At 32.3% G+C, this 116,815-nt stretch overlaps 5 protein-coding genes across 6 annotated transcripts; 1 reads left to right on the forward strand and 4 right to left on the reverse strand.

Annotated features, from left to right (window-relative positions):
- Window positions 1-3,967: 3,967 nt before the first annotated feature.
- On the reverse strand, window positions 3,968-8,635 carry LOC134687372 (small nuclear ribonucleoprotein E). The gene is made up of 5 exons (XM_063547623.1): window positions 8,403-8,635; window positions 6,587-6,613; window positions 6,153-6,215; window positions 5,464-5,542; window positions 3,968-4,560 (listed from the first exon to the last, which is right to left on the reverse strand). Exons 1-5 carry the CDS (start codon window positions 8,451-8,453, stop codon window positions 4,493-4,495), a joined length of 288 nt encoding a protein of 95 aa, XP_063403693.1. The 5' UTR covers window positions 8,454-8,635; the 3' UTR covers window positions 3,968-4,492.
- Window positions 8,636-18,004: 9,369 nt separating this feature from the next.
- On the forward strand, window positions 18,005-25,337 carry LOC134687373 (phosducin-like protein 3). Its single transcript, XM_063547624.1, has 6 exons — window positions 18,005-18,276; window positions 19,815-19,947; window positions 20,708-20,798; window positions 21,510-21,653; window positions 23,520-23,728; window positions 25,128-25,337. The coding sequence occupies exons 1-6, from the start codon at window positions 18,271-18,273 to the stop codon at window positions 25,265-25,267; spliced, it is 723 nt and encodes a 240-aa protein (XP_063403694.1). The 5' UTR covers window positions 18,005-18,270; the 3' UTR covers window positions 25,268-25,337.
- A 2,808-nt stretch (window positions 25,338-28,145) lies between these two features.
- On the reverse strand, window positions 28,146-79,499 carry LOC134687374 (golgin subfamily A member 6-like protein 22). 2 transcript variants are annotated; one of them, XM_063547626.1, is made up of 22 exons: window positions 79,196-79,499; window positions 76,188-76,655; window positions 73,898-74,049; window positions 70,721-70,918; window positions 60,853-60,935; window positions 60,162-60,326; window positions 58,091-58,120; window positions 55,204-55,234; window positions 54,743-54,777; window positions 51,279-51,371; window positions 50,272-50,432; window positions 48,707-48,829; window positions 47,642-47,777; window positions 47,022-47,116; window positions 45,109-45,288; window positions 35,555-35,650; window positions 33,507-33,827; window positions 33,181-33,249; window positions 32,645-32,757; window positions 32,149-32,251; window positions 30,381-30,574; window positions 28,146-29,689 (listed from the first exon to the last, which is right to left on the reverse strand). In XM_063547626.1, the coding sequence occupies exons 1-22, from the start codon at window positions 79,265-79,267 to the stop codon at window positions 29,620-29,622; spliced, it is 2,988 nt and encodes a 995-aa protein (XP_063403696.1). In that variant the 5' UTR covers window positions 79,268-79,499; the 3' UTR covers window positions 28,146-29,619. The 2 variants fall into 2 exon arrangements, with proteins under 2 accessions (XP_063403696.1, XP_063403695.1); XM_063547625.1 differs by having other exon boundaries at window positions 59,010-60,326.
- A 13,906-nt stretch (window positions 79,500-93,405) lies between these two features.
- LOC134687376 (uncharacterized) lies at window positions 93,406-112,419 on the reverse strand. Its single transcript, XM_063547627.1, has 8 exons — window positions 112,192-112,419; window positions 111,678-111,822; window positions 110,124-110,239; window positions 97,139-97,796; window positions 95,572-95,797; window positions 94,594-94,664; window positions 94,159-94,275; window positions 93,406-93,655 (listed from the first exon to the last, which is right to left on the reverse strand). The coding sequence occupies exons 1-8, from the start codon at window positions 112,297-112,299 to the stop codon at window positions 93,459-93,461; spliced, it is 1,638 nt and encodes a 545-aa protein (XP_063403697.1). The 5' UTR covers window positions 112,300-112,419; the 3' UTR covers window positions 93,406-93,458.
- Window positions 102,804-104,699, reverse strand: LOC134687377 (uncharacterized). Its single transcript, XM_063547628.1, has one exon. The coding sequence runs from the start codon at window positions 104,664-104,666 to the stop codon at window positions 103,041-103,043; it is 1,626 nt and encodes a 541-aa protein (XP_063403698.1). The 5' UTR covers window positions 104,667-104,699; the 3' UTR covers window positions 102,804-103,040.
- Window positions 112,420-116,815: the final 4,396 nt, after the last annotated feature.

Below are 116,815 nucleotides of genomic sequence, written 5' to 3' on the forward strand. Positions count from 1 at the left end.
GATTCTTAATTTTTGGTCCAGTTTTAAAATTGGTCTAAATTAAAGTACAAAGGGTCCAAAATTAAACTAAGTTTGATTTTAACAAAAATCAAATTCTTGGGCCTCTTTGATATGCTGAATCTAAACATGTACTTAGATTTTTGATTATGGGCCCAGTTTTCAAGTTGGTCCAAATCAGGATCTAAAATTATTATATTAAGTATTGTGCAATAGCAAGTCTTTTCAATTGCACAGTATTGTGCAATGGCAAGAAATATCTAATGTCACAATATTGTGAAATAGCAAATTTTTTTTTAATTAAGAGTTATCTTTCTTTGTCCAGTAAAGTAAGCAAGAAATATCTGCAAGAGTTTTTTTTAATTGGAGTTATCTTTCTTTGTCCAGAATCAACTTAAATCTTTGTTATATACAATATACAATGTATATTCACTTTTTACTACCAACTGATAAATTTAAATAATCTTTACCATTCAGTGATAACAAGCAGTTTTTTTACATCTTAATATTTTATGATGTATTTAAATGAGTAGAAATTGTTGCAAACTCCATTAGAATATTTTAATTGAAATTAGTTTTGGAATAAGGGAAAGGGGGATGTGATTAAAAAATTGAGTTCAATTTTTCTCATTTGAAATTTCATAAATAAAAAGAAAATTTCTTCAAACATTTTTTTGAGAGGATTAATATTCAACAGCATAGTGAATTGCTCTAAGAGAAAACAAAAATTTTAAGTTCATTTGAATACATTCATTCTGTGTCAGAAACCTATGCTGTGTCAACTATTTAATCACAATCCAAATTTAGAGCGGAATCCAGCTTGAATGTTGTGTCCATACTTGCCCCAACTGTTCAGGGTTCAACCTCTGCGGTCGTATAAAGCTACGCCCTGCGGAGCATCTGGTTTGCTAATGCGGCGTAAAGCAACCAACAATCAAGCAATCAATTGTATCTTGCATTTTGTATATCGATTTTTTTGTTGCTGGGTCCCAAACAGTTGCAGCATATTCTAATTGTGGTCTTACTAGTCCAATTTAAGCTGGGCTTTTTACTTTTGTTGATGATAGATCATGATATTCTGATGTTTCTCCTCAAGAATCCGAGTGTTTGATTTGCTTTGTCAGTTATCTGTTGTATATGTTGATCCCATTTCAGGTTGTTTTGAATGGTGAGACCTAAATATTTGTCTGCTTGCACTTCTTCCAAATTGTGACCATATTTTTCCACTGTCTTTTGATGTAATTGTCAGGTAGGCAATGGTATCGTCTGCAAACCAGGTAACTGTAGCATTTTTTAAAATATCTTCTTTGATCGTTGATGTAATATACAAAGAGGCTGGGCCCAAGGAATGAGCCCTGTGGTACTCCTGAGTCAACAGGAACTGATGTTGAATTGCATCCTTCTAATACAACAGTTTGTGTTCTTCCACTCAACCAGTTCTTTATCCACCTGGCTGTGTTGCCTTTTATTCCGCAAGTATTTAGTTTGTTTACTAGTAAGCTGTGGTTGACCTTATCAAGGCCTTAGCAAAGTCCATTATCAGCACATCTGTTTGTTGTCCCATGTTCATGTTATTAGCTAGGTCATCAATAAATTCGATGAGCTGAGTTTCACAGGACCTGCCTTTCCTGAAACCATGTTGTAATTTGTAAAGAATTTAGTTGATTTCACCATGGGTCATAATTGATGATACAATTATATGTTCCATTACTTAACAGCAAATTGACGTCAGTGAGATTTGTCTGTAGTTTGAAGCAATATACTTTTGGCCCTTCTTGTAGACAGGAAACATGTTAGCTGAACGCCAGTCATTTGGAACCACTCCAGTATCTAGGAATTTTGAAAACAGTAACTGTAGGAGAGGTGCTGTCTCACTGTGTAGTTCTTTGAGGATTCTAGGTGATATTCCATCCGAACCTGGTGATTTGTTTGGATTCAGGTTTTTCAGTAGTTTGTCTATACCCTCTGTTGTTATGGTTATGTTTTTCATAGTTGGTGATGTATTCCTTAGTTTTCATTCACTAAGATGATATAAGTTGATCTTTTGTCAATGTGCTTTTTTCAGAGAATGCAGATTGCAATTGTGCATTAAGGATGTTCACTTTATCCTCTGTTCAGTGAACAGTTTTCCTTCTTTCATAAGTGATGTTATGACAATCTTTTCTTTTCTTTTTAACAAAAGACCAGAATTTCTTCAATCCCTCAAATGGTTTCTTATCATTTTGAGGAGTGCTTATACGCATTTCGTTGTTTTCTTTGTACATCTTTCTTTAGGGCTTTATATTCTTCTTTTACTTTAAAATCTTGTGATTTCTTCATTCTTTTATAGAGTTGTTGTCTTTTTGTCAGCATTTTAGTTTAAAAATGAGTCATATGACCCGGCCAACCAACCAAGATGGCTGCCATGGCTAAAAATAAAACATAGGGGTAAAATGTAGATTTTGGCTTATATCTCTGAAACCAAAGCATTTAGAGCAAATCTGACACAGGTTGTATTGTTTATCAGGATAAGATCTATCTGCCCTGAAATTTTCAGATGAATCATAGAACCTGTTATTGGGTTGCTGCTCCTTAATTGTTAATTTAAAGGAAATTGTGGTTTTGGGTTATTATCTTGAATGTTATTATAGAAAGATTTCTGAAGGAGTTATTGCTCTCAATGGTCAATTTTTAACAATTTTTTGTAAATTTTTGTAATCTTTTACAAAAATCATCTCCTCTGAAGCTACCATGACAAATGTAACCAAACTTGTCCACAATCATCATTAGGGTATCAAGTATTGGAAATGAGATGGGCCAATGCTTATGCATCTGCATACTAATTATAAATCCCTACCTCTTCTGATTTACCATAAACTAGATCCAATCACAAACTAACACGTTGTTGAGGTTGTCACCAGAAACACCATACCTATGCCTCGCTAAATATCTGTCAAGGCGAGAGTAAAAGCATAACATTGACCTCTTAGCTTTTTCAGGTCACGATTTGAACCTGAAGCATCTACTTGAGAGACATCACAAGATTTTTTTCTATCCAAGTTGAACACATGAAATCTACATTTTGAAGAGTTAGGTTTCTGATCCAAAATCTTGTTTGTGAACTACTTGAATAACACCCCAAAGTTTCCAAACTGCTTTTCAATCAATTCTGTCATACCTAGTGGATTTTTTTTTTAAATATGCCACAAACAGATTCATTTTTCTATACAAACATTTCCCAACAGCCTGCTAGCATATTACGGGTATTCTTGTCAGACATTTTTTTCTAATCCCGTGACCAAGTTCAATAAACAGTTCATGAAAAACCCTAGATAACTTCTATTTACAGAATTTTAGTACTAAAGCACTATTCCAAGAAAAAATATATGTGAAGGTTAGACAAAACGTTTTTTATACCCTTCTATCCTCAACTTTTCTTTTCATTTTTCTATGTTGTAATGTTATGCTATTGTTTCAGATGGCTTGGATACTTTAATTTGTTTAATCCTGCTGCAAATGTTTGCACCTGTCCTAAGTCAGGAATCTGATGTACAGTAGTTGTCGTTTGTTTATGTAAATAATAATTATTCGTGTTTCTAGTTTCTCGTTTTTTTATATAAATTAGACCATTGGTTTTCCCCGTTTTAATGGTTTTACACTAGTTATTTTGGGGAGCTTTATAGCTTGTTGTTCGGTGTGAGCCAAGGCTCCGTTTAGAAGGCCGTACATTGACCTATAATGGTTTACTTTTTTTAAATTGTTATTTGGATGGAGAGTTGTCTCATTGGCACTCATACCACATCTTCCTATATCTATATACAACAGAACTATTTGCTTCAACCCTTATTCACAAACAATCATGTGAGTGTTCAACACTCGCATATCTTTCGTGGAATAGCTGTATCTGTGCATCACTATTCATACTGATGTAGCATGAAGCCAACATCAATCGTCTGGTTTTTTTTAATTTCTTTAATTTAATACAAGTTAAAAGAGTTAATAAAATTTATTTTACAATGACATGATTGAAAAGACGACATGAGTAATAAAGAAAATGATAGGAGTTCAAAAGACACTTCAAATTAATTTGCAATATAGTATAATGATAAGATAATGTTTCTTAATTCCCAACCATTCCCTCAACAAAAGATTTCCTGATTTTATAATAAACTGGTTCCAGATTTGCCATTAAATCTATAATGACACCTTTATACAGACATTAGAAATCATATGCAAATTATTAAAGTTGAAGTGTAGTAAATGATGTTTTGATGTTATTGCAAAATTAATGTGTAGAAATATCTGAACTTTCTTTTAAGAATAAAATCTAAAAAACAGATTTTGTAACAAAAAATATAAAATTGGTATTTGTTGTCCCATTTGAAACTTAAAAGTTGTCGTGACACTGTTCTTCATGTAGTCACAAAGTCACCAAAAATTTACAACATTCTTCCAAACAATATGGAATCTCTCTGACTTGTTCCCTGTTAGATGTATATACACATAATGCTGTTGATTACGTTGTTTCAGCAGTCTGCACTTGTTGGATTAATGTGATGTTATCTCCCTTGAGCATTATTCGTCCTGAAAAATGAAAAACACAATCATTAGTAATTATCATAATTCCCACAGCACAATCAAGTTGTATCTAGTGATACACTGTTATAATACTTGATTTACAAACCGAATGTGTATAACATAGATTGATTTACATTCTAAACAGTGTTTTTATGCTGTGCTCAAACAAAGCAAACATGTTTAATCCAACAAAAAAAGGTTGGTTTGATTCCATCATATTTGTTTTTCTTAAATTGCATTGTATAAATTAGGCTGTTAGGTATTTTCCTTTTGTTTCTCGTACAATACTAAAGAAATTGAAGAGTTATAATTTGTCTTTCCTGCTCATACTTTTAAACATTTAAAAATTTATAACATACACCCACGACATAAAAGGTTAGTATCTGAGTCTTATTTCTAGACTGGATTTTTAGTTTTCCTATTATCATTTGATAAAGCTGAATTTTTATCTGCTTTCACAATGTTTTTGTTTGAAACTGCACTGGCTTTCTTAGTACTCTACAACCAGAAACTATTTGTAGATAAAATTATGTTTGATGTGTTTAATGATGAAGTTCAGGTGTGATTATGACCTGTGTTTTATATTAAATCCCACCGTTAAGATGTGTACTGCAGAGAGAATAAACTTATAGATTACATGTAGGTTACAGGTATCATGTGACTATAGGTGTCAGTATCAGTTTCCACCTGAACTTGTTAATTATTGGTTATATTGATGGTGTACAGAACAAAACGTCCTTAGCTGATGTAATTTCTAATCAATTATACTATATAAGTTATATATAAAGTTCAATTCTTTGATTTGTCTTTTTGACTTCATTAAAGCTAACTAATTGACCCACTTATTTAAGTAGTATAGATTTATCTTTTACAATTATACCCAAGTCTCAACAACAAAGCAGGTCTTACCAAGTGTTTTTCTGTTCTTTGTCTTCATGTGAACTTCTTCTGCTTCATCTAATACCAGATTCATATATTCATCAAATCCCTGGAATGACAAAAATATGCTTGTATATTTCACAGATCAGATAATTGAATTTTTAAAGTTTTAATATGAAACAACTGTGTATATATAAAAAAGAAGATGGGGTATGATTGCCAATGAGACAACTCTCCACAGCGACCACAAGGAATCAAATGACACAGAAATTAACAACTATAGGTCACTGTGCAGCTTATCATATACTGGTAGTAACTTGTCTAATGATTAAATCTGTTAAATCTGTTAAATAAAATAATCAAACTCAGGGTTCGATTTTACTTTAACACATATTCATAATGAAATCAGATTTTTTTTTTACCCTTTCCTCCATAATGTCGCTTTTTGACATGTGTAGTTGAAATGCTTTGACTATGAAATGTCTGCATGAGACTTTGTATCCAATATGAAAATGTTCATAAGAATTCTGACTTAAATTTATTTGATGAAATATTTGTTGTTTGCAACTCATTAATACTTTAAAGCATATTTACAGGATTTTATCGAAAAATTCCATGTGAATTAAGTATGCAAAAATATTATTTCCATTAAGGAAAGGGTTAAACAGCTGATTTAATTAGTGAATGATTGGCTTTTCATAATTAAGATATAATCTTACCACAATACATCCTTCTATTCTGAGGTTGGTCTGTTCATACAGCCATACTGAGATCCTGGATCTCTGTTAATACAAAAAGTAATCAGTAAAATAACAAGTCAAATATTTCAAAAAGCAAAATTAAATTTCAATTTCAAAGTATTGATATTTGTATCTTTAATAGTTGAATGAAACTTTAATATTATTTGCGACAAGATTTAAACATTATATTTGGATTCCAGTTATGAACAATCTACTTTTGTAGAAATCTTTTATAATAGAACATTTAAAAAATCTAGTTTCAAACGAAATGCTAATCTATGAAGTTTCCCTTTTCAATGTCCATCTGAATACAGCATACAAAGATGTTTGACTTTTGAACTGGTTTGAATAAGATTATAAATAAAGGAAAAATAAATTTGAACAATATAAATCAAGAGAATTTATATACTTACATTTTGTAGATATCTAAAAATCAAGTTCTGTGTAACAGTTAAGAAAACTAATCTTTTTTGTTAATACATTCATCACACTATAAGTAGAAGTGAGTATAGTGCATGTATAATAACAACCTTAAACATGAATAACATTTAAACATGACAGAATTTTGCACATCTTAAGACGTTTTTTTGTGTGTTTTTTTTAGATTTGTAGGAATAATTGTGTGAATATATGGCCTAACAAGTTCATTGTGTAATTACAAATGTATATAAATAAATACATAATGTTGGTCTGCAATTAGCAAAAACTATAGCTGGTTATTCATATTTTGGATACTCAATTTGAAAGACATAATAGTGGAAAACATTTGAATATAAATTTACAAAGAATCATAATTGAGCCATAAAAGTATTATGCCACTGTATATATGGTATGTTTGGTTAATAGATTGGTATCCCTTTTTTAAAAAGCTGCATTATTCTCACAAAATGTCTATGGTCTATGCCATTCTACAAGTTCTATGTGGTCAATCAAGAAATGTTTTAGTCTTGTTCACAAGATAACTCTCACCGTCATTGATATTAATTCAATAAAGAAAAGTGAAAATGGGAAATGACAAAACTACTGAAACATTAACAGCATGAAACAGCTTAGCTAAGGACAAAACAGTTAGACAATCAAACAGATTTCAGCCTGTTTTTATAGGTCAGTTTTCCACAGGCACATGTTTCTTCCAATGGATAGAATCGGTATCGGTATCGGGATCGTTCGCCCTGATTACATGTTCACCCTAGGTTCATTCGCACTGAGTTTGTTCGCCCTGGGTTCGTACGCCCTATATTCATTTATGATAGGTATATGTTACATCAATGAACAGAAATATATATAATTATAATATTAAAATGCTTGTATATCTATCAAAACTTAAAGTTCAATACAGAATATTTGCCAAATTTATATTAAGTAATTAAATAAAATTCTGGCTACATAGTTACACTTTATTTTATAATTACTTTTAAATACTGTTGATTGACTGTCGTAGCAGCAAGACAACGTCATAATAACTTAGTCTTTAGTTGTTTTACATTTAAAAATACAATGTAGCGCTCAATCTCATTAAAATCCGATGTGGAGGGAAGCGTACGGTATCAGAACATCAGATTTTAATGAGATTGTGTAGTGCTGAAATTCACAGAAACTTATAACCTAGTAGCAGCTAGCTTTAGACAAGGTAACATTATACATCATAAATATTCGGCGAAATTGTAAACTGACTTCAACACTCAACGCAACACTATATTAAAAAATAAAATCAGGCGAATGGACTTTGGGCGAACAGGTATTAGGCGAACCAGAATCAGGGCGGTCTGACCCGGATTCGATAGAAACAAGTTTTCCACTGCTCAGGATACTGAGTCTGCCTTTGTGAGTGTAAAAACATCCATCATGTCATAGTCCAACAATTATGACGTCTTGAAAGGCTATTATTAAGAATTTATTTCTTTGACGCCTTACTTGGACGTCTTGAAAGGCTATTAGTATTACAATATATTATTTAGACTAATGTCCATGTTTTTTTATTTGTTTTCTTTTGACATTTATGTGACCCTTTCTTTATTTAAAAGTGTAATTCGTCTGCATCATGTAGGCATTGTAGCAGGAGATGTGGTTTAATATGTTGCATGTACTGTACAGTCCGATTTTTTATATTTCGTAAAACCGACGTTTTGTACACAACCACAGTTGTTGACTTGAGGTAAATACATGTTATGTTTACATGAAACTATGAAATCGCATGGCGATTTCTTCTATTTATTTAAAAAAGGATACAATGGGTTGCACCATAACCTTCTGAACTTTCTGTCCTCCTTTGTATGCCATCGTTAGAGGCTTCCAAAAAATTTGCTATAATAGCACGTTGTGAAAATGGCGGCGAATAATATTCGACTGATCCTGCAGACCGACGAAAATGTCAGATTTAATGTGACCGAAGCAAGAACCGAACCACGCTAAAGGTGAACCAGTTGGCGTGAGGTTCCGACGGGAGATTTTTAAGATTCAGACAAAATATGTATTACATTTCTGTATACGGCACTATAAAATTAAAAGTTATCATTTAATTACCAATTAAATAATAACCATAAATCATAAGATTATCATACGTTCTAGTAGTCACTTGAATCACTTCATACTTGGCCAATAAAAAAAAATATACAAATAATTATAAATGATAAAAATCAATAACAGAAAAGTCAGAAATAAACTAGCTGGAGGTACTGCGAGCCAGTTTTATAAATTATACACAAAACCTAATGCAAATCGAATGACTTTCTAAGGGGCCCCAAATAACATGTATATCCACTGGTGGATCACAGGCACTTGTCTCCGAAAAAAATCCTATATACCTGTTATCATTAAGGTATGATAGGAAGTTTTTTTCTGAGACAATCAGGTTAAGAGCCTGTGTTGCGGATCAAGAAATTTCATAGTTAACCGACCCTGCAAGGCTGTATATTGCATACCAAGGATGTTAAAGACTTCCATTTGTTGAAAACTTGAGCCATGCTTTAGTGATTCCCTATATAATCAAATATTTTTTTCCACAAAACGGGGGGGAGGGGGGGGGGGGGGGGTGTGAGGGCAAAGTCTGATAACGTTAACGTTACGTCCTTTGAAAATACTATAAACTTGAGTATATTTATATAAGGCCGGTTTAGGAGACTTCGCATTAAAACTATTTCACGTTTTCATGCTGATATTTTCATTTTTTATTTTGGCACATTGATAATAAACAAAATATATCAGAACAGTAAATAGAAATAGTAAATAATGCCCCAAAGGTCATATGATATATGACTAAGAAAATTGGAAATGCTAATGATAGGCACTCAAATATAAACGAAACATGTTTGTTGGCGAACCCTTACAATAAATCAGGCTAAAGTATATTAAGAAATAATAGACCGAGGTGCACATTTTCCATCGGAGTTCGGTATTTTTTGTTACTTTATTTTTTTTATGCAATTATAAGACTTTATTGATATCTAATCGAGGTTGAGAGAATTTTAAAAAGTTGAATTAAGAATTAAGTTTAAGAAAACTGCTTTTGGATACAAAATACTAAACTCAAAATAAAGATTCGACAAAGACAGTAATTTAATAAACCCCTTAAATAATATATATATAAGATCCGAAAACGTACTACAGGAGGTGGACAATGTAATGTAAAGATTCTGAGAAAGATTCTTTATTATGTGAATGATTAAGGGTTTAACAGGAGAAACGGGAAAACATTATGTACTGTATATAGTATTAATATGCAGATATGGCTATATATAAGTCAAAATTTCATTGAAAGACAAAAACAATCAAAACCAAGGAGTAAACAAAGACTCACAAAACCAAAGGACATTTACATCAACAATTAAATAATAATTAAAAAAACAACACGGACTCCACTAAAAACCGGGAGTGAAATCAGGTGCTCCGGAAAGGTTAAACATTTCCTGCACCGTATATGGCACCCGTCGTGTTTTTTCTTTGTTCAGTTCGGTAATTGATGGAAGGTTATTATGACTGAGGAAGAATATCAGATATGATTTCGGACACACTTTTGTCATAATGGCCAATCAGTTCACGAGGAGCGCAATTGGTACCCATTGAAACTGAGATCATTCAGAAATGTTAAAAGATGAAAGGAAAAAGGAAATGAAAAATACTACAGACATTATATACATGTACGTTCAGGTATTTCACATTCAATCTTTCATAATAATATTCTTTACAAAGCACTCAAATGTCAACATTCACCTCATTTAAGCTAACTGACAAAACCTTTAAACAGACTTAGTTAAGAAGGGATATAGTTTAATTTAGTTTAAACATATTTATTTATAGTGGATTGGGAAACAAGTTTTGCAACTTATATTAACCCCTTTCCACTTTGCGGGTGCGAGGCCGGGCTGCCTTGTAGCGGCATTAGCCTACTCTTTTTCGAAATCTACAAGGGTGTCTTTAACGTGCAAGAGCCTATATGGCTCTCTCTTAACACGGGTCAGCCATTTATCGTCCCTTTCCGACGGACTATCATCGTTTCCTCAAGACCATACTCGCAAATGGTGTCAAGGGAGAGCTGAAAATTGAGTTCCTGAAATTTTCATCCCAGATGGGAATCGAACCAGGAACCTTTGTGCTAGTAGTCCGATGCACTAACCACTACACCACGGCTCTCCAAGAAGGGATATAGTTACGATACTGTTGTCATGTCATTAAAGATGGTATATTTTGTCTGTAATATTGATTCACTAAGAGGGTCTAGCTCTGCAACGGAAATAATATACAATTACTGTCTTTTGATTAGTTAATTTGTGGTCAAATTTATTGACTTTTGAAAAACTCATATTCACTGAGGCCAACGGTGAATGTCACAAGGGTTTACGAAAGCCAATTAAACCATACATATTTACCGAAACAAAAGACAATCATTGTTTTATTCCATGTTTCGAGAGTGAAGAATACGTGTAAAATAACAATTATTTACCAAAACAAACTAAACGTAAAACGTTGTATGTACCGCAGGTTATCTGCAGGTTGATATCGTAAAATATCAGCTGCGAGACATAATGATGAAGCTTTTTGTCGAGTGAGCGTAGCGAACGAGATCAAAAAGCCTTCATATTATGTCAAGCAGCTGATATTTTACAATATCAATATTCAGATAATCTGATAATCGATTTATCGGGCTATATTTGTGTGTTTCGGAAGTGTTTTCTTTGTTTCACCAGCACTCAAAAGATGACTTGATAAGTTCGGGTCAAAGTTATTAACGTCGGTTCAAACATTATGACGTCGCTGATAAGTCCGGGTCAAAGTTATTAAGGCCGGGTCAACGTATTTGACGTCACAAAGACATGATACGGAATATTATCGGTCGTCCCACTGTCTATATCACTCTGTTCAGCTCTTAATATTATTCCGTATCATGTCTTTGTGACGTCAAATACGTTGACCCGGCCTTAATAACTTTGACCCGGACATATCAGCGACGTCACAATGTTTGAACCGACGTTAATAACTTTGACCCGAACTTATCAAGTCATCTTTTGTGTGCTGGTGAAACAAAGAAAACACTTCTGAAACACGCAAATATAGCCCGATAAATCGATTATCAGATTATCTGCATATTGATATTGTAAAATATCAGCTGCTCGACATAATATGAAGGCTTTTTGATCTCGTTCGCTACGCTCACTCGACAAAAAACTTCATATTATGTCTCTCAGCTGATATTTTACGATATCAACATGCAGATAACCTGATAATAGGTACATATTAAGAGCTGAACAGAGTGATATAGACAGTGGGACGACCGATAACGTTAACTTATCATAACGTAAAAGCACACGTACGACGTTTTCCGCGATGAATATACTTTTTCCGCAGGTGAATATGCTTATTTGAAAATCCCATTCATGTAGAAAACCTTCTAAAGTTCTATCAATATGGAATAAACACATTTGTTCTTAAACCATAAGCAGAGTACATGTCTCTGCCATAAGTTAGCATATGATACGGGTTATATTCTTCTCATATATTTTAGAATGGTATGCTACTAAACCTTTAACTGGAGGGATTGTACTTGATGTTTAAATGATGAAGCACAGTCACCAGTCTCAGAAAAAAATCCTATACTATTATACCTTAATATAACATTAATAAGGCATATATTACAATACGTGCCGTTATTTCTACATGTATAAATAATTAAATTATCAATAAAATGTATGATTTCCAAAGAATTATTACACAAACTCAACACATGTAGCGATGATGTTTTAGATTGGTTTTTTTTAAGAAAACTCCGCTAAGCCTTCTAGTAACAGATAGAAAACTTAGGGTTAGAATTCATAGAACAAAAAATGGGCAGTGGTAAATATTTGATGTATATTTTGAACACAGAGACTCAGAGAATTACTCCTGCACCCTTTGCCAAAAAAACTTTCTTTTTATTATTTGTGCCTTCGAACTTTATTTTTTGAATTGTAGTTTCACTTTCCATATTCGGTATTTATTCTAATGTAAGCTCGAGCTCCACGTGGTAAAAATCACGTGATGCAGGAATATAGTATCTTGGAGTTCTTTCTTTCTTTCGGGCGTTTACTCCAAGCAAATAACATGCATGTGTATAACGGCACTGTAGATTTTCGTATTAAATAAAGAAAGCAAGGTTTACAAGGCGCGTATACTATTGTCGGGTTTTGTATTATTGTTTGATTTATATCGCAAAATATTTGATGTATAACTATGATGCAAAAGTAATGTAATCTGTATTGTAACTGTTGTAAATATGATTAGACTGTGAACCAAAATAAATTGAGTTAGCAGACTGGATTGTCTTTTTAAGGTCCCGTTGTCATGCCGAGTCCAAGCTACTTCCCAAATAATGCAACATCAACGTGAGCAGTTCCCCGCAAAAAGAATCGATAAAACCACAGGCACTTGTCTCAGAAAAAAAAATCCTATATACCTTATTATAACAAGGTATATAGGATTTTTTTTTCTGAGACAAGTGCCTGTGGATAAAACCATGAAAGAAAGACAACAACACGAATCACAAAGTCGGGACCAAGTTCCCGCATAATAGATGTATAGCATTGACATGGTACTTCAAGTGGTTACCATGCATTATAAACAGGTCAAATTTACATGGGGTCGAAGATTGCCTATAATTGCTCGAATCCACTTCATTTGAACTTTGGTGGATAGTAAAAAATTGTCTCATTTGCACTCAAAAAATCTTCTTATTTTCAGATAAAATGTTAAAGAAATCAAGACTTTAGTGTTTTAATCACCAATTTGAGGAATGTGAACTGACTCATATTGTAAACCACAGGCACTTGTCTCAAAAAAAATTCCTATATAAATTTTTTTTTGGAGACAAGTGCCTGTGTTGTAAACTGAAAAAACAGAGTTTATCTAAATGTTGATTTCAAATTTTAAGTTGATTTTAATAGTTTTATATTATGTCTTCGATCTAGTTCAGAACTTTGTGCTTTTTTCCTGTTTGGTGCTGTGTTTAGTGTCGATATGATAAGTCAAACCTTTTCCAAATGTCCTACAGGATTGATCGTTCATAAACATTTTATCTCACCGTGAAATGATCAATGCGACTCTCAATATTTTGGAGCTCATTATTTCAGAGGTTTTCGTGGTTTGCTGTCTGTCATATTCGGTTTTAAAAAAAAATCAAATGAACATAAATCATAATGCTTTTTCCAATTTGAAGTATTTGACAGTTAGCCATGTTGGAATTATAGTTGCTCCTGGCTGAAGACTATATACTTGATTCTCTAATTACACAAACAAAAAAGTTGAAAGGCGCCAAATACGCTGAAAAAAAGTTGAGGTAAACAGCTGCAGTACGAGTCGATAATATAGAATAGCTGCCTTCTTTACAGAACAGTGAAATCTCAGAAAGACCACGACATACTCCAAGAAGACCTCAAAAACCTAGAAGTATGGGCTAGCTTATAACTGGGGAATGCGGTTCAATGCCAAAAAAAAATGCTACATCCTAGGCATAAAAAACAAGAGCCATAAATTCTACAGCTTTAATGGACATGTATTACAGCAAGTCCCGCATAACCCGTACCTAGGCCTACAAATTTCATAAGACCTTAACCCTCTTGCTGCCGGAGACCACCCACATATCATTTTTTTGAAATACTGCCCACAAGATTGTAAAAACAGCTTACATCTCGCTCGTTAGATCAACGCTGGAATATGGAGCCATATTATGGGACCCCTACACGGTTACTAACATAAATAAGCTTGAACGAATACAACGCCAAGCGACAAGATTCACCACTAAAGACTACAAGTCAAGAGAGGACGGATGTGTCTCTAAAATCCTCCAGACAAGACGAACAAGCTAGCAGTTAATATTTATGTACAAAGTGGTTGAGGGACTGATTCCAGCTCTCCAACCAGACGAATTTCTCAAAAAAAAACACGTCCTAAGAGAATCATAACTGCGAAAAAAATTGAAGGATACCAAACAACCAATATTGTGGAAAAACAAGTAAAGAACAATTAACTCTAAGTGTTTCGACATTCCACCAAGCAAAACACCACAATACTCAAATTCTTTCTTTGTAAAGACAATGATCGCGTTGAACCAGCTTGGCGACACTGTCAGTGGCGGATCCAGAAATTCTCCTACTAGTAAGTGGAGGCCCACTGACTGCCTAAGAGGGAGCCCGCTCCCGTCACGCTTCAGTGACATTCCCTATATACTAGTAAGCAACCATTTTTTTCACCCAAAAAGGGGGCCGGGCCTACTGCCCCCTCCCCCCTAAATCCGCCTCTGACTGTAGTGCGCGCATCAGTCACGCGTAAAGAGCTTTAAATCTGCTCTCACGCCCCGTCAATAAATCGGCGGCGCTCTGTCATACCATTGTGTCAAAGCCAGTATTGGTATCGACAACGTTCTCATACAGTATAAAAAAGAAGATGTGGTATCCACAAAAGACCAAAATGACACAAAACAGATATAAACTGCAGCTAATGTTGTACGCCCTTTACAAGATTACAAGTCGAGAGAGAAAAAAATGTATTTATTCAGATCAAGATTTGAAGACATTTGACCCCTAATTGAGTTTCGACCACCAATTTAAGATTAAAACCTGCTCTGGGTAAGTTAAACCAGGGACTTTCTGTTAGTACATGTACTGAGTAAAGAAGCTTCCCTGGTTAAACTAATGATATTTAAGCACAGGTATATAACTATTTTATGTCCCGGAGTAAGGATTTGCATACACAGTGGCGGATCTAGAGGGGTTCCGGGGGTTGAAATTATACCTTTCTTGGACGATCAGTGCATTTGAATGTGGTAGTTGGAACCCCCTTTATGAGGGTCTGAATGGGGGGGGGGGCCTGTTATTCTGTAAACATTTAATTTTCACCCCTTTTTTCTCTAATCTTCAAAAAATAAGTCTATTCTTTAAAAGTAATTTTTTACGCATTATTCTCTTTTTTTTTCGCAGTTTTCTTTAATCTTTAAAAAACTGAAAAACATTCTTTAAAATAAATGAGAACGGTGATTTCCAAACAACAGCAAGGCTTTTATTTGTTTCTCAACAATGACGTGTTGATGTGTATTGTTCTGCTTGATTAAAGTGCTAGTTCCTTGAAGTAACAAGTCCAAGTTCTCATCAGTTCTTTCCAGTCATGTTGACTACATATAAGAAGATGTGGTATAATTGCCAATGAGACAACTCTTCAAAGAGACCAAATGACACAGAAATTAACAACTATAGGTCACTGTACGGCATACAACAATGAGCAAAAGCCAACCGCATAGTCAGCTATAAACAGGGGCGGATTCATGGTTCTTGAAAGAGGGGCCGTAGTTTGTAAAGATAGCCGAGCGGAAATTTTTTGATTCCCTTTTTAGGACTCAAAACATAACATAAGTGAAAAATGCACTTTTTAAACGGTTCCTGGCGTGGGGCATGCATATTTTGTAGTTGCTGGTAAGGTGTAAGGGTTGGACATTTTAGATGCTGTATCTCCCTATTCATTTCTATCATTTAATGATAGTTTGGATCCAAGAGTTATGTACTGATACATTTAATGTGTGATTTGTCAGTAAAAAATAGGCATGGAAAATTCTCGCACGTTTGTTGCAAGTTAAGTTAGAATAACCTCACAGAGTTCTTGTTGTTAACAAGAAATACGCTGGGCTATTCGATTGAATTTGAAATACGAACGACACGAGTTTAAAAAGACAAACAAGCAATTTTTATCCAAATGTTTGGTTGATATGTTTCACCCAACAACATTAAGGGAAGTAAAGGGTTCCAAATCAATCAAAGGCTAAGAATGAGTCTGAAATGACAACGAATTTATGAATGCCGGTCGACAAATGGAGACATAAAGGCCACACCCAGCAGGCAGGTTGCAGTCTGGTCTTGAAAAAAGTATTCCATATATATATCATTTCGGCGAAACAGACATTCCGGTCAGACATGAAAACCCCTGCCACAAAAAAAAGGCTCTCTTTTATTCATCATGTTCATTTAATGCTAAATAATTCTGTTTGGAATTTTCATTTCTAATAGTAAAAAAGTGGACAAGATTTTTGTTTTGCGTCTAGAATTTTTGTTTAAAAGGCAAAAATCAGAGTTATTTTTTTTTCTCTCAAATATCTAATAAAATAAAATAAGACTGTCTCCTCAAATCAAATGGTTCTTTTTTACGACTTTAAATCTATATAGAGCTTATACTGACTGGGGATCATTATTCAGCTATGATTATTTTAAAATAGGCTGGGGCGTTTGGGGTTAAACATGTTTCCGTAGTTAGATACTATTGCTGTGGAACTTTTTTTTCATGAGAGTGTAACAGTCTATAGAGCTTTACTTTCTGTTTGGTGGAATAGTGAAATAGAAGTCAATATGTTCTTGCTAAATCCTGTGTCGCTTTGAAGGTGTCATGATTGTCATCCTCAGCCTACGCAATGTGTTACTGTAATTTGAATTTCAAAATGACTGAGAGACGTTTTATTCGACGCACTGCAGGTCAACTCCACCATATCGAATCACATGACTTTGATAATCAGTAAATTCCAGCGAAAAATATCTTTATACGTCAAGAATTGTCGTATAAAAATTAAATAGTAGTACACGGGAAATGGCAAAGTTCACCATGTTCACGAAGTCTAGTCTGATTAATCATTAAAAAAACAAAAGTCCGAGGAAAGGGGAGGGGGGGGGGCGTACGCCCTCTATGCCCCCCTCTGGATCCGCCACTAAATTAAAAGTCCGAGTAGAAGTATCGGAAACCAGTTCATATTGACTGAATCCTATAGTCTGTTATCACGAAACCCAAAAAGGTTTACCAAGTTTGTTTTCACTTTTATCATATTTTTACAATGATAATTTTGATAATTTTCTTTAAATTTTAAGAAGGGAAAATTCTGTTAACAGTTAATTTTTAGCGTTTTCTTTTATTAATCATTCAATATTCATTATATTTTTAGACAATGCATTTCTCTAATCTTTATTTTTTTTGCCCATTATTCTCTAATCTTCATTTTTTAAGGGCATTATTCTCTAATCATTTAACCCCATCCAAACCCTCTTTATCCTGGGTTGAGAACCCATTTTAGAATTGCTGGATCCGCCCCTAATACAAATGGCTTGCTCTGAGCTACTTGCGGTTACTCGTGATTAACAATACCATAAACCAGTTGAAATCGGCTACGAATAATCGCTCAGAAATAAAATTATCTGGGATTATCTGTACATCCTTGATGTATAGTCCTAGGTATAGCTTATAAGTGTTTATTGAAATATGGATGGACCCGAATTATAGTTTAAATCACCGAAAGAAGTTATTTACCGTGGATACTGCTTTTTCGATTTTATCAGTTTTAAGCTGATTTCCATGAAAAAAAATATAGCGTCCTAATTTACATTTAGAGTTCACAAAAAGTTCGAAATTTAAAGATACAATATTTCAAGCACTGCCTAATTGTAATCAATCCGGAAATAATAACCTGATCCGAGCCGACGTTTATATTTCCTTATATGGTAATATTGAGGACTTCCTGTTTATCAACCGATCCATGTGTGAAATATCATATGAGTAACAGTTTCCAGAAGCTCTGATATCATTCCAAGCTTCAAAGATAAACATGGACGTAAGTTAATTAGTATGGTGTTACTTATGATGTTTTAGAATAACTTTTTACATGATAAATAGTGAGAAACTCATTGAAAATTGTCAAAATTAATGATGAGATCGAAGTTTATCAACTAACAGCTAGGCAATATTCCCCGATCAGGAGACAGTGTCCATATCTGGAGACAATCTCCCGATCTGGAGACAAATTGATTCAAAACACACCAAAGATCATGAATATAGTCAGATGTATCTCGATTTGGAGACAATGTTAACATGGTTAAAGCCGCCGATCTCTACTTTTTTGCGCCAGCACAGTTTTATATAGTATATCTTATATTGTGTCTCTTGATTGGGAGAAAATCTCCTAATCGGGAGACAAATTACATTATTCCATGTCTCCCAATTTGGAGACATCTCTAGATTGGGAGACTGTCTCCCGATTGGGGAATATTGCCTAGTTGAACTAATCAAATAGTATATTAAAAGCTAACAAATCCTGTTGTTTATACAAAATAATTATGATTCTTTGAAATGGTTTAAGTTGTTGGCTGCCTGTAGTCATGTCTCAATAAATAGATATTAGAATAATGAGTTATCAATCTTCACTGATATAGTAAACAGATTTGGTTTGTTCACTTCCTTTTAAAAATGATAATAGAAAAATAATATATAAGTCTTCCATTTGTGTCTGACAAAATGTTCATATTTATTTGATATCAGGTAACAGGCATCTCTTTGGTAACAGGGGGCAGCTCCAGCCATTTTAAAAAATGGGGGTTCCTGACCCTGGATAAAAAAGGGGGTGTTCCAATTAAATGTATAGTATACATGCTCATTCAAATGCATTGTTTGTCAAAAAAAGGGCAGGTTTCAACCCTCAGAACCCTCTCACTGGAACCACCATAGACTTAAGTAAAAGATGAATAGGCCTGGAAATTGTACCTGTGACCTGCTCTTTGGTTAGGTTGTTCTCTTTGACACATTCCCTGTTTTCATTCTCCATTTTAAATTTATCTTTTCTTATTCTTTATGCAAATACAAGTAATTATTAAATAAATGAGTCTGGTTAGTGATGAGTGTACATCTGATATTTTAGATTTTTGAGTGGTAAATAACACTTTCCATACAATGTATTTTGGTTACATGTAGATAGTGTTGTGCGCAGCACAGTAAATTCTATTGAAAATATACTATTTCCTTTGTAATAATGGTAATAGAGCTAGAAAGTGTTGTGAACAGCACAGAACATTTCAGTACAGAATAAACATGGAATTTATTAAAAATTTCAATAACAAGAAATTAAGCAAATTCCATAATTAAAAAAAAAAAAAAAAAATTCCAAGTTCAAATAATAGCCTGTTAGTTGTTTATCAAATGTTCACGATGTGGTCTGGACATTTCCATGGGGAATACATGTATGATAATCAAAGGGGAATATGAAGATTTGTTCAATGACAAGTGGGATTATAAGTCTCAACCAATCAAATATTGATATACATGTAACTATCAACATGATCAATATGTATATATAAACAGTGGAATATTATATTTTAGGACCCAAATGCAGATACACAATGGAATGATATTCTCCGACAGAAAGGAATTCTTCCACCAAAAGAAGAGAAAGAAATTACAGAGGATGACATCATTAGTATGGTAGAAAACACAATAGATGAAAAATCACATGGTAAAAATTTCATAGTAATCTGATCTGTTTAGATTGTATATCACAAGCATTTATACACATGCAATGTATCTCAAGACTCATGGTAATTTTGAACCAAACTTGGCCAGTATGTTAAAAAGAACATTTAACTACTGAACTGTTCTCCCCAGGGCCTTTTAGCATCATGTTAATGTGATGCTATAATCCTAAATGTGATGCTATAATCCTAAATGTGATGCTATCTGAATTGGTTTTCTTATAAATTATGTTATGGATGTGATACTTTAATTTTTAGAAACAAGATGGTATTTCAATTTCCCCTTAATATATTTACCAGGATGCTAAATAAAATATCTAGGGAGAACATTCATGTATATGTAAAATCTATTTCAAAATGCATTTATACATCTCTATACTCTATATTCACCTCTGCAAATATCATTTCTTCTAAAACAACTGGATCACAATCTATATCATGTATATTAAGGTGTCTGAATTAAAAATGTGTACAATGATACTGCCTTCTAACCATCATATTCAATTCTTATGGAACATATTATTCTTATAAACGACTATGTTTAAGTATGTTAAATTATAATTCAAATCTGAGAGTTTAAGGTTTTTGTGGACATGAGATTTGTAGCCACTGACATTTTAAGGCAGTTAAAAGAAAACAACATTAACTTACCACGCTTACTGTCAATTAATTAAGCATTTCATTTAAGAAAAATAAGAAGGGCTCAGGTTATCACGATATCATTAACTAAACTTTTTATTATAGGTAAAGCATTTGATGACATGACGTTAGATGAATTGAATGAAAAAGAGGATGATATTGATGAAGAAGAAGAAAGAATCTTTGAAGCATACAGGTAAGATTTTACAAGCCAATTCTTGTGGAGTTGATGTCAATTTTAAACACAAGCTTGTGTTTACTGTTAAGTATTATTTCATTCAATTTAATTATTTCAAAATAGGTTGATAATTCATAAGATTGACATGTAGCATGCAAAGGTTAACAAAAATTGTTAAAAGGGTCAGGATTCACACTCAGAGATGAGTCCTGATTTCATGAAAATTTGTTTGTCACTCACAATTAAAATAGTCCTAAGATGAAATTTGTTTGGACTCGCAATTAAAAAAGTTCTAAGATGTATTAAGACTGAAATATTATGTATAAACTGAACAGACATATCATTTTATAGCAAAAGTTTGAAAATAATCTGTGTGATTTTATGTCTTTTCATTGCTTTATTAGGTCATGGAGACTGAAATATATAAATTATATAAGATATCTTCTTCTTACCTTAAGGACCCACTGTGGCCAAAAATCTTAAGTAAGAACCCTGAAATTTAGTATCTAGAGACTAACAAAACGACACAGCATACTGATACTTCATTGTTCTTAAAGCTTGTTCAAAGCAAATTTCAACTTAGTAATAAACCTTATTCCTAGGCTTAAGTATCAGTCCGGACACATACAATTGATTTACTATAAAGACATCATACCTGAGTGTTAGACAATAATTCTTATTATATTCTATAATCAATACAATTATTAAATTTATTGTTTAATTTAACAGGAGACAAAGAATGGCAGAAATGAGGGAAGCTAGTATGAAAGCCAAATATGGATGTGTCAAAGAAATATCAAAAGTAGATTATGTAACAGAAGTTAACCAAGCAGGAGAGGGTGTATGGGTAGTGTTACATGTGTATAAAAATGAGTAAGTTATTTTTAAACACAGCTTGGTAGAACTTGATTTTGAAATTCAATGAAACGAGTTCCTAAAAAACACAGAAAATTCTAAGATTAGGAAATATAACATATATCCCATCCAATATCGACATATACTGATTTAAAGATAGATGTTTCTATTGATTCTTTTGTTGGCCAGAGAAATATAACCTCCAGTAAAAGTAATAATAATATCCAGGATGAAAACATCATATAAACTTCTTTCGTCTAGACTGACACACTTCACCTCTATTAAGTGAAATCCTTTCTGATAATATTTCTCTTCCTATCCAGCTGTATAAAACCTACACATTTATAATCTCAAGTCAAAATAAGAGGTCACCTCTTTATAAAGTCAAGTTTTCTATGGTCCCAAGAGGGATCTTTATAAACAAACTTGATTTTTGTCGAGCCTTCGACTTTAGTCGAAAAAGCGAGACTAAGCGATCCTTCATTCCGGCGTCAACAAATATTCACTCTGTGGTTAAAGTTTTTGAAATTTTAAAAACTTTCTTAAACCATACTGGATTTGTACCAAACTTGGACAGAAGCTTGTTTATGATCATAAGATAGTATCCAGAAGTAAATTTTGTGAAAATAAAATTCCATTTTTTCCGTATTTTACTTATAAATGGACTTAGTTTTTCTGCGGGAAAACATTACATTCACTCTGTGGTTAAAGTTTTTGAAATTTTAATATCTTTCTTAAACTATCCTGGATTTATACCAAACTTGGACAGAAGCTTGTTTATGATCATTAGTTAGTATCCAGAAGTAAATTTTGTAAAAATAAAATTCTGTTTTTTTCGTATTTTACTTATAAATGGACTTAGTTTTTCTGTGGGAAAAGTTTTTCTGTGGGAAAACATTACATTCACTCTGTGGTTAAAGTTTTTAAAATTTTAATAACTTTCATAAACTATTCTTGGTTTGTACCAAACTTGGACAGAAGCTTGTTTATGATCATAAGATAGTATTCAGAAGTAAATTTTGTAAAACGATAAATCCATTTTTTCCGTATTCTACTTTAAATGGACTTAGATTTTCTGCCTGCAACATCAACTCTGTGGGTATATTATTTTTAATTTGTACCAAAGTTGGACAGAAGCTTGTTTATGATCAAAAGCTAGTATCTAGAAGGAAATTTTGTTAATATTTTGTACCTGTGTATCTGTATTTTACTTATAAATGGACTTAGTTTTTCTTCCAGTTAGCATTACATCAAGTCTGCAGTTAAAGTTTTTAAAATATTTATTAGATTCATAAACTATCCTGGATTTTTACCAAACTTGGACAGATTCTTCTTACAATCAAAAGATAGTATCAAGCAGAATATTTTTATTGATTTTTTCCCTAGATTTTGTTGAGCCTGGAATTTACAGCAAAAGTAGGCGAGACACTGGGTTCCGCGGAACCCTTACAAATTTTTGTTATTAAGCCTGCCATTTACAGCAAAAGTAGGCGAGACACTGGGTTCCACGGAACCCTTACAAATTTTATATTTTTAAAGAAAAAAATATTGTAGATTCATTTATTTTCGTTGGTTACCAATTTTCTTGGATATCTAATTTTTGGGTTTTGCAAAAGTCTGCATACAAGCCAGTGGAAAATTTACAATTTGTTGAATATTTAAATTTGTGGTTAACCTGTACCCACCAAATCCACAAAAATTGATATCCAACTAACAGTACTGAATGCACAGTTTTTGTTTTCTTTAAAAAATATAACATATACTGAAACTGTGCTTATTATTAGATTGTCAAGTTATTATGTATTGCAATTATATTCTATGTGATTACTGAAACTGTGCAATTATAGATTGCCATGTTAAAATTTATTTAAATTTCTTTTTCAGTATTCCTTTATGTAAATTAATCAATCAACATATCATGAACTTAGCGGCAAAATTTCCTGAAGTTAAATTTTTACGAAGTGTATCATCTGTGTGCATTCCTAATTATCCAGACAAAAACCTGCCAACAATATTTGTGTATTATGAGGGAGATATGAAGAAACAGTTTATAGGACCACATGAATTTGGTGGAATGAATTTTACGCAAGATGGTAGGTCATGATATAACTTATACAGAACGTTAGATTATAAAGGTCTTAAATGCCTGTATATACAAATGTAGCTGAGATGTTTAAGAAGTTTCCAACCCTATTTATCTGAGAAAAAAATCATAAAACTTGTATAATTAAGGTGGTATGGGTGTCTTTCACCATCTTGGATTGTAAAAAACAGAGAATCTAAGGTCCATATTTTCTATTAAGTTAGTAAAATTTGATGCAGGAATGCAGATATATAATGTGAATTTTCATTTAAAAGAACCAATTTATAAGAATATAACTTAGAAATATTAATATGTTTACAAGTGTAGATTATTTTTTATATTTTTTTTTAATATTTTCAAATTGGCAATTTAAGAGGAGGTAACTCTAAAACAGTGCATTTTCTGAAGGACTCTACATGAAATTTTCCTATTTTGTCTTTTAGCCGAAAAAAACGTACGGTGACCCTATCCTTTCTTTTGATATTCTCAAAGCATTGTCAGAAAGCAATCTTTTCCTTATTTATTTTACAATTCTATCATTTTGTTTAGTTTCTATTCACAAAATGGTGTTTTTTCCTGTTTAATCCATACAAAATTTGTCATTTTGTCACAACCTGTAGCTTGAGAAAATGCGCGGTGACCTATCATTTTTATGATATTTTTGAACATGTATCAATAGATACTACATTTTGACAAAGTATGAACAAATTCTATCATTTTTATTTTAGACTCCCATACCACCTTAATCTTTAAAGTACCTGTATTGCAGTAGTTTCAGTTACAAGAAACCAATTAAATATTGATTTCTTGCTCCGGTATTATGATTTATCTAATTGGAAATAATTGTTGTCATTTTCAAAGTGAAACACCTATGATTCATAAAGCAACATGTTCCCAATATATTTTTTTCACTAACTAGAAGTCATTTAATTGACTTTCATCAAAATAAAATAGAATTTGCACAATGACATTTTGTAGTTATAATTTGGAGAATGTTTTGGTAAATTCTAATAAAGGGTTTGAGAATGATTTGGGGAATCCAAATCGGTACTTCTCAGATAAAGAAATAACTAAATCCATAATTTTCTCATTGAAATTCCAAAAAGTTTTTGGATAGACATGATAGAAAACAAAATTAAAAGTGCGGAACAGTATATTTTGGTGAATTGTCTAATTAAGTTTCTTGAAATTCTAATTATGGATTTAGAAGAACAGATACAAATATGTTCTGTAGTGTGTACAATCTTCAAAATGATTTGCATGAAAAAATTATAAAGAAAATGATAAAAATTTTCATTGGAGTAATAAACTGTGAATGGTACATGTATCACAAAATAATGATATTGGTATAATAATGAAAAAATTCAAATAAAAACAGATGAATAAATTTGTGTATATTTTTTTTACAGAATTAGAATGGAATCTATCAAAAATTGGAACAGTAAAAACAGAATTAGAAGAACCACCTAAAAAATCAATATCAGATGTAATGGATCGTGCAATGAAAGAGAATACGATAGACGATTGTGATGATGACAATGATTGGTGATAATTACTTATCATTTATGTATATAATATATGTATTTATTGTAAATAAACATACTTTTATCATCATTTAACTGTGTAGTTTTAAGTCTGGCATACAAATTTGGACTATGATCTACTTACTGGAGTTATTTCCCTTTATAAAAAAAAAAGATGATGTGTTGTGATTGTCAATGAGAAAACTCTTCACCAGTTATCAAATGAAACAGAAATATTAAAGCAATAATAGGTCAATTAGAATGGAACCTTCAATAATAAGCAAAACCCACAACACATATTTGTTATCCATCCGATTGATATGTGCTTGCTGAACATCTTGTGGCACATAGGTCATTGATATTAAGAAAGAGGTTTACATAGGAACTTAGAACCTTGCTTTCTAATAATGTTGATGGATATGTATCATAACCAGTAGAGGAACCACTTAAAATATCAAAACCCAATGTCATGACACAAGGACTATTCCATAAATACATGAGACAGGTGCCGTGCACCCAGAGTAGTCACTTTGAAATTTGAACTTTTGTGCAATGCCAATGTAAATTTCTGAAAATTTCCTCCAGGTGGTTGCCCCAAATTCAAAATGCCTTTGTATTTGTCTTGTTCTGTTGTCCATCTCTAGATTAATTTTCAAAAAAAGATGTATTTGAAGGAAGATTATGAATCATATTGTTTACTTTGCAGTGTAATTATTTTATACAATATACAAACTATTGAAAGGATTTGAAAAATTTGCTCTCCTATGCCCTATACATAAAATTAAGACTGTTTGGTATAAGTGTCAATGAGACAAATATTCACCGGAGACCAAATAATATAGATGTATGTCTAATAAATGGGAGACATTTTATTGAGTCTATTAAAACAGATAAATATGTTGTGGTGTATTTTTGTTTGGACATTTTTAAGGTTCTTAATGAAGTGTATTCTGATTCCAGAAGTAATTAATGGAGAACAGGAGTGCACACCCTGAAATGCTAGCTTACTGTTGGATGATTGATTTTATGATGATGAAAGTCTAAGTTAAAGATATTTCCACAATAGTTACATAAAATTAACTTTTTTAGATTTGTAACAATGAGGTCAAGGATGGATTAATCTTGTCAGACACCTTACAGTTAACCTATACACAAAAATATAGTTGACCTAATCCTACAAATATTTGATAAATAGACCAAAACACAAAATCTAGTCAAGGTCAGATGCCAGGCAGACATGTACACCTTACCACATTCCTATATAACAAATATAGTTGTCCATTTGCTAAAAGTACGTGAAAAAGAGATCAAACACAAAACCATTAATTAATACACCTTGAAAATACAGACCTAATCACATAACTTGAACCATGATCACTGATCCTCAAAATGAGGCAAATGTCAGGTGAATCCTGTCTGATGGACATGCAGTTGAGCAAGGAAGCTTTATACCAACTATAGTTAGTATATTACCGTACTCATAAACAGTGAGAGATTAATATTACAAAATAAAACAAAAACAAAAACAGTCGCTGAACCATAAAAATGAGGTCAAGGATAATGGACTTATGACAGAAGGAAATTCCTAACAGGTTTCTGTATACAAGGTTTGAAGCATCTTCAACCTTCTAAAATATAAAGCTGTAAACATTTTACTCCAGCTCCTCCACCTATTAGTTATCCCTATGTTTCTGACATATTGGTTTATATAGTATCTAAAAAAACAGACTTCACCAGGAAAACATAAAGATTGATGAATGAACAATGAAAATGAGTTCCATGTCAGATGACCCTTGCCAGACAGACATGTACATATTATAACCATTCCATCTTGGGACTTACTATATAAGGGCCAACAAATGCCCTTTTTCAACCCACAAATTACTGACAAAAATAAAATAGAGGATCAAACATGCCTTACCCAGTCAGTAGATAATTGTAACAAATGTTTATCTTCTTTTTGATGAGTATAAATTCTACCTGGATAACAATATACTAGTAAGTAGATTTTAAGTCAGTATATCTTTTAACAGCTTGTTTTCCAGAGATTACACTTCAAGTAACATTTATGAGAGAATTTGTTTTTAAGAAGACAGTCCCAATCAAAAGAATGTTCAGATTATAAATGTTTATGAAAACCTTGATTTTGAACAACTTATTAGACAACTGAACTATCAAGACCCTTTAAGGAGGCTCGCAGGTACAAAAATTTCAGCAAAAAATTAAACATTTGTTTTTTCATTACAAATTTTATTTATTACAATATTAGTTATTTCTTTATGATATAAAACAAATTGATTTGGTTTGACCCCAGATGACTTTTAAAATGTTTATATCATTGAAAAAGCTCAAAATTATCTCCCTTTGGTGCAAAAACACGAAGAATAAAAAGTTATGTAACTCTGAAGTCAACATTTTTTTCTACTTTCTGTTTGCTGTTTTTACTAGGCCGCACCACTTCCAGTAAACATGATATCCTTTCACTTTTCTGGATTTATGTCCCCCAAAAGATGCAAGAATTTTTTTTCAATCTATATACATGTTTCAATTCTGCATAAACCTATAATCAAACAGAAAAAATTGAGTCCAGAAAAAAGTGGACTATTTTGTTTCCCTCCATGTTTTGACATGCAACGGAAACTGGAGTTGTAATACAAGACTGGTACCTATAACCTTTTTTTAATAATTCTGTGTAACATATACATGTATTTTGTATAAAGAAAAGACTTCAGTAGCAGATATTCTCTGTGAATTTTGAAACATACAGCATGCATTTTTCTCTTTGTTGAAGGCCACACAGTATGTCTATAATTGCTTGCATCCCCTTCATTTGACCTTTGGTAGATTTTTGTCTCATTGGCAGTTATACCAAATCTTTTATTCTTAATAGAAAAGAAAAGAACATCATAATTAATAGTTTTTATTGCTCATTTTGTAAAAATATATAAACTGATAACAAATTTTTGATAAACATATAATTTTATAAATAAATATTTTGATCACAGATGTTAAAGGACGGAATAAAACATCTATTGTATAAAAGGCAGAAATAAAAAATCTATTTACCTAACCCAATAAACATAATATGTAAATGTATCTATAAAAAAAATATTGCAAGAAAGAAATAAACAATATAATGAGCATAAAAAAAAGAGTTACATATGCCAAGGATTTGTATAGTAAGAAAAATCCTTGCATATGCAAAATGGATTAAGACATTGCTTAGGAAAACCACTCTATTTGAAATATAAAATATAAGGCACTCAACATTTTAACATTCTTTTCCTTTTCCTAGGTTAATTCTGGATAGAGAGATGTTATCAAAATTCATTTTTCTAAAAGCAATGAGTGATTTAAGAAAAGTATAGTAATTTTATTTTAAACCATTAAAGAATAAGATTTTTTTAAAATTGTCTACAAGATATTTTTTTTGCATAAATCCCTTTTAGTAACATATTACCATTGAATTCATACAAACTACATACTGTTACATTTATTTAAATCACAATGCATGAGATAAAACAATTGAACATCTTACTTTTTCAAGTATTTTCAGAGATTCTGTTTACGGCCTTCTCAATATATGTTGCATCAGTGGCGGATCTAAATTTTTATAAGAGGGGGCCGCTCCAGTCATGCTTCAGTGATTCCCTATATAATCAACCATTTTTTTTTCTCAAAAGGAGGGGGGGGGGCTATGGCATCAACTGTTAATGGTAACATTTACTATTCACTGTATATGAAATGGAGAGGCAGTTAAAAAAATAATAATGTAATATCTAAATTTACAGAGCATTGATGAAATTGCACTACTTTGTCTTAATGGTAACCCATTACAACAGAATTTGTCACATGGTTTATTCTATATAAACGGTTTCAGAATAACATCCTAAAAACTAATTACCTCTTCAAACAAAAATCAGGTAAAATAAAGTTAAGCTGCAAAGCATCTAGATATAAATTTAAGCTTTTTCATGTTAGGAATAACTGTGCAGCATTTTAGAATTGCTGGTGTCATTGTATGTTAATATTTCTGTTGCTAACTAAGTTAGGTGAAAAACTGATATCAGCAACTGTCACATTTGAGATTGATGTCGACTATTATAAAGATACAGTACAGTTATTCCTAAAATTACATTGGGGTAATTTGTATTCAAATGCACTTCTTTTATTGTCCCCATATAATTAATTTTTAATTACAAGACAAATTTTTAAAAAGTTCTAATACTTAAAACTGAAAACTTATTATGATAAATAAATTAATTGTTGATCCATGTAAGCATAAGATAAAAAAAAAAAAATCTGGTCAAAATGTGTCGTTTTTTCTTTAACTCTTAAATGTTTTTTTTAGTTTGAAAGACTTTGTCATTAACGACATTTATCGAGCTTTCTTTCTCTTTTCCCGAAGTTTAGCTTCTTTCTTCTTCTTTTCCTGTTCTCCAATAGGTCTGAAATTAAAAAAAAACCATGTCATCAGGCTGTTGGTTTCATCCTTGTCATGGCAGGACATTTTAGCTTCTATATGATATGTTATTAGTTTAAGGTCATATATTGACCAATAGTTCTTCACATTTACATCATATTATCGCTTATCAATTGTATCAATTATACCACATCTTCTTAATTATATAATATCAGATAGAAGTGGCCATAGAGGAATAAATTACATAAAAAAAATTATTAAGAAAGAATTCCATTTTCCCCCCCATTTTTTATCTAATGATACAAAAAGTAACTTGTTTTGTCAGCTGTACAATTCCTTGTAAAGCTTATCATGCATATTCTTGTTCGTTTCTAATTCAATCAAATGAATTCATTGAATGTAAAAAAATAGTCTTTTTCATCAAACATAAAATAATATTTTTGTGGGCATTACATGAAAAGGTGTTTATAATCATTTAATTGTTATTACTCAATCTAGGTTCAATCTTCAAATAATTAATAAAATTAGTGCTAGTTAAATGAAACAGCTGCAAGGAAGCTTATCAGAACCATAAGAAATTCCTTGAGATCAGAAATTCTTTGAAGATAACCCATATCTTTTAATGCAGTATACTAACTTACAAAATAGTATGTCATAGTCTGGCAAACATACCAATAGAATTCAACAGCTCTTGACAATAAAACAACTGAAATTACCTCATATAAGTTTCCATTGGCCAGTTTATAAAATATGAGTATACAAAAGCTCTGTTAATTCCCTGACTATGTCGTATCTTGTTTAGATTAGATTTAGCATCAATATTCGTATCTCTTCTTTGTATGGCTTCTTCTCTTCGTTTTTCTGTATCTTGTTTCATTCTGTCTCTTACTTCCTCTTCTAATTGAAGAAGCTTTAAGGAATAACAGTCATATATTAGATTTGTATTATTAAAAATTATCACTTTCTAGATAGAGGGGGGATAGGAGGGGTCCTAATCCCGAAATCCTTGACTTAAAAACACGAAATCCTGCACTTAAAAACACAAAATCCTGAGGTCCAGAAATTCAAAAAACAGAAAGGGTCAATCACGAAATCACGAGCTTAAAAACACTTGATCCCAGAGTCCTGAAAAAGGTCTTATTCCCCCCTAAATAGATACATGTACCAATTTACAGGATTTGGTAAAAGGTTTCAGCCTAATGGTTACTTAATTCTGTCAATCATTCAATCTGAACTTCAAATACTACACAACTGCATGTACTCAATCTGAACTTCAAGTACTACACAACTGCATGTACTCAATCTGAACTTCAAGTACTACACAACTGCATGTACTCAATCTGAACTTCAAGTACTACACAACTGCATGTACTCAATCTGAACTTCAAGTACTACACAACTGCATGTACTCAATCTGAACTTCAAGTACTACACAACTGCATGTACTCTGAACTTCAAGTACTACACAACTGCATGTACATACATTTTGTTCTAAGAAGCAAGTCAATACTGCAGAAATTACAGAAGTCTGGAGAGGAACAATTTTTACAAAACTACTCAAGTTGAAGAAAAGTTAGCAAAAGCAACTGGACCCAAAGACATCTCATCACTTATAGACATTTTCTTGCAAGAGCCATAATTAAATATTGATGAACTTGAGTAAAATGCATACAATCTGAATTATCGCTAAACATCTATAAATATAAACAAGTGGAAAGCTGGCACTACCAACTGTTGCTCCCTGAACTGCACATCTATTAAGAGAAAACCCTTTAATTCAAATTATTCAATATACAAGTATGTTTGGAGGAAAAAATAAAACAAGTACTACTATTGCAATATCTGTATTTAAATGTATTACAGTAGTAAATCAAAGGGAGACTTGAGTATAATAAACCAAAACAACAACTAAGCAAGACTGAACTTCAAGGAGTTAAAAAAAAACCAGGTTTTTAAAAACCAAATTGATCTGTCATCTAAGTCAATATATGAGATGTTAACATCAGTAAAATTCTGCTGCCTATTTTTATTACAGTAACCTAGACCTTTGACCTGTTGACCGAAAAATCTAAACTTCTTTCAAGTTCCTATATCTTCCTTCTGTATAAGTTTCAATCATATTTTAAATACTGAGGGAAACTCAAGCTACTTATAGTAAACCCTTTTACCAAATTATTTTTTTATTCTTAGTAACTGTAACCTTGAGCTTTGACCCATAAAACAAAAACATTACTCCTACCAAGCAAGTAAACCCAAAATCCTTTCCAATTTTTTTTATTTTCCACAACAGTGACTTTGACCTTTGAAAATTTGTAATGTATGCAAGATACAACAGTGTTTTTAAAGAACGCTTTCAAAATTAAACATTAGATCATGAATACCCTCACCTAAAATTATATCAGATGCTATCTAATACTATAACAAATTACTAAATCTACAGGATTTTATTTCATAGGTTTAAATGTGTATGATGTAATAAGCTACCTCATTTATTCTTGCCCTTTCTTCTGCCTGTCTCCTCAATTCTTCCTGTTGTTTTCTATCCAATTCTTCCACTTGTCTTTGTTCCTCTAAAGCAGCTAGTTCCCTGTTACAATAAATAACCATGTATATATTTGACTCAATAAGGACTGTGAAAGTTTCATGTAGAAAGATTAAAATCACAAGATTCTAAATTAAATCCAACAGATGGCGATACTTGGAGTAGCTACTGAAAAGTTTCACCCATTATAAAGATGTTTTTGCATGTGAAAGTTTGTACAGAAAGATTGAAATCATAAGATTCTAGCTAAAATCCAACAAATGTCGCCACTTCTAGTACACAAGGTTTACCCATCACTTTAAAGATGCAATTGTAAAGCCCCTTACTTGCTGCCTCATTTTTCAAGGTTCAATTGCTGTTTGATACCTCAAAACTATTTTTTTTTAAATGTGAAACTATCAAAATGAGAAAACCTTTGCCCATATCTACTTTTCTTACCTCTTTCTCCTTTGTTCCTCTAACAGAGCCTCTTTCTGAGCTTGAACAACTTCTTGTTGTTTCCTTATTTCATCTTGCTCCACCTGAATTCTTCTCAGCTCCTCTTGTTCAATCTGCATATAAATTAAAAAGTTATGGAGAAAACTAGCTCACTTATAAAATGATAGTTTCAAAAATAATTCACTCTTTAAAAAGAATTTTTATAGACTAAGACACAAAGCACTCTCAATATTCAAATATCAAAGGTAATGCTTTTAATATCCAGAGAATGGTTTACTTTTTTAAAATTGTTATTTGGATGGAGAGTTGTCTCATTGGAACTCACACCACATCTTCCTATATCTATCAAAACAATGGACATGTAGGTGTACATCTAAAATTTGCATTAAAAATAAAGGTCCATATTCTTGAAATCACAAAAAGGTCCTCCCCCCTCCCAAATCTACAAAGCAATCAATAAACAGACAAGAATATCTTCATCTTTTCAAATGACTGTTTTACTGTTAAAATAGTTATCAATTGTACACATTACAAACCTCTTCCTCTAAAGCTCTTCTTCTATCTTCTTCTTCTCTTTCTTGCCTGGCAAATTCGTCTTCCATTTCCTGGGAAAATGTAGATTTCAAAAATAAGCGCATTCGTTAGTAAATAAAACATGATCTGTAAAATTCAATTTAAATTGAGACTGTTTTCTTTTGAATTGACGACAGGAAAATTTAGCAATATAAATATTTTCCTTTTTGTCTTGCATATTTATCACGACAGCTGACAGAACAAAACTTTTAATCAGAAAGTATAAACCTCTGTAGGCATTTCTGATAAAAACAAATTATCTTAATCTATATCTAAGTATCTATCTTACCTTTCTCTTCTTTTCTTCTTCCTTTTCATCTTCCTCTTTTTTAAGCCTTTCTTCTTCTTGTCTTTTCTTTCTTTCTTCGTCATCCATCAACATCATGATTTTTTGAAGCTCCCTCTGGCGAGCCTCCTCTTTCAATTGTTTCTCCTGTTGTTTCCTATCAATCAACTGCTGTCTTTTCCTAGCTAATTCTTCTTTCTTCAGTTTTGCTTTTTCTTCCATTCTTTTTATCCTTTCTTCTTTCAATGCCTGTCTGACATCTGCTTCAGTCTGTTCAGCCATGTAAGCCTCTCTTTCAATTCTTTCCAATTCCATTTGTACTTCCTGTTGAATATGAATATATAGATGATGAAATTAATGAAACAATTCAATATTAATACACTACTTCAAATTCAATAGGGTTTATGGTAAATTTGGTTTAAGTAATAGGATTATCCACCAACAAAAAATAAACTAAAAAAGTAACAAAACAGAAAGAGAATCCTATTTTCTCTGACACCTACAACATTTTTTCCATCACCAAATCCAAATAACTCCCAAATTGATTCTAATAATAAAAAAAACCAACAGAAATACCTATACCAACTTTATTAATGAATTCTTCAATTTGTAGACCATTTTTCGCTTTTTTAGGCAATTAATCTCTATATCTTTATATCTAAGAACCCATTTTTCTGTATTCTTGATATTTTGTTTGACCTTTTCTTTTAAATTCTTTGAAATGCACACTGACCGTCTGCTATTCTGATAATAATCAGTTATTTTGGCAATCAATTATATATAGTTCAGAATTGAGAATAAAACTAAACAATAGAAAATGTTGAAAAAATATTACCTTCATTTTATAACTTAAGCAAAACTATTACCAGTGGAACAAATAATTTTGCCCTTAATTGTATTATGCAGTCACACACAAATTCCAGACCAAATTTCTGATTTTCTATACTAGCAATAAAATCACTCATAAGTTTCAACATATCTAAATAACCCTATAGTGAAACTTTCTTCCGTAAAAAAACAAATTTTACATGAAATATTCCAACACCACACTGCATAGTTTACTTACATTGTCTGTCTAAAAACAAAATCATATTTATTTATTAGTAGTTAATCCCTTTTTATATTTCAACAGCACAAGATTGGAGCTATAATAAAGGGAGCATACATGGTCATATGGGAGTATGGGATACATGTATTCCATAGGGGTCAACCAGGTCATGATGGTATCTATAAAACTTTGAAAAGATGACTTCAGTTAAGTTTTCATATAAACCTTGACTTTTATTTAAGAAATAATTCCTTCATGTCATGCTCTATGCTCATTTTAACATGGGTAGGCATTATATTTGTCGATATTTTACACTGAGCGTTCGATTCTAATAGGACAAATGAAGTATTTTTATTGGTCGAAGCGTAAGAAAATACCAATAAAACGTTTGGCTTTTCCCGTTTCCTCCCCCAGGAGTCTGTGCATTACAATTCATATTTGGTAAGTTTAAAAACCACGAGCAGGGTAAATATATGTTGTTTTATAAACATATGTAATTAAAGTTTATGCTAGCTGCTTGAATGTATACATTTTAAAGGATAACGATGGAAATAACGTATATATACACAGTAAGTTCGTGCGCATGTGTCAAACATATTTTTTATGCTCATTAGAACACGGCTTTGTTTACAAAGCGTAATAAGGACGTCATATTAGAATTCTAAATGAAAGTCAAGATATAAAGCAGACCTAACTTGATCTGTTGTATCTTTTACTCTAAAATCAATATGATAGATGCAATAAAAAAAGTCACGAAATCATCTTAGCCCATGCATTAATTCTTAACCTTTAGTGGTATTCAAATAGGACCAAAAACAACTGTAGCACACATGGTTGTAAACCAAGATCACAAGACCAACTTGTGAATCATGATCTGTAGGTTAGAAATCCAGTGTCAATGCTGAAAATTAAAGGCTAAGAAAACATCTTATTAACATATACGGCATAAGATAAAAAAGATATTTTGATTTCAACTCTTATATATTGAGTCTACTTAATTTACCTGTAATTTGTCTTTAAATTTCTTATCGTCTGCATCCATACTGTTAGACTGTGCTGCAATCTTCGCCTCTAATGCTTTAATCTCTTCCATACGTTGCTGCAATATCAAGTTATATTAATTTAACCAGATTCATAACGACACAAAAGTCATAGGTTTATTTAGGTTAGGATTTTTATTAAGTTTGAGTATCACTCAGTGACATACATCTCAGTTCAAAAAAAATATCAGTTTTTATAACTTAATGTTCAAAAGTAAAGTTTCTCATTGTAAAACTCCTAATAGCAATTGTATTTAAGTGACAGTCTTTGTAAGAATCAGGCAATTTAGGTAATAATTACCATCATCCTGAGTTAAAAAGTATTAGTCTTTTGTTCGTGTGTGTCTGGTAATATCAAATAACTTGGTTAGAAAATATTCAAATTTTAAAGTAAATTTGGATTTTATTAGATAAATACTTACCATCATAAATTCTGAGTGTAACCCCAATTGCGTCATAGGTCAGATGGAAAATCCCAACTAAAAATAAACGTATTCTCACTGGTCCGGACATATACCCCTGTTTGCCCATATTCTTCCATTCAATTTCCTCAAGACAGAAAACATAAGGAAAGGGGATGAAGGGGAGGTGGGTGGGACCTATAATTTATGATGGTAAGTATTTATCTAATAAAATCCAAATTTACTTTAAAATTTGAATATTTTATAGCTATAAATACGTTACCATCATAAATTCTGAGTAACAGAATCTAACGTAAAGCTGAATCCCCTGTAACAGAAGAAACAGGAGGAAAGTTCAATCTTTGTGCTGAAACTATAGGTCCAAGAGAGTATAAACTCTCGGCAAAAGTAGCCATAGATTGGAGGTAGTGAGATATAAAAGAGTTCTCATTTCTCCAGAAACCTGCAGACAGTACCTCTTCCAAAGATGCACTGTTAAACAGAGCCCAGGATGTAGAGATACCCCTAACATCATGAGCTTTAACATTAAAACTATTTAAAAGTTCTGCCTTAGAAGAACCATAAGCTAAAGATATGCATTTGCATATCCAAGTAGAAATAGTTTTAACAGAAAGATCTGAGATTCCTTTTTTAATAGGAATAAAGAGTCTTGAGTTAGAAACAGAACGTAAACTACACGTTCTTTCCAGATAAATAGAAAGGATTCTTACTGGACATAAAAGTACAGAAATAGAATCGCTAGGGAGTGCAGGAATCACAACTGGTTCTGCACCCTTATCTGGAATCTGATTCTTTGCCAAAAAAGCAGGATCCGTTAAAAGAGTAACAGAAGATTTATCCCTGTTAAATCGAAGGCAAGCATCCGAAATAGAGAAGGCATGGATTTCACTCCTTCTCCGTCCAGAAGCCAAAGCTAAAAGAAAACAGCATTTATAGGAAAGAAACCTTAAATCTATTGTTTCTGCTGGTTCAAAAGGAGGAAGTTTTAAAAAGGATAAAACTAGTCCAAGGTCCCACTTAGGAACTAAAGTTTTTTGTCTTGGTCTTTCAAGACTAAAACTACGAACCAAAAGAGAAATATGTTCATTGATTCCAAAATCTGGGCCACCAGAAATATGAATAGTTCTTGAGATAGCTGATCTATATCCCTTAATAGTAGAGGGACATAATCCTTTGGATTCAAAAAGAAAAACTAGAAAGTCTGCTAATTGTTGTACAGTGACTTGGAAAGGATCAATTTCCCGCTCACTACACCAATCTGAGAAGATTGACCATTTTGCATCGTAGACAATGCTAGTGGAGTCTCTGACAGACTTTGTGAGATGCTTGGTTGCTCCTTCAGAAAAACCTCTCTTTCTGAGGCTAACCCTGAGAGAAGCCAGGCGTGTAGATGAAGTTTTTCTGGATTTTGATAAAGAACCTTGCCCTTGATTTGAGACAGAAGGTCTGGTCTCAGAGGTAGAACTAGAGGACAAGCACATGATAGGCGCAGAAGGTCTGGAAACCAAGACTGTTTTGGCCATGCTGGAGCAATAACTATGATCTTGCAATTTTCCCCTGCTATTTTCTGAAGTACTGGGGAGAGAAACCTGAAAGGAGGGAAGGCGTACCCGAACATTCCTTTCCAAGATAGGCTCATTGCGTCTACTGCAAAAGATTTTGGATCTGGAACCGGAGACACAAATGTTAGAAGTTTGTGATTGAGACTGGTCGCAAACAGATCTATCTGAGGTGACCCTCAATGAAGAGTCACAGCTTTGAAAACTACTTGAAGTAGTTCCCACTCCGTGTTTACTGGAGCAAGAGATCTGGATAGAGTGTCGGCTAGAATATTGAGGTGCCCCGCAATATGTCTCACCACTAGATGAACCTGGAGTTGAAAACACAGAAGGAGAATGTCTCTGGCTATCTGATAAAGAGAAGGTGAATGAGTTCCTCCCTGATTCTTGAGATAAGCTACAACTGTTGTGTTGTCCGTGGCCAGAATGACAGACTGATTCTTTAGAGACATTTGGAAATGATTCAGTGCAAACAGAACTGCTTTCATTTCCAATACATTGATATGCTCTTCCAAAAGATCTGGACTCCAGACTCCCGAGATTGTAAGCCCCTCCAGATATGCTCCCCAACCGAGGGTGGAGGCATCTGTGAATAAAGTTAGACTGGGAACTTGAGGGGACAGACATAGGCCCCTCATTACATTTTCCCGTACTAACCACCATTGAAGGTGTGGAAATAAAGGCTGAGTGATTGGAATCAATGCTTCCCATTCTTGTGAAGCTGCAATCCATAACTTGTGTAGATAAAACTGAAGCGGACGAATGTGAAGTCGTCCCAATGGAATTACATCTGCCAGAGAGTTCAATAGACCCAGAAGTTGCAAGAATTGACGTGCTGTGACTGATTGAACCGTCAGGAATAAATGTATTTTCTGACATAGTTTTGTAAATTTCTCCTCTGGTGGGAGGACTAGGCCTACACTGGTTAGGAAATGTTCTCCCAGGAAAACAAAGTCTTGAGACGGAATTATCTCTGACTTTTTCCAAGAGATAAGGAAGCCTAGGGACAGAAAACAATTGATGACCAAATCTGTCTGAACCCTCAATTTGATTGGGCAAAATTCCTTGAGAAGGGAATCGTCCAGATAGGAATGAATCTGAATAGACAGGGAATGTAGGTGAGCTATAGCAGCCTGCATGATTTTTGTAAAAGCCAAAGGGGCTGTAGACAGGCCAAAAGGGAGAGCCTTGAACTGGAAAACTTTGTTGTTCCAAACGAAGCGAAGGTATTTCCTGTAAGTTTTGGAAATGGGAATGTGGAAATACGCGTCTGAAAGATCCAGAGAAGTAGTCCACATTCCCGGAAGGATTGAAGCTCTGATGGATCTGTTTGTTTCCATTTTGAAGTGGGGAACAATAAGAAATTTGTTCAGAATAGATAGGTCTATGACTGGCCTCATTCCTCCTGTCTTCTTTGGAACCAGAAAAAGACGGGAATAAAATCCCGGAGACAGAGTTAAGATCGACACCTCCTCTATTGCAGCTTTTTGTAACATAGTGTCCACTTCTACTGACAGAAGTTGACACTTGACTGGGTCTTGTGTATGAGACAAACTTATTGGAACTGCAGATAGAGGAGGTGGGTTCTTGAACTGAAGTGTTAATCCCCCTCGAATTATTGACAGCACATAACAGTCTGAGGTAATTTTCTTCCACTGATTTAGGAAAAAACTTAACCTCCCCCCTACTGGTATTGATTTTTGAGGAACTTGTTGTAAATTTTCCCCTGGGGAAGCTGTCAATAACGTACGAGGGGGCAAGAACCTAGGTACTAGACCCAGGTTTCTTGGAACCCTTAAAACCACCAGAAGGCTTACCTGAGCTTTTTCCTGAGTTATTGGGTTTGTTCTGCGGTTTGCCGTAGTTATTCTTCCTTTTCTTAGCAGAAGAAGGAGGACCACCTGAAGCAGAAGTACTATTAGAACTAGATGTAGCATTAACCGACCTCTTGCCATTAGTAACTTGTACACTAACTTTGACTGGAGGAGGATTTTTGCTGAGTTCCTCTTGAACCCGCTGTAAGGGTAAACCAAACATCTTGTCAGAGAGTGGAGATTTCAGTAAAGAATCTTTCAAAGGCTCAGCTATAGAAATGTTTTCAAGAAACTCTGCTCTTTTTGATAGGGTGCAATTAGCAATAGAACCCATTAAAAGCAACTGAGATGAACCTAAAGCTTTATCCAGTTGAAGTAAGAAGGATCGTACTTCTGCTGGAACAACCGAATCTTCGCTGTTAAGCAAATGTCCGGTTGCAGCTAGAAAATGTTCGGCTGTGCCAAGAACTTGAGAAGCACTACGAAGGAGATTCTCAGTCTTTGACCAAACAGGTTGAGTGAGACGAAGACCATCTACTGGCTTTTTTCCCAATAAAGATGACATAGATTTGTCACAACTGGGAACAAGTCTACCCAGTGAAGAATCAAAGATATCAAAATCCTTGTACTTAACCTGATCAGTAAAGGATGACATTCCAAATCCTGAGATATTGTTATTAGAAACCTTTTCACTAGCAGAATTAGCGATACCTTCATTAATAAATTGTAAAGCAAAAGCCATATGGCCAGATTCAGGAAAAGAATTGTGAGAAGTCACAGTATCCTGAGAAATACCACAGGAAGCCTCAAAAGTTGAAGAAGGTTTCTTCGGCTTGGAAGGAGAGAGAAAAGGGATATGTGCTTCATCCCTCATCAAGGTATACACCTTATCCCTAAGATCCTTCAAGGAAGGAGGATCCTCAGTCTCCTTGGTGGGAGGTTGTTGAGCTGACTTAGAAGAAGGCTCAGGGGCCGTCTTCAATACCTTGGGAGAAGAAGAACTTTCAACATCCTCATCAGTGAGGAAAGCCCTTTCATGACTCCCAGGGGAAACAGAAAGCTCGTCATCCTCCCTCTCATCACATTCTACAGACTTAGCTGGAGAAGGTTGATGAGAAGAAACTCTATTTTCCAGTAGAGTCATACGACTGGATAGAGTATGGAATTCTGCCTTGAACGACTCACCAAAGTCTAAAAGTAACTTCTGTAAACCATCAAAAGGTGATGCATGATCAGAAACCTGAGTACCATGTGAAGAACTAGAAGCTTGAGAGTCAGGTACCGTGGTAGAAGGAGCTACTGCAGAAGTCAAAGATACTGCTATGGGTAGAGCAGGAGCTAAAGGTGGTGCAGTAGCTACCCCAGAAGGGGGACCATAGAAATTGTCCCTTTAAGGCCAAAAACCAGGTTGGTTTGGCATAAACCCACCATAAGGGTAAGACTGTGGCCAAGGTGGCTGAGACCATGAGGGTAAAGGTTGTGTGCCCGTGTTGGGAAGCATATACCCACAATAGGATAATGGGGGTCTAGAACCTGGCAAGTTCAAGCCCATAGCTGTACCTGGGACAGAACTAATAGTACCCGCTGAATTAACAGACCTAGATAAAGTATGAGTCACCGAAGTTGACGTAGGTACCCCCCCAAAATGCATGGCCGAACCTTGTGAAAGGGTCGGATAGGTAGCATTACTACCAGACACCGTTGTCGAAACTCCGGTCAATGTACTGGTAGTTTGGGGGGGACTTAAAGGTAGTGACCCATCTAAGAGATAGTCCGAACCAGGAATACTTACATACGGACTATTTAAATTAAAGTCCATAATAAATTTTACTTTAGTCAAAAAAAAAAACACAAATAATTTGTTTAGAAATTTAAACAAAACAAGGGAATATATTTCCAATAAAAATACACAATATATATGAAAAGCAATTAAGCTATTCAAAAAACTAAACACTTCTCTGTTGAATCTGTTTGATGTGCACGTGTGACCTATGTCGCAGATGGAAATTGAATGGAAGAATATGGGCAAACAGGGGTATATGTCCGGACCAGTGAGAATACGTTTATTTTTAGTTGGGATTTTCCATCTGACCTATGACGCAATTGGGGTTACACTCAGAATTTATGATGGTAACGTATTTATAGCTATAAAATTGGTTAGAATGATAGCAAATTACAGAGTAATCTCCCCTTTTTCGTTAATTTCTAGTGCATTTCAACCAAATTGTATCTTCTATTACCAGAACAGAAAATGGAAATGAAAGTTATTTTTGTGCATGACTGCATATTATGAACTGAAATCAATGTCAAATTGGGTGGTTTTTTTTGGTCATGTTTACACCACTGCCAAGACAGATCACCTTGCAAAAAATTACATACCCTGAACAACATCACTTCAAACATTGCAATAGAAGTTAAAACCTGTGCAGATTCTTTTATAAAATGTGTTTTGAACAAGTAGCTTTTATGTGGTTTTCTGTGAATAACCTGATACCACATGCACCAAAAACTGATAAATAGTAATACATAAAATAACTGTGTATAGTGAGATACAAATGACATAAAGCCTACTTTGGATTCATTATTATTCTTTGGATACCAATTTTTCGTGGATTTCATGGTTACAGGTGAATCACGAAATTAAAGTTAACCAGTAACAAATTTAGTACAGACTTGTGTGCAGATTTTTGCAAAACCGCAAAACCATGAAATTAAATATCCGCAAACATGTATGTTTTCCTTAATCCATGAAAATTGGTAGCTACGAAAATAAATGAACCCACAGTATTTCATTCCTTAAAGTATTGATTGTAAATATATCGCATGTGTAAATAACAAATTTAACATGGAATATGTTTAACATTTTGCTTTTAGATGATTTGTTTCTGCTCAACAATTAACAAAGAAACTCAAATTCAAGCATGAAACATATTCCACTGTCAAAATGCATTATGTATTTTTTATATGTATAATTTCTTGCATCTCTAGACATAATAGAAGTTAAAACCTGTGCAGATTCTTTTATAAAATGTGTTTTGAACAAGTAGCATGGAATATGTTTAACATTTTGCTTTTAGATGATTTGTTTCTGCTCAACAATTAACAAAGAAACTCAAATTCAAGCATGAAACATATTCCACTGTCAAAATGCATTATGTATTTTTTATATGTATAATTTCTTGCATCTCTAGACAGCGATCCTATTAATGCTCATGCTCAACATATCAAGGTAAGCATTATTAGTAGGATTCATATTCTTTTAAGTACATAAGCTAACATTAGCATACACAATACATTTACGATGCCTGAAAATACGATAGTAAGCAAACAATAAGTATTAATTTAGTTTTTGAAATTTGATGAAAATAGACAAATAGTAGATTTACATAGTTGGAAATTAGTATGGCGTTCATTATCACTGAACTAGTATATATTTGTTAAGGGGCCAGCTGAAGGACACCTTCAGGTACGGAAATTTCTCGTTACATTGAAGACCTTGTGGTGACCTTCCGCTGTTGTTTTTTCTATGGTTGGATTGTTGTCTCTTTGATACATTCCCCATTTCCATTCTCAATTTTATTTTATTATACATATTTATTTAGGCATGTTAAAAGGATTAAAATATCTGTTCCTTGTGAAATATATTTTGGTCTGAACGTACTCTAAAATATTAATTGTGTATAAATGCATTATCTGATATCCTTCAACACCATGCACTCATAAAACTATGTAAAAATGTGTACCATAAATACACCATGCCCTTTACACAAAAACAATGCACCATGCCGTTTACTCAAAATCATGCCCTTTACGCAAAAACCATGCACCAACTATTATACTTACTGGTGAATTAGACTTCAATTTCATAAAAAAAAATATATTTAATATTCATTCTGTAACCATTTTTTTTTTAATGAATGGATATATTTCCCTCCAAAGTTATTTCAGTAAAAGGTATTTATAAACTCTATGGGTTCATATATACATGTAAAAATAGATTAAAAAATTTATAAGTTTTTTTTTTAAATACAATTAATAATCCATTGCTAGGCTGACTTGTTACTATCATGTGTAACTGTTTCCAAATTCTTAAACCATGTTATTGTTTTGTATCAAGATTATTATATTGTCTCAAGGCTATTGTTTTGTATGAAGTTTACTGTTAAGTATCAAGGTTATTGTTTTGCATCAAGTTTATTGTTTTGTATCAATGTTATTGTTTGGAGGTAAGATTATTTTTTAGTCTCAAGTTTATTGGTTTTTACAAAGGTTATTGTTTTGTATCAAGGGTTATTGTGTTGTATCAAGGTTACTATTGTGTATCAAAGTTATTATTTTGTATCAATGTTATTGTTTTGTATCAATGTTATTGTTTTGTATCAAGGTTACTGTTTTGTATCAATGTTATTGTTTTGTATCAATATGTTATTGTTTTGTATCAAGGTTACTGTTTTGTATCAAGGTTATTGTTTTGTATCAAGGTTATTGTTTTGTATCAATGTTATTGTTTTGTATCAAGGTTACTGTTTTGTATCAAAGTTATTAAGGTTATTGTTTTGTAATAAGGTTATTGTTTTGTATCAATGTTATTGTTTTGTAACAAGGTTATTATTTTGTAACAAGGTTATTATTTTGTAACATGGTTATTGTTTTGTATCAAGGTTATTATTTTGTAACAAGGTTATTGTTTTGTATCAAGATTATTGTTTTGTATCAAGGTTATTGTTTTGTATCAAGGTTACTGTTTTGTATCAAAGTAATTAAGGTTATTGTTTTGTAACAAGGTTATTGTTTAGTATCAAAGTTTTATTTTGTATCAAGGTTATTGTTTTGTATAAAGGTTATTTTTTTGTATCAAGGTTATTTTTTGTATCAAGGTTACTGTTTTCTATCAAGGTTATTATTTTGTAACAATGTTATTGTTTTGTATCAAGGTTATTGTTTTGAATCAAGGTTTTTATTTTGTATCAAAGTTATTGTTATGTATCAAAGTTATTGTTTTGTATCAAGGCTATTGTTATGAATCAAGGTTATTGTTTTGTTTCAATGTTATTGTTATGTAACAAGGTTTTTGTTTTGTATCAAAGTTATTGTTATGTACATGTATCAAGGTTATTGTTTTGTATCAAGGTTACTGTTTTATATCAAGGTTTTTGTTTTGTATCAAGGTTATTGTTTTGTATCAAGGGTACTGTTTTGTATCAAGGTTATTGGTTTGTATCAAGGTTACTGTTTTGTATCAAGGTTATTATTTTGTATCAAGGGTACTGTTTTGTATCCTGGAATTGTAGTGTATCAAGGTTACTGTTTTGTATCAAGGTTATTGTTTTATATCAAGGTTACTGTTTTGTATCAAGGTTATTGTTTTATATCAAGGTTACTGTTTTGTATCAAGGTTATTGTTTTGTATCAAGGGTACTGTTTTGTATCAAGGTTATTGGTTTGTATCAAGGTTACTGTTTTGTATCAAGGTTATTGGTTTGTAACAAGGTTACTGTTTTGTATCAAGGTTATTGTTTTGTATCAAGGTTACTGTTTTGTATCAATGCTATTGTTTTATATCAAGGTTACTGTTTTGTATCAAGGTTATTGTTTTGTATCAAGGTTATTGTTTTGCATCAAGGTTTTTGTTTTATATCAAAGTTACTGTTTTGTATCAAGGTTAATGGTTTGTATCTAGGTTTTTGTTTCTTATCAATATCATTAGACATATCCTTCTTACCAGTTTCTCTTGTTCTTTCAAAGCTCTTATTCTCTCTTTTTCCAGTTGAAGAGGATCTTTTGCACCTTTAGATTTTTTAGACCTAACACTACTACTGCCGCCAGATTTTTTACTTTTTTCATCAAACTTTTTCTGTGGCTTTCCTTTCAGTAATTTTTCTTTTGCAAGTTCTTCTCTTTTCTTTTATGAAAAAAAGAAATATCAGTCTTATTTTGCAATTCTTATTTCATATAATGAGCAATTCCATAGAAAATACATTATTTCTGCATATAAGTAGTTCTGTGATTGATATAGACTGTTTGCATATGGTATTACATTAAGATACAATAAAAGCAGATAAAAAGTTAGTACTATACAAACAAAGAAATAGGTAATCTTTGTTTTACTACAAAAACATAAAATATATCTGTTTGATCTTTAATGTATCATTTTCTTGAAATCTTAGTATTAATTGATACTTTAAATGGTATTCATAATTTTTTTGTATTTTCAAAACAATCCTTTATTTAGTACGAGGGGAACCCATACGTCTCATGGCCATTTGGGTCCTCCATCATAATCATTTTGAAGCAGTAATCAACTGTGTATAACTTAAAAAATTTGGGAACTATACAAGGTCAGATGAACCATGCCAGGCAGGCATGTACAGCTAACAATTCTTCCATACAACAAATCTAGTTGACCTATTGCTTATAGTTTAAGAAACACAGACCAAAACGCAAAAACTTAACACTGAGCAATGAACCATGAAAATGAGGTCAAGGTCAAATAAAATCTACGCGACTGACATGCAGATCATAAAATATTTCCATACACTAAATATAGCTGACCTATTGCATATAGTATTAGAAGAAAAGACCGAAACTCACAAACTTAACTTTAATCACTGAACCATGAAAATGGGGTCAAGGTCAGATGACAACTGCCAGTTGGACATGTACACCTTACAGTCCTTCAATACACTGAATATTCTAGACCTATTGCTTATAGTATCTGATATATGGACTTAATGATCAACAAAACTTAACCTTGTTCACTGATCCATGAAATGAGGTCGAGGTCAAGTAAAAACTGTCTTACGGCATGAGTACTTTGAAAGGTACGCACATTCCAAATATAGTTATTCTATTACTTATAAGACAGATTTTTTTCTTTCAAGTAGTCACTGAACCATGAAAATGAGGTCAAGGACATTGAACATGTGACTGACAGACACTTCATAACATGAGGCATCCATATACAAAATATGAAGCATCCAGGTCTTCCACCTTCTAAAATATAAAGCTTTTTAGAAATTAGCTAACACAGCCACTGCCGCCGCCGTAGCTGGATCACTATTCCTATGTCAACCTTTCTACGACAAAAGTTGAAGGCTTGACAAAAAACCAAAACTTCAAAATAAGTTTGCGTTTTACAAAACTATCTAAGATTAGGGTGAAAGTTGGCTCTTTTAACCTGCTGCATTTTTATGCACCTGTCTAAATACAGGACTCTGTTGTTCAGTAAAGTTATTTTTTGTTGGTGTGGTTCATAGGTGTTCACATGTCCTTTTAACCTTGCCATTTTGTGTGAACCATAGTTTCATGTTAAATAGTTATCAAAAGTACCAGGATTATAATTTAGTATGCCAGACAAACGTTGTGTCTACATAAGACTATCAGTGAATACCATACTTTGACCTATAATTGTTAATTTTTTATACATTGTGACTTGGATGGAGATGTGTATCGTTGGCACTTTTTATATATTTAAATGCAATTTAATTTTTGCGATATTGAGAAAAATCTAATCTAATTCAAATAAAAGATTTCAAAATGCAAGTTTATATTATTGCAATTATAACCCTGTCACATTTTTTCGCAATAATTAAAACAATGCAATTATTTCTGAATTAACAGTATATTTAGATTTACCTTCAGTTCTTTCTTTTCCAATTCTAATTCCTCTGCTGTCATTCCTTCCCCTTCATACAATGTAGAACCTATCTCTTTTTCTATCATCCTTTGTTCTTAAAGGAGAAAACATTACATACAAATACTACTGTCAATTCCTTATTATTCACCACATACATTTTGTACTAATTTTCATTATTTTTGTGGGTATAGCTTACTCAAGAATATTTTCAATTGTTTTCATTCAACATGCTGACCATTCAAAGTATCTACTATCTTGAAGATGGTATCCCTAATAACAGATCTGAAAAGCTCTGTCAGTTACAACTCATCATTATCAAGCTGATGATCTGATATGAAGTCATTCTGTTCTGTCTACTACAGGAGATAACTGTGAAGAAAATTGTGCTCATTTAATATATCAAATTATTAGGTTATAGGCAAACAATGCAAGAAGCCTTGGCTCTTTGTTGAAGGCCGTACTTTGACCTTTTACTGTTAACTTTTTTATACATTATGACTTGGATGGAGATTTGTCTCATTAGCACTCACACCACATTGTCTTATTTATAATGGCAAACTAACAATGTCAACAATAGTATAGCAAAATACATCCTTTTTGAAAGGAAAAAAAATCTTACTCTCTGCAAATTCTTCTTCTAGCTGTAATCTTGACCTTTCTTTACTTCGATTGAGTGCCTCCGTAACAAAATCAGGCATAACACTATGTTCATTCTCAGGTGGTAATGTCACTTTCTTCCTTATTATTTGTGTAATCTAAAAAGTAACAAAGTCAGGTATTAGGCTATGTTCATTCTCCATTGGCAATGTCACTTTCTTTCTTATAATCTGTGTGATCTAAAAGACAAAATCACAGTAGAAATATATAATTAATCTTACTGTAGTAATTTTCTTACACAAATATAGCAGACATTGTATTCACAGGGGTATAGATTAGAACAAACATGTATAGCAATAGAATATGACTACAATAAAAATGCACATAATGAAGCACATGAAAACAATCAAAGGACTATTGAAAGACGATTAATTTATATTTTTCTAAGTTCCTTCAAATGGTTGAAATTCATTAGATCAAAAAATAAAGCTTAGAAATTGGTACAAGTAGAGGTCTTTTGCTTTTTTCCCTCGTCATTTGGTTGTTGTCTTTTTGACATATAAATCACATCTCTTTTCAATCATGTGTTAATAATGGTATTCCTACAGCAGAATACATACAAAAACTTTCTCCTCTTTACAAACCAGACTTTAAGGTACATACAAAAACTGTCTCCTCTTTACAAACCAGACTTTAAGGTACATACAAAAACTGTCTCCTCTTTACAAACCAGACTTTAAGGTACATACAAAAACTGTCTCCTCTTTACAAACCAGACTTTACCCATTTTCAAATATTCCATAAATTATGCCTGTACCAAGTCAAACATATAATGGTTTGTTTTCAGTTGATCTAGGATGCTAGTTTTTATTCACAAAGGGTTTATTTTTTTCCTAGCATATTTTTTATCAAGTTAAAATTGTGAACATATTCCCACTTGTAAGTTTGAATTAAAATATCTGAACAGAATTATAGGGGCAAAGATAAAAATATAAACTAATAAATAGATTTGGCTCAAAACTTCACAAAACATAAGCTCTACAAAATAAACTCCTTCACATTAATGCTTATTAAACCCTATACCGACCTCGTCCTGTTCCTCAGGTTGTACAGATGTTATATCTATAGCTTTAGTGACATCAGCTGGAGTCTTAATTGTTGTCTTTTCTTCCTTTTTACTTTTCGTTATTTGTCCTTTCTTTTTCTGGTCCTGTGAAGTATTAATACAAATCTACTTTCTACATTCTACGACAAACACCATTCTACTTTTGATACTTTTAAGAAAAAATATTATTTTATTATCACGATTATTTTAAAAAGCTTAAACCCATTCAAAACCCAAAGCAAAAACATTGTCATTTCTAGAAATAAAAGATCATTTTGCAATTACTGTGGATTTATTATTATTCGTTGGATACCAATTTTCATGGATTTCGTGGGTACAGGTAAATCACTAAATGAAATGTTCAATGAATGACAAATTTTCCAAAGGCTTGTATGCAACCCTCTGCAAAAACACAAATTAAATATCCACGAACATACAAGTTTTTGTTTTTCCATGAAAATTGGTACCCACGAAAATAAATGAATCCACAGTAATAAATACTATGTTATCAGACAGAAATCAAGCAAAGAAACATTGCCATAATGTTCTACCATAAAAAAAAAAATCTACTAAACCATCAAAATGTCAAATACAACCATTAATTTTAGTTTCTATGTTAGATTATATTTCCTCATACATAGAAATGTAACATCACTAGAGAGAAATATAGATTTCACCACTACAATAAGTGTGTTATATGTACTATATTTCTTCACTAATGACAGTTCAATTTTATAACTTAAAGCGAAGCCAGTCAAGCTTTTTAAATAATTCAAATTTAACTGTTGAGAGTGGAGAAATATTGTAATTCACAAGTTACAGTGGTGGAATCTGTTTCTCTAATGAGTTAATCCTTCCTTTTCAAAGATTTGCAGAAAGTTGTTTATCTTTATATGTGACATCATCACACATGGTTGCCCTTTTTTATGATGTCGCAATAGGAAAATTCAGAAGAAACCAAGAAAGACTGATGTCATAATTAAATTTTGACAAATCATTTGCAGAGAACAGATATTTCACTAGAGAGGAGAAATATTTTTCTCACATCAATCATGAAATGTGAAAAAAGCACAAAAAATAGAGAATGGTAAAGCATAAATTATTACGGTCTCAGAAAAAAAATACTTAATGTTTCAATAAATCCTAAAACTATTGATGAAAGCCACAATATAGAAATTGCATATCAACATATTTAAAAAGTTTCCAAATTGCATTATCTTGCATCTAAGACAGAAAGATAAGATCTAACAAAAGTTAGTTCAATTATTTATTAGCATTTAGACTTCTTATAAACTTCTGAAAATTCAGGAATTTTGCAATATTTTTTTATTATTATACAGGATAGGATACTAAAATAAACACCTCCCATTTAAAATTCGATATCATTATTTTTAGGGTACAAGTCTTTTAATTGCAATACTTCCCTTCAACTGTTGAAAAAATTAAGCAGAAATAAATGCACCACACACAAATTTCTAAATCTACGTTATCTTAAAGCAAGAATTTTTAAACCTATCATAATCCAAACAATATTGTAAATGTTTTACCTTTTTAGCTTGTGGTTTAGACTGTGGTTTCGATTGAGTTTTTGGTTTAAGGTAATCTGGTATAGTAGGCATGGTAGGTAACTCTGCCTTTTTCTGGGCAAACTTATCTTCCACAATGGATACTAATGTTTCTGGGTCAACATCTTCCTCAATCTTCTCACCTAAATTTGTTTAAATATAAACATGATAATATCAAACAATTAAAATGAAGTAGCAAATTAATGTATATTCAAAATGAGAACATGTTTATCATGTTAATGCAATACATATATAAACTTAGCTTTGAACAACACTTTTGGCATGAATTTTAATTTCTGCAGTAACGTCATATTACCCTACCCATACAAATTATTCTGCCTCTAAGTATTTCCTCCTACTCATCAATGCTGTGTGCTAAGTGACCACTTATCCACTGAGTCGTTTGACAAATTCAGAAGAATCCACATTATCTTTTTACTGATGTCCAGGCTTTGAAGTTATCAAAATTATGAATATGAGGATTGTACTCTGACTCAGAATTCCACTAATCAAACAGTCAAAATACTGGAGTAGAGGATTTTGAAGCAAAAAATCTAGAACTCCAGAGTATCTAGTAAGGTTGTATAACAGAGTTCAGGGGTTGACAAATTTTTGGGCAATATTCAAGCCCTAGACTTACACACTAAGTCAGATCTAATCTATTTTTTTACAATTCTAGTTTATATAAAATAAATTTCTCAAAAAGGGTATTTCATAGTTCAACTTGTTTCAAATTTGCTTCTCCTTGTCATTATTTGTGACATTGAATCATTAGATTTCTGATTGATTGATCACTGGTCATTTTGTCCAGCACTAGCTTAGCTTGATGCTTTTTTTACACAAACTGGTCAATTTGTCCAGCACATGTTTGCGTAGTAGTAGACTGTTAACTTTATACTGGGTGATTATTTTGTTTACAGCATGTTTTAAGTTTTTTAGATGGTTTTTTATTCTTATACATCACACTATCTCTACAGTTTGGTACTCACCTAGTTTAGATGAAGATTCTGACCTAGGTCTTGGTGATACTTTATCTTCAGTTGCTATATCTGTAGACCTGGGTGTTGTTGGATGTGGAATTTCTATTAACAAATAAACAATTATCTGAATTAGATGCATTAAAACACTGTATACTAAGAGAAGTTCAAACAGTCACTTTCATTGAGCCTTTATCCTTATAAAGTTGAAATTTAAGAGTACAACTGAATAATATATACATGTAGTAACAACCAATGCATTAAATAATAAAATTGAAAATAATAAAATTAGGAAATAGTATTGGAGCTAAGGAGTTGAAGGCGTCAATTGGGGATTTGACAATCCCAAATACGTTTCACTATGATACTGAGCAGAGCCAGTGAATATGCATTTGCAGCCATCAAATCCCCAATAGACAGCAGCAACTCTTCAACTACAGTGCTGTTATACCTATTCAATTGATTTATGAAATGAAACAATACATAAGAGTTTAAAAAAATGTATAAATTTAAAATAAAATCTATAAAACTTCATGGATGTTTTAGTTCATAATTAGGGTTATACAAGAGAACATTTTCTTTTCCGTTTGATAAAATGTCATTAATATGGTACTACTTTGTTCCCAAGAGTTCAATATGGCTGCTCACTCCTTTGCCATGACAAGTTTATGGCAATTGCAGATTTGACTGTTATTTTAGGCCAATAAATCTAAACTATCTCCCTTTCCTGAAAGGGCAGTCTCTGATTTTTTAGCATTAATTTGTATTTTTATTCCGGATTCACAAAACTAGCATTAGAACTGTATATAACAATTTTAATATATCCTATGCATATCATTTGGCATCATTTTTTAAACTTTACTTCTGGTAAAATGAATGGTATCCCATCAGGCATAGTTTTGTTTATATGCCGCAGTATAAAAATGCAGGAAATCAACTGAATGAAAACGTTCTAATATAATATTGTTACGTATTCAAAATGCATTCAAAAGTTATGACATATATATGGCTTGTTAATTTCCAGAAACACAAATTGTTACTTGTTAACAAGAATATCTGCATCAAAAATTATATACACTGATATTTAATGTACCACTGCTGATTCAGTAACGAATCCTCTGGGTACCAGCAACTGAGAAACCATTGCATCCTGGTATGAATTAGATAATTTTTCTATATACTTTCAGTTGATATGGTTAAATGTTGAAGACCATACTTTTACCTTAATGGTTTACTTTTACAAATTGTTACTTGGATGGAGAGTTGTCTCATTGGCTCTCATACCACATCTTCTTATATCTAACTATTGATTTATGTTAAAAATAATTGTACTAAAACTTAAGTTTTAATTCCCTTATGCAGAGTTGACCTTTCCAAATTACTTTTTCTGTTTGGGTCCTTCTGGTTTTGTTGTTATATTTAATGAAAGTTTTGTACAGGATTAAACGATTGTGAAAATAAAACTTTAAAAAATGTAAAAATATTAAAGGTGATCTACACATTATAAATTCAAATTAAAAATTAAACATAAATCAGAATAAACAGGAGTAAAACAAAATAAATTAATTTGTGAATTATAAGTCTAACACACTGCTGTGCAGAAAACAAAATCAGTTATCTACAAAAAAACATGGAAAAATGTCTCTGAAACAAATAAAATTCAGTGATAAAAATCAAAATTAGATTTCAGTGAGTAGCATTAAATAAGCAGTACTGGTTATATATTAACTGAAATGACAGCAATTTTTAAAAGAAAAAATGTACGCAAATATAACCTGCACTGTTGTTCGAATTATTATCCTTTGGTGTCTCATCTAAATTATCTCCCTTTACTAAAATGGCAGCCTCTGATTCTTTATCATTAATTTGAATTTTGATTCCAGATTCATCTCCTTTATTAGATTCAGGTTTGATATTTGATAAGTTAAGACTAGATTCATCTTTTGTCATAGAATTTTGACTAGGGGATTGTTCTTTCAAACTTGATGGTGATGCAGATTTGATTCTTTCCTCTATTTCAGCATGAATTGATTCAATTTCACTCATTTTTGATTCAGGTTTTAATGTTTTGTCTTTGAGATCTTCTTGTTCCTGATTATTGACATGTGACTGAACTGTAGTGTCTTGTTCCTGTTCGTATGTATGTGATTCATGAACAGAATCTTGTTTTTGTTCCTCATTATATTTAAGTGAAGGTGAAGAAATTACTGGGGACTCATTTTTTACAGTTTCTTTTGAAGAAACTTTCTTTTCAAGAAGTGTTGAGCAAACTGAATTAGTGTCTGACAAATTTATTCGCTTTTCTTTTGTTACAGGAGAAACTGTTTCTTGAGTTGAATCTGGAACCATTTGATCTACTGCAATTTGCAGCTTTATTGATTCATCTTTAACAGGGGACCAGTTATTACTAGCAGACGACTCAGACACATCATTGGTTGGAGTAGGGGGAGGAAAAGGAGTACTAGTTTTAGTAAAGTGGAGTAAATCGTCATTATCTGAAAGGCAAATAACATAAATATTTCTAAATTATGAAAAATATAGTACATTCTTAATAAACAGGATTTGTGGAATAAGTGTTCTGTTCTACTTAAAGTTCAAAGACAAAATTTTACACATTAGTGGACAAAAGGATATAATTTACAACAAAACAATCAATATAATGTAAATTCAATGTGATCTGTTTAAAAATTATATATATAGGATCTTGAAAAATAAAAATCAGTGCATCATGCTACCTGTGTTTATAATTATACATCCTTTGTGACGACTATAATTTAGAACAAAGAACATGTAAATCTTCAGCAAGACACACTTTGTGGATCAAAAAGTAAACAATTGTTTCAAATAGTTGTTTACATTTTACTTGTATAAGATTTACTTCACAAAACTTTATGAAATAAGTTGACAATTACATGCGCTTGCACTTGAAATTCTGCAATCTGCACAGAGGGCTTAAATGTCAACTTGAGACGTGCAAAATTTCTGCATTATCATTGCACAAGTCTAAATGAGCCAAATTAATTTTAGTCGAGGTGATTGGTACCACTTCAATATCAAAGTTATACAGTATTTTGCATTAAAAGTAATTTGACGAAAATCTTAATATTTGTTTTCAAAAAAATATCATAGAAGTTTCTTTATTTCAATATTATAAATTTATCTTATACATTTTGTAAATGTTTGCGTAGAAAAAACATTACTATCTATCATAGATAACTAGAATTAGGCGATCTACATATTACAGATACCTTCACATACAGAAAAAACTTTTCAACAATAAATACAATAAAATGCTTCGCTGAGTGCAGCCTGATACGACAGCAGAGGTCAAACCCTGAACAGTTGGGGCAAATTTGCTATAAATACAGTGGCTTTTATGCCATGGAAAATGAAAACCTTTGATCCCCAAACCGAACATTTTTTAATTGAGTCCTTCACCTTAAGTACAGTTGTTTCATTGTGACAAATATACTCACCAATCATTTCAATTCTTCCTCTGTCATCTCGAGGCCTGTTAAACAAATTATTTGCAAATGTAAAACGTCATAAAAATTCTATTTCTATAGCAAAATTTCTTTAAACAACCATGTTGCAGCAAAAACATTATTTTTAGCTAAGGAAGACCAGAAACAGCTTAGACAAGGTTATATTTTCAATTGAATGTTTTGAGAACAAACAAATTTCCATTTGAACAAAAATAATTACCAAATCTTCCTTTGCCAGTAACTGCATTTACAAATACAAACTAATGTACTTTGGCATCTTTCTGTCAATTATTACTAGGCTATCTTTTACATTTACCATGAATAAAATTAAGGGATTAATATTCAAACAATGTGTAAACCATTACTACTACTACAATATGATTTTCTTTTTTTTTATAAACATAAACTTTATATCTACATCTACAAATTCACTGTCATACACATAAACTTACAGTCTTGGGTCAATTATCTCCCCTAGTTTATCTGAAACAGAAATATAAGTATGTAGGATATTCTCCCAAAGTCCCAATGATGATTATACTTTACCAATTAGATTATTTTTTTTAAACTAACAATTCTTCCAAATATTCTGCAAAAATCTTTATTTAAGATTTTGTGTGAGTAAATAATAATTGATTGAGAGATAGACAATCTATACTACTAAAGGAAGAGATTGATTTCATTGAGCTGTAATTCTTCTAAAACCATACAAAGTTTTTTTTGGTGATATGCTGTATAAATGTAGTGTTTTGTACTCCCTAATTTTGTCATTGGAGCAATCTTTTTTTCAGAAAACACCAGTTTTTGAGAAAATATCTGTTATGGATCCATGCCTCATACCCTTTCCAGCATGCTTAGTTGATGTACAGCTTGCAAAAATCTAAAAACTTTGTTTCAACACTTGCACAATTGTAACACAATTTGGTGGGCATCTTCTAGTATAATATAAAAATTAGTCAAAACAAAATAGGATGTGTGATTCCAGTTACATCTGAAACAAGAGGCTCTCAAGAGCCTGAATCGCTCACCTTAATTCTTTTGGTTAAATCTCTCATCAATGATTATTTTGGCTTTTCAATTTATTTAAATGTTTTTTGGATCGTCCTACTTTCTTCAAAAGCCAAAAAAAATAATCATTTTCTCCTATGTTCTATTTTAGCCATAGTAGGCTATGTTTCTTGACATACAAGGAAATAAAATATAAAATTTATACTAAATACTCTGAAACTCATTTAGCCTAAGTTTGGCTGAAATTGATACAGCAGTTTCAAAGGAGAAGATTTTTTAAAGTAAGTCAACATGATGAACAAATTGCGAAAAAATTCCTTAAAGGGCAATAACTCCTTAAGGGGTCAATTGACAATTTTGGTCAAATTGACTTAATTGAAGATCTTACTTTGCTGAACATCATTGCTGTTTACAGTTTATTTCTATCTATAATTATATTCAAGATAATAAACAAAAACAGCAAAATTTCCTTAAAATTATCAATTCAGGGGCAGCAACCCAACAACAGGTTGTCTGTTTCATCTGAAAATTTCAGGGCAGATACATTGTAGATCTTGACCTAATAAACAATGTATCCCCAGGTCAGATTTGTTCTAAATGCTTTGGTTTTTGAGTTATAAGCCAAAAACTGCATTTGACCCCTATGTTCTATTTTTAGCAATGGCGACCATGTTTGTTTATAGATCATAACTTCGGATACAATTTACAAACTAGATACCCTAAGGAACATTCAGTTAAAGTTTGGAAGTATTTGGCCCAGTAGTTTCAGAGGAGAAGAATTTTGTAAAAGATTTTTAAGATTTACGAAAAATGATTAAAAATTGACTATAAAGGGCAATAACTCCTAAAGGGGTCAACTGACCATTTCCGTCATGTTGACTTATTTGTAAATCTTACTTTGCTGAACATTATTCCCGTTTATAGTTTATCTCCATCTATAATAATATTCAAGATAATAACCAAAAACAGCAAAATTTCCTTAAAATTACCAATTCAGGGGCAGCAACCCAACAACCGGTTGTCTGATACATCTGAAAATTTCAGGGCAGATAGATCTTGACCTGATAAACAATATTACCCCAAGTCAGATTTGCTCTAAATGCTTTGGTTTTTGAGTTATAAGCCAAAAACTGCATTTGACCCCTATGTTCTATTTTTAGCAATGGCGACCATGTTTGTTGATAGATCAAAACTTCGGATACAATTTATAAATTAGATACCCTAAGGAACATTCAGTTAAAGTTTGAAAGTATTTGGCCCAGTAGTTTCAGGAGAAGATTCTTGAAATAGTTTACGACGACAGACGACGGATGACGGACGACAGACGCCAAGTGATGGCATTAGCTCACTTGTCCCTTCGGGACAGGTGAGCTAAAAAATAGGGTAGGAAAGTAATAAGGGATTTTTTTTTTTTTAATTTTTTTTTTTACATCGAGTCTATGGGAGCAACATTCTGACTTTAACAGTGCTTAATGAAAAGTGACAATAAATAGGCTAATTTCAAGACGAAAAAGTAGGGAAGGTAGGGTCACTGGAGGGCGTATGACATTTGCGCCGATTTTGAAAATATTCATTCTTTCATTTGCGCCGATTTCATTTTTGCTCCTAATTAGATTTACAGGTACGTTAATACTTGTACATGTACTATACTATATAATACCATTGGTAACATCTGGTTATAAATGTTGTTCATTTATGTTAATTTTGATTCATATTGTTCTGGAACTTCGTTGTAACACGATGGACATAACATATTGCACACTGAAATGAGCCAAAGAGGGCCATACGTATTGGAAGGTTAGGTGTCCTGAAACATAACAACATATCCTACAAATGTACCATAAAGTCGTGTAAAGCCAGAGTCACCACGGATTCTATCGTCAAAACACAGAACGAGCATAATCATGTGGCAGATGTCCGAAAGACAGAGGCTAAAGAACTATGGGTACGGTCAAGGAAAAAGTCTGGAGACGTATCTTGTAGGACTTCTTCCACCTCCCCATGGTGAGCAGGGAGCAACAGTTATATACATGTTATGATTGACAATTCAATAAATTTGTACAAGTGGCTAATGGAAGAGGTCTATAATGATAAATGAAAAATAACATGACTTGGATGGAGAGTTCTCTCATTGGCACTCATACTACATCTTCTTATATCTATTCACCTGTAATTTACCTGTAAAAAATCGGCGCAAATGAAAAAAAAAATCGGCGCAAATGAAAGAAAAAATCGGCGCAAATGAAATGCAGATCGGCGCAAATGCAAAACGCCGTCACTGGAACCACAAATATATTTTTATTTGGCCTTATTAGAAAATTGAATACATACCTCTACTTTCTTCATCATCACCATGGATATCTATTAAAATGAAAGAGAAACAAAACATATCATTAATAAAACATTTCAAATTTCAGGAAAAAAATTGAAACAGTTGGACTGGCAAGCTTTAATTTGTGAAACCCTTTATATGATACAACTTTGGCATAATGTTTCATCTTGAACTAGTGTCACAATGAAAGTCTGTTTATGACTTCTACAAAGAGAACCATAGTCAAAAATACAAGAATGCAACCAGCAAATTTCTTCATCAGTAATTTAAGTACTTTGAGCATACCTTAGTCACTTGAAGTATTATTGGATACAGTGTAATTTATGATTAAAATTAAGAATGGAAATAGGGAATGTTTCACAGATAAAAAAACAACCCAACCATGGAAAAGACAACAGCAAAAGGTCACCAACAGGTCTTCAATGTAGCGAGAAATTCCTGCACCCTTTTTTGTTTACTTGAACCTGTGATTTTGTTAGTTTTTTAGTACTAATTTTTAAATACATGTTATTAGACTATGTAACTTTTTTATTCCACTGGTGTTGACTGAGGCTGATCAGAGAATTGAACAACAAAACTAGGGTTCATGTTGAAGAGGATCTGCTTTAATCCTTCTGAAGCACCTAATTTCATCCCATTATGTTTAACTATGTTAACCATTAGATTTATTTTGGCTTTAGCGTAGTTTTTTTTGTGGGGGTGTCACTTACACTGACATATATACTGTATCCCTCTTTATTCTTTAAACACTTATTTTTAAATATCATTGGATTTTTTCTACATACCATTCCCTTCCCTCACCATTATGCCTTTCTCTCTTACAGACTCTCCTTTCTACCCCCTTTAGAATTTGCCTTATTCTGTCAATACTATAGAATTGCTCCAGTGTCATAAAAACAAATATTTTTAATATTGTACCTGTGAGCTGTTGAGTAACAGAAGTGGTATCCTCTCCCATGGACATAACAGTTGAAGTGACATCATCTCCTGTGGCCAGTGAGTCTGTATCCTTCACCGGTGTTTGTGATTCAGCTTCAGCTGTAGGTGCAATAAGGTCAGTGATTTGTGATTCACCAACAAGTTCTTGTGCAATGCTTTGATCAGAGACTGACAGAGTTGGTGATTTAGCAGACTTGACATCAACTGATATCAGGTCTTGGTCATGTGGTAAAATAGTGACAGATGATTGGTCATCATCATGTGCAAAAGTGCTGTGCAAGCTGGATGCCCTTGAAATTGATTGTTTGTGTGATGAAGCACTACCAGGTTTGACACCTCCAAGACTTTCATCTTGAGATGAAACACTTTTTTGATTTTGAATTAATTTGACCTCATTTTCAATAAGACCATCAACACTCTCTCCATCGCTTGCTATGAATTCTGGGTCAGATCCATAGGCTATATCATCACAATCTGTTGCTACAACATTGTTTACATTTAAATTTGACTCATTCTGAACATATTCAGACAAATTATTTTTTATATCTATTAAATTATGACCAGAAATGTCACCAATGTCTTGTTTTGAATCAATTTCCTGCTGAACTATTGCACTTTTCACTTCCTGTTGTAATTCATTAGTTACTTTATTTGATAAATTGTCATGATTTGCTAATATTAAATCGGGTGATATAGATTTAACAGAATGAGTTTGAACACTAATATCATTACTATGGAAACCCTCCACCGTATCTAGCGTATTATCAGGCACTTCTATATGGCTACCAGTACTATATATAATTTCTACATCTGAATCATCACTATCCTGAGCAAAACCTACAACTATCCCCTCACCATCTAAACCTTCATCCTCACTATCCTCAAAATCAATGCTACCTTTGTCTACCATCTTTTTCATATCAACCGATGGTGTTTTTGGTTGAGGCACTTCTTCGGCAGGTGTTTGGGAGTTGACAGGTGTCCAGTTACGTGGGCCTAAAATAAAACTGCAACTATCACCTTGTGAAACACTGTGATACCCATCATCCCTAGAACTTGACTTTGCATCCAAACAGTGCTCATCAACCTCTGCCTCTTCTTCTTCGTCTGGTAAATTAACCTTCACAATACCTTGATCTCTTGTTGGTGTATTTGTATGAGGTCGATGTGACCGATGCCGCCTAAAATCTTCATCAGTTGTCTCCCTTGCATATTTACTTCGTTTCACACTATCAACATCTCCTTCCTTATGTTTGGCACGTCTTCTAGTAAGAAGTGGGACTCCATTTTCATTATCTGCAAAAAAAATCCCATAAAATTATTTATCAGCAATAAACAGCTTAACCATGAAGTCATGATTAGTTCACAATATGTTCATCACCATTTGACCTATACAAAATACAAACAATAACATAAACTTGTAGGAATAATGAAGACCCATAACTATGAATTAAGGATTTGGAAAATCAGTAAATATTAAGGAGACACTTTGTATTCATGAATCTTAAAATTTACCTATTTTTGTCAAGGCACTTACATGTATAAACTTGCTACTATAGACTTTGAATAGTATATCACATCTTATTGTAAATGAGAAAGCAAGTTACCAGGTATATTTTCCAATTTTCAGGGATAATGCATCTTGTTGTGACTAAATGATTAATGATTTTAACTAGCTATTAATAGATTTGAAGAAATGTCAAGGAATTTTATTGACACTGGAAAGTCTGTAGGGTATGAAAACCCTGTCCCCAAAAACATTTATATACAAATTATCACCAATCTATAAGATCAATAACATTAAGAAATAACATTTTATTACCTAGTGATCTACCTAAATATGACCTGAGTGACTGTACTGAATCTTCAAGCTTGTCAGAGGATAAGATACGCTGATTCTGGTGTCTGTAAAAGAAATAATAATAAATTCATCAATATTTTTTTCAAGAATTTTCTCACAATTCATTGTTAGGCTTAAAAACCTTTATATGCCACAGCAGGAACATACTGTTCCAAGGTCATAGCAATGACAGTTGTTTCCAAGCAAAGTCACTTAAATTGTCAAGTTTGCACCTTGTTGCTAAGAATGAAATAATTTAAAATCTCTTAATACCTTGTGCTCACCAATCTGCCTACTATCAATATTAAATCTGGAATTATGATATATATATTGATCTATTTTATCAGTTTTTCAAATGTTCATCCTTTCCAATAGCATTTATAGCCTCTTTACATGACTTATTATGTAACTTTGACTGATGCACATTATTTTAAAATCATTTAATAACCAGATGCTCCGCAGGGCGTAGCTTTATACGACCGCAGAGGTTGAACCCTGAACGGTTGGGGCAAGTATGGACACAACATTCAAGCTGGATTCCGCTCTAAATTTGGATTGTGATTAAATAGTTGACACAGCATAGGTTTCTGACACAGAATGAATGTATTCAAATGAACTTAAAATTTTTGTTTTCTCTTAGAGCAATTCACTATGCTGTTGAATATTAATCCTCTCAAAATAATGTTTGAAGAAATTTTCTTTTTATTTATGAAATTTCAAATGAGAACCAGATGCTCCGCAGGGCGTAGCTTTATACGACCGCAGAGGTTGAACCCTGAACGGTTGGGGCAAGTATGGACACAACATTCAAGCTGGATTCAGCTCTAAATTTGGATTGTGATTAAATAGTTGACACAGCATAGGTTTCTGACACAGAATGAATGTGTACTAATGAAATTAAAATTTTTGTTTTCTCTTAGAGCAATTCACTATGCTGTTGAATATTATTCCTCTCAAAAAAAATGTTTGAAGAAATTTTCTTTTTATTTATGAAATTTCAAATGAGAAAATTGAACCCAATTTTTTAATCACATCCCCCTTTCCCTTATTCCAAAACTAATCTCAATTAAAATTTCTAATGGAGTTTGCAACAATTACTACTCATTTAAATACATCATAAAATATTAAGATGTAAAAAAAACTGCTTGTTATCACTGAATGGTAAAGATTATTTTAATTTATCAGTTGGTAGTAAAAAGTGAATATACATTGTATATTGTATATATAACAAAGATTTAAGTTGATTCTGGACAAAGAAAGATAACTCCAAATAAAAAAAATTCTTACAATTAGATATTTCTTGCTTACTATTCTGGACAAAGAAAGATAACTCTAATTAAAAACAAAATTGCTATTTCACAATATTTTGCAATAAGATATTTCTTGCCATTGCGCAATACTGTGCAATTGAAAAGACTTGCTATTGCACAAAACTTAATATAATAATTTTAGATCCTGATTTGGACCAACTTGAAAACTGGGCCCAGAATCAAAAATCTAAGTACATGTTTGGATTCAGCATATCAAAGAACCCTAAGATTTCAATTTTTGTTAAAATCAAACTAAGTTTAATTTTGGACCCTTTGGACTTTAATGTAGACCAATTTGAAAACAAGACCAAAAATGAGGAATCTACATACACAGTTAGATTTGGCATATCAAAGAACCCCATTTATTCAATTTTTGATGAAATCAAACAAAGTTTAATTTTGGACCCCGATTTGGACCAACTTGAAAACTGGGCCGATAATCAAGAATCTAAGTACATTTTTAGATTCAGCATATCAAAGAACCCAACCGATTAATTTTTTGTCAAAATCAAACGAAGTTTAATTTTGGACCCTTTGGACCTTAATGTAGACCAATTTGAAAACAGGACCAAAAGTTAAAAATCTACATACACAGTTAGATTCGGCATATCAAAGAACCCCAATTATTCAATTTTGATGAAATCAAACAAAGTTTAATTTTGGACCCTTTGGGCCCCTTATTCCTAAACTGTTGGGACCAAAACTCCCAAAATCATTACCAACCTTCCTTTTATGGTCATAAACCTTGTGTTTAAATTTCATAGATTTCTATTTACTTATACTAAAGTTATGGTGCGAAAACCAAGAAAAATGCTTATTTGGGTCCCTTTTTGGCCCCTTATTCCTAAACTGTTGGGACCTAAACTCCCAAAATCAATACCAACCTTCCTTTTGTGGTCATAAACATTGTGTTTAAATTTCATTATTTTCTATTCACTTAAACTAAAGTTATTGTGCGAAAACCAAGAATAATGCTTATTTGGGCCCTTTTTTGGCCCCTAATTCCTACACTATTGAAACCAAAACTCCCAAAATCAATTCCAACCTTTCTTTTGTGGTCATAAACCTTGTGTCAAAATTTCATAGATTTCTATTAACTTAAGCTAAAGTTATAGTGCGAAAACCAAGAAAATGCTTATTTGGGCCCTTTTTGGCCCCTAATTCCTAAAATGTTGGGACCAAAACTCCCAAAATCAATACCAACCTTCCTTTTGTGGTCATAAACCTTGTGATAAAATTTTATAGATTTATATTCACTTTTACTAAAGTTAGAGTGCGAAAACTAAAAGTATTCGGATGACGACGACGACGACGACGACGACGCCAACGTGATAGCAATATACGACGAAAATTTTTTCAAAATTTGCGGTCGTATAAAAATTGAACCCAATTTTTTAATCACATCCCCCTTTCCCTTATTCCAAAACTAATTTCAATTAAAATATTCTAATGGAGTTTGCAACAATTACTACTCATTTAAATACATCATAAAATATTAAGATGTAAAAAAACTGCTTGTTATCACTGAATGGTAAAGATTATTTAAATTTATCAGTTGGTAGTAAAAAGTGAATATACATTGTATATTGTATATAACAAAGATTTAAGTTGATTCTGGACAAAGAAAGATAACTCCAATTAAAAAAAATTCTTGCAGATATTTCTTGCTTACTATACTGGACAAAGAAAGATAAGTCTTAATTAAAAAAAAATTTGCAATTTCACAATATTGTGAAATTTGATATTTCTTGCCATTGCACAATACTGTGCAATTGAAAAGACTTGCTATTGCACAATACTTAATATAATAATTTTAGATCCTGATTTGGACCAACTTGAAAACTGGGCCAATAATCAAAAATCTAAGTACATGTTTAGATTCAGCATATCAAAGAGGCCCAAGAATTTAATTTTTGTTAAAATCAAACTTAGTTTAATTTTGGACCCTTTGCACTTTAATTTAGACCAATTTTAAAACTGGACCAAAAATTAAGAATCTACATACACAGTTAGATTTGGCATATCAAAGAACCCCAATTATTCAATTTTTGATGAAATCAAACAATGTTTAATTTTGGACCTCGATTTGGGCCAACTTGAAAACTGGGTCAATAATCAAAAATCTAAGTACATTTTTAGATTCAGCATATCAAAGAACCCCAAGGTTTCAATTTTTGTTAAAATCAAACTAAGTTTAATTTTGGACCCTTTGGACCTTAATGTAGACCAATTTGAAAACGGGACCAAAAATTAAGAACCTACATACACAGTTAGATTCGGCATATTAAAGAACCCCAATTATTCAATTTTGATGAAATCAAACAAAGTTTAATTTTGGACCCTTTGGGCCCCTTTTTCCTTAACTGTTGGAACCAAAACTCCCAAAATCAATACCAACCTTCCTTTTGTGGTCATAAACATTGTGTTTAAATTTCATTGATTTCTATTTACTTTAACTAAAGTTATTGTGCAAAAACCAAGAATAATGCTTATTTGAGCCCTTTTTTGGCCCCTAATTCCTAAACTGTTAAAACCAAAACTCCCAAAATCAATCCCAACCTTTCTTTTGTGGTCATAAACCTTGTGTCAAAATTTCATAGATTTCTATTAAGTTAAACTAAAGTTATAGTGCGAAAACCAAAAAAATGCTTATTTGGGCCCTTTTTGGCCCCTAATTCCTAAAATGTTGGGACCAAAACTCCCAAAATCAATACCAACCTTCCTTTTGTGGTCATAAACATTGTGTTTAAATTTCATTGATTTCTATTTACTTTAACTAAAGTTATTGTGCAAAAACCAAGAATAATGCTTATTTGGGCCCTTTTTTGGCCCCTAATTCCTAAACTGTTAAAACCAAAACTCCCAAAATCAATCCCAACCTTTCTTTTGTGGTCATAAACCTTGTGTCAAAATTTCATAGATTTCTATTAACTTAAGCTAAAGTTATAGTGCGAAAACCAAGAAAATGCTTATTTGGGCCCTTTTTGGCCCCTAATTCCTAAAATGTTGGGACCAAAACTCCCAAAATCAATACCAACCTTCCTTTTGTGGTCATAAACCTTGTGATAAAATTTTATAGATTTATATTCACTTTTACTAAAGTTAGAGTGCGAAAACTAAAAGTATTCGGACGACGATAACGACGACGACGATGACGCCAACGTGATAGCAATATACGACGAAATTTTTTTCAAAATTTGCGGTCGTATAAAAATTGAACCCAATTTTTTAATCACATCCCCCTTTCCCTTATTCCAAAACTAATTTCAATTAAAATATTCTAATGGAGTTTGCAACAATTACTACTCATTTAAATACATCATAAAATATTAAGATGTAAAAAAACTGCTTGTTATCACTGAATGGTAAAGATTATTTAAATTTATCAGTTGGTAGTAAAAAGTGAATATACATTGTATATTGTATATAACAAAGATTTAAGTTGATTCTGGACAAAGAAAGATAACTCCAATTAAAAAAAATTCTTGCAGATATTTCTTGCTTACTATACTGGACAAAGAAAGATAACTCTTAATTAAAAAAAAATTTGCAATTTCACAATATTGTGAAATTTGATATTTCTTGCCATTGCACAATACTGTGCAATTGAAAAGACTTGCTATTGCACAATACTTAATATAATAATTTTAGATCCTGATTTGGACCAACTTGAAAACTGGGCCAATAATCAAAAATCTAAGTACATGTTTAGATTCAGCATATCAAAGAGGCCCAAGAATTTAATTTTTGTTAAAATCAAACTTAGTTTAATTTTGGACCCTTTGCACTTTAATTTAGACCAATTTTAAAACTGGACCAAAAATTAAGAATCTACATACACAGTTAGATTTGGCATATCAAAGAACCCCAATTATTCAATTTTTGATGAAATCAAACAATGTTTAATTTTGGACCTCGATTTGGGCCAACTTGAAAACTGGGCCAATAATCAAAAATCTAAGTACATTTTTAGATTCAGCATATCAAAGAACCTCAAGGTTTCAATTTTTGTTAAAATCAAACTAAGTTTAATTTTGGACCCTTTGGACCTTAATGTAGACCAATTTGAAAACGGGACCAAAAATTAAGAACCTACATACATACACAGTTAGATTCGGCATATTAAAGAACCCCAATTATTCAATTTTGATGAAATCAAACAAAGTTTAATTTGGGACCCTTTGGGCCCCTTTTTCCTTAACTGTTGGGACCAAAACTCCCAAAATCAATACCAACCTTCCTTTTGTGGTCATAAACATTGTGTTTAAATTTCATTGATTTCTATTTACTTGTAACTAAAGTTATTGTGCAAAAACCAAGAATAATGCTTATTTGGGCCCTTTTTTGGCCCCTAATTCCTAAACTGTTAAAACCAAAACTCCCAAAATCAATCCCAACCTTTCTTTTGTGGTCATAAACCTTGTGTCAAAATTTCATAGATTTCTATTAAGTTAAACTAAAGTTATAGTGCGAAAACCAAGAAAATGCTTATTTGGGCCCTTTTTGGCCCCTAATTCCTAACATGTTGGGACCAAAACTCCCAAAATCAATACCAGCCTTCCTTTTATGGTCATAAACCTTGTCTTAAAATTTCATAGATATCTATTCACTTTTACTTAAGTTAGAGTGCGAAAACTAAAAGTATTCGGACGACGACGATGACGACGACGACGACGACGACGACGCCAACGTGATAGCAATATACGACGAAAATTTTTTCAAAATTTGCGGTCGTATAAAAATTGAAGGAAAATATGAAATGTTGAGTCAGGATATGATTTTCTACTTCACTATTGCATGATTTCCAATAAAATCAATTTACGGTACCTTCTCCTAATATATATCTAATATAGGGTACTTAGCTATCAAAAACTCACTGTTGTATAATTCAATATTTTGACATCAATGATTTTAAAATCAAATTAATTGGTTTTTAGGTTAAACGGTTAATCTGATGATTTAGTTTCTGATAGATTATTTGCAAAACAAACATTAAATTGTGACAATAACTTTGGGAACTGTACATAGAACATTGTATAATATCGAGTGAAAAAATATAAATTATATATATCAATGCTGTCCTCTAGGCAATGGCAAAATTTGGAATAATGTTCATGATCTTATTGACCGCAAAACTAATATTAAAGTTCATGTATAAATGATTGGGAATGTGTCCATGGTACAAGGATGATTTCCCCTCTTGCAAATAACTTTATAAAGGGACATAACTCAAGAACTGTAAAAGTGATGCCATCAAAATTCAAACCTGATCTGTATTTTGTGGTTATAAGCATTGTGTATTTGTTTCATAACACTTGGTTGAGGCAAACTAAAGATAGAGAAAGGAAACAGAAAATTTAGGAATTTTTCAATTTGTAAAGGAGCATAACTCTAGAACAGTACAATTAGTGATGCCACCAAAATTCAATCTTGATATATTTTTTTTATAGAAATAAGCATTGCATATAAGTTTAATAATATTTGGTTGAGGCAAACTAAAGTTAGAGTTCAAAGGAAACGAAAAAAATCAGCAATGTAAATGGGCATAACTCTAAAATGGTAAAAGAGACACCACCAAAATTTTAACTTGATCTGAATTTTATGGTAATAAGCTCTGCGTATATGTTTCATATTATTTGGTTGAGGCAAACTAATATTAGAAAACTTAAAACAAAATGACATGTAAATTTCGCAATAATAAAAACCTCGCATTAATTTCTAAATTTACAGTATTATATATGGTGTGGCTTTTACTTATTGTTGAAGGTTGTATGGTTACCTATAGTTGCTTAAATCAGCTTTATTTGGAATCTGTTGGAAAGTCAAATAAGTTTTTTCATGGACAATCACATCACATCTACTTATTTTATTCTTATGTACTATAGAGTGGTCAGTGTCACTAAAAACACTCTATAGTACACTAAAAACATCGGTCATTTACAAAAAATAAAAAGGTGAATCATACTTTCAGCTGGTTTTAAACTACAATTTTCTTTATCATTGATCTGCAACAAAATTATTAACAATAAAGATTTAATTGGTTTAGTCAAGAAAGTAATTTATTAAGGAAACCATTCACACTTTCTGACAAATTATATAATTGGGAAGTCAATCGATACCAATCAACTAAACAATGACTTACATGTCAACAGAAAACAAAAGTTTTGTACAACTCAATATCTTTAAAAGAAACTCTAAACCCATTTAGGCTGGTAAAAAAATAATTTGAAAGATTTCAATCAATTTAAATACTTTTCAAGGATTTAAACATAATACCTCCTAAAGCGTATACAGGTGTACTTGTAATATTAAAATCATTGGCATATTGAATATCGATAGACTTTTATTTCGCTACCTATTTATCTTTTTATTACCTTTTCGACTCAACAAGATAACTTGACCTTTTTTTAAAGTATTTTGAAATTTATTTCAATAAAGATATTAAATTATTTGCAACAGTGAGTATGTAAAGAAAAATAGACAAAAAAATCAAACAATCGATGTTTAAAAAAAATCATTCTAGGTCTTGTTTAAGAGACTAATTAGTTTCTTTTTTCTACAAGGTTTTCAATCAACTTTAAAATCTCACTACTGATATTATATTTTTTGTTGTTGAAAAAGTCATTATATTGCGTCTAGTGAAAATGATTTCAATTCAATGGAGAGATTCTTTTATGTCTAAACACAATGTTCATTAAAAACGTCAAACATTTTTCAATAAACAAATAAATTGAGAATGTATCCATGGGACACTGTCGATGTCCTATCTTTCATCTAAAATTATTAAGGAAGGTAAAAGTGATGCTACAAGTTCTAATTTGAACTGAGTTTTATGATAATAAGCATTGTGTACAAGTTTCATGACACTTAGTTGAGGCAATCTTTATTAGAGAAAGTTAAGGAAACAAAAAATCAGCAGTTTTTCAATTTGTTAAGGAACATATCTCTAGAATGGTAAAAGTGATGCTACCCAAATTCAAACTTGTTCTTTTTTGGTGGTAATAAGCATTTTGTAGAAATTTCATAACATTTGTCTGTTAGGCCTACTAGAGTTAGAGAACTGAAACCAATTTAGTGACATATATACAGACAGACGGACAAGGGTAACACTTAAGGCCCCATCTGTGTGATAGGGGCATCAACATTAAAATTGTATGAATAAAACTTTCTGTACAGGTTAAAAATTGCTCACTTTCTCACCATGGATACCTATTATTACACCCTTCTATTAAAACCAATCAACTCAACAAATCAATAATCAGACAGGCGTTTTAATATCAAAACTATTTGATGAAAATGAAATTTATGTATGTAAATCTGACTTAGTAAAATTCAATAAACTTTTTACTTCTGGGAAACTAAATGTCACTGCAGGAATCAATAATCTAAAATATTTAATAAATTGATATGTATTTTAATTATGCAGCTGCGATATTTCATAACTTGAATCTTTAATGTACATTTAAAACTTAAAATCTTCAAATGATATACTTTGTAAACATGACATTGTACACAATGAATGAAGTTTAATCCTATGCAATCTTATTTCACAGTTTAACTTATCTTTTCTGGTTTTCAATTTTGTGTATATTAAAATCTTCTTTACATTTTTAGATTTATGTCTTAAGTTTTGTGCCTTTTACATTTTCCCTGTTCCAACCAAACACAGTACAAAACCGACATGTGTATAATTCTAATATGACATCCTTATTACGCTTTGTAAACAAAGCCGTGTTCTAATGAGCATAACAAATGTTTGACACATGCGCACGAACTTACTGTGTATATAAACGTTATTTCCATCATTATCCTTTAAAATGTATACATTTAAGCAGCAGAAATAACTTTTATTATATATTTTGTATAAAACAACATATATTTACCCTGCTTGTAGTTTTTAAACTTATCAAATATGAAATGTAATGCAAAGACTCCTTGGGAAAAAAACGGGAAAAGCTTGAACATTTTTATGGTATTTTCGTACGCTTCGACCTATAAAATTACTGTATTTGTCCTATTAGAATCGAATTAATTCCTTAGTGTCATGCTCTATGCTCATTTTAACATGGGTAGGCATATACATTGTATTTGACCACATTTACACCTCACTAACGCTCAGTGTAAAATATCAACAAATATAATGCCTACCCATGTTAAAATGAGCATAGAGCAGGACACGAAGGAATTATTTCTTAAACATCAAGATGTTGCAATGTATTTTTTCCAAAGTCTGCAGTTTAAGCTCAAGAAGTCCTGATGTGTTTACCCCGGTGGATAATTTTAAGTTCATGCTCCTAAAGTAATAATTATAAGTTTCATAGCGAGTGAGAATTGGATATCCCTGGAAGCTAGAAATCAAATCTTTAAATTTAACTTGAATAGTACAGGGATCAAAGCAGGAACATTTGTGCTTGTAGCCAACTACTAGTCGGATGCACTAATAAGTACACCATGGCTCTTCTATAGAGTATATCAATGTATATATTTCCTTTTGACAATGAAGAAACATTAATGATTACTGAAGTCAGTATATAATATACCTTTGAGGATGATGCAAATGAGTAGCAGGTCTAGAAAATTGTTCTGCTAGGTTACTTGGTCTTTTGAAGTCTGCACCTGTTTGTCTGTAGGTCATTGGCCACGATCCATCCCCTTGTAGACCAAGTAGAATAGCTCTCAATTCTAAAGCTTCACGACTTCTTGGTAATGCTGAGTCACCTGAAAGTCCCATCTGCAAACTGAAAATGACAAAAAAATAAATAAAATTAAGTGTCCACAGTACACCATCATCATGCTGCTCACACAATCATAACTCCATGTTCAGTGAACCATAAAATCTAGGTCAAACCCTAGTATGACATATTTATCTAAAAACTCAAATCATTATGAACATATAAAAGATACATGGAATGTAGTGTTAGACATACACCTGCTTATTATTCAAAGTATCGGAAAACAGGTAGTAACAGCTGCACAAATATTGCTCACACAATACAAATCATCAATGTCAAGCTGCTTACCATGTAATCAATTGGTTTAGTATGTAAAGTTTCAGGGCAGAGGCTGATTTAAGGAGGGACAGGGGGTACAGGCCTTCCCTTTTGTGGGAAAATTTTATTTGGTTTTATAGGAAATCACTGAAGTGTGGAGGGAGCAGGCCCCAACTTAGGCTGTCAGTGGGCCCCAACTTATGAAAAAAAATCATTCCCCCACTGCAAGGTGCATATACATTTCTAATTACCTTTTTTTTTTACAATATGCATTGTAGTCTCCTGTATATTATTTTACTATACTGTATAGATTAACATAAAAAGCTTCAATTTTTAAGATGTAACATAAGGGTAACCTCCTCTAAACAAAAACCCAAATAACATTAACCTCCCTTGCTTGTTATAGTTTGATTTCTAATAAAGATCACAATATAAAATAATATACAATTTTTATTACAAAAGAATGGTTGTCTGTTTCTATGATAATATAAATGCCTTTAAACTTTAAACAAATAAGTAAGGATATAAGAGATATGACTTATCTATAGAATCCCTGATAAGACTATTTAAATTGAACTATTCTGTTTAATTTGTCAATAAAGTCAGGACAGGTGATTGATTGAATGCAGATAAACGAGAATAAAATGTGCAAATATCCTATATGTTCAAGTTGGTATGCATGTTTATGCATTGATATTTACATGTTTAATAACACCATACTTCAGTGCACCTGTCCTAAGTCAGGAATCTAATGTTCAGTAGTTGTGGTTTGTTGATGTGGTTCATGAGTGTTTCTCATTTCTATTCTTTATACAGATTAGACCGTTGGGTTTCCTATTTGAATGGTTTTACACATGTCAATTTTGGGGCCCTTCATAGCCTGGTGTTCCATGTGAGTCAAGACTCTGTGTTGAAGACTGTACTTAGACCTATAATGGTTTTTCTTATACAAATTGTGACTTGGATGGAGAATTGTCTCATTAGCACTCATATGATTATCACATCTTTATTTATCTAGAAATACCAGACTTATGCTTTGTATAAGTAAGACGATTGCCGATTCTTTTGAATGAAATATTGGTTGGTGCAATTTTGCATGCAGGTGTTGAAATGGATTTTCAATTTCTCTAATTACTGCTTAGTTGTTCATATAATGAATATTTTTTGGTTCATAAATTTAACAGTACATCCATATTTGTTTAAACTGTTGCACAAGTACTCTGTTTATGTTATTCTTTTAATTTGATGTTAAATAACTTCACTTAATTTTAATATCTGAGCATGCATTTGCTTATATATAGATTTTTGCACTTCAAACTTATGGATCAGAATAGCTGCCAATACTTCCATTGATATGCAATACTTATAAAAGTTTTAAAGTTAGGTCTACTTTTGATATTAGTTTACATTACACTCAAAAAGTTAAGAGTATTTTATAATTCAGACATATTTTTTCACAAGTGCAAGATCTTTTATCAAAGGGAATCATTGTTTAAAGTGATTTTCAATGTCACCAGGTTCTGCCAAGATAAGAATTAAATCCAACACCTAGATATGACATTAGCAAAAATTTGAGTGGTTTTATATTGACATAAACTCTGGTAAAAAAGGATCATGTAAATCCTATGGTAAATATTAGTATGACTGTTGTGTCGAATGTAAACATGAGCAACATACACCCGCAAAATAAATCTAACATTTAAATGGTCATAAGAAATCAAATATATCAAGTTGTTGTTATTTAAGTAGTTATTTTACTGCAAATTTTCACACTCCATTAATGTAAAATTTCCAATTAAAAGGGTCCTATAAATACTATTATAAAACAGCAACAATAATAGAAGCCATAAGCCATAGATTACCATTTAACCATACATCAAATGTTCATGTTTTTCTTACAGTTTAAGCTTTTTAATGTAAGCTTAAACTTAAAAGTCAACCAACAGATGACCTTATAAAATGCCTAGCAGAAGTCTACTTAAATTTTAGCACATACACAGAAAGGGTACATATAGTTAATAATTCTGAATTACTTCTAGGATTTATATTTAATAATGTAACCTCGTTCTAAAAGGAAAATGAAGGAATTAATTTAATGGACTACTACTTTTGACCTGAAAATAATGACTTTCATAAATTATCCTTCTATTGGGATTGATGCTTATAGCAACATTCTCATTTCTTACAGCCTCCCTTTTTTATTTCATGTCTATTCTAATAAGTGCCATCATACATGCACAACAACTCTTGGTGATTAGCACAAACAACTTCTAAATTTGACATTAGATGATTTATGATTATAGAATATTTTGATGATGAAAATATATGCATTCTGTTAAAGTTATCCTCCTAAATTTTGAAAAGCATTGATATTCATTTGGAACTTTGAATACAACCTTATTCCATACATTTTTTTAAGAAAATCATTTAAGAAAGAATGATGTTATATAAAAGGGTCCTGAGCACTGGAAAGACTACATTTCGGGAGTCTACTCAAAAGTGGAAATAAATTTCAAAAGGTCAGCAACCGTTTAAACAGTCAGTTGCTGAACAAGATAACCATCCTTCCAATGAAACATAAATAATGATGTTTGAATGGTTTATACTTCTAAAGGATATTAGGCAAAGATTTAATGTTAGATTAAATGTCCATTTATATTGTAAACACACAAAGGGTCGTTCAATTTAATGATGATCTTTTAGATCTATGTTCAAACACAAACATACCTGGTTTTATGCTTAAGATCACTGAGGTAATATTTAACATCACCACCAGGCTGAGCCCGCTTGTCTACATCACGATCGTCAACTTTGTTTAAAAACTTCATAAACATCTTGTTTTTCTCATCAGATACAGTACTGTTCTCTTGTTGAGTCTCCTGCAAAAACATGTTTCGTATTTGAGAAAAAAATTAGAGACATATTAACTAGTGTCTAATCATAGACAAATACAGCTATATGTGAAAGCAATTCTTTTAGTGTATAAAAAATATGTGAGATTAAAATGCATCCTCAAAGAGACAACAACCCGACCATAGAGCAGACAACAGCCAAAGGCTACCAATGGGTCTTCAATGCTACACGTATGTAGTTGTAAATTACTGTTACAAAGAATTAAATTCCCTAGGACTAATGCATTTATAATATTAATATCACAAATTTCGGGAGCAGATTAATGCTTTTCTAATTGACTATTCGGTAACATTACTTTTTTGGGCCAAACTATGAATGTGATAAATTCAGAAAATGGTCTGAAATGATAAAAATGAAGCCATTATGACTAAGTCTTATTCAATAATATATCTTCATAACTTATGAAATTGAGAAAACATGTAACTATTGGATGTTTTTCAAATTCACATATCTGAACTTTTGGCATACACTGTGTGAAAGACAACAATTGTTAAAAGATAAGTTGCATTAAGTATCTATAAATTTTAACCTTGAAACTGAAGTTATTCACACAGTCTGGTCCCTAACTTTAGAGATATTGTTAAAAATACATGTAGGTGTACTTTCTTTTGTACATGTACAAGAATATACATCTTTTAAAAAAATGCAACTTTAATAAAAATATTAATCATAATAATCAACAAATCGACATATTGACATGATAAAGCAAACATAAACATGATAAAGAATTAATGACTTTTTTTTATATGCAAAATGTACAATGTATAAATTTATGATTATCTTAAAACTTTGATTCAAATGTTTGTTTGCTCTTTTGTTTTACATGTTGTCACCCTAGGGCCTTTTGTCATTGGTGGATGCCATACAGCCAGATATAGATCTGCTTACTTTTATACAATTGTGCCTCGTCAATTTTTTAAGCAACAATTTTCATGCACATGTACATTCATGATTCTACAAGTTTAATTCTTTGATATATATTTGTAAATTTTCCAAATCAATTAATTTATTATACTAATTTTCAACAAAAAGTAATTATGTTGTATGGACAAGATCTTTTTATTACAGTTAAAAGAGTTGACATAGTAAAACATGTTTCTTTTTTTGCAACATTTTATACTAATTATCAGGCTTACAATAAAAGAGATCAGTTCTAATGAATGTAGAATTAAAGAATTATATTAAGGACCCAGATGCTAAAATGAATGATACAACTATCCACCAGAGACCAAGTGAATAACGTGTTAGCAACTTTAGGCCACTGTACTGCTTAGGCCTTCAACAATGAGCAAAACATAATTTAAGCATTACTCTGAAACCAAAAAAAGCTAAATGTATTTAATCAAGGCTATATTTAAAAATTAAATACAATGTTATGCAATTGCATGTATATGTATCAATGATTTGACATTTAATGGTACATGTATATGTTAAATGATCTCTTGATTACAATTTCCACTTTTGGTATCTTTTTTTATTGACATTTACATGTGGTTAGATCACCCAATAGTAAAAAATCTAAATTTATTATCAAACTGAAAAATATAAACAGTTTATACCCAATTTTATATTTGTTAATCTTAAAGCAACCGGTCACAGCAAATGTTTCAAATCTTAATCATAAAATTGAGAAAGGAAATGGTGAATGTGTCAAAGCGCCAACCACCCGACCATAGAGCTGACAACAGCCAAAGGAGTTGGGAGATATAAGCCATGCCAATGTGGCTCAAGGTTGAAAAAGTTGTGACATTGTTTAGGTCTTTCAATCAAAGATTTCCACTTAAAATTACCAACCACCTTTCTATTTTCAACCCTGTAACCTACTAAATACCAATGTCTGGTAATACTACTCTTACAAAGATGATATATCAAGCAGATGGTGTTTTGTTGATTCCAAATAAAGTAAATTTTCTATTTCAATTATGTGACTTGAGTGTTATAAAAAATAGTTCAGACCAGAATGAGATATATATGTAAGCAGACAATTTCAGAAATCCTATATACTTTTCCTTTAATCAATACATAAAACACTTATTACCCTTAAAAATAACATTATACATGAGGTACCACAATTATTGAACATTGTATACATTACAGTGTTTACCTCTTCACCAAACTGTAGAACTGACATAGCTAATTTGTCCATTGTACCAAGCTTTAAACTTGTATCAATTACATCCACAGGTTTCCGTATTCTCATTACCCTGGGCTGGACATCAGTTCTTGACGTTAATGAGTCAAGTTCACCTTCATCTGCTGCAAATAACATTAAGGCACCTTTTCTTGTTAGAAATGTTTTTGGCAAGTTCATTTGTGAATCAGAGTTTTCCCTAGACATGTGATCAGCAAATAATACTTCTCTTCCAGAACCATTTCTCTTTCCTGATAGAGTTGCTTCCCTTGCATAATGTGTACTGGCTGAAAAAGTAGCCTCCCTTGCATGACTACTAGTTCTCCCATATGGAGGGGATATAAGAGTTGCTGAGGGAGTTCTGGATACAAACCCAACAGTGATACCATGTCTATGAGGCTCCTCTATACCTGGCAAGGAACAAAATGAGGCATCCGATTCCTAAAAAAAACAAATGTTAAAACAAACATAATTTTATTTAACAACAAGAATGTGTCCCCAATACTTAGATGCCCCATCCGCACTATCATTTTCTGTGTTCAGTGGACCATGAAAATACGGGGGGGGATGGGGGGGGGGAGATCATTTCATAGGGAATGTGTATACTAAGTTTCAAGTTGATTGGACTTCAACTTCACCAAAAACTACCTCAACCAAAAACTTTAACCTGAAGCGGGACAGACAGACGAAAGGACAGACGAATTAATGAACAAATGAACCAATGCACAGTCCAGAAAACATAATGCCCTTAAATGAGGCATAAAAATCGGAGAATTATAATATGAAAATCTTGAAGATGTATATTAAAATTATAGACCAAAACTCATTTGTGACAGACTTAATTAACTCATGGTCAATATTTAACTTACAATGTACATGCATATCAAACTTAAGTGCTACCTTTTTTAATAGTTCAAAACAGGAGCAATAAAGTACATTATACATGCAACTGTGCAATCATGGTAATGATTTTTCATGTTAGTTATCTTGACTGTAAAACTTAAACCTTTTTTTTTTTTGTAAAAATATCAATTATTGTACCGTAGTCTTTGGTTTGTAAAATTAGATATATATCCTTATACACCTTTGTACACGTAGCAAAATTATGATTTACACCTTTTTTTTTTAATTGAACACATTGGTACCATTACATGTGTAATACATACATGCACATGTATCTTTGATCCCTTGCTGTTACCCCAAATAAAGTTGATTGTCATCTCGTGCAAAAGGGACTAAATTAAAGCTCCTAAATACTAGCTGAAACTGTACATGTATTTACATGTCATACATGTATTGCATATTTATAAAATTCACCTCCTTCATATGTTTATGGTGATGTAAATAATTTTAATATTCATTTCCGTTTTGAAATCCACTGCCACTTTGTAGCACTTCCCAATCAATGTGTACATTGTATTAGTTGCAAACAGTTTAAACTTAGCAAAAATGTCCAGAGAAAAACTTTTTACAATATTTTTTGAAAATTTTTGTCATTTGAATGTTTGTCAGGTACGTATATACATGTATATGATACTTCATATCAACATCCACCGGCAAATGTAACGTAATTTTACAGAAAATTTATTTCTTAATGGAAATTTTTTGTATAAATTAGCCATCAAAATCTTGCATGCACTGCATCTATTGCATTAGTACAAATAAAAGCCATGTACACCCTTGATATCTATCATTAAAAAATATATTTGGGCCCTTTTAATAGTTTATTATTATGCTTTGTATACTGGTACTCTATCAACCCTGACAAGTATCAAAGATAATAATATCTCTGTAAATACATGTACCATCTTCCTAGAAGGGGGGGAACATGCATCCATATTTCAATAGCATTTTATAATATTGACATGATTGATTTCAACAGATTTAAGTGCATATTAATTAAATGTACAATTTATTATACAAGTTATAAGCATGCATACAATTCACCTCCTTCAAATATATTTACTGTGATGTAAATAATTTTAATGTTTAGATTTCATTTCCTTTTTGAGCACCACTGCCACTTTGTAGCACTTTCTGATCAATGTGTATTACTTTTTTTTTTTTAAATATTGTCATGTGAATTTTTGTAAGGTACGTAATTGTATACATACATCATATCAACACGTAAACTTGAAATGCAGCATTTTTCTAGGTTTAGCAAAATATTAATCATTTTTAAACTAAAACACATGAAACATGATCAACATGATCAAAATTTAATTTTCTTTAAATGTCCAATACATTTTTTATGCAAAAAAAGGTTTACAAATGTAATAACTTTTTGCAATCCAAAGGACTAGACAAAAAAAAATATTATAAAATGTATATCATTATATTCATATAAGATATAAACATGTACATCAGGTACATGATGTAGATGATCATATGTGTACACTGTACAAATAATGTAACTCTTTAACATGTACATGATTTATAATGTCAATACAAAATATATATATATATACATTTTGTACTGGTTTCTTAGTGGCTCATGTCAGAATAAAAAAGGGTACTTAATAATAATTTGTTTTAGGTATTTTACATAGACTTTTATCATGCTTATAATACAGGGGAGAAGTTATGTCCTTAGCATGCGAGAGGATAGACATGTAAATGTTTTGGTTTTTTTAGAGTTTTTTTGGGGGTTAAGAAAATTAAATAATAAAATGTATACTCACTGGGATTTGTAATATTGACAAAGTTTGAAGCATTTTTTGTGTATTTAATTTTTTATGTGGGTATATATATACCTTTTTATAAATTATAAAACTATGTACAAATTCTCTGGTAAAATAAAGAAGTACAATTCATTACCAATATACAAGTTTGAAATGTTTACCAATAATATTTTTACATGAAAGGGAGTGGTGTACATGTACATGCTAATTTAAAGTTTTAAATCCAATTAAAAAAATTGCATTGTCCAATGTGTAAGGAAATATAAGCACTTTTATTATATTATAAAATGAAAAACTTACCGCTCCATCTTCATTATATGGATCGTAATTCCCTGTCCATGTCCCGAAACCTCGAGAAAGTGGACTTAACATTTTTTTATAAGTTTTTTTCAGAACAGTTTTACAATCTTTTCTCTTTTTTACTTTTATCTATCCCATATTTAAAATAATTAGAGTGATATCGATATTATTTCAAGTAAAAATCGATGCAGTGACAGTTTCCCTATCGTTTATCCGTTAATTAACACTTAATTGATATAAATTGATTTCGTATCAGTGACAATCTACTGTCCCCTTGTTGATGTTAGGGAAAACAAATATAGAACATTTCATTCTCGAAGGGGGGAAAGCATTTTTTTACTTTATTTTACCCATTTTTTTTTATCTTTATATCTTTTAATATTAATTGTGTTAGTATAAAATGAGGTAAACACTATGTTTGTTCCATTCAAATCATGATCAGAACAAATATAAGTAATGTTTTGAAGGTGATAAAAAAAATCAACACACTGTTTACTTTCTAAATGGATTCGCCGTACTTTCACTTTTGGTCATGCGCTTTAACGAGCACCTTGCACTTCCTTTACTTCCGGTCCGGCGAAAAACATTGAAATGGTATTTACTTGTTATATTTTATACCATGTATGCCTACTCCTGTAGAATGCATACATATCTAACGTTTGACAACATATACAGAATAGACAAACAATCACAATTAACATGTTCATTGTCCAAATATGTTAGATTTACGAGTCTGATGTTCAAGTTTTTGTTAAAATTTGACACGTGTCAAACTCACTATAGCATGTATACTATATCTAATATTAATTTATGATAGCTACATCCTACATGTATAGAAAGTAAATGCAAGTGTCTGTAGAAAAAAAACTGTTCAAAACAAAGTTAAATAGCAATAAAGCATATAACTAATAATAACAAGTTGGGAAAGACCAGACGAACAACTAGAAAAATATTTGAGAGCAGTGTCAGTGAGGAATTCCAAGACCAAACTCACCAAGATTCTCAATAGAGGCCAACCAATTAAAACAGAAGATTCTAGATTATAATTTTAACCATAACCTGTGCATAAGATTTGAGCACAATTTGGAACTTTTGTTTATTAAAATGTTACAATGTATAAATGTATATACAAATACTTTTGTCATATTGGATTGATCTGTTGATTGATAGTTGGTTTGCTTAGGACCAGTGGCCAATATCTCATGCATATTCAAGAAGTCAAGTTGAAAGTTGTCAAATTAAAGAATATAATTGGGTCAAAGTACCTTTTTCGATGGATGTAGATGGTAACAACCTATTTTTTGTGTTGTAAACTTAAACACTTATTGGTAGTAAAGGGCAAATATTTATTTGAAGAAACTTTTCTCAAAAAACTATACATCTATCTACATAGTCAAAACATGTCCCAGAATTTTATCTACTTATAATATTATAAAAAATAAGTGGATCCCTCTTTTAGAAAAGTAGTTACTGAAATTACTAGCCAGTCAACACTGATGTTGTGAGTACAAGAAACCTGATTTTATTGTCAATATTGATTTTCACATTAAACTGAATTAGAATTGAAATGAAATTTGATAAGTAGGCATGCATGTGTTGTGTTCAGCTATAGGGGACCTAGATCTTTAATATAAGAACTCAAGAGAAAATTTGAAGCTATTTGTTAATTTCATTATTTCTTTTTCAGGAGTTGACATTAGATTCCATGAGTCGTTATGTTAGTCCAATTAATCCTGCAGTATTTCCACACCTGACAGTAGTTCTTCTAGGCATTGGAATTTTCTTCATGGCATGGTTTTTTGTGTATCCTTACATATTTTAGTGTTGCATTAAGATTACAGAAAAACATCAATCTGTACTACTTTACAGGGCATTTTAAGACATAATTTGAACTGTCAAACCCCAAACAAAAACAAGTAAAATTTTATTTGTTTCATGAGTTATCTCCCTGTAGGAATCACACTAGAATTTTATGTCATGAAATTCAACCGATGTGTAACATGCATACATCTGTTTATCGATGATTTTGTCATGTAGAGAAAACTTAAAACAGTTAATTTTCCCCTTAATTGTAAAGATTGTAAGCTCGATTTTACTTCTTTAAGTTGCTGCGTCTTGACAGCGTATCAGGATGTACAACCAGAAGATAACCTGTTAAAGAAAAAAAACGTCTGGAGTCAAAAGTCTGTAATACGAAAATAGTCTTTTAGTACACAGAAAAATAAATGAATTCACAGTTATCCAGTGTCTAAAATGAGCAGATTAAGAATGTTTTAAAAAAATAAGGGTAGATAATTTCACATGGGTCATGACTATTGATGTAATCTAAAAATTCCTATTCAAATCTTTCAAACATAAAGCAATTCACTTCAAATGTGTAATTCAGAAGAGGGGAAAAAATCATAACAACTTTTTAAAGTTGGCTGAAATTTTAAAGGAATTGATTTGATATTTTTATAGATAAACTTTATGCACTGAAATGAAATAGAGTATTGTCCAGCAAGTGAAAAAGAAATCATCTTAAACATCATACATTATTTATTTCCTTGACCACACTACAGATATGAAGTGACCAGTAACAAATTCACCCGTGATCTGTCCAAAGAACTACTTGTATCATTAGTAGCTTCAGTGTTCATGGGATTTGGAGTAGTATTCCTGCTATTATGGGTTGGAATTTTCATATAGAATTTATAGGTTAGTTCATGTAAAGTTGAAATTTTATAGATATTTTTAACATTCAAAGGAAGTAGCAAGGCCATCAGGTAGAAAAGAATTCTCAAACTTTTTTCTAAAAGAATTATTTTAAATATTCCAAAACTGGAAAAAGATTCATTACACAATGCACTAACAATTTTTTTATTTTCAAGATAAAGCTATGGGTGGTATACTTCATTAATACTTTTAAATTAAACAGTTTGAAACACAAATAAACTAACAAAATCAGAGAGAAGGGATTCTTTTCTGGAATTACAGTACAAAAAAATCACACATATGTTACTGTAAACTCAGAAATTAATGCGAGGTATATATTATTGCGAAAAATGTGACTGAGTTTGAAAAGCAATAATTTAAACATGTATTTTGAAATATTTTATATGAATTTAACAGGTTTTTTCTCAAAATCGTAAAAATTAAAATCGCATTTTAGTCTAAAATGTCAAAATCCCAATAATAAATGCACGCAATAATTTCTGAATTTACAGTATATTTAACGAAAGATTAGTAGTAAATATAATTGAGACAGCAAACAAGGTTAAGAAAACAGCTGGGATTAACAAGTTTTATGCAGAATGCAAAGCTTTAAATTAACATAGACTACTGAAGATAGGCCATCAACAGCAATTTTTATAACAAACAAAAAATTTTGTTTAGAGATAACTAAAGACAATCATTGCGATCATTCATTATTGCAGACAGGTCCATGTTACCATGTACATGTGGCATTATTGTATTGGTTTATTTATTTTAAGATTGTATTTTGTATTTTTTAGGTTTCAAAAGCATAAAATTCAAAGAAGTATGGATGGGTAGAGTGCAAGTGGACTAGATATTTGTTTTGTTATTGTCTAAATAAATATATTAAAATAACATGAAGATTTTTATAAGTCATATATTGAGAAGGGAGGGTATATACTTTTTACCTAGCAATGAAAAGCCATTTGTTGAAGAACATCAAAACCATTGCCAAAAGAACACAAAAAAATGAATACTATTACAGGAAATTAAACAGACTTTAATTCACCAGATGATAGTTTATGATGCTTCACTTTGGTCTCTTATTGTCATACTGAAAAGTAAAATCACTTAAGTACTAAACTCCTGAGAAAAAAATTCAAAACAGAAAGTCCCTACATCAAATTGTAAAATTAAAAGCTTAAACAATTCAAACAAATGGACAACAACTGTCATATTTCTGACCTGATACATGCATTATCTTATGTATGGTTTTATAGCTAGCTAAACCTATCACTTGTTTTAAAGTCACATCAAATTCCATTATAATGACAACAACATGTGAATATAACAGACATATGATATTTGGTAAAAACGTCATGAATAGGGGTTCAGCAGTCAACATTATGTTAAAAAAATCTTAGTCTATGTAAAAAAAAAGATGCACAAAAAGGCATATAGACAAAGCACATTAGCAAAAATGAAAGACCAGAATAAAAAAAATTACAATAGCACAATGACATAATGACGGGATGCATAAGTACAGAGCCTAGTTATAAGTTTCAAAGAAACACAACAAGGCAAATACACATGTAGGCACAGCACATGAGCAAAAGAAAAACTGTACTAGAAACATTTCAGTGATTGAAAATAATATACAAACACATTATTAAATGACTTTTAACAAACCTGAAGATAACAAAATTTATCATACAGCACAAAACAGCATGCTTAAGTAACACTAAATTTAAAAAAAAAAAAAGGTGCTTTGAAAGGTTAGCAAGTCTTTTGTCTACCCGCAGCATTTATCTTTTTACTCATTATAAGTGAAATTCAGCTGATATATCATGTTTGGCGGTCATAAATGAGGGAGACAAATGAACTAGTTTGTTGCTATGAAAATTTAACCCTATCACAGGTCATCTGGGAAAAAAATATACAGGTCAATCAAATTATGATTACGCTTGTAATCTTTCACAATCTAAATAAGAACCATTGTTCCAATTGATTCCTTGTATGCAGCAATCCTGTCCCAAGGAAATAAAAAAAAAAAAAAAACCACTGAAATAAAAAAGTATCAAGTGGATGATTTATACTGTACCTGACATGCAGGTATTGCTGCAGTGTCACTACATATAGTCCTATAATATAAGACTCTGGAGGTTCATATCATTTACATTCAACGTTTTTTATCGGATATTTTTTTTTTACTATCAATGTTGAACCCCAGAGGGTTTACAAACTTACTGTCAAATCAAATTTGTAAATAAAAAGTTATGAATGGTATCAATCAAAGTCTTTTTATTAATTTAAGAAATAACATCTTTGAGACCAATGTACAATTTCACAGTTTGTTTTTCTGGAAAAGCATGTACTTTCAGTGTCTTTTCATTGTGGCCTGTGGTGATATTATGTTGGAGCTGTATTTTTCAGAAAAAATCCATGCTAGAAACAAGACCTGATATATATATAAAATCTGAAGAAAATGAACCACACATTCTAATATCATGAGTATAAATAAGAAGTGCCAATGAGACAATTATTGTCAACTTAAAAGTCTACAGATTTTCTCTTCTGTTGTATAACATGGTCTAGAACCTGAATACTGACATGTTAAGGGTGACCCCATTTATATATTTTTGGAAAATGAAACAACCTATCCGCTTCAAGGAGGCCATCATGTTAGGCCTGGGTGGATTCTTTCAGTCTTTAACTGTGCAGCTCAGCTATCGTTCTAGTGTCGCGACCCCGTCTTAATGTAGTTCTAGGACATATTATATTCCTTTTTATACGTACAAAAAAAAAAATTGCAGTCGTATATAAGACTCATTATTGACGCTCCGATCAAAATAGTTAGAAAACGGCTAACCAGACAAGTATAAAGTCGAAGAGCATTGGGGAACCAAACAGTACAAAATTCCAAAAAGTTGGCGCACAATGGCTAAGGTTATCTATGCCTGTTGTCTATTTCATGTAACTTCACAGCAACCTTTTTTAGTTACTATTCCTTCTATGAAATGTATATTTTCAAGGTCTTTTTCATCAGTGTTTATGAGCGGTTTTCATTTGCCTAACTCTTGTCTTAGACGCATGTATCTTCAATTCTATGTTGCTGGTATATTCTTGAAGTATGCTTGTTTTCAGCTGTATACGTTGAAATTTTACATGGTCGTCTGCGAAATGAAGGTCTTTTAATTTTGAGATTAATTTTTATCTTATTCTATTTCATTTTCTTTTGTTGTTTGCTTCAGCACAACTGGCCAATGAGTGACATAAATACCAATGAGTTACATATATAAAAAGTCGGACATTACACAAACTTACTTTACTCCTATTTACTTTGACCTATTCAGATTTAGACCTGTGTCTATGACTACACATTCAAATGCATCAATAAAGAGTTTTAAACCTGTGATGTTTTTTATGGGAATTGAAATTCTTTCATGACGAGTACTAGTAGGTTTCCCTGCGAATGGAATCAAATACTTGAAAATTCTACAAAAATTAGGTTAATTGGAGCATTCCATTCAGATCATATTTCAATCAATGTTTCGTATAGTGGGGAGTTGCTCAGTAGTACCTTTCCCCCTTCTGAAACAAGCTTGTTTTGTCTAAGCTCTTCAATTCCTTCCGGGATTCTTTGTATGATGATTTAAGAGGAAACTTTACTGTGCACAGATAGCATATGTAGTTATACCTCTAGATCTGTTGTGATCGCAAACTGTTATATCTACTTTTTAAATGACCGTTACAACAAGACCTTCAAACTACTGCTTTAGTATAACTTATGTGCTCCATATCTGATTGAAAAGCAAATGCAAAGAGGTAGAATAGTTGTCATTTTGTCTGCTTTAAGGATTTCACCTGTTGTGGCACCTTCTGATCCCGCCTTTTTTTCTTTTCAAGGCTTTTGTAATTTCTTCTATCCTGATTGGACCAAAACAATATCGCTTTCCTAGAAAGATTCTGGTGCAGGCCAGTTTAAGAACTCTTGGAAGTGTTCTCTTGGCTAGAATTTGGATTTCCAAATTTGTCCTTGATGACTTTAGGTGGTTTTTGTTGTTTTGTAAGCTGTTTTATCACCCAATGTCTTGCTGTCTTTTCTGCTTCTTCCATTGATTTAGATATGCATTACCTTCTGTCATTTATCTTACTTTTTAACCTCCCTTTCTTCATCGGTATTTTTTTCATTTTATCCATTCTTTAAAGGGGCACTTGCTGTCAAAATCATGTTCACCGATTTTAATCAAATTCTCATATTTGATTTATAACAATATTAAACATTTATCCAAACTATTAAGAGTCTAAAAAAAACCTTACATGGCACGGGCATGAAAATACAAAGCTTCGTTTGATGTGTATTTTGGTCTTGACGCCATCTAATTAATTATTGAGTTGACCTAAACAAGCATCCGATGACCATATAAAAGTTGTAAATATAGATATAGATAAATAAAGTAAACTAGTACTGTTGGATCATTCTAGGTCTATTTTATTTCATATTATAGAAGAAAAACATGTTTATCATTGCTTTTACCTGTATAACAATGATTTTTGTGGATCGAATCAGTCAATTAAATGAATTACCTTTGTTTCACTTTCAATGTTCGCATTCTTTTCATTTAATATTTTACCGTGACATACAATTCACGTGTTATCAATCGCAAGCGAACGAGTTAAATTGAGGTTCACATACATACGGATTCAATGAGACTTGCAAGTGAATAATTCACAACCAATGGTTTTTAGCTTATTTTGACCAAATTGAACCATACTGGCTGCGAATTGTCATTTCACTTTTAGCATTTCAAATGAATTAGCAAAACAAACAATATATTATATTTTTTATATATCTCGTAGCTATATTGCCCCTTTAATTGAATTTGTTCTGATCTACTTCTGCTGTACTGTTATTTTTTTCTTTCATATGTCTAATCTACAAGGTTTCATGATTTGTTGGAGAATCGTGCCTTTTACGACACTTTATGGTTGCAATGACAATATGGATGATATAGGTAGTCTATCTAGTTCTTCGTGTACTCGGTGAATGTGATGAATATTAACTACAAACACGTTGTGCAGGATCTTGATATTGTCGGCTTCAAGTCTAAACATCCTGATTGCACTTGTGCTAGTTCCCAATTCACATATAATCCGGCTGTCCACGTTAACTTATTACCTGTGACCTCAACATTGTTAATAACACTTCTCTACGAAAGGTCCGAAATATCATGAGCCTACATCCATCAATTGGAAATACAACTTTAAAATTTTGAGGCATTCAGTCGAGGATTATACTAGGCAATGGGCTAAGCACGAGAAGGAAGATGTAGACACCGAATTGATTAAGGCATTGAGGTCGTTGATACAAATCAGAATTAAGAAACTGAAAGGGTCTATCAATGCCAATGCTACGTCAATCTTTAAAGACCCAAAATGTTGCAAAAGACTTATCCTACCTCCATGACAAATATGTTGTTGTCCCTGCAAATAAAGCCCCAAACAACATCGTTTTTGTGTGTACAACTCATTATATTAACTGCTTGATAAACGAGTTATGTATAGACAATTCACTTGGAAACTCAACATATACCCTCACGACACTTACCATAGAGGAAATCCTGGATAATCATAGGTCAGTTCTGTGTTCCTTTGGAATTTCAACCAAAGATGAAGAACTGGATCTTCCATCACTGTATTGGATACATAAACTACATAAGTGTCGTTACAAACAACGGTATATTGCTGGGTCTTTCAAGTGCTCCACAACACCTCTTTCTAAATTATTAACATCTATTTTATGATAAAACTCTATGTAATTTTACAGCCAAGATAAACAGTATCAAGTCACTTCTTAATACTTGGGCTTATAGAGAACTAACATATATTGGGAGGGTGGTTGTGAATAAAACTTCAGCACTTCCCATTTTGGTTCAAGTTCTGACTGTCCTCCCTAACCCTCCAGATGGGATTTTGAAGGAGATTCTAAATATATTTTTCAATGTTTTATGGAAAGGAAAACCAGATAAAGTGAAAAGAACAGTGTTTATGTCCGAACACTGTAATGGCGGTCTTAAGATGCCTAATATTTACTATTTTTGTTATAGCGTAAAAAAGTCTTGGCTGTATAAATTACTAGACCCCCAAAATTACTCTCCTTGGAAAGTTTTGCTGCTTAGTTATATACAAAAATTGGGGGCGGGGAACAAAATTTTACATTTAAGTAAGGAAGGATTGCTTTATTTACTTTTTGTTTCAGTGTCCACCATTTGACTGGTATGTTGACTATATGTCTTAAACACAGATTCCACCCTTTCTCACTATACCACTGAATTTTCAACTAATGTGCAAAATGGATTGAGTTACTTTAGGGATTTTTTATTAAGAAATAGAAATAGCGAGTACTCGTAGAACGAAACTTTATTTCTCTTGTCATTTGATACTCTTTTTTATTGTGATTGTTTCTGTCTGTTAAGTCAAGATCTTCTCAAACTATTTCTGTGGTCTATTCTAATGTTGTAGTGTAACAATGTTAAAGATAGGGCTGGGCGCTTACACACATGTTTGACCAGCGGCATTTTGTTATAAGTGCATGTTTACCGACAGTAATCCAATCCCCAGTGGTTGTTGATGGTTAAGAAGAATACTTCAATCCTAAACCATTAATATACTAAATATGTCCAGCTGCTATTAGAAGTGGACGTTGAAACAAACTGTTATGTGAACTATAGTAAAACTAAATTTTTGGAAATTTTGATACTTCTAGTATATCTTTACAGATTTAAATCACACGACAGAATGATTTTCTTTTTGTCTTTAAAAGCCCTTTCAAAAACGTTCCATTTGAGTTCTGCTTCATATGACTACAAAACAACAAGTCGACTTAAAGATTTTTTTTAGACACCGATTGTTTGTCGAAATATCAATCCACCAACTAAATAAATATTTAATCGATCAAAAATATATGACTCGTTTAAAATATCTTGTTTTGTGATTGATTGAGGCGTAAAAGTGGAATTACAGAAAATCTACTGAAGGGCAATCTAGTTTTGGCATTATTGTTTTGAAATGCGCGTTCACAATACGAAACAATTTGATTCATTCCGATAAAGTATCTGTCAAACTTGCTAAATCTTAACCCATGTTTTGGTATAGTTATAAACTCGATGGCCATCAAAATCATTTTCAAGTTGACTGGTTCGGAAATTTGTTATTTCGGGTCCTTCGCTAACAACTCTTTAAAGTTGTTCATTGATGATGCACAGATCCAGGGTTAAGCATGGGCCAGCAGGAGTATATTTGTATGGGGCGATGAATAAGAGCAACCGAAAAGTTTGGATTTTTCATGCATGAGGGCAAATGTCACTTATACCGTCTTGCGATTGAAAATCGTGGATGGAATGGATTTGGTGTAGGTAAACGAAATAACAAATGTAGCTTTACCTCTATGTTATCAGGTATGGTTTCTGTACTAATATTTGGTGGAAAATAGCAACAAATACGTAAGGAATCTGAACTCGTATTAACTACTTGTAATACACTTTCTAAAAAATGGAATTTCTCTACATAAGGTGATCATAAATATTTTTACAAAAAACGTAAGTTCAGGGATAATATGCATAAAAAAGTAAAATACCTTAAATACCGAAATCGGAGAGTCAAATGTAAAAATCAGCTTAAACACATCAAACGAATTTAAAATAACTGTCGTAGTTTTGTCTTGGTGCAGGCATTGCCTTATGTAGAAAATGATGGACAAAACCTGTTTTATTGATAGTTTGACCTTTCGCTTGTTTGGCAGTCGCATAACACAATTCATTATATAAATAAAGGCAACAGTAGTATACCGCTTTTCAAAAAACATAAATCCATGGACAAAAAACAAAATACAAAAAATATCATAAACAATATGTAAACAAAACAAACAAACATAGAAGGTAAAAATGTCAAAAATAAGGGTGTAGCAGTGACAATTGTGTTATTAAAGAAGGACGAAAGATACCAGAGGAACAGTCAAACTTATAGATCGAAAATAAACATCATAGGTCATATTCGTGAAAAGGGAAGGGTATTGTAGTTACATAAGGAACATATCCGATTTCATCTGTGAAACGGTTATTCCGTAACGGTTTACCAACTCGTGATGGCGTCCGTAAAATTTACGGAGGGATGATTTCAACTTCACCAATTTGAACTATTGGTTTTATAGCTTCCTTGTGAGCAGCAATCCTCTATCAAGAAAAGTCCGGGAATATCGTATAAATTGGAAGATATATATTTCGTATGCAGGCGAGGCTGGCAGGTTTCTCCATAGAAATAAAAAGTTCACAATCGGGAAGCTTAAACCATCTCTTTTTTCGTAAAGTTTTGTTTTCAATCAACCCTCATTATCAATTTCTAGATGTAAGCCAAGATATGATGCAGACTTAACTGTATCTGTAGTATCCTTTATCTCTGGTTGGATGGGATAGATTCGTTATACAAAGTCACAAAATTTTGTATTATTCAGTGAGAGAACATCATCTTTATATAATCTTAATCATTTTGAAACTAACAAATATGCCAACAAAGAAATACAAAAATACATACAGATAAAGCACATAAATGAAAGCATATAATACAACAAAAGACCACATTTGCGGGGTACTTAGTGACGCTAAAAGGATACTAACAAGAAATGGACTAAACATGAAAGGTTAAGGATTTACAAAGACAAATAAAAGAACGCTACAATCCGTTATAATTAAAAATCAAAATCAAAAACAACTACAGTATCTAGAACAATCTATACGTCAAGACTATCATGTTTTACTTTGTTAAGGTGATACGGAATATTTATCAGACAATAAGGTATTGGTATCTTCCGATGATTTTTTTTTATAGAAAAATGACAAACAACCTAAGTTAAGATGTCCAATCGTAGAACTAATTTATTGTAGGACATCTAGAAAAATCCGTCAGTTCGGAATAAATCTTACCTTAAATAGATGCATGCATATGTGCCCTGATTCATAGACAATTTTGACTAAATTACATTCTTCCCTGACATCTGTTTAATAACAGTGTTGCAATCGGCGAAGATAAAAGAAAAATACAAATACAAATGCTACTCTGAAATTTCGGGCATTTCCGTGTGATTCATTTCATTGGTGGCAATCTGAAGATTGTTTCAAAAATCACATATTGTTTTAAATCTGCATGCACGTCTTCTTTCCACTGCGAACTTCCGATGTTTGATGTATTTTATCATTTGATTTTGCCATTTAATTAGGGAATTTCCGTTTTGTATTTTCCTCGGAGTTCAGTATTTATGTGATTTAACTTTTCCGATATAGATTATCCACAAGCATAATTCTAGAGTTAAATCTACCATTCTTTCGTAAGCAAAAGATAGCCTCTTGAAATGTGGCGATTCAACCACCAGTGTTATTCGGATGACGGTTTTTTGAAATTAAGAAAAAGATATTGCAAAATCTTTAATCACAATCTATACAATGTTGCAGGTACTAGTATATTGAATTTAAACTTTTGATCTACTACACACATGAAATTGATAGACGTAATATCATCAAAATGCTATTTTTATAAACAACAAAGTTGCTGCATTAGATGAACTGAAAATATATTTTAATGTTTAGTCGGTATTCCGATGGACACTAATTGTGCACCTTACCTGTCCAACTTGTTTTTATACTAGTATGAAACTGATTTATACAAAAACTTCTCAAAGACTAGAAATAAAAGAAATTCAAAAGTTCTTTAACATCTTTTAGACCAATAACATCGAATGCTTGCATCTCATATTTGCCAGTGAACTTGATATTTAGGTTGCTTTCGAAACTAGAAGGGTTGGTATCTTTCGATCTTTTTTACGACATTAAAATAGATTTATACATGACAAACGTAATGATTTAAACGTATTTTACTGTCAAATTCCCATTCTTAGCTGTAAAATACCCTCTGCACAATTGTGTGACCTTTATAAATATCAATTAGATATGATACGCTCGTAAACGTCATAAGCAAACTTGTCTGCTCCTTACACACAAAAAGACCCTAATTGAGTTACAAGGAAGAACGATGGAAACCTTCATTCCGTAGTAACCACCAATAATTGGTTGTACCACCCGATATTTTTTCTATATTTTCTAGTCTTATTTTGTGTCCTATTCTCGACTATGAAATTTTGACGGACTGTTATTTCACATGGTGGGTGATTCATACATAGCCGCTAGGAGACAGCTAACCGTTTGACACACACGGTTTAAAATACAATTTACTCAGATTTTGATTGTTATCTTGATTTATATTTTTCGTATCGATTTAGGAAATTTAAAATTCAGTGTTGCTCTACACCAATTGCAACTTTTTTAAAATTCTGACAAAATTGCAATTTGTTTTATAAAATCAAATTGTTCAACAGGTCAAAAATTTGAACTAAATGCTGTAAAAAAACACAGCCAAGTGATGAATGAGCAAGATGATAAAATAAAACATACTTACAATCCTATAAGACTTTAACTCAACTTTAATGATGTTGTGAGAAGATCGGCCTATCAGTTTGTATAGGTATATAATAGTAATTACCTCGCTAAAGGTGAACTGCTTTTATTTAGAATTGCTAGTATAAAATTGTCAAAACTAAGCCTTCATATAGTTTTTCAACAATTTATCAACAATAGTTAATAGAGTGACCTGACAAGTTTTCATATTAAAGCACAGGAAAGACTACCACAAACAAAATCCCACAAAGCTTCAAATATAGAAATGCCATACAATCCTTAAAATGGTAATATCTAAAGCAACCTAAAGCAACCTAATTGAGCCATGAAACAGTTTGACTGCTTCGTTTCTCACGAATTAAACTAATCGAATACGAGATTTGCAGCGAAGGTTTAGAAACTGAACACTCTATGCATATATACCAAGCAACAGATAATATAAAGCGTTTTAACTCAATTTTCCATTTAATCACATTTTATACCTACAAGGGCAATTTGGATATCTGTATTATCCGCATATGTCACTAAAATTCTGTATTCAAGATTAGAATCATATTCAAAACAGTGTGGTCCTGGTCATTGATTGACGACCTAATTTATCCCATTGACTGGGACATATTAGGTGAACGTTTGTCGGTAACAATCACTGCTCACTATGTGCTTGTTAAAGACACTGAATCTGTGGGGTCACCAAAGGTTCTCAACACCTTAATAAAGCAATTCGAAAAAACGAATCCGGAATAATACGATGTGTTGATTTATTAATAATATAAATCAAAACATAAAGGTTATTCCTGAATAATTTTTCGAATAATTTTATTATTAAAGGCGTTAAGAACCTTTGGTGACCCCACAGTTTAAATTCTATAATAAGTAAGAAGTGAGCAATGGTCGTCACAGACAAACGTTCACCTAATCTGTCCCAGTCAATGGGATAATTAAGGTCGTCAATCAATGGCCAGGACCACACTGTTTTGCATATGATTCTAATATGTGCCTATCAATAAGACGAAAAGCGGTAAAGCCATAAAATGAACTTTCAAAATTTATATAAAATCAATTACAAAACACATAACTATACTAATCTATGGCATGTTCACAAGCGCTAAGTTATGGACACTTCTTAAGTTTGTTATTTCTGAAAATGTAACTGTTTTTTTGGAGATGTCAATGGCAGCTATGACGTCAGCATCTGTGTCAGCTAGTCTGAAGACATGATACAAAATACCTTCAGGACTTATACCATTGAAAATACTGCCTCCATAGTATCGTGCAAAATAACCTGTAAAAAAAAACATATTTCTTAATTTTTTGGCTTATACTTTTTCTCTGTTTTCCAGTGGATATTAATTTAAAGTTATAATTGAACCTGAAAAAACACCGATTGATTCAGAAGAAAACAGTTCAGTATACGAGTGCCTACATTATTCCGACTTGAGATCTTCTACGGTGAGTAATATGTCTGTTCCACATGTCACCTAACACTTTAAACTTCAATTATCATTTCTCATATATTCGAGTTTTACGAGTCCTGTGTTTTCTTTGTAGTATGTTGTGTATTGTGTGTCTTTTCATTTTAGCAATGGCATTGTCAGTTTGTTTTCGACTTGTGAGTTTGAATAACTCTGTGGTATCTTTCGCCTCTCTTTGATATACTTGATTACTGTTGTGCTATATTAAACATCCATCAATCATTTTCGTCATAAGTGCGTTCGTTCCAAAATTCTGCATTGTTACCATTTCAAAAAAAATACGAATAAACAAATAAATACTGAATGATCTTACCAAATGAAGCTATCTGAAAAACACTTTCTGATTTGCCAGTTAATGGATCGACTTCTATCAAATGCCACTGAACGTTCGTTGAATAAAAAAGGCCAGGCGAGACTGCATAAAGCTTCCCTGAAAGAAAAGTTAGAAGGTTGGACTAGTGGTTTTCATATAATTACAACGAAGCAAACTATAGATTTAAAGATAATTTAGGCATGGCTTACAGAATATAAAACTATGACTATGTGTAAGAGTGAAGCATATTTGAGAAGAAAATTGTGTGTTTTGGTTGAAATACATAATCATCTAATTAAATTGTGTAAAACAGTATTACAAATGAGTCCAAAAACAACTTTTAAACTATTGATTTCATAAAACATTCATTTTAATAACATTTAATTTTGTTAAAATGTTCATAATAAAAAAAAAAATAAAGAGATATAGGCTTACCGGTTCTTTTATCCAAATGCATGGAACTAAATGTAAACTGATCTACGTCTATATTTGTTATTGCAATTGACCTGAAATTGAAACAGAAAGTCTCTAAAAAGGAAAAATTTAGTGACCAAATAATCTTTAAACAATTAAATGAACTCCACTACAAACACTAAGCAATTGAATCCTTTAATGGTGGGGCCATTCTCTGCGAGGATTATTCTTACACAAAAAAAACCTTCTAGACTTACAAACTGAAATAATGAAGAAAAAATATAAACAATATACTATGTATACTTATTTAAGATAGAAGTTTTTTAAAGAAAAAAAGTATACATTGATTCAGGAAAAATATCAATTTTAAGTTTCTACTGGTTGTATATGTCACTGGATTATAATGATCTATAATCAAAAGAGTAATTTTTAGTTACCAAACAAATGCAAAATGACCTTATTCCGTTATTAAACTTAAAAAAGAACACATCACAATTATTTTTTCAACTTTTAACCTGAACCATCCAGACATTACTTTAAAAGCAGAATGTTTATATGTACAAAAAAATATCCTTTGATTTCTTTACGAACCAGCCAAATAGTACAACATATGAGAACGCCTAGATTTTATACTTGGCATTGTCCTTCTTTGTGTCCTTCCTTATCTCCCTGACACTGTGCGTGTGAACGTGCATCGTGTATTTTTGAAATGTAGCATTGTAAAATCTTTCAAACATCCTCAAAATCTTCATAGAAGACAATCAGGGACTAAAATCAATATTATTATATATTGCTTGCAATAATCACTGAACCAATAATCTTTTTTGGATAGGGGCCTGTTTGTGAAGCACGCCTTCGTCGGGTGCGGGATTTTCTAGCTGTGTTTAAGACTCTTTGATGGTCTTCGGTTGTTTATTGCTCTTTTGTCGGTTTTGTGTCTCTTTGACACATTCCCCATTTCCATTCTCAATTCTAAATATATAACCAGAAAATACTTACATGTTGAATGCACTGAAAGTATATAATCTAGCCTGTAACTTATCTGGTGAATTTTCATTTCCCATCAAAACATAAACAAGATGTCTAATTGGATCATATTCTGCCCACTGGAAGTTTATGTATAAATTCTCCTGAGTTTTTACAATTGGTGTATACTGATACCATGGGTCATAATCCTTAGGGTCGGGATGAAATATCAATGTTCCTAATTCAAATGCATAATCTCCTACAAAGTAAATGGAATACATGAGATAAAAGTAAGTGAACACACTCTTTTGATAGAAAAGGGTAGACATCTCAAGATCCCTAGAGATCAGAGGTACTTCAAATTCTGTAACGAGATAGATGACGAAAAACACTTGTCTATTTTGAAGATTGTTTGATTTGTATATAATATGTTGTGTTTGTCACATAATATGTTTTTGATTTATATGTCAATAAAGTATTTGAAAGTATATGGACACTATCAACGGTTGTGTTATGGTCTACTGTTTCTTTCCTAATAATATTTTAAGCTGCATGCAGTAGATGTATTTCATATTTTTTGTTTGGTTCAATGCAACAAATGGTAAAAAAATGTGTTGTTTAGGACTGCAAAGTTTGGTTTGCTCATAGACAGTGTTTCCAATACGTCGTGCAAGTGCAGCATTAACGATTCATCATTATTTTTCGAAATAGAACATTAATATTTCGACAACGATAAATCACTAGCCCTTCCAAAACACTCAAAACACATCACTATTCCCAGTTGTTTAATTGAGTTCGCATTATTCAACTTTACTTTTAAGTCAATCTTTAATGTTGTCCAATTTTAATGACTCGCTCCTTAAACAAAACTGATTTAAGCGGATCATGTAATACCCACATCATGCATGCGCTCTGTTCATACATCTTTAAGATATGGAACACCTAATATACACGGACTATTAGTTATTAGTGTCAAAACAGTATGGACAAACGATTGATTGACTTATCAATTGATTGGTTGAGTATATAGATTGACTGATTGATTGATTGATTGATTTTATTGATTGTACCCAGTATCAGCAATTTAGATCGAGATCGATATCGACAATGTACTCCATATGGACCATAAGAACCAATTACAATGGACCAGCTACTTCATGAAAATAAAAAAAAACATTGCTGTTTAAATGTAGACATATTTAGAAGAGTAAACATCCTACCTAAGATTGTACAGTAGGTATATTTCACAATAATTTATCTTTTTTTCAATCATCAAAAGTTCGAAACAAGTTGAAAACAAATATAGAAAAGTAAGTATTCTGACTAGACATTTGTTTGTTCTTGCTGATGGATTAATTTGAACTGAGTTTCAAGACAAATAAATTACAACTTGTTTGGATAATTGTAAAAGTTGTAGAAGCTGGAAGCGGCAAACTTCGCAATTTCCGGTTAGTAAGCGAAGGGGAAATTTCGAAAACACGCAAATTGCCGCATCCGGCTTCCATAAGCAGTTAAATTGTTTAATGATGATACAATAAATATTCTAGGTGTACTTATCAGCAATAATATAAATAGAACTATAATACACATTGTTACATACCTGCATCCGAGCCCTCTGCAATTGAGAAAGTATAGAAGCTACCATTGGAATATGGTAGAATGGCATTGATTGGTGCCTTTAAAGCTTTTATTGGGTAGAACTCAGTATTTTCACCATGTAGGTTTATAACCATGACGTTGAATGCTAAATCATCGTCTAATTTTTCGTCATGAAATAGTCCAACGTAATCTCCCCTTGAATTTATGGCACCAATAGCGGCACAGATGTAACCAAAAATCTTTTCAGTTTCCCTGGTAGTTGATTTTCGTTTTGTAACATCATTTTTTAGTTTAGATTCAATAATCACTAAATCGACTCCATCGAAGTATTTAGGGTAACCTGTTGTTAAAGAAATGTTCATGAAATTTACTATAGCTTTGTCAAATGGGTTATATGATAGTCCGAAGATATATTGTTTGTCCATTTTCGGTCCAAACCTATTTCTGTATCTCAATACATCCATCTTCTTTCTGACAGTTCTATACTCCGGATCGAGGCTCTGTGACAATGGAGGAAGAGACATTGGTGGGGTTTGTGATAATCCATCAGACTTCTTGATTTTGATATCAGCACATTGATAGAAAATTGTTTCCCCCGGTTTATGAGGGTTGTAACGTGCTCGAATCACACAGTGGTCACAATCAATGTTAGGCAGCACCTAAAAAGAAGAAGAAAAAATGGAAAACAATCGAAAGTTAAAAAGTCGTTAATACAAATCAGAATTAAGAAACTGAATGGGTCCATCATTGCCCATGCTACGTCAATCTTCAAAGATCCAAATGTTGCTAAACACCTATCTGACCTCCATGATGAATATGTTGTTGTCCCCGCAGACAAAGCCCCAAATAACATCGTTTTTATCTGTAAAAGTCATTACATTAATTGCTTGATAAACGAATTAGGTATAGACAATTCACTTGGAAACCCAACATATACCCTAACGACACTTACCAAAGAGGAAATCCTGGATAATCATAGGTCTGTTCTTTGTTCCTTTGGTATTTCAACCAAAGATGAAGAACTGGATCTTCCATCACTGTATTGGATACCTAAACTACATAAGTGTCCTTACAAACAACGGTATATTGCTGGGTCTTCCAAGTGCTCCACGAAACCCCTTTCTAAATTATTAACATCCATTTTATCAGCAATCAAAGACGGGCTTCAAAGTTATTGTGAAACTGCCTATTCTAGAGGTGGCGTGAATCAGATGTGGATACTTAAAAATTCCAAAGATCTTTTAGAGTACATACAATCTAACTCTCTTTCATCTTGTAACAGTATTAAAACATTTGACTCTTCTACTCTTTACACAAGTATTCCACATTCCTAACTAAAAGACAAACTAAAAGAGTTGGTATTACTTTGCTTCATAAAAAAGAATGGCCAACGTAGATACAAGTATCTTGTCTTAGGGAGGGATATATATTAGCAATATCCTTTAACTCTACTTTCCGCTATATAGATGACGTTCTTTCACTAAACAATTCAAAATTTGGTGACTATGTGGATCGCATCTATCCCATCGAATTGGAGATAAAGGATACTACAGATACAATTAAGTCGGCTTCATATCTTGACTTACATCTAGAAATTGACAATGAGGGTCGGTTGAAGACAAAACTTTACGACAAAAGAGATGATTTCAGCTTTCCAATTGTGAACTTTCAATTTCTAAGTAGCAACATTCCAGCAGCACCTGCATACGGGGTATATATCTCCCAATTGATACGATAGTCCCGTGCTTGCATTTCCTATCATGATTTTCTTGATAGAGGGTTACTGCTCACAAGGAAGCTATTAAACCAAGAGTTCCAAATGGTGAAGTTGAAATCATCCCTTCGTAAATTTTACGGACGCCATCACGAGTTGGTTGACCGTTATGGAATAACCGTTTCACAAATGATATCGGATATGTTCCTTACGTCGTAACTACAATCCCCTTCCCTTTCATGAATTTGACCTACCGAATTAGACTATTTACCGGATTTGTAATCACATAAGCAACACGACGGGTGCCGCATGTGGAGTAGAATCTGCTTACCCTTCCGGAGCACCTGAGATCACCCCTAGTTTTTGGTGGGGTTCGTGTTGTTTATTCGTTAGTTTTCTATGTTGTGTCATGTGTACTATTGTTTTTCTGTTTGTCTTTCTCATTTTTAGCCATGGCGTTGTCAGTTTGTTTTAGATTTACGAGTTTGACTGTCCCTTTGGTATCTTTCGTCCCTCTTTTAAAAAATATTATATCCTTAGAAATTGTAGACGACATAATTTTTTAACTGGAATAATATGCACTATTTTAAAAAAAAAAAAATAAGTGCCTGTATATAATTACTTAAAAAACAATGATTCAAAGATATATTTCGGTGCATCCTTCTTTTATAGTATACTACACTAAAAGTTAAAATAAAAATGGCTACAACTTTACAATGGAACTGTTGTCAATGGATCATGTCTGAGGCGGGAAGGCAAAATAAAACCTAAGTTATGCAAGTGAGAGGTTAAACTAGCTATAAAACCATGCTTAACCCCCAAAAAATTGTCAATCTAATGGAAACCTACCGTCATGCAAATGCGTATTTGGAACTTTTTTAGTGCTTATTTGTACAATTTTTAATATAATAATTATCAAGCAGAGATAACATGATCTAGGTTAAATGTAATCGTAAGAATTTCAATAATGAACAAAGCCCATACCGTATAGTCAGTTATGAAAGGTCTGCTACATTGGAAAGTGTGAAACAACGGTCTGATTTATGACAATACAATAAACGAAAAACAAATAAGACGTGCAAAGCGCAACCACCGAAAACCAATGAATTTTGGTCTCATGACTTTGAAGAGGGACATGTTGAACGTGCTAAGTTAAACATCTTTGCTAAAGTCGATCTATTCGTCCATCCAGTCATGTAATCGTTCTGAATGCTTCATATCTTGTTAGATTTTAATGACATTGGTATAATATAAATGCCTTCTTGGATGAGTTCGAAATATTAGCACACATTTGGTATATGGCTTTAAATGAATAGCAGGTCATACATTGATTTTTATTAATTCTCTATGTAGAATAAATCGTATTAATACTATTGTTCAGTGTTAAATTTTCACAACTGATGAATATCATGAGTATGCAAGTGCTTACCGATTAAGGAAAAGATTAACCAGCTATGCATAATCTTTCATGTAAGTTTATTTTCACAATGGTGCCACCGCAAATGAAACATATGCTGTTTGGTGCTACACAGCAACATGTGTATTGCACTGTCAACGATCTCTCGCCTATATTTCTTATCGGTCGCTTATAACAAAGTTATTCAAAGTACTGAAGTACTGAACATCGGATGACCGCAAATTCTTGAAGATGGTCACAAACACTTGTCTCAGGGGGGAGAATCGCATCTCTATACCTCAAAATTAGGTTGTAGTACACATAAAAAAAAATCGGAGACAAGTTCGTGTGTGGATGAAGAATATATAAATGACAGGGAATTCAACATCACCGTAAAAGCTATTATATATATTGACAATGTGATGATATAATAAATTGTTATCATAAGAGCCATATATTGAAATATGTCTCTGTTATCAATATACCTTGGTTTGTTGCTATATATGTTATGTAAATATTTGTATAACTTTTATATATCATTTTCATCAATTTGTATATCTTTCTATTCTACTTTTCTAATGATAGTTAGGGACGTCGGTGGTCTAAGTATTTACTGCTGAAAGCACTAGCCAGTTGACACTGAGGTTGTGCGTTGTTTTCTCCGGGGCACTCCAGCTTCCTCCACCAATAACAACTGGCCGCCACGAAATAGCCCAATAGCAACTTGCTTAAAAGTGGCGTTAAAAGACCAAAAATCAATCTAAAGTGCAGTGAAGGTCATGGTGGACAATTTTCTGTAATAATTGTGTTTCTAATAGATTGGATTTAGGCAGATTGGATTTAGGCATTCATATTTTCACAATTAAGTACTGGAATGTTTGATCATTGACAAATAAATATGTGATGCGACGGGATATTGTGTCATGCATAACTGCCAGCCCTATAAGGGGATCGCGGTTTTTGTGTTCCTGTTACATTTTACTGATTTTTCTAATAGAAATTTTGCGACGTTTTATTTCTTTGCGCTGTTTCTTTATGTGCAAACGTATTGTCTTGACTTTTTTTTACAACTGTCTGTGTAATGCACAAATGCAGTCTGGTCGGCATCTAACAATTGAAAGATAGTTTCACAGAAACCAGTTTTGGGGCCGTCTTAAACAAACAAGGAGCAGAAGATTTTTGCAATATGTCGAAGGCTTCAATGTGAATTTCAAATGAGGACAACAATACAATCGATTTGCTTTCGCTTTTTGAGTTTTCCATGTGTAAGTATAGTTATTTTGTATGAGTTGATATATCACGTCCATATATGTAGTCGTCCGTTTAATTACCGACCGTGCAAGTGAAGGTCGTTAAAAACTTCCATTTGTTGTTACGTTTTATTTCAAAATCAGGATATGAAGTAAGTATACAGATAAGAAGATGTGACACAGTTGCCCATAGGACAACTATCCAGAAGCAGAAATAACAAATATATGTCACTGGGTACGACCCTACAGAATGAGCAAAGCACATACCGCATAGTAAGCTATAAAAAGTACCAAACTCACAAATGTAAAACAGTTAAAACGAGAATATTGACGGACTGATTAATGAACAAAACAATAAACGATAAGCAAATATGGTATACAGCAACAAACATCAACCACTCATCTCGTTTCTGAAACAGGCACATTCTGAATGTACTGGGAGTTAGACATGTTTGCTGCCGATAGATATTCAGTCACAAGGTTCCTCTTCACACTTTGGCAAAACATAACTGTGTTAGGACTTTACAATTAACTTGGACTATAGACAAAGCCGGTTGGGACTTTTTAATTGTGTTGAAGACTTATTGGTGGCATTCGTCTGTTTTCTGCTCTTTGGTCGGGTTGTTTCTCTTTGACAGACTCCCTATTTCCATTTCTCAATTTTATCTTGAAAAGTTTGAGGACATTGCATGGCCAAGATAAAAAAAATAAAATGTATCTTTTCGTTCTTATGTTGTACTGTTATACCACTGTCCCAGGTTAGGAGAGGATTGGGATCCCGCTTAAATGTTTAACCACGCCACATTATTTATGCATGTGCCTGTCCCAAGTCAGGAGCCTGTGATTCAGGCCGTTAGTTTTCTCGTTTGAATTGTTTTACATTGTCTTCTCGGGGCCTTTTACAGCTGACTATGCGGTATACGGGCTTTGCTCATTGTCGAAGGCCGTACGGTGACCTATAGTTGTTAATGTCTGTGTCATTTTGGTCTTTTGTGGATAGTTGTCTCATTGGCAATCATACCACATCTTCTTTTTTATATTTATGTTTAAGAAATTGAAAACATAACATTATTTTATACGGTTTTGTTTCCAACTGTTGCTATATTTTCTTACTTTGATTATCTGGTGTATTTTGTTTATATGTATATATTGTGAATGATTATCTTTATTTGTCATATAAGTAACATTATACTTGTGACATAAACAAAAGCTTGTAAAAATATATGTTCAAAAAAACGTTTTCAATACGGTAACCCATGAATAACAATATAAGAACGTACTATGATTAAATAATTTAAAAACGGATTTTCTCTATTTTTTTTTCTTCAATAAAACATGTTTGTATGCAAAGTATAATTTGGCTAATGTGTTGGATCAGACAGTTAGAAGACTGCTTATGGAAAGATACAACTCTGTCACAAAATGAATATAACCCTTAAAAAAATACTATTTTGGGGGGTTTATGCGATACTTCTTTTTATATATATATTCATTTTTCCACATCCAGAGTTTTGAAGTATAACGTTGGCATCATAAAACTGAACTAAAATTGTAATCGTTGCTCAGCTATTTCAAGAATTTCCTTTCTATTCGGTTTACCAGTAACAGTTTTTGGGAATTTCTCAAAAATAACATACTTTCGTGTTTTTATCAACATTATCTCCAAATTAATTGCATCTTTTAGTGCGAATGCTTCTAGCTCATTTACTGTAAGTGTAATGCCATCTTTTGGAACAACACATACACAGGGTTTTTGAAATGACACTGGGTCACTTATCCTCAAAACACACACTTCAGCAATACCCGGATGTTTCATCATCACAGCTTCTATATTCGACGGCTTTAAAGGAGCCCCATAACATAGAATAATGTCAGAACATCTACCGTGTACAATATATTCGCTGTCTTCATTCATATAAGCAACATCATCGGTTCGAAACCACCCGTCTGCATCAAACGATTTATTTGTCTCATATTGATTTCCAAAGTAGCCATTGAAACTCTTCTTATTACGAACATATAATTCTCCATCTTCGTTTTTCTCAGCAATTTCTCCATTCTTATTTACAACTTTCATTTCAATCCAAGGAAGAGGCTTGCCAACACAGTAATCTGAAAATTCTGATTGACTTTTGACGTGCTTAAAGGATACGAAATTCATCTCTGACGAACCATAATGTGAAACGAACTCATCACAAAATCTACCTAGAACTTCGGCACAATTCACAGGAACAGGGAGACCACTGGTATCAATACTTCTTAATCGATAAGTCGGGTTCTCTCGTTTTAAAAGTTCGAAGATGAACAATGGCAACATTTTCGAAACTGTACATTTTTCGCTCTCCATTACTTGCCACATAAAACCACATATATCCGAAAAACTTCCAATAGAAAATTGGTCAAATAAGGTGACATGGGTGGATCCACTAACTAAATATACAATGGGATAGCCACCTAGCCAGTCAAAAAGTCTGTCATTGAAGAACACATCATCTGCAGACATTCCACATGCAAATACAGATCCTTCTCCATAATCAAGAAGCTGAATGTGAGTCTTCGGTACCAGTTTTGGTAAACCAGTTGATCCGGAAGTTGTTAGATAAATTATCACATCGTCTGGGCAAGTTTCAGGAAGACGTGACTTGTCGAAGTCGGAACCCAATGTTGAAACATCGGTAAAATTAATGCATTGGATAATTTCATTCTCTAAACCTTCGCAAATGACACATTTCAGATGACACAGAACTGTTTTCTCCTTGTCATTTGTCCAGTTTACCAGCCCTTCAATGAACTTATTATTGGTCTTCTCATCATTAGAATCTAGAATAATTGCTGTACAATTTCCAAGAATTTGCAGGATTCGTATAACTTCCTTTCCGTTCTCTGATCTAAATTTGATGTGAAAAGGAATAGCACCAATGATTTGACAACCAAAGGTAGCAATAAGCCACTGTCTGCTGTTAAAGAAAGATATTCCAACTGTGTCACCTTTACGTAAACCTTTCTGGAAAAGACCCGCAGCAAATGAAAGGCTCTGTTCATAAATCTCATGGCATGAGATCACATCTCTTGGTCCTTTAGCAGGACGTATGATAAAGGCATTTTTTTCTGGCCTTATCGATGCATGATGTTTGAGACGTCCGCCAATAGTCCATTGCGAATTTTCCATTGTACTATGACCCGAAAATTGTTCGTTCAAAAGTTATTACTGTTGATTTTATATCTATTTATATACACTTAATGATTTGCCTTATCATTAATATTCCTTATCGTAATCCTTTCAATTATATTAATTATTAAAGATTTATATCCATCTTTATGTCCAAACATTGCGCAACAAAGAATAGAGATAATTTGACACATAGTGATAAAATTGCCGAAAGACTCTTGACAAACTTACGAAACAAAAATGTTTTAATCCGTAATCCCCGCTTTCGGCAAAACGTCCACGCTGTTATGAAATTATGAAACAATTATTGTTTTGTAACACTTTATTTTGATTATTTTAGAGTGCATTTCTTTCTAAAACAAACGATACATAAACTTTGACAAACTATGCCGTGCGCTCGCTAAAAAAGCGTCTATACAGTGTTTATTAGTACAAACGATACATTAGTTTCTAACTTCAGACGGATTTAACGATGTATTTATCAGAACTTTGTTTGAACTTTTGTATTTAAAAGTCCGTTGAACAACATCTGCATGCATGATTGAAAGTTCAAACTGGGTCAGTAAACGCGGGTTATTCAGTGTGCACAACATTTATTATGTTATTTCGAATAGACAGAAAAAATATTACAGTCATTCCTTAAATAACTTTGGATCAGTATTGTCATCGGCATTGTTCTATTATTGATTTTCTCCCATTTTCCCCCCCAGCAAATCAATACTAGTAATAAAACAATGCCGATGACGACTCTCAGTCTGATCAAAAGGGAATAATCCGGTTTGCGCCAAAAAAGTGCGACCTGGTTTGGAAGCAGTGGTTCATTTTTTTCTAAAATGATAAAAAAAATCAAATATTTTGGAATGGCATTAAAGGTAGAAAAAACTACTTACTACAGTAACTAACAAACATAAAACATATAATTAAATGTAGCCTCGCTTTTAAGTATATAGTGACAGATCACAACGAAAAGTTCACATACATAATCAACTGTCTGTAAAAGGCAAGTTGTAAAGTTAGTTAGAGATGTCATGCGGTATGAATGGAATAGAGTATTTTTATTAGCCAAATTAGGACCCTAGTAGGACTTACAATAGTTACCTACACCCCCCTTTTTGACAAATGGTTAGATGAATTTAACTGCTATGTTGGCGCGGAATCAAGGTCATAATTATTATATGAATTTATTTCAACATATAATTATAATTATATATTTATAATTATAATTCTGCTAAACTCATTTCAGCATTCGTTTCAGCATATGTTAAATTCAATTAAGCATATCCTTAATTCAATAATGTATAGGACGTGTACAAGTTGCAATTTTGTACAGGTTATACCATCTGGAATGTACAAAAATATTGTACAGGTTATAACCTGATAATGCAAAAATACGTCAAGTTATAACATGAACAAAAGTACCTCGTACATGTTATAATCAGTACAAAATATTGCTTAACAATGGTTTTAACTTGTAAATAAAGATATAGTTCTTTTTATTGAATTTGATGCTATTAATCTCAATAATATTTTTCATCATTTTTTTTATTATTCATTCATGTTAGTGTGTTTTGTCCTTTTTTATCTATACTATTAAACGAGAAGACCTCATTTCGGGTGTCGCTTCTCTTGTTTCCACAATAAATTAATCTTCATGCCTCTGTGTCCTATATATACAGTGCATAATCGCATTTGTCATCCATTCATATGATTATCCGAATTGAGTTATTTTGGGAGAAAAATGAGAAAAAGGCGTCCGGATATGTTTCCGTCGTTTGCGTTTTCAAGCTGTATACTTTTAACATACATATACTACGAATAAAGTGTATTTTCTGTCTGATATCCGTCATTGGACGAAATTTTAATTCAGATTAGACCTCCGGCTTGCGTTTTTTTTATACTTTGAAAAAAATACATATACTAGGAATAAAGTGTATTTTCTGTCTGATACCATTTTCAAGTTTACTATCCACGGCGGTCACAGAGTTTATTAAATAGAGAGTGTCTGTACAATATATCAATGACCGCCGTGGATCGATTATTAACCTGAAAATTGAATTTAAAAGAAAATACACTTTATCTATAGTAATAAATGAAGCAGGACCTTTTCGGGACGTCGGGAACGGGTGTTTTTAAGATCGAAATTTCAGGATTGACCATTTCGGGATCCGGGATTTCTTTTTTCGAATTTCAGGGTGTCGAGATATTCAATTTATATTAAATTCGGAACCTCGGGATTTCATGTTCTTAAGACCGGGATATCGGGATCAGGACCCCTCCCGGTGCGATCCCCCCTTTTATGAATGTTCATAATATACAGATAAGCGCTAAAATTATCCATGTGTCATTAAAATTAATAGAGAACTAACAAAAAAGAGTGGATTTCTTTTGTCGAAAAAGGAGGAGCCGGGCTAGAAAATCAATTATCCTGTCCCAAATTACCTATTATTATATTATGACTTTTGATACCTTTTCTGAAATTCTCCAGCATTAAGTTTGGTTACAATAAAAAGAAGATGAGGCATGCATGCCAGTGAGACAGCACTCCGCAAGAGACCAAAATGACACCTAAATTAACATTTAAAGGTCACCTTACGGTCTTCAACTATGTGAAAAGCCGATACTGCATAGTCTGATATAAAAGACCCCGAAATGACAATGTAAAACAATTCAAATGAGAATACTAACAGCCTTATTTATTTAAAAAATGAACGAAAAACAAACATGAAACACTTAAACAAACGGCAACCACTGAATTACAGGCCCCCTGACTTGAATGCTCATAAATATAATACATGTATGTTCATAATGAAATTAAAAGAAAACAAAAAAAATAGGAATTTTGGAAATAAAGAAGGAGGATTAAAAAAAACATTTTCCTGACCCCAAGTACCTATTACTTCTGATACTTTTCCTGAAATTCACAAGTCAGTAAATCTTTTACAAAATTCTTCCTACAACACTTTACATACTTTCAACCACGCTCTAAATGCCCGCGATTTCGCGGGTGTGTTCTAGTATAGTTTATGTTCAGGGGTCAGAATTACGAAGCATTTTTTTAAGACCTGTTATAAGATATATCTTAGGAGTTAGGACATGTCTTATGATCTTATTATGACTATCTAAGCTGTCTTTGACTGATCTTAGCAAAGATATACTAAAAGGTATCTCTGTATTGGTTATGATTACGCTCAAGGATGAAATGGGGCATCATTGCTTAAAATCAATGCATTGAATGTTTATTGTTGACAACTGATAATAATCCGTCAACCTTCAAAGTATCAGGAATATGAAAATTGATGATAAGATAATAAATAAGTGTAGTTTATATAAAAAAATCATGACTATCATAAGACCATCATTAAACACATCTCGTGTTGTCCTAACTTTGTGACCAACTTTAAGAGATGTTCTTATTTAGGAATACTTTGTGAAACCCCCTAAGCAGTAATATATGTCATAAGAATATCCCATGACATGTCTTAGTCCTAAGTCAGCTTTGTGAAACTGGCCCCAGACGCATAGTTTTTATAATTTTATAATTTCTTTATACCTTTTAAAACACACATGCAGTCAACAAACACTTTTCAGTATTTTTATCTGATGAATTATAATTGTGAGTGTCCACTTTGAAGGCAATAGTAAATACTTTCATTCTAGTTGACACTAACAGACATTAGAGGATAACCAGGATAGATTTCTCTACAAACAATACCCTGATTTCAAAGTAGAGCGATATATATTCAAAAAATCAAAATGACATTTGTACATTGGCAGATCCGGGGGGGGGATGGGGAGGGGGGTCGGAACCTCCCTTTTTTTACCGCTCAATGCATTTGAATGGGGACATATAGTTGGGACCCCCCCCCCCCCCCCCCCCGTTTTGTCCTGGGTTGGGAACCCCCCTTTTTAAAATGGCTGGATCCGCCCCTGTTTGTATCATGCAATGATCTTATAAGTTATCAAAACAATAATAATTTGAGGTATAAATATACATAAGCCATGCTGAAGGCCAAAAATGTTGAAGAGTAGATCCAAATATATGAATAATGAAGCGTTGTCCAAAGAAAACAATTTCAGCTCTATCTTGCTTTTAAAGAGTAAGCATATGAGACATTGTCAAAACACGAGGGGGAGGAGTATTACGCAAAATTTCAAGGCATTGTTCTTAAAAAAGTATGTTTTTATTGAACTAGTGTCACACTGATGTAAGCTTTGATGGACGGCATAAAACATACAGGAGTCTGCTGTACAGTAGGTGACGTTTGTTTATGTACTTTATACGTGTTTGTCGTTTTTTATATAGTTTAGATCGTTGGTTTTCCCGTTTGAATGGTTTTACACTAGTAATTTTGGGACTCACACCACATCTTCCTATATCTAGTTACATAAAAACACATTATGCCAACAAAACAAAAGTCATAAAGCATAACGTCGCTGGGCTTCCAAAATTTTTCAAGAAAAAATATCTCACAAACAGGCTTTGAGAATTTTGACAAAATGCATGCTTCCAAAATTTCGTGTCAAATTGAACAATTGTTGTAAACAGAAGTGAAATAAAAACTGACATTTCTGGATTATCCAAGAGCTTAAATTATTTCACATAAATAAAGAAATGTACAATTATTTTATTTCCAAAGACATTATACAACGATTTTCAATTTTTCATACAACATTTTGGAAGCAAACTTTACAAACAACTGACATTGGCAATTTTGTAAAATGTCTTATTTCAAACGTTTTGATTTGTCTAACTGTATGCTATTTTGTAATACCAAAGATTTCCTCCCGCCCAGACCATTGGTGTCAAAAAGTATTTTTAGCAAAAAAAAGTCATATACGACATTTTGGAAGCCAAGCGACGATAAATTTCTGAAACTTTTTGACCATTGTCATCTAAAGAAAAGAAAAAATAACACTTTCTGGACTATTGATTGTTTGTTCTTTATTATTTAATATAAATTTAAATGTCTATTCTGCTTCATTTAGATTTATCAGAATTTTGTACAAGTTAAAACCAATTGTAATCAAAATTTCGTACGTGTTATAACAATTACGAGGTACTTTTGTGCATGTTATAACTTGTATTTTTACATTATACAAGTTATAACATGTACACTATTTTTGTACATGTTATAACCTGTACAAAATCGTAACATGTACACGACATATATACTGAATTGTTGGATCAAAAGGACAGTAATATAGGACATATAACGACTAATATATTTCTAAATGTCAACATACGGTCTTTAACATGTGTATACTTCGTGGGAAAAACATCTACCATTCTAGAAGTGAACGTACGGCCTTTAACGTGTGTATACTTCGTGGAAAAAACCCATCTACAATTCTAGATGCCAATATACGGTCTTCAACATGTGTATATACTTCGTGATAATAGAGAGCTAGTATGATTTTGATATGATTTAAAGTTATTGTATTCAAACAAATATTTACCACTATAGTTGTGAAATTCTTCACATGATCCTGCGCATGCACATAATAATCTGGCGTAAATGCCAACATCTGGAAGTCAAGGCTATTTAGTGGAGCTATAGCAATATCCATATATCCTACGAACAAAATAAGACTTTGTTATTGTTTCAGGCAAATTGTCAACAATTTGAAAATTGAAAACTGGTACATCACAAGACATTTAACAAACAAGAATGTGTTCTAAGTACACGGATGCCCCACTCGCACTATCATTTTCTATGTTCAGTGGACCGTGAAATTGATATCATAACTGTAATTTAGCATTAAAATCAGAAAGATCATATTAAAGGGAACATTATACTAAGTTTCAGTTTTACCTTCAACTTCTTCAAAAACAACCTTGACCAAAAACTTTAACCTGAAGCTGAAAAGACGGACGGACGAACGAACGAACGGACCCACAGACCAGAAAAAAATAATGTCCCTCTTCTATCGTGGGTGGAGAATAAAAAACACCTCTTGACCAGTTTCTTGCGTTCAAAGCGCTGTCCTAATTAACATTCATCAGGAACGCTCAAAAGCAAATATTTGGAAGCCAAGGATGTACAAGAATAAAAAAATGTTAGATAGCTTTATGACTACCGGGTATAAATAAATAATAGCGGAGTCCGTCTATGGTTATCTTTTCCCGAGATGTTTAAAACTTTGCTTTTTTAAAGTTTTTAAATTACAAAAAAATGTAGTCAATAGAGGGTAAAGATTATAATCCATAACACAGATTATTTTAATGTGGAATTCAGACCTAGGATTATAAAAAGTCAAATATTTTGAAATGCAATACATAAGGGAACGAAACTTATATTAACGCTATAGACACCCCCTTTATACGTAGCCCGTAGTAGGGTAGTTGCATTTACCTCACAATAAGTCTCTCAATCTTGATCGATGACCAGTTAATAACCTGGTGTCTACGATGCAGGAATAAAAAAACGCACAAGTCACATACATGTATTTTGATCCCCAATTTGATGGGGGAAAACAGTGTGTTCAAGCAGATGACAAAGAATATACTGAATCTAAATTTCCACCATACCTTGAAGTGTTTTACAAAAAAAACATACCCCTCATCTTCTGAACTTAAATATTTTACTCCTTTAGACATGTTAGAAGCTTGTCGTAACAAGATTGAAAAAAAAATCATTTGTTATCGTTTGAACAATAGAGTACGAAGTCGTTCATAACTATGCGCCATCAAAAAATAGAAATTTCCTTTGCAATCTATTTGCGTGTATTCTGGAAACAATTACATGATGTTTTCTTCTTATTGAATACCTGTATTTTACCAAATTCTGAATACAGACATAAAGAAATTTTGATTTCCGCGAACACTTGATATTATAAGTGATTCACTTTTACCCATGTAATTTACAAACATAAGTACCCAACGAATTATACTGAATCCACTATAGATATGCTATTTTCCGCCGATTTTAGAAGTATGACATGGACGATATTCGATCAAATTGTTAAAGTCGTAAAAGGATTTAATGGGTCAGGAGTGGCATTAGTATTTACCTGGAAACCCAACTTCATAGTGATTATAATTCTGTTGGATTTTAATCCACATCTGTTGTCCGCCCATATACGGAGTAACTCCCGGCGTTTCAGGTGCTTGTCCTCCGCATGGAGAACCATGTCTGAAGCAGGTACTACTACCACTCTGGAAAAAAGGACAATATACTTTTATAAAATAAACTGATATTGATGTCTGGGATCCTGGCACGATATTCGCAATACCGTACATTTTCAAGAATTGAAGCTTGCATAATATTCTTCTTCAAAGTGCTTTGCTAGACTTATGGGTCCATTTTGAAATAATAATTCGACTTTACTGCGAATCTGTTTTTTTTTAACAGTTTTCTTTTTCGATTTTTGCTGTCGTATCACGACATGTTATCACTATAATTGTTTCTAATCTTTCACACCAAACTTGATTATAATTCTCAACTTATGCTTTACATGAAAGCATCTCATATCTAAATTTCCAATTAAAATCAAAATAAGTACATTTAAGTATATAAAAGCTTACCCTTGTGATATCCATATCCCCTCTCTGTTCTGGGAATATAAGACACAAGTGACACCATGACTGTGCAACGCAAATCAACAACAGTAGGAATACACTTCTACACTCCATGACGGTAAAGATGCTCAGCTAAAGCCTAAACTAAACAACTGAACAAAATTGTCTCGGCGAAAACAATATAAATTTTCAAAATTTTAAGAGCACGTGGGACATATTATCACATGATTAAAGATATATTTATAGCTACTATAATAATAATAATGATAACACCTAACCTTTGTAAAATCATAAGACACATTTGATATCGTTTTTGAGATAGCTAACGTTAACAAATCACCGGATCAGACACATGAATATTTACTATCATGACATAGATGTTTTATATATGTATCATTACAAAGCAATGTATATCGAAATTTTGCTTACTATTCAGAATTTCAAATATATGACAGTATTTTAAAAACTTAACGTTTACTGTGATGCCAACAATTTTTTTTGAATATTCTAGAAATACAATTCGCGCTAAAAGATGATTTTTTAAACAGAGAACCTAATTAATTAAAATACACTCTTCCTGCATTATAATCTTTGGGGACAGGGTTATTCTAAAATGAAGATGTGGTGTAATTATCAATGAGACAACTCTTCACAAGAGACCAACTATACTAGTAACACAGAAATTAACAACTATAAGTTACTGCACGGCCTTCAACATTGAGTAAAGCTCATATTGTATAGTCAGCTATAAATTGGCCTGACATGACAAATGTAAAATAATTCAAACGAAAAAATTAACAGCCTTATTTATATAAAAAAAAATGAACGAAAAACAAACATGTAACACATAAACAAACGACAACCACTGAATTACAGGCTTCTGACTTGGGACAGGCATTTCCGTACAAAAAGTTGCGGAGGTTAAACATGTTAACGGGATCCCAGCCCTCACCTTTACCCGATACAGTGGTGTAACAGTACAGAAGAAGAACGAAATATAAAAAAAATAGTTGAAAAAGGCTGAACTCATCAGATGGATACAAGTAGAAATACATTTAACAAAAACTCAGAGTGGGCGCGGCCGGGTACTTGTACATCCCAAAACAACAAAAAGACACTAAGTACAGATCTGAGAGAACTTGCAGTAACTGACAGCTAGTTCACATTCACTTACAACTAATAAAGAAAATCATGGCTGTATTTTCAACTATTAATGCTGCAAACATATCGGAGAAATTTTGAAATCCATTCGATCTTTGAGCATAGAGCTTCATAAACTATTGATTTACCACAGATATACTTTCTATTCAAGGCACATATAGATGATCATATGTGCATATGACAACACAATAAAAAAAATACACACAAAAACAAATAAAGACACAGACAGAAAAAACATTAAGACGAACACGTTATCTTAAATTAGTACACACAAAACCTAAAAGTTTACAGAAGAAAATTATCGAGGTAAACTCTTAAGAGAACAATATTGTATATATTCAACAATATAGTACACAATGCAAATATCAAATGCGGACTTTGAAAATAAAACTACAAACTGATTTTGTGCCTTATACAAGCAATTAAAAAACAATTTTCAGCTTTGGTATATTTTCCACACCTTTTTTGATTCACTCACTCAGCTGTTCAATCATGGTTCTTATAACTTTGTAGAATTCTAAACTATTTTTGGTCTATCGACCATCACTTAAAAAAAGAATTTTAAATTATTTTTGGTCTATCGACCATCACTAAAATTTTTTTATCGACTGCTGTATTATAAACTACCATTGTTTAATGGCATAACTATAACTCGACTGCATCGATAGGTCAGTTGGGAAGCCGGGCTATTTCCAATAACTTAATTTTTTCCAGGTATGAAAGTACCTTCATTTGTCACAACGACAGTGACAAAATGGGAAATTCATTAAGATATGATCGTAGGCATGTCTCTTTGCATTGATCTCATTCTCTTTGATATTAGCACTATTCTTTATTTTTAATATTTCTTTACTTTTTTTGTTTGAGATAACATTATTTTTCGTAATTAAATTCTGTTACATCTACAAGATAATATGCAATATCGTTTCTGCCAGTTGATCCTTTGTTTCAGATTTAAATTTTTAGTTATTTTGGGACGACATCAAAAGATCAATGAAGGATAAAAAACTTAATTCAAATAGTTTGGGAGTGGGGGTTAAACTTGCTGCAAGTTTTGTTTATCCTACATCCATTTTACATATATATCCATATGGGTCAATCAATTTTTCCCAAATTAAGTTAAGAGGGGCTAGGGGGTCAGTTAAAAAACTATCTGAATTCAGTTTTTTATCCTACATTGAACTTTCGATGTCGTCCCTTACAACGCTCTGTATAGTAAATCTGTATACGATGAAAATATATGAAACTTAACAAAGACGACTAGCAAGGGGTTAAACATGTTTTTTGATATCTGAATCCCCCCTGACAATCGTATCATGATAAAATATACGAGAAGAACAAAACCCGTAAAAACTGTTTTTAGAATAAATGTTTTATTTCCGATGCAAAGACCATGTAAATCAATTGTTATTTCAAAGAATGCCAATGCACCTTTAATGACCTGACAACAACACCGTAACTATATTCCTGTTGTATAAGTCTGTTTACAGATTTGGTAAGCTTTTAAGGTGAATGGCGACATTTTTTTGTGCTTTCCATATAATAGTAACTTAAACGATTGGAATCGAAATACCCGAAAACATAAAATGTCTGCATGTTGATATATACTACGAATGATATCCTTGTACCTATGATAACATTTTTCAAATGTTTTGACAAATTAATAACATCGAAAACCTTGGGGAATATTTTTTGATAAGAACAGAGAATAAATTCGTTTAAGGTAAATCAAATACGTTGCTACAAACACGAGCAAATAGTAGAGATATATAAAAACGATAAGATGGCGACAAGGAAACGTCACCGTCTAAAAATGGTTAATTAACAACAGGAAATGAAAAATCATCACTGATATCGCAAATTTTGGTAGCAAGCTTTCCATTAAGGATATAGATATTCATATCATTGAAAGGGCAGTTTTAATTGATACTATTACCTTTATTTAAATTCGGTGCAGAGTTATAAATCTATTTAGTGTACATACTAGACTTATTAAGAAGGGATAATATAGTTACGATACTGTTGTCAGTTCATTAAAGATTGCATATTTTGGCGTTAATATTGATTTACTTATAGGGTCTTTGCATCGGAACTAAACACATTTATTTAAAAACCAGTTGTTGGCATGACACGGTTTATGTTCTTCTCATATATGATATGATGGTATGATACTAATTGAAAAAATATGTCTTCATCATATGAATAACAGGCACAATCCTCCCCGTAGACTAATTTTTTCAATTAGTTTAATTGAAGTCTGGAGCTGGCATGTCAGTTAACTGCTTGTAGTCTGATGTTATTTATGTATTATTGTCACTTTGTGTATTTTCTTTGGTTACTTCTTTTGACATCAGACTCGGACTTCTCTTGAACTGAATTTTAATTTGCGTATTGTTATGCGTTTACTTTTCTGCATTGGCTAGAGGTACGGGGGGAGGGTTGATATCTCACAAACATGTTTAACCCCACCGCATTTTTGCGCCTGTCCCAAGTCAGGAGCCTCTTGCCTTTGTTAGTCTTGTATTATTTAAACTTTTAGTTTCTTGTGTACAATTTGGAGTTTAGTATGGCGTTCATTATCACTGAACTAGTATAAACTTGTTTAGGGCCAGATGAAGCACGCCTCCGGGTGCGGGAATTTCTCGTTACATTGAAGACCTGTTGGTGACCTTCTGCTGTTGTCTGCTCTATGGTTGGGTTGTTGTCTCTTTGGCACATTCCCCATTTCCATTCTCAATTTTATACTGAAGGTGTCATTATTGAGAGCCACTACTACTTTTAGTATGTCATCAAGAATATGGAAAAATATTATCACATTTGTGTATCAGATGTTGTTTCGGTGGTTTTTCGCTGACTTTGGTAATACATTGTAACTCGTAACAATAAAGAAACAGGTCCACAATACGTTAGCATTGAGGACAGAAGCAGTTTAATATTTGATGTCGTCCGCCTGGTACTTGTTAGTACCTCTGCAACTCATAGACTGGGCTACAAAACTACAGATCATAATACACATCATAAAAAGAGACACACTATTCATCAATTTAATGAAAGTTTTAACAAATATATATAGATATTTGAACTACATGATACGTCGAAAAATAATGGATAAAAGACAAAAGTTACATATTTATTCTGAATTATTCAATAATTATTATTCACCTATGTAATATCCAGACATGTAAGAAGAATTGTGACCTTGCATTTGCTGCGTGAAAGAGTCTACATGCATCAAATACACGGTATCGCCTTCTTTTAGCTCCAAAACTGGATTTGCAGTCTCAGTTGCACCGTGGATTTTTGAACCATACATAGACATTATTGTTTTCCCATTTTTGATCACATTTATATGCAAACTACCTCCATTGTACGACATAATTGTGAAAGAAAACTGATAAAGACCAGACTTTGGAGCAGTGAACTTTCCAGTTTTCGGATCATAACCATCACCACGATTCAAAATTACGTT

Source organism: Mytilus trossulus, chromosome 10 (genome assembly GCF_036588685.1).
Source record: "Mytilus trossulus isolate FHL-02 chromosome 10, PNRI_Mtr1.1.1.hap1, whole genome shotgun sequence".
Classification (NCBI taxonomy): Eukaryota; Metazoa; Mollusca; class Bivalvia; order Mytilida; family Mytilidae; genus Mytilus; species Mytilus trossulus.

Bases quoted from the DNA above. Each gene is read 5' to 3' on its own strand.
- LOC134687372 (XM_063547623.1), bottom strand. From the start codon at position 8,453: ATGGCATACAAAGGAGGACAGAAAGTTCAGAAGGTTATGGTGCAACCC. The intron at 5,543-6,152 runs GTAAGATTATAT...TTGTCATTCCAG, and splicing joins GAATAGAAGGATGTATTGTG to GGATTTGATGAATATATGAA. The intron at 4,561-5,463 runs GTAAGACCTGCT...TTCATTTTTCAG, and splicing joins AAAGAACAGAAAAACACTTG to GACGAATAATGCTCAAGGGA.
- LOC134687373 (XM_063547624.1), top strand. The intron at 20,799-21,509 runs GTAAGATTTTAC...TTAATTTAACAG, and splicing joins AGAATCTTTGAAGCATACAG to GAGACAAAGAATGGCAGAAA. The intron at 21,654-23,519 runs GTAAGTTATTTT...TTTCTTTTTCAG, and splicing joins TTACATGTGTATAAAAATGA to TATTCCTTTATGTAAATTAA.
- LOC134687374 (XM_063547625.1), bottom strand. From the start codon at position 79,267: ATGTTAAGTCCACTTTCTCGAGGTTTCGGGACATGGACAGGGAATTAC. The intron at 70,919-73,897 runs GTATGTTTGTGT...TGTCATTTTCAG, and splicing joins GATCTTAAGCATAAAACCAG to TTTGCAGATGGGACTTTCAG. The intron at 58,121-59,009 runs GTACAATATTAA...TCATTTTAATAG, and splicing joins TGTTACTCAACAGCTCACAG to ATATCCATGGTGATGATGAA.
- LOC134687377 (XM_063547628.1), bottom strand. From the start codon at position 104,666: ATGGAAAATTCGCAATGGACTATTGGCGGACGTCTCAAACATCATGCA.
- LOC134687376 (XM_063547627.1), bottom strand. From the start codon at position 112,299: ATGGAGTGTAGAAGTGTATTCCTACTGTTGTTGATTTGCGTTGCACAG. The intron at 97,797-110,123 runs GTAAATATTTGT...TCTTCTTTTTAG, and splicing joins AGAATTTCACAACTATAGTG to GTGCTGCCTAACATTGATTG. The intron at 95,798-97,138 runs GTATGTAACAAT...TTTACTTTGTAG, and splicing joins TGCAGAGGGCTCGGATGCAG to GAGATTATGCATTTGAATTA.